This window comes from Centropristis striata, chromosome 14 (assembly GCF_030273125.1).
Source record: "Centropristis striata isolate RG_2023a ecotype Rhode Island chromosome 14, C.striata_1.0, whole genome shotgun sequence".
In the NCBI taxonomy this organism is placed as follows: domain Eukaryota; kingdom Metazoa; phylum Chordata; class Actinopteri; order Perciformes; family Serranidae; genus Centropristis; species Centropristis striata.
The window spans coordinates 16,514,232-16,636,127 of NC_081530.1; the positions used below are offsets into that span (position 1 = coordinate 16,514,232).

General features: G+C 38.4%; 1 protein-coding gene and 1 long non-coding RNA gene across 2 annotated transcripts; both read left to right on the top strand.

Moving 5' to 3' along the window:
• Positions 1 to 40,058: 40,058 nt before the first annotated feature.
• Positions 40,059 to 50,209, top strand: LOC131985528 (uncharacterized). The gene is made up of 3 exons (XR_009395638.1): positions 40,059 to 40,468; positions 49,823 to 49,851; positions 50,140 to 50,209. It is a non-coding gene; the product is annotated as an uncharacterized LOC131985528 (long non-coding RNA).
• Positions 50,210 to 74,813: 24,604 nt separating this feature from the next.
• Positions 74,814 to 109,025, top strand: atp1a3a (ATPase Na+/K+ transporting subunit alpha 3a). Its single transcript, XM_059350680.1, has 23 exons — positions 74,814 to 75,186; positions 87,355 to 87,468; positions 88,156 to 88,215; positions 88,842 to 89,045; positions 90,093 to 90,206; positions 90,417 to 90,551; positions 90,892 to 91,009; positions 91,916 to 92,004; positions 92,287 to 92,466; positions 94,751 to 94,949; positions 96,748 to 96,992; positions 97,124 to 97,316; positions 97,462 to 97,637; positions 97,902 to 98,038; positions 98,911 to 99,061; positions 99,216 to 99,384; positions 101,158 to 101,312; positions 103,766 to 103,889; positions 104,008 to 104,153; positions 104,467 to 104,597; positions 106,417 to 106,518; positions 106,681 to 106,772; positions 107,470 to 109,025. Exons 1-23 carry the CDS (start codon positions 75,181 to 75,183, stop codon positions 107,496 to 107,498), a joined length of 3,069 nt encoding a protein of 1,022 aa, XP_059206663.1. The 5' UTR covers positions 74,814 to 75,180; the 3' UTR covers positions 107,499 to 109,025.
• The last annotated feature ends 12,871 nt before the right edge of the window (positions 109,026 to 121,896 follow it).

The window sequence follows — 121,896 nt, forward strand, 5'->3', positions numbered from 1 at the left end:
TATGACTCAATAGTTGGTTGGGACTATTTGACTTGAACTACTTGAAATGGACTTCCATCATATTATAATGTATTGAGATGCACCTGTATCTTTTATTTTGCCCATGTATGCATGTTTTATACATACTGGAGTATGTCTAAAAACATAACGATTAATCCATTAGTTGATCGTTAACGTTATAGATGCTGGAGTTGGCAGGTTTCTTCCAAAAGCCCATCCCTAATGCTAACCAAAATACTGCTATGTTATCGTAGCAGAACCGACTTATGGCAGTAAATTGGTTCCCATCTATATTAAGTAATTAAATTAAATAAAGTAAATAGGGACTTCTACAAGTGTCAAAGTTTGCTTTTTGTGTCTAAGATGTTTATTTTTATTAAAGGGAACGTCTGCATGCTGCATGGACCAATGGGATTAAATCTATTTCCTAGTTTTGCGAGAAGAGTCGGACCCCCATGACAAGTGCATGGCTTTCTGACTCTCTTATACGGTGCAGTGTCAGACAATCACGTATGATATATTTTATAGCTCCGCTACGGAACAAAAGCTGTCATAAAGGCAAATTAAATGTGACGGTTTTGCTCTTTTGTCTGTCAATTAATTTCCTAAAATGAATGGGTGTTTAGTGTCCTGTGGATTAATGTGTTTAATGTGTTTGCCAGCAGGGCTGCTGTTGATAGATTGAGCAAAAGGAGAAAAGACAATCATTGGGAACCATTATATCAGAGACCAATGACTCAGCCAGTGTTCAGTATTGAGTTTCAGCTCTGCCGTCTTTATTTGGAGGATCATTCAGTTTTTACCCAGAGCCTTACGTTTAATAGAGTCGCTCCTATCTCGAATTAGAATCTCCACGTCGCCGGGAATGCAGTCATGAAGCTGCCAACTAAAACGGAAATTGCAAAGAAATATTCGCTCCGAGTCAGTTTACAGGCAGTGTTTGCCCAAACAGCATGAGTCACCAGTTCTAAGAGGCTGATGTGGGAGAAGTGAAGTGATTTCAGATGGATTAGCTCTTACATCGAGGCCCCGGGCTCGTCGTTGTTACATTTCGGCCAAGGTGCTTTGCTCCCGCTCCCCCCGTTATGCGTTCGATGCCAGAAACACAAGCTGTGAATGTCCTCAATAATGCTGTTCAGTCTGAATCCGGTCCTTTCTCTCTCGTTTGCCCCCCCCCACCCCCCGCCTCCTCTCTCTCCGTTCTCTCTCTCTTTCATCCATTGTCATCACAGCTTTTCATCACGGAGCCAGACGTGCCTTCTTTATGTTATTTTTAGCTTTTCAATTCTCACACTTCTTGTCTGACAGTAGAACGGATGATGAAAGGGGGAAACACACAAACACATGATGGGTTTGACATCGATGATGGCAACGCTAAAAAAAAAACACATACACACTGGAGATGTAACTCATTTCTTTGTGAGTGTTTATGGATTTTCTTTCATTTCTTTTTTTTTTTTAAATCACAGATCGATTATCATTTTGTATGCTTTTTGGGAAACCTATTGTACATGTTTTACAGATCATTGTCTTGTCAAATAAAATGTAAACCAAAAGGACAGGAGGTGTGGCTGGTTATTACCTCTGTCAGTTTCACAGCATGGAGAGGGCACGTGAAGAAACAGCAGAGCAGTACGCTGAGGCCGGGTAAGTCCAAACTTATTACATATATCTTCTGGTAATAAGTAGATTTAGCAGTAAGTCCTCTAACCCATACGACCACATAATTAGTTTGTTCCTTCCCTCTAATACGACCCACAGGAGTGTTTCCTAAATCAACACCCTTACCGGTAGCAGGATACTTTTGCTGCACTTTTCTCCTGTTGCCAGCTGGCCGTGTTACCGACTACCTATTTTCTTCTAAATGGGACCCTTATTTATACAATTAACAACATATTTTCTTGGAGAAGATTTGAAACTAGCGATTGAAACCATAATGTTGCCAAGAGAATTTTTGCTGAGGTAAGTAAACAAGTGAGAAGTCTCATTTTGTATTGAGATAGATAGGACCGGAGTTCTTTTGCGACCATCGTTGGCGTTCCCTTTTGGATTTTTGAAAGAATGCAGGTTTAAGGCACTTCCTGGTTTGCTTCACTGCTCAGACTGGGAGGTTGCTGCCTGATATAAACATGTCTTCATTCCTAAAGGTAAATCTTGCAGTTTTAAAAAGGTGGTTAATGTTGTAAAACAGTCTGTTTGTTTTGTTTTTTGTTGATCAAACTGCCTGGTTAGATTCAGGAAAAGATCATGGTTTAGGTTAGACTAACATTTGTTACATTTGTAAGTACATAATGTACAATATACATAGAACAAGACCTTGTTACATAGTAACATTAAGTTAGGTTTGTTCGATCCAGTCATCATTCCTTCCTCCGTGGACTTTAAAGTTATACTCGTCATAATTACTACAGCTACGAGAGGCTGTTGCCTACCAATACACTAACTGTAAATGTGCAATTTAAAACACATGGTTAATGTTGTAAAACAGTCACAGTTTAGGTTTTTGTCAATCAAACTGCCTGGTTAGATTCAAGAAACAGGGTTTGTATGGGTGCTTAAAATCTTTGAAAATGCTTAAATTTAAATGTTGTATGTTCAAGGTTTAAAAATTCAATTGGATTTTGGATAAAGTGCTTGTAAATGCTTGAAATTCTTACTGTATTTCTCTCGCAATTTGACTATATCCATCTATAGACTATAGATAATCACATGTTCAATGTAAAAAATAATGAGTAGCCTATCTGAAATGAAGACCGTTCCTCCTAAAAGTGTAATACCATCGCTGTTGGTATGGTTCAGTTAAATCTTCCCCTTTTAGTATGTAAGTACTCATCTAAAACATGCAATTTACAACAGGTGTAAGATACTGGAAAAGCTTGAAAATGGACATTGAAAGTCCTTGAAAACTGCTTGAATTTGACTACTGCTAAAGTGTACGAACCCTGAAGAAAAGATCATGATTTAGGTTAGACTAACATTTGTTACGTTACTTCTGTAAGTACGTAATGTACAATAGACACAGAACATGACCTTGTTACATAGTAACATTTAGTTAAAATACGTCAACATTGAGGGGGGGGGGTTTTCTATGAATAGCGTTCACCTGCATCCAAGTCTTGTTTGTTCGATCCAGCCATCATACCTCCCTCCGTGGACTTTATCGCCCTTTATACTCGTCATAATTTCTGCGGCTATGAGAGGCTGCTGCTCACAATACACTTAATGTCCCAGTCCCAGTTTTAAATGTGTAATTTTGTCGCAGTTTGTTTAGGATTTTGTCAATCAAACTGCCTGGTTAGATTCAAGAAATGATCATGATTTTGAGTTTGTAAGTACATAATATACAGTAGACATGGATTAGTTTTTTTTATGAATAGCGGTCACCTTTATACTCGTCATAATTACTACAGCTACTTGAGGCTGTTGCCAATTCACTAACTGTAAAAATAAAGTTTAATGTTTTGAAATAGTCGCAGGCCTGAACAGTATTGAATTTTTTTAACTGTACTTTATGTGGATTTTACACAAACTTTGTACCAGTACCAACTGCAAAGGTACTCTGAAGGCTGATTTCTTAAACAAATAACTTTGTTAAGGCATATTTTCACTATTAAACATAATCATACATTGTACATACATTTTATCATGTTGCCTTCATCACCATCTTTGGAAAAGTAATTCCTTACTTTTCAGCCATCTTTAGGCGCTCTGCTGGTGATGACAAAATTTCTTAAATCACCTCAAGCATTGTTTTCTGCATTATGTGATTTTTAAAAAATCTATATTTATTCATATTGGTACATTTTAGACAACATATAAACCGATGCTGATAGATACCAACATATCTATGAGCTATATATCGGTTTATTTTGGAATCAGTCAGAAGTGGCCATTTGTAGAACTGCAGTTTTCTGCACTTCCACAGTGAATTAACTTTTAAGCACCAAGAGGTTGCAGCTTGACCATAATTAGTGGCTTGTACGTGATGTATGGAGTGGTTTTGGGGTAGACAGGTTCACATTCTGCTAAAGTGAGATTTTGTTTTTAAATAATATTTTTTATCATCTTTAATGGTCTTAAATGAGATTTGTCTGGGTTTCAGACCATAAAATGTCTGTAAAGTTTGTTTCTCACCATCTTGTCGATATTTGGCCCAACTATTCTCAGGTTTCCCTGAAGCTAAACACATTCAGGAAGCAAACAAATGTTTTACCAATGATGCTCAGATAAAGACAGCTCCAGGGGTCGGAGCAGAAGCATTATCTGTGATTGGTATTAACTAGAATCTGGATGCTACCATCCATCTTTCTCTCTTTCTTTTTTAGCACAGAACCACAGTGGCCAATTGCTCTGTACAGTTTGTGACACATCGACTAAAGAGAAGGAGATGAGCCGACTTTTTAGACTGGGGAACACTTCAGTAACTGTTTAATACAAGTTTGACAAGGTGAAAATGGACCAAAAAAATCATGTCCAGAGCTTTTATTTCACTTTAAACACCTACACTGTGTACATGCTGCACACTGTTCTCATCCTCACCCACTCAAAAACACCAGTCACGGTCAAAAACACTCAGATGTCAATGCTCGAACCTGCACCTTAGCCAGAAGTTACATTACATACTGAATAAAAGTGTTTTCTCTACATCTGCAGGGCTGACTGCGGCAGAGGAGCTGCCTATTTAAATTTGAAAGACCTTGGTACCCCAGAAATTGCATAATGTAAGGCTGTTAAAGCTGTCTGGTACAGTGAAGAGCTTCTGCTATTGCTGCTGAGTTCAGTTTGCTCCAGATAGAGTGCTCACTCTTTGCTGTATAGGATAATGTTTGTATTTCACTTTTATGTTCCAAATTATCATAGAGTGGAGCAGATTTTGAGGCCATTGAGTGCTCTGCAGCAGCATCAAAATAAAAGATCACTCTGACAAAGAGCTTCTGAGGTTTCTGTGAAATCTACAGGATTCTTTGTGATGATTTAGACGTATAAGATAGATGACATTTTACAGGAAAAACGTTGCCTGGTAAAGCTGCAGATATAGTGGAGTTACTGACAATCCGCAAGATTTAAGATCCCTGTTCTGTGGTAGCAGGTGTGCTCTTTATTTTAAGCCTGTACTGTAGCTGCTGCTCTTTAGCTGAGCCCTGTCAGATGAGATGAGATGAGACACGCTCATTGTCAGCGAGCATTTGTTCACTTTTGTGGCTAATTAACCGTATCGCTAAGTTCATCCTGGTCCCTGCTGGGCTCTGCTTTTGACAAAGATATTAAGTGAGCGAGGAGAGGGTCGGGCATCAGGAGCGGTTTGATTCAAATCAGACGGAGGCCCCGACTGTCATGTGATGGACGATCATATTAAATGCTCAGCAGCGTGGGTGATGAAACCACGGGGCCGCAGCTTCTGAAGGGAGGCGCCACATTAGCTGATTTATGTTCTCCATCCGACGGCATCAGGCATCCGTCAAAGCCGAAATCTCAGGTTTGATTTTTGACAAACCTTTGACGGATGTTTTGTCCTAGTCTTGAAGAATGAGGCTGACTGCTCTGTTGGAGAGTTTTAAGGCAAGGTTCAAACTGAGGCGGAGGGCGGGAAACCAGGGATCCTCCGTAACAAAGAAACATTTCAGCTAAAACAGCAACACAGTTCAGTTGTATCTTGTAACATTACATGACAAATGCCTTAACTGACAACTGTTGCAAACACTGAATATGGAGTCACTAAACACCATTACTGAAATGCACTAAATCTACGCACGACACATTGCTATGTCGTTATTATTATTATTACTACTATTATTAATGTAGCGCCTGTAGTCTGATTAGCAACAAACAAATGACACTAACACTCTTGCTCGGTTCGGAGAGCTGGTAATAGTTAGAAAAACGCAATACCATGAGGTAAATAGTTGACATTTATTGCCATGACAGGTAAGTATTTTTGCAGTGCATGAAAATAAAATAGAGAAGTAGAAAAGAAAAATAGAGCTCTTTTTAATTGGTTGAAAAATAATAAAATAAATAAAAAATGAAAAAAAGTTCAAAAGAAAGTGTCCCTCCTTCTTTTGTAGAAGGTTAGAGTTCAGTTTATGTTCATGTTCTGTGTGTGTAATGTTCAAAGTTCAGTCCTTAAGGTTACTACCCGGGTAGATTTTTGTGTTATGTCCTTATCTGTGTCACAAGTGAAGTGAGATGGTGTCAGAAGCTCCTCGGAATGAATCCCACAGTTGGCCAGACCATGCACCGTTCCGTCTGAATCGCTCGTCCTAATGGCTCGCCACCGAACCTCCTCGGTCCGGAATCTGAATCAAATCCTAATCCTTCGAACGAAACCAAAACGAAAAACCAGTCTACACATAGAGTGTAGAATGAATAGTCATTACTTTCTATTCAAATGACATCTTTCTACTTTCACTTTTCACTCTATTTCTTCCATATATATACCCAGATAAAGGATATACTGCATTTAAATGCTTTAAATTAACCTGCACATTTTTACAGACAGTATAAGTATTTTAACATGACTATTATTTATCATGAACTTATATTTCAACATAAATTAACTTATTTATTTCAATAAAGCTCTATTTATATTTATAAACAGCTCTATGAATCAAACCATAAATATATAACCATACTTTTTATCTGTTTTTAACCATAAAGTCACAGTATAAACTTATTCTTTTTAAACAACATGTATATTTAACCAACTTTGGTGCAATAACACTCAATACATTCAGTTCAATGACCAGGAAAAATAATTAGCATTAACTGATCAAATAACCACATCTCTGTACCATATCATGTCTCTATTTCTCATCATGAAGCACAGGAAAGGCTCATTAGCTTAACGAGCTAGTAGCACGTTAGCTATATATAGCTCTACAGTTAGCATTCACATCACCTTTTGCAGGTAAAACCCAGAGTTAGCGGCGCTAACCGCGATTAGCATTAGCTTCACGCTAGGTCGTTAGCGATCTTTTTACAACTTATTTTCAAAGTAAACAATGATACGACATGTACCGGAGTAGGTTTAAAACATTAACGAAACATATCTTGGACTCCGACTGGTTTTATGAACATACTTCAGTAACAGTAATCTTCTGATATCATGCTAATATCAACAGCTAACCTGAGGCCTAGCCCAGTAGCATATAGCATTTCTCTTACCGGAGTTCTCAGAGGCTCAACACGGTGAAAACCCGGCTCCTCTCTCGCTCACGCACACTCACAAGACTTTTCCTAATAAACAAAACACTTATGAAGATACTGCTTGAGTATTACTGCTTGAGTATTGCGTGGTTTTAGTCACATTACATACCCCGGTTCGTCAGCTCGTTTACATGTGCGAGTGCTCTGCTCAGTGGCTCAGCTCTGACTAAGATGGCGCTCGGTGCAGACTGAACTCACGCACAGGTCAGACCGAGGTCACGTTCAATGCGTCTGAGATTACACATAGGGGTAGTGCGCCACCAAGTGGTGAGTTTAGGTATTACACTTAAATCACAAATATTGGTTTAGTAACCATGGGGGTTACATTTATATTATTATTATTATTATTAGGGCCTCGGGGCAATTGCACCGAGCACTACTGTTATACTGTGGATTTTTTCTTATTCCTTTTTCCGACGCAAATTTTTCCCGCTACTAGTCCTATAACTTAAAGAGTTGCAGGACAAATTATACATCAAAACGTGCGGTTTGATCGGGATCGGTGTGCTATTACTTTTCTCTACGGAATATGAAAACTGCTCAAAATTTTGCATTGAAATGAATGGGACGGCCGACAAAAAATGAGCGAAAAAGAACAATCATTGGAGATTTTTAAACGTCTACTTCTCCGGCATAATTTCACCTAGAGACTCCATTTAAACTTTAAACAGTAGACACAAGTCTTGTGTATCGGTGTATTAATCCACGTTTCGATAGGTCATATAGTTTTTTTATCAATCCCTGTTCAATGACCATGATCATTTTTGGAGAAATTCTGAGATTATAATGGGCGTGTACTGCACGGAATGTTCGTGCCACAGTGTGTGACATCATTGCCAGAGTGTAGAGGGAGAGAAAAAACTGTCAAAAAAATACATTTGAAAACTGCGCTCCAGGCCGCAAATTCCACTCTACAGAAATAATTTATACATAGAAACGTAGGAAAATTTGTCTTCTCACTCACAATCCTCTGGTAAAGCTGTCAGAGTTATAGTTTGGTGCGTAGGGCGCACAGATGATCCACCAACACCACCAACAGCCTCATTGGCTCCCATATTAAAAACACTCAGAAAGATCTCAGAAAAAGGGACATTTAACAGTTTTTTTAGATCGCTCTAACAAAGCTATTTTTTCATTTTTCTAAAAAAACAAACATATGTAGACGTTCAGGAAGAACCCGGGACGCGCAAAGTGAAGTCAGATCAATGATAGGTATTATGGTTTTGCCAAAAATGCTTTCTGTTCGAGGCCAGAAATTCCAGTCCACCTCTGGCTGCTGTCACTCTTTCGTTAACAGGTGGTGTCAGTTAATTCTGTTGATTGCTTTGATCTGATTGACTTTGATCTTTGATGTGATCACAGTTACAGATATACACACACACACATGCGCGTAAGCACGCACACTCCTCACACATGCATACACATGCTTCAAACACACACACAGGTAACTTTATGTGATTTTAATTACACACACACACACACACACACACAGGTAACTTTATGCGATTTTTATCAGGGGTATTTTATGCCAGCACACTATACTTAACGCCTAAAACGCGTCGCCTGTGCCAGCATAAAGTCTGATTAATAGGCGTGCTTACAGACACGCGTATTGCGAGTACACCAGATAACATGGGTGACGGGTGAAAAGTGTCACCAGCGAACGTAGCGGACGCCTGTGTGTGTGTGTAACGCGTGTACGCCTATAACAGTTCAGCTGTTACACAGAGTCTCAGCTTCATACGGGATTGTGAAAGCAGAATTTATAGATGAACTCCAAGCCTCAACAGAGCTGTCAGGATATTTCTATCATTTTCAGGCCCGTTTTTATTTTCTTGATGATATTTAATGATAGCAAGGGTGAAAGGGATAATTAAAATAATTTCAGCTACTAAAAAATAGTAATAGTAAAGTGCGACGCTCACAGCCAGTTCCCAGTTCGCTCTTGGACATACAGTTCATTACGCATCAGCTGTAATGTACAAATTGAATATTAAGTAGCCATGCGGACCTGTCCAATGAATAAGGATGCTTCTTGAGTAATTTTATGCGCTTGGACATACAGTTCATTAAGCATCAGCCGAGTCGTGTACTTAAATTGCATTTAGGTAGACTGAAACAGCCTAAACTGTGTAATAGGTCTGTCTTGGTAAAACATGGATTGCTTTAATTGTGAAGCGAAGCGGCTGTTTAACTCAAAATTCGCCATCATAGTTTGATAAAAACATATTTTGTTACAAAAAATATAAACAAGTAAGAAAGGAAATAAATGTATAATTGCATTTGTAACTCGGCCCTTGTGACCACCCTGGAACTCTTCGTTGACGGGTGGTCGTTATATTTGCGGCTCGCACCGCGTCGTGCTTTATTTCTCACAACGGCTGGCGGCTCAACCTTAAACAGTACAAGTAAACACTGGCGTGAGACAACAGAAAGATTAAAGGCCAGTGTTGTGTCCTTAATGGTTTCCACACTAACTTGTTGCCGTAGGCTATGCGCATGCTCTGTTACGCATGAGCTGTCCGTGGTACTGAAACAACAATCGCCGTTAATGTGAGGATTCTGTCTGATGTTGTGCTGTTCCTTAACACCTTATCTACTGTTTGGGTTCATCTGTAGTCGGCACTTTGTGCAATAAAATGATTTATTGTGCCGTACGATAGAGCCGATACGCATGTTTTGTCTTTACTGTTGTATTGTGTACAGCGTTTATAGAGCTCTGTTGGGAGAGCTTGTGTTATATAGGCAGTGTTTTATTATTTCTGCCTTCGCCACTGACACACAGTCTCAGCTTCATATGGTATTGTTTATAAGAAAGCATAACTTATAGATGAAGAGAAAGACTATCTCGTACATACCAGATAAACTTAACGTTTTTCCGGCCAAAACCGGAGGCTTAATTAGCCTGTTTTAGGGGTGAAAGTCAGCAAAATGCAGCTTAAACAAATTGTTTTACCTTATTAGCTAACTACAAATATCTGTAAAACATAATGGATCTGTGCATAAGTGCCGAATTGGGTTAAACAGTGTAGATATAAGGTCCGATGGAATCATATTGTGGACTGCTCCACATGGCTACTGAATATTCATTAGATAGGTCCGCATGGCTACTTAATATTCAGGGGTGACAGTGATTACAGCATCTGCAGGCAGGTGAACCTACCTAATTACAGCTGGTGCGTAATGAACTGTATGTCCACGAGCGAAGCTGGGAACTGGCTGTGAGCGTCGCACTTTACTATTACTATTTTTTAAGTAGCTGAAATTATTTTAATTATCCCTTTCACCCTTGCTATCATTAAATATCAATTCGATATCATTCAAACCGAGAGAGAGAGAGAGAGAGAGAGAGAGAGAAATATCCTGACAGCTCTATGGGGGCTTGGAGTTCATCTATAAGTTCTGCTTTCTTATAAACAATACCATATGAAGATGAGACTCTGTGTAACAGCTGAACTGTTATAGGCGTACACGCGTTACACACACACACAGGCGTCCGCTACGTTCGCTAGTGGCACTTTTCACCCGTCACCCATGTTATCTGGTGTACTCGCAATACGCGTGTTTGTACGCCTATGTAAAATTGTACTTAACAGTCATGCGGGTCTTCATGTCACGTATTTGAGGCGTAGTTCACCCGTCACGCAGCCGTCACGTAGGCGTATGCGCAACAACGCGTGTACAGCGTCTGCGTGACGCCTACGTGACGCCTGTCTGTCCATTGAAAGTGAATGGAATTTACACGCGCACTTTAGACGTTTGATGTCATCGCATATGCGCTGTACACGCGTTTTAGTATAGTGTGCTGGCATAAAATGCCCCTCATAGATTTTCGCTACACACACACACTCACTCACACACACATACACACACACACACATTTTAGTAGTAATAGTTTGAAATCTCTGAAGAATCTCATCATAGTGTACACATACCGGCAGTAGCCCCCGTGGCCCTTTCAGAATTTCCCCAGAGGAAATTTTCTAGTTTCATATGTTGTTTTTATTTATTCTACCTTAGTATTTTATTCTATTGTATTTTATTGTACTTGAATACCGGACTGCTGTGGCAACCGAATTTCTGTTCGGGATGAATAAAGTAATCAATCAATCAGTCAATCAGTCAGTCAATCAATCAATCTATCAATCTATCTATCTATCTATCTATCTAAAACCCTGTTCAAATGTTATCACTTCATTAAATGGCCATTATCAGGGGTTATAATGATCAGTTAACATGGCTGATTTCCATGTATTATTAGGCAGCTGTATCCTTTAATGTAGGATTGTAGAACCTGTTAATGTAATAACCCCGATAATGTAATAAAAATCTGCACTTGAGTCCATTGAAAATGTAATAAAACCTGATAATGTAATAACTTCCCGATAATGTAATAAAGTGCATTTCCCAATAATGTAATACACTTTTTTATCAATAATGTAATAAAGTATAGCACCAAGCACCTTTAGATTTCAAGAAGCTGTTGGATGCATTCGTGTGTCATGGATACCTCGTTTGTGAAAAATGGATGAACAGGTCAAAAGTTAATAAACATTCAACTTTGACCTGTTGGTGGCGCTAGAGCTCTTGAGCTAGTGTTGCCTACACAGTATCACCACTTGAACTCAAGTAATGGGTGGTCTGCTGTTAAATTATTACAATATTGAGGAATTATTACATTATCAGGACTTGCGAAATGAAGGCTAACCTTATAATGTAAAAACCTCCCATTAATGTTATACTTTATTACATTATTGGTAAAAAAAAAAAAAAAAAAAAAAAGTGTATTACATTATTGGGAAATGCACTTTATTACATTATCGGGAAGTTATTACATTATCAGGTTTTATTACATTTTCAATGGACTCAAGTGCAGATTTTTATTACATTATCGGGAATTTATTATGTTATCAGGTTCTACAAGGATGTAGTAATTTATGACAGGACTAATAAAGGGAGGCAGGAAACGTAGTAGAAAAAGCACTAAAGTCATGGATAGTTGGGTCAGAAAATCTGGGACTTTCACCCAGGAAGCCTTTGTTTATGTCCTGGTTGAAAGTTAAACTTAAATTCCATATAAACGTACTTATTTAGACTTAGACTTGGATAGACTTCATTGTCATTCAGTTATACATTACACAAAACAAAATTATGATGCATTGGCTCACAGTGATTGTATGTTTGAATGTAAGATAAATAAAGTATTCTATTTTTACATTTAAAGTCATGGAAAATATTATTAGACCATCATTGTTTTCTTCAGTTTACTGTTCATTTTAATGCCTGGTACAACTAAAGGTACATTTGTTTGAACAAATATAATGATAACAAAAATAGCTCAGAAAAGTTTAATTTAATCTAGCCATTTTGCAAAGTTTTCTTGATAATAACCAACATCATTATCAAGACTTTGTCACAATTTAGTCAGTACACTTTACAATAACCATCATTTATAAATGGTAAACAGATTTATTTAAACATTTATAAATTGTATATAGGTCATTTAGAACAGTAAATACATGATTTATTCATGTTTAACTAACTAAATAATTTATAAATGGCAAATAGATGGTATATTAATGTTAGTTTATAGTTACTTTACCATTAAGAAACAATTAAATTATAATTAATAGTTTATTAATAGGTTTAGTTGCACTCATAACATTTTAACACCATATTAGGGATGTTAATGATTTTGAAATTATTCATATACCTTTAAGAAATTGGTTTAAAACATTTAAAGATTTAATATGTATAGCACTTTGTAAATGGTTAATAATTGGTCTATAAGCCATCTAAAAACATTACTTAGTTGGTTATTGTAAAGTGTTACCAAAAATGCTCCTCTAAATTCTGCCAACTTAAAGTCTAGTTTTGAGTTTCTCTAACTCAACTAGCTTTCAATTCCAAATCTCCCGACATATTTCTTTGGTTTTCAGACTCTCATTTACACTTGGGTCCTCGCTGCATTCTGACGAAGTTATAACATTAATAAATGCTCATTATGAGTTATTAGTAATGTTGTTTGGCTGATTTAGAGTTAGTAGGCAGGTGTATCTTCATAGTAAGGCTCAAAATAAGGTTTCTGGCTCCATTACGACATTACGACACTACTTTTTTCTCTTTTCATAACTCTTTTGTAAGTAAAGGTTCCCTGTTGCTGCCAGTCAGTCTGTCACACAGAACCCTGTAGGAAGCCGTCACTGGAATAAGGTCATGTGCTTTTTTCAAAAATACCTGACAGGTGATTGGATGAACCATCCCTCTATCACTGTCACATAGGGGTGGGTGATATGGCCCTAAAAGAATATCACGATATTGCAGGCTAACGATATTCTTGACGATATTAGGAAATATTTAAAAAATTTAGAAAATATGATTTTTTTAGTTTTTTTTAGTCGGTATAAATAATAAAAAATCTAAAATGTAGTTTGAAGTGCAAATCTCAACAGTTGCCAAATACAAAAAAATTTACTCTTGACTCTTGAGTATGAGGAAATAATAAAAAATAACCATTTAGGGGTTCCGGGGGCATGTTTTAATGGAATTTTGTAAAGGAGAATAAAGGTTCTTGTATGTTTTATTTAAGGCATCTTATTTTGACAGTCTTCTAGTAAATTCTGTGGTGGATTCTCTTAACACACTGTGCTCTTATTTTGAAAGCTGCATGTGTTTAGCGACAGGGAGTAAGTAGCTTTTTGTGATTAAAACAAGTAAGGACGTTGCCAATATCATTATATGCATTTTTTTACCATAAAAAAATATATACCGATATTATGGTGAACGATACGATATGGCACACCCCTACTGTCACATACAGTTGAATCAAGTCAGGAGAAGAGTGAAAGCCTTCAGTGCCTTTCTTTCCTCTTCTTTCAATGAAGAAATACTCTCCAGCTCTGATATAACTGATGCTGTTGCTCTGTTGTTGTTTTGAACAGTCATCTCACAGTCCTCACAGGAGACTGATTGGTTTGCACTGTTAGCTGTTCAGACACAAAAGCATTACTTGAAGCCAGAGACAGTTAAGAAGCGAGATGGTTCACTGACCACTCAGTTTCTGTATCTGTCACTTGGGTTTACTCATTTACTGCAATGAGCGGCTGGTCTATTGATTTCAATGGGAGAAGTGGAAGTTGAAAGTCACAGGCTCGGACCGAGTCCTTTGTCCCAGAGTAGCCAAAATAAATATTGGACCCATTTTTCACAGGACACACGTCTTCTGAGCATTCTGACACAAAAACATAATTTTTCTGACGGACAAATCAGGAGAAAATTTATTTTGTTCGAGACATGTCTCTGTCACAGCACCTGTCTGATTTGTGTCATTATAGATAGCATCAGCATTACCCAAAGACTTGGGGGACTGTGACAAATTTTCAATCCATTTCCTAACATTCAGGTTGGCATTAACAAATGTAAATTGACGTTCACAATATTTCCAAGCGAATGGCAGGAGAGGTGACCACTTATGAGACAGGAAGTGTATCAGAATCAGAAACACTTTATTTATCTCTGGGGGGAAATTGCTCCTTGTTACAGTTGCTGCTGTATAAAGAAGAACTTCTGTAAACAGAAGTAAACTTCTGGCGGGAGCGAAGGCTTGCCAAGAGGGGGAACAAGATGGCTCCTTGGTTATTTGTTTTTTCTTCAGGTCAGAACATGTAGCAGGCAGAACTAATGTTTTGGTGTCGGAGCACTCGAAACTCATTTTAGGGACATAAAACAAACAAATCCACTGCCATGGTGCCAATGTTTTGTCTCAGGGAGCAATTTGTTGAGTTTACATGTAATAGTGTCTGTTTGTTCTTTTTATGTCAGTCATGCCAATGTTAAATTTATTTTACTTTATTTATTTTATTTTAATTTTACTTTGACGGTTCTCATTTCTTAAACTGTTTAAAATGAAAAATAAACAGTTTAATTTCATTGTTATTTAGTTGTGTGATATGTGATAAATAAAATGCATAGAGTATTGGTTAAATTTATTTGGTAACATTTATCAAAAGAAAACTGGCAATGATTACCTAATTTTAGTGAGTAATGTAACATAATGCAACCAAGTAAATTAAAATGTCAAACACAAGAACATAATTAATATCTACTAAATTACTTCATAACAGCAAATACCACAGATATATAACATTTACTTAACATTTTGAGTAAAATGATGTTCCTGCCTATGAAAAACAAGTAGACTTTACTTAATTTGTTTAAATAAATATAACTTAAAACTAGGATGTAATTAAGTAAATGTTACTTAATATCTAAACAACTGTTATGTTTTATGGAAAGTAAAATTTACTTGATACTGGCAAGTGAGTGTTACTTGATATTGCAGCATTAAATTTTACTTTAATCATTTACTTGCAAATACTTACAATATATTTTTTAAGTAAATCTTATGAGTTATTTTTTTCAATGTATTGTTCAAGCTAAAATTGAACTAGTTTTTAATTTGCACAACAAATTACTCAAAGAAAAGCGAAAAGAATGGTTTTAATATTGATGTTCGTTTCTGGTCTAGTGGTTAGCACTCTTGCCTCACAGCAAGAGGGTCGTCGGTTTGACTCCGGCCTGAGGCTCTTCTGTGTGGATTTGCATGTTCTCCCTGTGTCAGCGTGGGTTCTTACCAGGTACTCCAGTTTCCTCCCACAGTCCAAAAACATGCACATAGGTTTAATTGACAACTCTAAATTGCCCGTAGGAGTGAATGAGAGCGTGATTGTCTGTCTCTATGTGTAAGCCCTGGGATAGTCTGGCGACCTGTCCTGACCTGACTCTGCCGAAAGTCAGGTTGGATCGACTCCAGCCTCCCACGACCCGAGTGCGGTTAAGCGGTTAAGGATAATGAATGAATAAATATGATATTATATTATACACATTGTTACAATTTTGTTGGAGTTGTGGGGGACCCAGAATTTTTTCTTCCTCCAAAGGGGAACCAACAGAATAAGTTTGAGAACCACGGATCTCATAACAGCAATTAACTGTTGTTTCAAATCCATAAACAGAATTTGGTATAAGTAGTTGGGTAACACTTTACAATAACCCTTATTTATAAATGGTAAACAGATATTTTTTTAATGTTTAATCATCATTTACAAACTTTATATAGGCCATTTAGAGTGGTAAATATATAATTTATTAATGTTTAACTAACTACATAACTTATAAATGACAACTACATGGATTATTAATGTAAGTTTATAGTAGTTTAGTATATAATAGTTTATCAATAGTTTTAGTTGCACTCATTTTAACATTTTTAACACCATATTAAGTATGTTAATGATTTTAAAATGATTCATATACCTTTAAGAAATTGGTTGAAAACATTTAAAGATTAAATATGTATAGCACTTTGTAAATGGTTAATAATTGGTTTATAAACATCTATAAACATTATTTGTTGGTTATTGTAAAGTGTTACCAGTAGTTGTTGTCTGTATATGTGCTGGTGAGTGTATTTTGAAATGCACATCTATGGTCTTCTGCCTTTAAACGTCTGGTTTTAGACTTTTTAAGTCAATATTGACGTGTTATTCTGTCAACACAGTATCAGACTTGAAGTACTTCAAGAACAAAACAAATTTGACTAAACAACTTTGATTAAACTTGAAAAAGATTTACTTTTTTATGGATTCATTTGCATTAAATGCGGCCTGTTTTTTGCAGCAACCAACCTATGCTTACCCACTGTGAGCCTGTAATTACTCACAGTAATGAAACCACTTAGTTCTCTGGTTTCTGAAGCCATGAGTGAGGAGTAGATTTAAAGAAAAAAGATGGAGGAAGATGGCCGAGATGAAGAGAGAAAGAGAAAGTGGAAAGGGTCCGTGATTGAGTGTAGAGACGTAAGAAAGGGGATGAAAAGAAATTTCAAGATAGAGGGATTAGTGTAAGCAGGTAGAGGTAGACTCAGACAGATTAAGAGAGTAAGATAGACTGGGGGAAGAGTGGGCCGCTAAATCAATGAGCTAGTCGATAGCGAGTGGGAGAGATGTGATGAGAGAGAAAGATGGCATGGAGTAGGAGGAGGATAACGCCCCCTGTTGTGTCGGAGCCCCCGTTGAGAAAAATGGCCCCGGAGAAGATGAGAATCCACGGCACTCCACAAGTGATGAAAAAGCCAGTTTTATTTTGGCTTATCGTCTCCAACAGGTACAGATTCAAGATAATTCGTAATTTGGTGACAGTTATTCTCCCGGGGATCCACAGGAAAACTAATCAGGTAATAGATGTTTCATGTTCGATTAAAGAAATGACGAATATCTACGTACAATAAATCCTTAATCTCAGTAGGAGAGTAATTATTCTGGTTGGGTGATAGACGGATAGATGAATGGATGGATGGATGAATGTAATGAGAGCTGTGAAGCAGAATGTCTGATGTTATTACAGCAAATAAATCATGAGAAAACATTTTTAGAAGGCAACAAAATAAACGTGTGAACTGATTTTAAGTTCACTTCCCGTCTGTTGGTGTAGGTGACTAATTGGTGAAAATATTCTCTCCCTGAAAATGAGTTTCTATTCAGCAGATGACTCAAACCCACACCATATAGCTTTTAGAAAACCAGTGGCTAGACATTTCAAAAGATCTGTTCTGAAAGGCGTCGTTCAAGAAAATCAAGACTAAAGACTACTGTCATATAAATCTGTCTGAGCTCAAAGTATCCAAGGTGAACAAACCTTTAAATATCTGGTAAAAGCCAGGTGATGTCGCTGCTGCGAGACTCAAAAAACAACAGTTTCAGCAGTTACAAACAATGTTTAACTATCTTCTGTAATGCCTAACCATGAACTTTTTCCCCTAACCTTAAGAATATTGTTTTGTTGCCTAAATCTAACCTAACTACAACCATAGTAATATATATATATGTTATGGTCGCTTATTTTGAAATGGCTTCTGTGAGTTGTATCTCAGGGGCTGTAGCAAACAACATTTATGTTTGTGTTGTTTGGAAGACTTGTTGTTTGCTGCTGTTGGACAATTCTGTAATCCTCAAGCAACCTTAGCTGTCAGCAACATGTTCTTATGGATCACACTGCAGTACCTGATATTTCAGCTGCTATCCCCTGAGTAAAGGTCTATCCTAACCTTAAAGCCTCAAGGTTTGAAAAAAGTTTGTGTCAAAGTTACAAATCTTTACATACTGTATATAGTATCGTTCAAAGTTGTCATGGCAATTGTATGTTAAAGTTACTAAAAGAAAACCTCTCCTTTTACTGGCGTGGTCTGACAGTCTGCCCTGCTCAGTCTTGGTTCTGATTCGTTCACTTTGAACTCATCTAAATATGACTGGAGAGTAAAAAGAAGTCTCAGTGAGTAATTCGTCCATTTTCACGCAGCACGTTCTCTCGTCACATGGCAGCTGCATCAGCTCAATCACAACAAGAAACAGAAACTAGAAAATTTCCTCTGGGGAAATTCTGAAAGGGCCACGTGCACACACACGCACGCTCGCGCGCTTGAAGCATGTGTATGCATATGAGGGGTATTTTATGCCAGCACACTATACTTAAACGCCTAGAATGCGTCGCCTGTGCCAGCATAAAGTCTGATTAATAGGCGTGCTTACAGACACGCGTATTGCGAGTACACCAGATGACATGGGTGACGGGTGAAAAGTGCCACGAGCGAACGTAGTGGACGCCTGTGTGTGTGTGTAACGCGTGTACGTTAACAGTGTGTTACTCTGTGTAACAGTTCAGCTGTTACACAGAGTCTCAGCTTCATATGGTATTGTTTATAAGAAAGCACAACTTACAGATGAACTCCAAGCCCCCACAGAGCTGTCAGGATATTTCTATTATTTTCAGGCCAGTTTTGATTTTCTTGTTAACGAAATCTCTCTCTCTCTCTCTCTCTCTCTCTCTCTCTCTCTCTCTCTAGGTTTGAATGATATCGAATTGATATTTAATGATAGCAAGGGTGAAGGGGATACTTAAAATAATTTCAGCTACTTAAAAATAGTAGGCTAATAGTAAAGTGCAACGCTCACAGCCAGTTCCCAGCTTCCCGCGCGGACATACAGTTCATTACGCACCAGCTGTAATTAGGTAGGTTTACCTGCCTGCAGAAGCCGTAATCGCTGTCACCCCTGAATATTAAGTAGCCATGCGGACCTATCTAATGAATATTCAGTAGCCATGTGGACAGCAGTCCGTTCACAATATGATTCCATCGGACCTTATATCTACACTGTTTAACCCAATTCGGCACTTATGCACAGTCCCATTATGTTTTACAGACATTCGTAGTTAACTAATGAGGTAAAACATTTTGTTTAAGCTGCATTTTGCTGACTTTCACTCCTAAAACAGGCTAATTAAGCCTCCGGTTTTGGCCGGAAAAACGTTAAGTTTATCTGGTACGTACGAGATAGTCTTTCTCTTCATCTATAAGTTGTGCTTTCTTATAAACAATACCATATGAAGCTGAGACTCTGTGTAACAGCTGAACTGTTATAGGCTTACACGCGTTACACACACACACAGGCGTCCACTACGTTCGCTAGTGGCACTTTTCACCCGTCACCCATGTTATCTGGTGTACTCGCAATACGCGTGTCTGTACGCCTATGTAGAATTGTACTTAATAGTCACGCGGGTCTTCATGTCACGTATTTGAGGCGTAGTTCACCCGTCACGCAGCCGTCACGTAGGCGTATGTGCAACAACGCGTGTACAGCGTCTGCGTGACGCCTACGTGACGCCTGTCTGTCCATTGAAAGTGAATGGAATTTACACGCGCACGTTAGACGTTTGATGTCATCGCATAGGCGCTGTACACGCGTTTTAGTATAGTGTGCTGGCATAAAATGCCCCTCATATATGCATGTGTGAGGAGTGTGCGCACTTACGCGCATGTGTGTGTGTGTGTAGCCTATCTGTAACTGTAATCACATCAAAGATCAAAGGCAATCGGATCAAAGCAATCAACAGAATTAACTGCCACCTGTTCCGGCACAGTGACAGCAGAGGTGGACAGACTGGAATTTCTGGCCTCGAACAGAAAGCATTTTTGGCAAAACCATAATACCTATCATTGATCCGACTTCACTTTGAGCGTCCTGAGTTCTTCCTGAACATCTACATATGTTTTTTTTTTTTCAGAAAAAATAAAAAATAGCTTTGTTAGAGTGATCTAAAAAAAACAACCCGTTCTCATTCCGAAAGCGGATGTATTTTGCATCATATCTCCTGAACCAAACATGATAATACAGAAAAGGTGATGTCTACCCACATGTTTTGATGGTCAAGGTTTACAGGGATACCATATACAACATCATAAACTGTCCAGGTGAATAGTTAATGGTGAATTCAGTGATGTTGTGAGAAGGAAATAACAGTATCTGATAACTTTATAGATAACTAGACTTTATAATATCATGTCTGTTGCATGCATGTTGTGTAGAGTTTTAAAACATAATCCTTTTGTTCATTAACGAGGGGAAGCATATTCAATATGACCTTATCAACTAAGCTTGAAAAGAGTGTCTCGAACAAATAGATTCACTTCAAAAAATGTATTTCAGAAACACATTTCTTTGATTGTTTTGTTGTTGTTTTGTGGAAGGGACACAACTAAGGGTGCCCAAACTATAACTCTGACAGCTTTGCCAGAGGATTGTGAGAGACGAGACAAATTTTCCTAAGTTTCTATGTATAAATTATTTCTGTAGAGTGGAATTTGCAGCCATTATAATCTCAGAATTTCTCCAAAAATGATCATGGTCATTGAACAGGGATTGATTAAAAAAAAAACTATATGACCTATCGAAACGTGGATTAATACACCGATACACAAGACTTGTGTCTACTGTTTAAAGTTTAAATGGAGTCTCTAGGTGAAATTATGCCGGAATGAGCTCATTTTTTTCGGACGTCCCATTCATTTCAATGCAAAATTTTGGGCAGTCTTTACTGCGTCGCGAAAAATTAGTATTCTGTAGAGAAAAGTAATAGCACACCAATCCCGATCAAACCGCACGTTTTGACATATAATTTGTCCTGCAACTCTTCAAGTTGTAGGACTAGTAGTGGGACGCAATTGCATCCGGAAGAGGAAGAAGAAGAAATCCGCAGTATAACAGTAGTGCTCGGAGCACTGGTCCCATACACCAATAGCTGTAGGGACCAGTGCTCGGGGCGATTGCCCCGTGGCCCTAATTATTAGTTTGCGACTTAACAATGTGTCCTCAAGTTTGAGTCTCTCGTTCATTTGTCATGGAACAGGCAGCTTGGCAGCTCGGCCACAGGGCTGGGGGCCCCGCACTAGTAATAAACAAAATTAATAAAAAGACATTAAAAAAATGTGTTCATTTTACCTTTCAAACTTCCCAACACTAGTTCTGGTACTGGTGTGCCTTCCTTCCTTTAAATAGCCCAGCAGTACGGCCTGGGCGTCCAGCAGTATGGGTGTCCAGCAGCGTGGAGTCTGTGTTGGCTCCCAAGCTGAGCTCTAGGTCCTGCAGTTACAGAAAGACCCGGCTGCCCTGTTCTCCATTCATCAGCCTCTTGTGTAGCAGCTTGGTACTCTCTCTGGCGTTGTGTAATTTACGACGAGACGAGACGAGACGAAGACGACCATCTCATTTGGCATCCAGCCGTTTATTTCGGACACTGGCACAGGAATTAATTGCACAGTCAGTCAGGTTTTTGCTCTCTCACACACACATGCACATCTGGAAAATATAACTTGAAAAGACAGTGCAGGTTAGTTAGCTTGTGGCACTAGCCATTTTTAGCCAAAAATAAAAGAAAAACACTGTCAACTTTTTAGGAAAAAGGACGGGCTCAACCATAAGGGAGCTATATGTTCAAAAAAACATTAAATGAATAAAAAATTAAAATGGAAAAATGACGGAGCTCATAGCTTGTGCAACTACCAGGGAGCTACGAAGGTCCGACTGTTGCTGCCCCCCGGGGTGCATGACCCTAAACCACAGGAGTGCTGCGTTTAATTACTACTGGACAAACAAGTTTGCATATGGCAAGTGGAATCAAATTTCTCATCAACTCTGTTACACTTGCACAAGTAGTGGAACAGGAGATGATGTACAAGTCGTCCTGGACGATGTGGAAGACCGTCCAGACCACTAACTTGTCTTCGCTTGGTCCTATCTGGATCAGTGGACAATGATCAATGGACCTGCTGAAAGCACTTTCTGATTTCACTGTGAATCAGACCCTGTGGCTAGCATTGCAAATACTAGCCACCATTTAATGGACTAGCCTACAATTGTGCTGATAGTTTTCTTATGTAGGAGCCATCAGTATTAAATATTTCACACTTAAAAGCACTTAAGTCCTAATAGGAGTCAACTTAACTTGTGTTGTTTCTTGACTTCATCTTTGCTTGAATTGTATTATCTCTCAAATGTGCATCGCTTTGGATAAACGCCTATGCTAAATGACATTGTAGATTGTAGAACCTGTTAACTCCTTGTTGTAACTGTAATGACTCTTCAGAAAACATACACTGTGAGCATTTGTTGGGCTGCATGTTTCAGACCCTGAGGTTGCAACTTGATGAGGACCAACCAGTTTTTTCCATCCCCAGAACCGTGCTGCTAGCATGGCTAACAACAGCTGTGAGTGAAGGATTAGCATGTCAGATTAGCCTCGCAGACAACCGCTGTTGATTGATTTACTCTATACTGTACATCTCTGAATATATGGTAGACAACATGGCTCCGATTACAGTTGAAACTGCTCTGTTTTGGTCTTATATGCTATTTTTAACCACTTTGAGAAAGTGATTTATCATAAAAGTGTTCAGCTGGCTGTGTAAGTGTAAGTGAGCGTGGCCTCGTCTTTAAAGCCTGGCAGGTCGTTTGTGTTACACAAAAAAAGACATTTATAAAAGACAGTTTATCATCAAGTTCTGTCCACACGGCTTCACATCCAATTAGAAATGCTATCAGCTGAAACATTTGCACCTGCTGACTGACATTTTCTCTCTTGACAATGACGAGAGAAATGAGAGAGAAAATGCTGCAGTCAGAACAACAGCGGCTCCTCGGCAGCGATGCTATCACTGCGGGCTGCATCACAGAGTCCCTGAGCGGAAGAGGACGCAGGCTTTATCTGAAAGTTTAAAAGTCCTCCTTTACGCCCTTTCTTCCTGCCTTCACATCTCCTCTCCGTGATTTAAGAGGTAAAATCGATGATGGATTGTGGACTGATTTGTAAGTCTCTTTTCAGTTGGTCCCAGTAGTTTAGGCTGTGAATCTCCATTTCAAAACATGTCTGACATGTACTGACGTCTCTCAGGTGTGCATTGCTGAATTACAGCTGTCTGAACATAGAGCTACCTCCAGCTCAGTGTGTGTGTGTGTGTGTGTGTGTTTGTGTGTGTGTGTGTGTGTGTGTGTGTGTGTGTGTGCGTGTGTGTGTGTGTGTGCAGGTTGTTCTCATCCACTGTTTGTACTACCTACGAAACATTATGCACCATTATTCTTGAGCAGGAGGCGCAATTTCATGTTTTTTGTTAGGCAATAACTTTTAGTGGCTGTAGTAATTGTGACGGGAGCCAAGTGGGGAGTCAGCTGAGGTTGAATATAAACCCAAACAAGTTGCCAGAATAAACATTGGTATTTTTCACTTCTACAAACCACGCATACAATGATTCTCAACATTTTTTAACCACAAATATGTTTAATATGAAGATTACTGAACCACTGCAACCTGTCCTCATTGTGACATGTCACGACCACTACCTTAAACAGATGACAATTTCTGTTTAAAACATTTTAAAAACACTTTAGGTTGAGGTTAGGCACCGAAACCACTTGGTTAAGGTTGGGTAAAAATAATGATCCAGCCCCGGTCAAACGGAAGAAAATGGAGATATGGAAAATAACAGGTAGATGCAAACGCCAGCGTCCCAGTTTAAGGTCTTGGGCTTGTTGTCACTCAGATCAACAGATCAACATATCCATGGTTTGCAGGAATGTAAAATTCCAACATTGTTTTCTGGCAACAGAGCTGAAAGTCAGAAAGAAAGTGTGGTACATGATTGGGATGTATGGATAGGTAAAACAAGCTCAGGACTTTGAGCGCTGTTCGTGTCTGCTGTAAAACCAAAATCATCATTGTTATTTTATGTTGCCAACATACCAACATCATATTCTATGTGTTGTATGCCCATGGTTGAAGTATCTGGACCAGAAGGTGCAGAAGGTTTTCCACCCATAGACTTCTGCTGACATCACAGCAGCCTCACAATCTGCCTGACCCAACAACAGCAGTGGCCTTCAACTACCTGATGCATTAAACAACATTCCAGATGTGTGGGAAATTCATCTCTACTTGCCATACATGCCCATGACCAAATGCTCTCAAAGCCGATGGACAAATGAGACTGAAAGTGAATTGGGGTTGTTGGAGAGGGATGGACTCCTGCTGACAAGCCAAACCAACCCGTGAGACCGGAAGAAGGTACTGCACCACACTCACACACATAATGAACAAATTAATATACAATCTATTGATAAATCAAACAATAGAAATACAATTACTTTAGCATATGTACAGTTCACATCTGATAATTTCAAGAAATTTCCACAACATAGATCTCACTACAAAACTATCACAAAAGTTGCAACTCGTATCACAATCGGTTTGTTATCTTGATCAAATAATCATTTTAGAAGGCCACAAATTAGGTCTGGACCGCATCCAGGCAATTCTTAATGTATCAAAACAAACAAACAAACAAATTATGCATTCTATAGATTTAGCAGGCTATTGCCGTCCATGGATTTACATTTTTTTTGTGGAGATCTCCCAACCCCTGTATGACATCACACATGGGGAAGACATTTGGCCATGACTGACTTTTCTTTTTTGACTTGGACCCCTGAGGCAGACACTGCTCTCACTGACTGACAATAAGTTTTGTCTACCTCTCTTTGTTTAAAGACTTCCAGACCTGACAAAACCTTTTAACCTTTTCGTTTCAGAACGTGATTATTACATGTACTGTTCTTAAAAACCAATCAATTTTGCTTCCTACAGTTTCATGATGAGGACCACAGTCCTGTCTGGAGGTGTTTGACACTGTCAAAACCATGCAATGATTTCTTTTAACACACCTTCCTAATTCTGATGCTATGTTGTATGTGGATGCACAGGCAGCTGAATTATCTGCAGTAACATGCTTTCATTGAACAGGACACTGACTCTCAGTATGCTTTCAATGTGTGTCATAACTTTCATGCTTTATGGAAAAACCGTGGCTTTCTTACATCTACAGGAAAGCCAATTGCTCATAAACCTCTCATCATTAACCTCTTGTCTGCATTATTCCTGCCAGCATCTGTTGCTGTGTGTAAATGCCTTGCCCATACGAAAAACTCAGATTCTGTCTCTCTAGGAAATGCAAGAGCTGATGCTGCTGCAAAAACAGCAGCTCTCCAACCCACTATCATTGATCCTTTGTTTGTTTCTACTCCAGTATATATTCCCACTTCTCTTACAGCAATGCAGTCCTTTGCCACACCACAAGAAAAGACATTGTGGAGACGCTGCGGAGCCACGCAGATTGAAGCAGTGTGGCGGGGACCTGAAAACAAACCTTGCCTACCCAAACACTTCTTCCCTCACTTCGCAAAATTGACACATGGATTGGACCGTGTGTCAAAAGGGGGGATGTTGGATGCAGTAACTCAACATTGGTTGACCAAAGGTTTTTTCGGTTCATGCGCAGAAGTATTGTCAGTCATGTATGGTTTGTGCAACACACAACGCAGGTAAAACCAAAACAATCACACACGCTGCTCACCCACCACCAGACAGACCATTTGAACATTTGATGATGGATTTCATAGAACTTTCACCAACAGAAGGGAAGAAATACTGCTTAGTGATGGTTGAGGTGTGGTCAAAATGGGTTGAAGTGTTCCCAGCAAAACAACAAAACAGCCAAGTGGTAGCAAAGGCTCTGTTAACAGAAATCATTCCCAGATGGGGAATACCAACTAGATTGAGCAGCGATAATGGCACACTTTGTCAATTCTGCAATAACCCAAGTCAGTAAATTTCTTGGCATTGACCTCAGAAGGCATTGTACATATCACTCTGCCGGTGGAGGTGCGGTTGAACGAGAAAATGGCACTCTGAAATCAAAATTAGCAAAGTGCTGTGAGGAAACAGGACTGCCATGGACAAAGGCTCTGCCCATTGTTCTAATGCACATAAGAATGAGAAAAAGATCCAGAGTGAACATGAGCCCCTTTGAAATTCTTTTTGGCAGACCTCCATCCCTAGGAGTGGAACCTGTAACCAGGCCACTCCCCACCACTGGCTTATGTGACGATGACATGTTACAATATTGCATAAACTTGTCATCCACTCTCTCTCAAATCTCTCAGCAGGTGAAGTCAGCCCTTCCACAACCAGCTTCCACACTGCCTCATGATTTCCAGCCTGGCGAGTGGGTGGTGATAAAGGACTTCAGACGGAAGCACTGGCACTCCAAACGTTGGCGAGATCCATTCCAGGTGCTCCTGACGACGCATACTGCTGTGAAGGTCGCTGAGAAGGCAACTTGGGTCCACGCCAGCCACTGCAGGAAGGTACCTGAACCAGCAGACGCGAGAACAGACGAGGAGGAGACGGACGACACGAGAACACCAGACGCAGAGGCAAACAACGCGAGGACGGACGACGCAGCGACTGACAGCGAGAGGAATAACTCCATAAATTCAACAGACACCAACTTGACATCATGTTGGACGATGCTGATAGAAACCTACATCTACAAGACCACCACCCTGACAGAAGGACACAATGCAACATTCTCCTGCACTGTTTCTCCAGAAATTCAGGACAAATTCACTCATATTATGCCAAATATGACAATCAAAAGACTCATTTGACATTTCTGATCCCCATCATTACCCCAGCTCAGAATCTGACTCTAATGATGACATCTTGTAAATAATGTTGAAAATGTTTATTTTTATTTTATTTTTATTTTGTTTCCTTCCTCTTCTAAACAACTGCCATGATGATGCATTTTAAAATCTATGTGAATTAATGTGTAGGATATTTAAGTTGGGACTATGTACTTAATTCCGTTTCATTTTGTTTTCATACATATATATTCTTTGTTTTCTTTTTCTATTTTGTACTGTTAGTGATTAATCAATAATCAAAAGGAGGGATTTTAAGAGTAATTTTCATCTCAGCCACTTTGAAATGCCTCCCCCCCCCCTTTCCTGCCACTACTTTAAGGTCCCCTTTGTATTTCAAATGGGATGTTCAGATGATATTCTCACACCTAGAAAGGTCTTCTTTGTGATGTGCAGACCTAATTTGATAATTAAATGCAATCACTGCAAGAGGCCAACCTCTGGGGGAAGTGGGATGTCTACGCCAGATCTGATGAGCACATGGGTGTGCCCAACACCTAGTGGGTGTTCTCCAGGCATAAATTGGGCAGTCTTCTTTCATTCTGAGTCTTTCTTCATTTTGACCGCTCACGTGTCGAATGACCTTTCTTTGCAAAGAAATAAAACCTTGTTGGCTGGCAGAAGTTCTCTACTTCATTCCTCACCAGCCTGCCTAAAACTAACCAAGTGTGTGTGTGTGTGTGTGTGTGTGCGCGCGCGTCAGAATCAGAAATCCTTTATTGTCATTAGTAAAACGAAATTTGCCATCAACCCATCCAAAACGTATAAAAAACACACAAAACAATATGACAGAGGTGGACAGGACAGGAAGACAGGGCTGAAGAGAAACAAATACAGCACAATGTGATGGGAGGAAAGGAGTGTGTGTGTGTGTGTGTGTGTGTGTGTATGTGGCTGTGTGTGCATGCAAAATACCTGAAAGCTTCTGAAATGCAAACACAGAAAGACTATTTGTTGTAAATCATAATTTTACTTTGTGGATGCCCAGAATTTAGAGTGTGTGTGTGTGTGTGTGTGTGTGTGTGTGTGTGTGTGGTAATCACAGACTGGGTGGCTTCTGTTCTTTTTCTCTCTGACAAATACAGGTAGATTAGTTCTGTCTGTCTCAGCAGGAACAACACGTGAAATCGTTCGATGCACAAACCTCTCATATGCCATAACACACACACACACACACACACGCACACAAATCACAGTGTTGACATTCAGATGTTCACATAAAAATAATTTATTTTCAGAAACTCACAAATACTCCCCCTACAACAGACGCACTCTCGTACACTTTAGAGCATTTACTCACACACACAAGTACACTTTAACACACACACACACACACACTCCACCTACCCACACGTACAGCAGTCACAGTAAAGCACACTTATTCACAATGTGGAAACCATCCCATGCACATGAAAAACACCCACACGTACACACACACACACACACACTCCCTACAATCACGTATCCAAGAGTTGAAAAACAGCCTTTTCTCTTGTGCGGGAGCAATTTGAGTAAAGAAAGGAGGACAAGGGTGACACGCTGTCAGGCACCATAATGGACCCACACACAACATTATTGACCGTGCATGGGCTCATGTGTGTTCTGTGTGTGTGTGTAATTGCCTGTCACTGCTGCTAGCAGCCGTCTGTGGTAACACTGCCCCCCTGTGTTCCAGCTGAGGAAGTGCAGCGGAGAGCAGTCGCCACCCCGAGGCGCTCCACATCATCTAGTTATGCTGTCGAATCAGATTTGTTTAAAGTTGATATTGCACCATAGTGTCATCATGTACAAACAGTGGGAGCAATAAAGAAAACAAAAACACAGATTAAAGGAAACAGTGATCATAAATCATTCCAGGGGAAATTAAGAACCGTATAAAAACTGTCAAAGGCAATGAAATAGAAAGCGTTTATGGTTACACGTTACAAGTGGTACAGTTTAAAATGATCAAAAGCTTCTTGCTTTTTCTTCATCAACCTGTCAGTGAAATGTAGAATATATAAGCATGTTTTTGAGTTCATAGACAGGCCACACAGTCTGTTTGTTTGTGTATTGGTTTGTTTTGCGAACACTTAATGTCTGTATCACCTCAAGTCAATAACCTGATCAAGATGTATCAACAGGAGCAGCTCAAAATTTTTGTATACTAGAGAAAACAGCCTGAAGAGTGTATACTTATCCAAAGGTGAAGATATTAAGCAGATGAGTACAAATGTTCATAAATCTGGGTCTATGTAGGGTTATCTTTGTGTCTTTACTTTGCAATAAAATAAAATGAAACAGGAGCAAAACATTTCGCACTGCAATGACATAATGAATTTGAGAACAAAATTTTCAACAATAAAATAGAAAACATAAATAGAAGAGAAAGTTTTTTAAAAAGTCGTAATAAATACCCTCAAAATATGGTTTCAACTGAGACGTAACTTCAGGTTTAATAATCTTCTCCATCTAAGTCCCATGGACAATAATCACCTTTTCTTTCCAGCTAGATCAGACTCCAAATTTACTCTCCGGTAAAGACAAGGCATTTATAAATTTAAAGATATTGTTTTAACGGTATTTTTGCTTGCTTTGATGAATTATCACTTTAATTTGGCCTTCCTCGTTCAAGCCTGTTTCAATGTTTCCAAGTCCACCACTTCCTTCAGCATCATGAGCCCAACTTCATACATATCATCATCTTCTGGTTTAGATGCTTTGTTAGAAATTACTTTCAGCTTTAAAGGACTTATTTCAAGAATCAATATAATAATGTCCTGTACTATCAGTGCTCAATAACAATAAATGTTTAAAAAAAGAGAGTTTAAAAAAAGTTTGTCTGAAAATCCATTTTGAATCAAAATGTTTCAACAGTTAGTTATTTAACTTCCCAAAAAAACCTGTGGATTCATTTTCACAGTGAATATGTTTCTGAGAGCTGCTGTTTGAGACACGCTGCAAACATCTGAGAATCACAACACATTGTAAATGTGACTGTTGCTGTTTTAAAATCTCTAAAAACACTTTAAAATACTTTGGTAATGTTAGATGCCAATTCATTTGAGTAGTTAACCGTTTATAGCAGGGGTCCCCAAACTACGGCCCGCGGGCCACTTCCAGCCTGACTTGGAGTGGCCCACTTAACTATCCCAAACAATCCCTCTAAACATGGCCTGTTTTTTTAACTTGCATTTATTATATATTTATTTATAAAATATCCACATGTAATGATTAAGGTAGGCGTTCTAATTAAAATTGACCTTAGTTGTGAATTATTTACAGTAGTAGCTAATTTTCACCCCCTCACACAATGGTATATTCTGATCTACATGATGCCAAGCCGTAAGCGTCAAGTTTTCGCGGGCAAGGCAAGCTAACGGAAGAGAGTCGGTCAACAAAATGTGGAAACGGAAAACAGATTCTGAATGCAGAATCTATTTTCACCTGTACCTGTTACAAAATCACATCACCTCATTGTTAACTGGCATCAGCTTGTGTTTTTATTTTCTACAAAATAAAAGGAATATCTGTGGTACTTCAAATAAACATGTGAAGACTTTTTCTTACTTTTTTGCAAACCAACAGGTGGTGCTAAGGCCAACAAATGATCGTTATATTTACACAATAACACTGGTGGTCACTTTGGCCCATATCATTTCCTGTTATAGACTGACCCTGGCCCCCCATCACAGAAAGAAAAGTTGATGTGGCCCCCACCGAAAAAAGTTTGGGGACCCCTGGTTTATAGGGACAAGAACCATATTTGGTAACTTCAGCGGGCATCCACATGGGGTCCCCCTCTCTCTCCATGAGGTCGTAGAACCACATAAATTTCTCCCAGCTAATCAGGGAAGATCAGGCTACGTCACAGATTGTGACACCATGACATCTGACCAGTCAGTATAATAATAATCCATCCATTCGTTGTCCTTAACTGCTTAACTGAACTCGGGTCATAGGGGGGCTGGAGCCGATCCTAGCTGACATTGTTTGAGAGGCGGGGTGCACTCTGGACAGGGCTCCAGACTATCACAGGGCTGACACATAGAGACATACAACCAATCATGCTCTCATTCACTCCTGCGGGCAATTATACCTAAGCTGCGTGTTTATGGACTGTGGGAGGGAGCAGGGAGAACATGCAAACCTGCAGAGAGACGCAGGCCAAAGTCAAGCCTGTCTTGACCTTGATTTGCAACATAATAATAAAAAAATGTGAAAAAAGTCACAAAATTAAACGTCTTATAATATCCTCTAATAACACTTGGTTGGATTGAAATGTTCAATTCCCAAGTATGTCAATGAGTGCCCTATAACGGGGTTTAAAGTAAGTTTAAAAAGACAGAGTGAGGTTTAGAACATGCTAATCCCACACATAACTACACTGAAAAAAGTTGGAGTGACATTTACTTAAAAACATCAAGTTTTTTCCAAACAGAAAGTGTTTGTAATCTTTACTCAGACTGTTTGTGAGTAATATTTATTTAATAGAACCACTTGTTTTTTTATGAAATTACACAAGTAAATTGCAGATTCACTGATGTCCCTCAACTACATTTTACTTGGAAACATCAACTAATTAAGCCAATGAACTGGTTTAGTGGATATTACTTGGAACGAATGATTCAATTTACATACAAAACTGAGGACACATAATAACAAACAATCACTAAGTAATGCACTACATGAAAAACTGCTATTTTAAAGTAAAAGCACTGAATTCGTATTTCTTTGTAGACTTTATATAGATCATTGAAATAATCATTACAGGGCCAAAAAATCTTTTTTTTTCAGTGTACCAACATCAGTCTCCCTGCTTAAAGTCCTGTGTTCACTGGTTGGTGCCACCCTCCTCTGACATGGTTCTTGACATAATATTGCTTCGTCACCCAACAAAAAATCATTGCAGGTCAGCATGTCTGTGGTTTTCAGAAGCATACAATGCCAACATTTTTTGCTTGTGACTGTGCTGCCATTACTGCGCTCAGCTTCACCTGTCACACCTGCTGCGTCTTCACACTATTTCTGGCCAAAACATTATTTTTTTGTCATTGCCTCTCTTTTTTTCTCTTCATACTCTTGAGTCTCCGAAGTATTAGATCATAAGTTGAAACGAGAACTAGATGAGAAGATTGATACTGGGGTTTTTTAAAGACTTAGGTGCTGATCTTCTCATCCAACTTTCTGCAAGAAACTTTAGATCAGGGGTCTCAAACTCAAATAACCTAGGGGCCGCTGGAGGCAGTATCAAAATGACCAAAAAAAGACACAAAATTACAAAAAAAAAAAAAAGACAAAAAATGACAGAAAAAAACCTAAATTACTTTAAAAAGACACAAAATGACCAAAAAAGACACAAAATTACTTAAAAAGAACACAAAATGACCAAAAAAATACACACAATTACGAAAAAAGACCCAAAATTATTAGAAAAAGACACAAAATTACATTACATATAATTTCCACTTCCTCCGGTAACACCAACACGGCAGATAATAAACGGTCTGGTAGCAGCTGTCTTTCTTCTTGTTAACGTCGTCATAGAAACAACGCTCCAGCTGAAGCAATAAAGGGACCTTCCTCACACAACACGGTAAAGTGCCATTCATGTAAAACTCACATTAAACTTTCATATCAAGGTGGGGGCCACAAAATATCGTCACGAGGGCTGCAATTGGCCCGCGGGTCGCGAGTTTGAGACTCATGGTTTAGATAGATTAGAGTCTTTTAAAAGTTTGGAGAAGACTGTTAATGTATATCAGTCAACCTCAGTGTGTTCTAATGATAACAATGCACGTATGTATCATACAAATGCAGTCATGTAGCTCAGTAAGTAAATTGTTGTATATGCGTAAAAGGAAAATATCTGAAATTATCATGTTAAATCTCGACCTGAAAAGTAACTAAAGCTGTCTAAAGCTACATTAAGTGGAGTAAAAAATTCAATATTTGCCTCAGAATGTAGTGGAGTAGAAGTATCAAGTGGCATAAAATTGGATTATTTGTAGTTCAGCAAGTAAATTGTTGTATATGATCCCATTTAAGGGTCTCAGGTTGGGGTCATCTGGACCCTTTACTGCCTATAGAGTAAAAAAAGTAGAGGAAATATCCTTGCAAATAATTACACAGTCAGGTAGAACCAGAAGCCACTCATCACAACATCCCCAAAGATATAAATATAGATTCTGAAACACTTACTGGTTAAAGTATTTCATCGCAGGCTAAACACATCTAAACGTTTCCGTAATGCGGCACAATTTGAGTCTTTGTGAATTAAAAACGAGCAGACTTTAGAGTCCCAGATGTTGAGATTTCCGCAGCATGTGAACTCACTTAAACGATGCTCTAATGAATTCTACAAACATTTTGCTGCTAAATAGCTTTTCTTCCTCCCATTTCCTGAAGATCTACAAAATCAAGAAAAGTAACTGAAAGCTCATCATCACATCATAAACTTCAACCATTAAACAGTAATTCCCTCCGTAAATTAATTTTCTGGCTGGCTCATATTGGCTTTAACAGATCAAACAACAGCAGGCATTTCTACGCACACTGACACACAGACTTTGAAGCTGGGAGTTTTCTGATGGCTCTCTCATCTCCGAGGCTTTACTGCGTATTCATTTCTGCCATCTAACAGCCATTACAGTCTCTTGATGCCTCCATGTTTGCTAATTTCACCGGGTTAATTGCTCTCTCTGCTGCTGCATCTTCATAGCTCAAAGTTTGAGTCATTAACACGGCAACAGTAATTCACATTCTGTCTGCTTGCTTGAGCCGTTACTCAGCTGTAAACCAATCAGTCAGCTGTATTCAAATGAGAAGGAAAATGACTGTATATTTCATGAATTAGATTTTCTGCCTGAAACAGTTGCTTTAATGACTCTCTTGGGTAAGAAGTTGTGGAGGGAATAATTCACAATCCATGTCAAGGTTAGAGGAGCATTTATATTGGTTAATCCAGCCTTGAATGAAATAATCATATTGTGAAAAAGTAATTTAGATTGAGGCTGTAATGCATGCAGGAAGTTTTATGGGAACAGCCATTAGTATGAGTGACACATGCTGTCAGCTATATTCATTCTTTAACTGACTTTCTGACTTTGCATATTGTTGCATTGCAAGTTTGTATTGTTCATCTTTAGAGGAATAATTTGGCAATAAGCTTGTTTGCACATTTTCTGAGAGGGAGAAAAGAAGATTGAATCCACTCTTATGATAAATGTGAAGCAGCCAGTTAGCTTAGCTTAGCTTAGCTTAGCACACAGACTGGAAAGTTGGTCAGTTAAGACACTTCCATCAGTGTGTGTGACACATAAACAGTGGTAGAAAAAGTATTCAGATCCCTAACTTCAGTAAAAGTACTGATACCACACTGTGAAATTACTCCACTGAAAGTAAAAGTCCTGCATCCAAAAGTACTTAAAGTATCAAAAGTAAAAGTACTCCTTAAACAGGTTGTTTTATATATTCCAAGTATATTATTATATATTGATTATTTTTGATGCATTTATGTAAGCAGCATTTTAATAATGTCAAGATGTTTAACTACTTTGTATACTGTTTTGAAAAAGGATGTCTAATCACTTTAAATGTATTATGTTTTTTTATGTTAAATCTCAACCTATAGCAGGCAGCTAAATGTAGTGGAGTAAAAAGTACCCAAAAAATGTATTTATACAAGTACCTCAAACTAGGGGTCGCTCAAAGTAATGATAGTAAAAAAGGAATGATAAAAAATGCAGAGAAACAAGCAATACTATAAATAAAATAAAAATTGTACACAGTATTTTAAATAGTAAACATAGTTATTTTGCAGAAAAAAAACTTAGAAGACAGGAGTGAGGATTAATGTACCTTGAATTGGAACTTGTTGTGTTCAGTTGTTTAGTGTAGATTTGTTTATTTTAAAGCCCAACCTTGTACTTTTTCCCAGACTTTTGTCATAAAAAATGTTAAACCATTTATAAAAAACGAGGGCCATGACAAAGCACCAATACTTGACAAGTTGGGAGTGAGTGAAGGCTGGAATAGTTTCACAATTTGGCAAATATGCTTGTTTGCTTTCTTTCTGCGAGCTCGATGAGAAGATTGATATGACTTGTACAACACAGTGAGGTATCGATCTTATACAACAAATTGTCCCTGCAAGAAATTTAAAGGGATTACAATCTTTTGAAAGTTTGATCTGGAAGATATACAAACAAATTTCCTTTCATTTTTGATCATATCCCCCATTTGTTAGCACCCATTGATTTCACAAATGTTTTCTTGTTTCTGTTCTGGCAGAGCAAAAAAAAATTCTTGTTTTCATGGTGCAAAAAGTGTTTGTCCATCACAAAGAACAATAAGTTTTAAATATGAGAAACATAAACAAATACAGTCATATAATCGACATTTAGAGTAATATATGCTATTATATTGTGGAAGTGTAGAAATGATGATACAACTTTTTTTTAAATACAGATTCTGTTTCCAGTTTTAATGCTAAGCTAACCGGCTGCTTGCTGTAGCTACATATTGAATGGACAATGATGAGTGTTCTCATCTTACTCGCGGCAGTAAAGTGAACATGACTGCATCCTAAAATGTCAGGGTTATATTACAGCTAAGGCAGCTGTTAGCCTGCGGATAAGAAAGCTTTTGTACTTGCACATCCTGTTCTTGACTAGCCTTGACTCCAGCCAAGGGGCTCGCTGGCCCAGGCTGCAAAGCAAGGTTAGCCTCAAGTTTACAGAGTTATCCCCTGCACACTCACTTAAAACAGAGTTAGAAATTACCAATGTGCATCAGGGCTAAGGTTAACAATGCTATTCTAGAATATAAACATTACTCACATGCTCCAACAGACATTTACCCTAGGGCTGGTAGAAGTGCAGAGTGAAAGGTGTTTAGGTTAAACCAGGGGTTTCCAACCTGCAGCTCCAGAGTCACATGTGGCTCTTTGGCTGCTCACCAGTGGCCTACGTTCTTACATTCTCCAATTGTCAAGTTACGATTTACGGAAAATAATGATTCACGGAAAATAACCACTAGTGGAAAAAGTATTCAGGTCCCTTACTTCAGTAAAAGTACTAATACCACATTGTGAAAGTATTCCACTGCAAGTAAAAGTCCTGCATTCAAAACTTACTGCAAAATATACTTCAAGTATCAAAAGTAAAAGTACTCGTTATGCAGAATGGAACCACTCAGATTGTTAAAAATATTCCAATATATTTTTGGATTATTATTATTGATGTTTTTATGTAAGCAGTGTTTACTTTTCTCAAGACAGGGCTCATTTAACTACTTAATACTGTTATGAGGTTTAAATAAAAAAAAATAAAAAAATAAAAGTCTAATAACTTTAAATCGATCATGTTTTTCATGTTAAATCTCGACCTGAAAAGTAACAAAAGCTGGCAGCTAAATGTAGTGGAGCAAAAAGTTCAATATTTGCCTCAAAATGTAGTGAAGTAGAAGTATCAAGTTACATGAAATGGAAATACTCAAGTAAAGTAAAAGTACCTCAAAATTGTACTTAAGTACAGTACTTGAGTAAATGTACTTAGTTACTTTCCACTGCTGAAAATAAGAGAACATTTCAGTCAATTTAAGGCAACCCATAGCCTACTCTATCCCAGGTGTCAGCAACTACTTCCATTAGAAGAGCCATTTTTGGCCAGAAAAGAAAAAGAAAAGTCCAAGACACTTCTTCGAACTTTATAATGAAAGCAATTTGCCAATTTCTCACTACAGATCAAACAGATCACCAAGACAGAAGCACTGGTGGTGAAAGAAAACAAATCTGTCTATTTTCCAGTGAAATCTTGTGAAAACAATAGCTAATTTTGGCAACATTTTAAGGTTTTAAGTTTCAGTTTAAGTTTCCTTAAATGTTTTTTTGTCTATTGGCTATGTATTTTTTTTTTACAATTGGAGAATGTAAGAATGCAGGCACACAAAACTTAGAAAATAAGAATTAAATTGTATTTATCTCCATATCTTGATTTTTTGTCAAAGCAACAGGGAGCCATTGGAGAGCAGCCAAAGAACCACATGGTTGCCTACCCTTGCCCTATCCTCTAAATTCTGCCAAACCCAACTATTGTTATAGATTTCACTGGAAAATAGAGAGATTTGTTTTTTTCTGTCTTGGTGGTATGTTTGATCTGCAGCAAGAAATTGGCAGGTTGCTTTCATTCTAAGGCTCAAAGATGCAGCTCCAGATGGACTTTTCTTTTTCTTTTCTGGCCAAAAATGGCTCTTTTAACGAAGAGGTGGGTTAACTCAAGTTTCCCCAAGGTCAGCTCTAAGCCCAGGATTAAGGATAGATTTCACATTTATATTTAATCTATTTTCACCTTGTCTATATTAATAAACACAAAGAAACAAAACTTTTTGGAAAATGAGAAGTTAAGTTTGTGGCCATGGATAGATCGAGACATTCGATTTAGATTAATTTTTCCTTAAAAAATGTCAAACTCAAACCAGTCTGACTGACTCAGCTCTAGGGTTGTCACAATACTAAACATTTCAACTCGATACCGATACTCAGGAAAATATTCGATACTCGATACCATTTTTCAATACCACCAGGATAAAAACAAAGACCCCAAAATTTTACAGAAATATTTTTATTAACAAGAAAAATGCAACATGTAAAAATTAACAGAACCACAGGTTAAATATTTATAATAAAAAATAGTTGTGCTCAAGAGTTCAAAAAGAAACTGCAACTATGATAACAAGCTTCAGGTCTGAGGTAGTGCAAAAAATAAATACATACAATAAACAATAACAATTAGAACAATATTTTGAGGTTGTATGCTGTGCACAATATTAGGCAAGCTTGATTAAAAAAAATAACAATAACTTAAGTGTTCATTCCTTGGCTAGGTATCTATACTTTTGAAAATGAGCATCGTATCGGGATACAACGTTTTAGTATCAATACTTTTTTGAGTATCGATACTAGGGTTGTCAAAAGTAGCGATACTCAAAAAAGTATCGATACTAAAACGTTGTATCCGGATACGATACTCATTGTTAAAAGTATCGATGAAAAGTGTTATTTTCTCTCTTGAAGTCCCAGAATGAAGCAGAGAAAAGTAGACTTATCAAGCTTGCCTAATATTGTGCACAGCATACAACCTCAAAATGTTGTAATTGTTATTGTTTATTGTATTTATTTTTTGCACTACCTCAGACCTGAAACTTGTTATCATAGTTCCAGTTTCTTTTTGCACAACTGTTTTTCATTATAAATATTTAACCTGTGGTTCTGTTAATTTTTACATGTTGCATTTTTCTTGTTCATAAAAATGTTTCTGCTAAATTTTGGGGTCTTTGTTTTTATCCTTGTGGTATTGAAAAGTGGTATTAAGTATCGAATATTTTCCTGAGTATCGGTATCTAGTTGAAAATTTTAGTATCGTGACAACCCTTATCGATACCTTTGACAACCCTACTCAGCTCCCTTTGTGCTTCAGTTCGAAGAGATCCAAGATGTTGTTTCAGCAGTCGTCCAGCAGAGAGAGCAGTTAGCTGCAGAGTAGATTCTGTGTCTGAGATGGAGCCAGACAGCGATTATGGAGAGAGACAGCAGTGTCACAGAGAGAGGAAGAGGAGGAGGGGATAAAGGTCAAGGGGAGGAAACAAGGGAGAGCTTCTTCACACCTCATCACACTGTCACTTCAGGTACGCCTGAAGGTCACAGACTCACTAACAGGAAGGACGAGAGGGATTCTCCCCCTCCTCTCTCCTTCCTGTCCATCATTTCACAGCCGTCTCCACTTTAAATGATCTCCATGCAGATGAAGTCATCTCTGTGAGCAGTACGAGCTGCATAGTAGAGCGAGAGTCCTTCCTGCAGCCCGACATCTTTCTGCAGAGCAGCAAAGTGGTGGCTCCACCTTGTGATGTAAGACATTATGCAACACATTTGTACTCGCATTGTTGCAAGCAGAAGGCACATTTGTGAATTCACTCTCTACTCACTGAGGCAAACTATGAATCGATTTTATTGGTTTTCGAGAGGCTTTTTAATTATCACGTTGTTTAATCAGAGAAGTAATCGCAGCAATGTGCAACAGTAATAACTGCATTGATGATCACTAAAACCAGCTGTACATACTGACCCTTTAATTATCTGTAAGTACCCAACTCAGAGTCTTCATTAGGCGTCTCAGGAAAGTTATTTTACTGATTACAGCATTGTGAAATAACCAATTTGATTAAGATCACATCATAGCGAGGAAAAGTATAATTTATCTTCTCTTGATTCTCAAGCCTGGTATCACCAAAGGGTGTATGAATAACATGCCAATTCCATCAGTCATTTCTCAGGTTATCACTACATATGTTTTGCTTTTTGCATGTCAATTAATGCTGCAGAAATATTAGACTCCCAAACCAAGAGCTCCAGAAGTCACATGAAGTCGTAGAGCCGTATAAAGAGCGATAATGTCTGTGTAGGGAGGAGTGGGTGGACGGATGGGTCAAACAAACAGTTGTCACAAGCCTGGTTTGTTTGTTTGTTTGTTTGTTTGTTTGTTTCTTGACCTGTGCGAGTCAACATTAACCTGCTTTTACACTGACAATTTAACCTATAGCTTAATTTTCATAGTTTCATTTTAGGTCAGAAAGTTAATTTTTAGGAATGTCCCGATCCGATCACGTGATCGGAAATCGGGGCCGATCACGTGGTTTCAGACTCGATTGGAATCGGATATATGTATATTCAGCATGATATCATTTTACTGCACGCTGCATGTCAATAAGCGAAGCAGAAGTTCAAACACTCCAACCTAGGTGGCGCTAATGCACCTTAAAGTTGGTGCCGTCTGCATTACAAGAAGAAGAAGAAGAAGAAAAAAAAAAAAAAAACACGGCAGCAGTTTAAACCGCGAGTATGTCTGCAGTCTGGAAGTATTTTAAAGTGAATGAAAGTAACACTGCCTCAAAGAAGTGCTCAAAGAATGTGTGTTAAATGATTTTAAAAAAATCCACATCCTGGATCTGTTTCTTCGCTCTTTTTCATTTTTTAAATGTATTATAGAAGTATCGGATCGGGACTCGGTATCGGCAGATACTCAAAATCAAATGACTCGGACTCGTGGGAAAAAAAACCTGATCAGGACATCCCTATTAATTTTGCATGTTAAGAAGCTGAATTCTTCTTAGTCCAAAGTGAAATTGAATCTATGTGTGACAGTGGCTGACACATTGCAGCTTATCTTGTCCAGCTGAGTCTAACATCATGTTAGTTTATAGCGTCATGCATTTATTTTACATCGTGATAAAGAACCGTGTACCCCTCAGGTGTTTACTCAAGATCAGACTGGAGGTACACACCACCAAAACTATGGGTGAGTATCTGCTTTTGTCTCACATTTGTACTTTTTAAACAGAAAAAAAACATGTTTTAAAGTGTGATATTTACTGACTAATGGCTAATATAGTCAACAAGTAAGAGGACGTTATTAGCGATTGTTCTTTACATCGATTAGGCAGCTCCAGAAACTTTTAGCTTCCTGGAAATCTTCCTTCCTCAAGCCAGATGCATATTTTAGGTTTTTGTAGTGAAATGAGTTTGTATCATATAGAGAACTGCTAACTTATTTATTTCACTGATCAGCCATTCTTGGCCATTGCAGTGTTTTCAATGCAAGTGACAGGAAAGAATATAGAAACAGGGCATCCAACAAATGTTTAACTGAGGATGTTGCAAAAGAGATCAATGCAATCAAATAGATTTTTGACATTCATGATCTTCACATTCAGTTAGAGCACGGTGTAGAGACTGCATTAGCATTTACGTACATTTATTAACTGTTTAAACCATGGGCCAATTGCGGCCCTCGTGACGATATTTTGTGGGCCCCACCTTGATATGAAAGTTTAATGTGAGTTATATATTATTGGCTCTTTACCATACTCTTGTGTGTGGAAGGTCCCTTTAAAAAAAATTTTGGGGGGGTAATTTTGTGTCTTTTTTTTGGTAATGTTGTGTCTTTTTTGGTAATTCTGCGTCTTTTTTGGTAATTTTGTGTCTTTTTTTTGTAATTTTGTGTCTCTTTTTGGTCATTTTGTGTCTTTTTGTAATAATTTTGTGACTTTTTTAGTAATTTTGTTTATTCTTTGGTCATTTTGTGTCTCTTTTTGGTCATTTTGATACTGCCTCCAGCGGACCCCAGGTAATTTGAGTTTGAGACCCCTGATTTAAATTGTCTTTTATAATGCTAAACCTAGGTCAGTGGTTTTGTAGCCTAAATTTATTGAAACTGCAGCCTTTTTTTGGAGTCACGAACCGTACGTGTATGTATATTGATGTGTGTGCTATTTTGATAATGCTCCCCTCCATACCACAAACTGCAAAAATGTCACATGTGTGGTTATGGGTGTGTTATTTTGTGTTTCTATGTTCCTGCTCATCATGTATTCATAAGCTCAGCGTAAACTTGATACTTAGGAACGTGTATTTGAGGAACAAGGCTTGTGTCGCCACTGACCACTGGAATTGAATGTCAACTATGACAGGTTGACCATATAAGCTGACCATATATTAAGTATCATATTTTCCGGACTATAAGCCGCTACTTTTTTCACACGTTTTGAACCCTGCGGCCTAAACAATATACGATAATGTGCCGAGGAAGACACTAGTTTGATTGTGTATTGAACAGTCATTTTGCACATCATGCACACACCCTCATCATGGAAAACACTCGAAGAAATGCATATGATGCAGCTTTTAAGTTAAAGGCAATCGATCTGGCTGTCGAAGAAGGAGATAGAGATGCTATACGTAAGCTTGGCATCAATGAATCGATGGTGAGACGTTGGAGAACTGACTCAATGCAAAAAGACGACAAAAGCTTTCAGAGGTAATAAAAGCAGGTGGCCCGAACTTAAACATTCTTAAAGACTTGGTGAACATGTAGAGAGCAGACGGCCGAGGTGTTTCCACCGCAAAGATCCTACTGGGAACCAAAACCGTCGCCACTGACAAGAAGACTGAATCCTTTATTTATTTAAAAATAAAAAAAATCTTTCTATGTACCATCTTTTTGTGTAAATATCTCATGTTAAAACGTGGACACCTGCGGCTTATAGACAAGTGTGGCCTATGTATGTACTTTTTTTTTTCTTTTTAAATTTAGTTGGTGCGGCTTATATTCATGTGCGCTTAATAGTCCGGAAATTACGGTATGTTGACAACTTTACCATGTAAGCACAATGAGAAGCATCTTTCAATGTACCCAAATGATCTGGCACTGAGCCACGACTATATGAATTACCTCAACATCCTTGTATTTATTCTGCTGCATGAGAGATAAATCAGAGGACATGTGCATTAAATTAAGTGCACTGAACTCCACTTCTTCAACCACCTCCTCATTTCAACCACATCTAGAAAAACACATCACATCAGGGTGGTATTGGCAAACGACCTATTCTGTTGTTTAGGGTTGGAGATCATGTTGCAGTGTAATATGTTCCTAAATTGTTCACTGTACTGGAGAAAAACCCTTTAAGATAGCACATTTAGGTATGAATGTACCATTTCAACCTCAGGCCAAACTTAACAAAGTTTTCTCAATTTTTTATCCATCTAGATTTATTTTTCTTGTGTCCCTCTAGTATGAATATCGACCTTTAATCATGTTACAAATCTCCCAATTGGCTTCCAAAGAAAATAAATGAATAAGCAGAACAGTCACCAACAAGGTCCCTGTGAGTGAGACCTGTAAGACTCTGTAATTTCCCAGCTTGGGATAAATAAAGTACATCTATCTATCTATCTATCTATCTATCTATCTATCTATCTACCTGCCTCATGTCTCATCAACCCATGCAAATAAAATAAATAAAACACCTTTTACTCGAAGGACTGATGCAGTTTGCGCGACTGTCAGGGTAAATAATACAAATACACACACAGGTGAAGGAAGATTCGTCTTTCGTTTAGAGTGAAATTGCATTTATAGCATGCAGCAGGTGTCTGCCGTGAATGTGTAATGTCAAGCTCATAAATCAGCACTAAACTGTCAATTACAGACTGTGTGTGTGTTAGAGGGACCAAAGGCTTCACTAGTGACAATAAATCTGATTTCTGCTGCTGCTACTAAGTAAATATGGACTCTTCCTCTTCTCTATCACACCCTCAGTCTCTCTCACCTTTCCGTGGCGAGTCATCGATCAATGCCTCCTACTGTACCTTCTGCTCATCCATTCCTCCATATGTCACTCCTTATCCCTCCCTCTCCGTTTTAACTTTCGAATCGATGGGTTAAATAACTGCATCTTCTCACCCACAGCTTCGTTAGCTTGTTTAGGCTGTGCTGCACAGTCCATTTAAATGAATCGCACCATTAAAAAACCTCGTACAGGCACTCAATGAGCTGAAGAACAGCAAAGGAGGAACTAGTGCTCATAAAGGAAAAACGCACAGGATGATGTCGCCTAATAAACTGAAAGGCTGATAATTCTTCATGATTTCTCTCATATTAAACCACGAAGTTCCACCATCTCTTACTGGAAGGGAAGGTTTTTCCTGTACCGAGACAGTTTTATGTTCTGGCAAATCGATGTGTGGGCTGGGCTCGCCTAATATTCAGCACCTATTAATTTGATAAATGTGTGAGTTTAAGAGCTGATAAAATACAAACCCTTGACTGATTTAACAGTTTGTTTTCTTGCACAGTTAAAAGTGAGACACTTCTATTAACGCTTAACCTTTGAATCCTAATTGTTCTTTTTTTTAAGTGCTTTGCTGCACAAATCTGAGCAAAATGAGCATTAAATTAGTATGTGAGAGCATGCCTATGCACAAATAAATTCAGTTGCAGTGTTGGATTCTGCAAGATGAAAATTAGGATGCGGAGTGAGACATCATCTGAGAAAAGTGCGCCATCTTAACTGCAGCAATCCCCCCCCCAAAAAATCACCATTTAATCGCAGTATTTTATTTTTTTAACATCTCTCTGCAGCTCCACTGACTTCATTCTGACCCTCCCGTCTCTCATTTAACACCCACATTCCCTAATCTAATCTTTCTCTTCGTTTATTGTCATCATTTGTGTCTTATTTCCATCCTTCTCCCTCTCTCTCACTCCGAGGGAGGAAAAAAATGGTGATAGTGATCACCATGGAAACAGCCCAGCAACAGGCTGGGTCCTCGCAGCCAATCAGAGGCAGCCCTGACTCGTCGTCTCATCCAATGGGAGCGGCAGGGGAGGGGGTGTGCAGGGGCTTTGTGGGCCTGTCAAGGTGAATGCTCAGGGAGGCGTGATCAGGAACGCTTAACTTCCTGGTTCCACTGAGAACGTCAGCGTTTCAGAGTAGAAGTGAGACTGTTACTGAAGAGGAAAGACATTTCTTTCAGAACAGTGTAAAGAAAACATCCAAAACAAACATGTCGGTATGTTTTACTATATTTTCTAGATTTCTCCTAAATTCACTAAAAGCTACTGTTCTATTGAAGCGTGTAGTACCGCTAAATAATCTAAATTTCATCATCGCAGCATTATTAGAAAGCTCCCACTCTCCTGCACAATATTATGTGTTTTACATGTTCTATATTGTTGTTGCTGTCAATTAAATTTGATATTTTGTCCTCAAATAGTAATTTCCATTAAAAAGTATAAAAACCTTTAAAGGCCGTTTTCTCAAAATTAGTTTTTTCTCATAAATCTCAACTTCAGCTCCACTTACAGACACCAGACTCACCAGTTTTATTCCTAACTATATTCTGATGGGTTTTAAGGAGAGATTTGTCAATGAATACTATGTTTTATAGTGTTTCTGTGAATTACATTCAATTTTTGTCTTCAAATTGTCATTTCCATAAAAAACCTTGAAAGTTTGTTTTCTCAAAATGAGTTTTTTTTCTCATAAATCTCAACTTCAGCTCCACTTACAGACACCAAACTTACCAGTTTTATTCCTAACAGTATTCTGAAAGTTTTTGCAGAGGGGTTTGTCTATGTATAATTCTTACGCTGATTTGCTTTATAGAACATTTTGTTCCTAAAAACATGATGAAAATAGATTTTTTTTGTGTGGCTTTTGACAATATTTTCAAATTTATGAAATGATAAAAGAAGATATCTCAATTTCCTTCTGTAAAAAAAACTTTTAATCTAATATATCAACAAAATTAATATATCTAAATTAGTGCATATTTAATGAGTTAAAACCTCATTTGCATTTAAAAACATAACATATCTGAAAACTTGTAATCTTTTAACATTTAATTTGCTTAAACATTTTGTTCTTAAAAACATGCCAAAAAATATTTTTAATGGCTTTTAACCTTATTTTCTGATTTATACAATGATTAAAGGAGATATCTCAATTTCCTTCTGTAAAAAGCGTTGAATCTAATATAGCAACACAATTCATATGTAATTATATGCAAATTTGTGCATATTTAATGCACTAATTAATTTGCATATTGAAACATAAAATTGAAAAATATATATTGTCATGCAAAACTGGAGAAGTTTCATTGTTATATATTAAGATGGTTTAGACTACACTCGAGGTACTCAAGCTGCAATAGAAAATCTACATTTCCAAGTTTTTAAATGCGTTCTTCCTAAGTAATGGTGATAAATAATAGCTGGCCCTCATTAACCTATCATTAACTGTGAATAGACAACATTAGTGCCTTGCATGCAGGTGTGCAGTGGTTGAAATGTGACCAGGGGAACCATCATTTACTACCACCTGCAGTGTTTGAGCAGTCCCAAGATCACCCGTCTCTTGAAGTTAGCAGCCGTGATGTTGCGTGCATTGTCGTGGACACGTGCAGCCACTTTCCCAGGAAGTCTCAAACCGCATCAATTAGTTTAGCTGCGAGGCTGTCAGCTGTGTGTCTGCCTGGAATACTCTGTGTTAGTAGGACGGCTGATTTAACCCGCCAGCCCTCATCAATAGGATTGTCATATAACACTGTCATTAGCTCTGGACAGGCTTATCATCATATCCGTTCTTAGAGATCCCACTATGCTATCAGAGTTTTAAACAAAAAGTTATGCAGACTCTTGCTTCAGACAGTGAAATGTAGGATCGATAGAGAAAAAGGCTAAAAGCCAGACAACTAGGGAAATGGCAGTGCAAAGCTGACATCTAATTAACATTAAATTTTATCCAGAGATCAACTAGCTGTCACTTATTCCGCTGCAACTGTAGGATAAAATTGATTAAACATCTTGTTTAAGCTTTGGAAGCTACAGATACAGATGATCAATCAGAATGACCAATAAGGAGGCAAGAAGTAGGATATTGCAGCACCAAGGCTGAATTTAAGAGCATCCAGCACTGTCCTCAACTGGCTCAAGAGAATTTATAAAAACTATTTTGTCTCCATAAGCAAACTTAAAGAGTGGAGTTCCCCAAGGATCAATACTGGGGCATCTTTTGTTCACAACAAGCAAGATTTATCTCATAATAAACACACAGGCAACACTTAAATGCAGTGAACTCTTTTACCAAATTGCTGTAGTCCTGTGGAGGTTTTGCATCACCAAATTACAAATAAACAAATTAACAACTAATGTATGTCATTCTGCATGAATATATAAAACTGAAACTTTGTGTGCAGTTCAGCCAAAAAAAAACAGAAATAAATGGTGGACTCAGGAACATAAAAGCAAATTTAATAGCAAATGTGTGCCCAGGCATGGCACTTAAAACAGATATCTGCCTTTATTTTATGTTTATTACAAGACTTAGAGGAGACTAATACATTTGCAGTGTAACAATCTGTTTCTTGAGTCTTCCCAAAGAGGCTTTCAGACAAACACAGCTCCTGCAGAACACAAACCACCGCAGCTAATCACTAATAACGAACACATTACCTCTGTGAGGTCTCTGTAGCTCATTTATTAGACATTCAGTGTTTTATGGGCCAAACACAGAACATCTCTGAGTTGCTTGTACAATATTAAACACCCTCTGGAAATGTCTTGTTAAGTGTTTCTGGAGTCGGCACACAACAACAGAGTGGATCAGCATTTACTCACATAGACTGTTTAAGAGAAGTAGACGTAGCCTCCGGGTTTAAAAGTGCAGGCAATGAGGATGTTTATTCTTTCTAATGGCCAACATGCTCGCAAGAAGAAGAAGAAGCCTGATTGTATAGAAGTCTGTGGGAAAATGACTCGACTTCTGACTTGATTTAGTACCTCAGTAAACATTCTCATGAGTTTATGGTCTCAGTTGTTAGTTTCAAGTCTTCTTTACTACAACATGATAAATTATGGTCACATTCTAAGTAAAATAGATGTTTTTCAATTAATTATGAAAGCCAACTCCGTTAGAAATGACTTTGCACGGTGCAGCCAGAAGCCAGGGAGGGAGTCAGCTCTACCCTTTCTTTTTAAATATGGTCACCTTTGGTTTCAAAAAACCAAGATGGTGATGGCCAGCATGACCAGATCGAGGCTTCAGGATGGTCATCTTTAAACCAAATGGTTGATGTTCCCATCTTTCTTACAGTCTATGATTCAGCAAAAAGACATTTCTATAACATTTGTGGCCTTTCATGACTGTAGCCAGTAGGCGATATGAGGGAGAGCAGAGAAAGTGCAGGGTGCTTGTTTAGTTGAATATTTTTGTCTACTCTGCCTCCTGCATTAATTCTATCTGATTCAGATTTGTGTAAGTTTGAATGTATGGTTCTGAACTGTCAGTAGTCTAACTGTGCTGTATATTGATAAATCCATGGCGCTGTCCATGGTGCTGAAGTAGCAGACACATTAGGAATTGAGGCTTTTTCTCTGAGTCCCGCTCTTCTCTCAGTTTCATCTTGGACCTATACAATTCTCCAAACTACAACCCAGATTTTAAAAAAAAGTTGACTGCAGACTGCAATAACTAGCTAATCGTTTGTTACAAATATTCAATTAAAAACAATATATGTAATACAAATATTTAATGTTAAAACTTGTTTGTTTTTTTAAATATGCACTCTGCTCTGAATTTGATGCATTTTGTGTTTTTATTTACATTTTAAACAGCGTCCCAAGTTTTTTTGGAATCAGGGTATATACACACACAACACCCCTCCTCCGCTCCCTCCACTGGCTACCGGTGGCTGCGCGGATACGCTTCAAGACTCTAGCTCTGGCGTACTCCGCTGATAATGGTTCAGGTCCTACTTACATCCAGGACCTTGTCAAACCCTACACCCCTGCCCGTCCTCTTTAAATGCTCTTCTTCTTTTCTCTTCTTTAACATATAGCACTCCTTTGGTGATGACAGTTGGCTCTTAAAGTTATGTACTTACTTGATTCCTATGGTCTATGTCTAGTACCTTCAGGTTGAATGCACTTATTGTAAGTCGCTTTGGACAAAAGCGTGAGCTAAATGACATGTAATGTAATGTAAATATAGCTGGGTGGATTTCACTAATGGGGCTTTTTTTTTCTAGTTGCAGGTGAATGAAACAAGCCAATCCCCTTGTTAAAAATGCAGCTCTATAACTAGTCTGTAACTTTTATGTTGACTAAATGTAAAAGTTTTTTAAGCATGCTATATTCTACATATTCTTCCAGATGCATTTTATTTCATTTTATAAACACAATACAGAAAACAAACTTACATTACACAAACAGTCAATTTAAAACTCTCCTGAATCTGAAACTGTCTACCTCCACAAATAATATTCCAGTTTCACTGACACCACATTATCTGTACGAGTCGTCATCAGAATCAGAATCGGAATCGTTTTATTGCCAAGTGGGTTTTCACATACAATTTTGAATTTGCTGTGCCATTAGTGCATTAGAACAAACTAAGATATAGATATATTAACACAAGTACAGTTGAAAAACAGCAGCTTAAATAGACAATATGAAGAATAGAAGAAGTCAACATATAAGCAGTAGAAACAATATATACAAATATGAGTTAATATGGAGTCATCACATGGTCTGTCCTGTTTTTGCGTCTTCTTTTGTACCAACATTCCTCCAAATGTAATCTTGAGTAAAGCGACGTGGTACGAGGCTGAGGTGCAGTTCTCTCAGTGCTCCATTAATGGAACAACACACCCATTATCCCTCCTCCGAAACGCCTCGAGCCCCCTCCCCACTTTACATAACACTGCAGTTAAACTCCACTCTGAAAGCATCAGGCGGTCGCAGGCGGAGGAGACTTTACTCCGTTATTGTGCTGCTGTGTTTCACTGAATTAGCAGTGAATTCAAACAATTAATGGCACGGCTATGGACACATTCCTGATCACATCAATGCAGGCTATAAACTTTGCTGCACACGTTTTATATGAGAAAGAGGAGAGCAAGTGCATATCTGTGTGAGATCATTTACATGTTTCCCCCGAGCCAATTTGTCTGTGTGTGTGTGTGTGTGTGTGTGTGTGTCACTATATGTGTGCCCAGCTCCGAGGCACAAGTGTGTTACTACCACATTGCGTGCCAGTCATCTCCCAATCATGTGACCTGCCAAGTCAGGATACGGTTGCTAAGCAACACCCTCTCATCCTCCCTGGCTCCCTCGCTGTCTCTTATAGTCCATCAAACAGTGATTGCGTGGGTGGAGGGGGGCTGAGAGCGCAAAGTTTATTTATAGAAGCGGCGGCAAAAGAGGGGGAATTACCGTGTTGAGTCTAAAATTAAACTCGCCATCTCCCCTTCTCTCCCTCTCTCTCTCCCTCCGTCTTTTTCCTCTTTGCTCACTCGCTTTCTCCGGCAGATTCATTCATAGATGCAGCGAGGAGAAGGGTGAGATAAGATGACAAGGATGCATGAGGAGTGTGGGAGTGAGAAGCTAGAAGATTCGGTTGTGAGATATTATCTAATCCATGCACATAATTCATTTTATATAAAAATTTGAGCTGTTGCATTTAATCCAGATACAGCTGCAAGTCTCCACATTAATATAGAATATGCAAATGTTTGTTTCTTGCAATAATACAGCTCTTATCTTCATCATTATAAGTTGCACAGCAGCAGAGACAAAGTTTCAAAGTACTAAATCACACTCTTTCCCCATTAACGTTGCTGTCATAGCCGTCCTCGCCCAAAGTTAAATCACCCTGCAGCATCAACGAAGGGGAACCATTTTAGACGGTGGCGGAGCAGGAGCGTGTTAAAATGGAGAACCCATCAGGCTGTAACCACGGCTGTCCCTGTAATGGATGGATGGGATGACAGGATGACAGGGCGGCAGGTGGAGGAAAAGATCTGGAGACGAGAGGAGAGAGCGACTAATCTGTGTGTAGAAAATTAGGAATGATATTCAGATTGAAAGAGGTACTGCACATCAGCATTACTCCCAGTTAACCATCCATCCATTTAATGAAAAGGTAGACATTGCATCCAAAAAGGAGATTTACATTGTTCCTTTTCTACTTGCAGAGAGTTAGATAAGAACCATTACCATTGTTGTATTTGTTGGCTGAATATGAAGCCAATTAGCTTTAAAAACTGCTACTGTGGCTCTGGATCTGTCAAATGCAACCATGCAATTAAACTAAACATTTTGAGAAAAACATATCTTCTCCCTGATTACGTTTGTTTTTACCATATCTCAAAACATTTGCAATCAAAGCTGCAGATGTCCACACATTCAGGTGGGCAGTGTGGATGAATCAAACAAACATACAGCAGGACTTTCACTCAGTTTATGTCCCAAATGTCAATTTTGAAATATTAATGTAACAAATCAGAATCATCTTTTTTGGCCAGGTACCTGTGCACATACTAGAAATGTGATTCCGGTTTGCTTGCTCTTAAAATACCGAAATACAAATATATGAAAATATTGCCAAATCATAATGTTTTACTTATTCGATTTAATAACTTATTGACTTATTGTTTAAACTGTATTTTTTTTTTAAACTTTTTTTTGTGTTACCACGTGTTTAAAATTGTGACTTTTTCTTGAAAACGTAATTGAAAAAGCAGTTTCATTACATGCAAATGCCACTTTAGGTTAAATTTGCCCACCAGCATATGTAAAGCTCAATAGTTTGCATTTATATTAAATCCAGAACTGATAAAAACCGAAATCTTGGCCAAATGCAGTAACTTTCTCAGTCTTGTCATCACTGTGTGGTCGCGAGAAAACCATCGGAAACTAGAAATCCTTTTAGCAGACAGCTCCCTTGTCTCTAAGGCAATGGATTTTTGTCAGTGGGTTTTAGGGTGAAGATGCCTGAAATGAACTTCAACTTTTCATGTTTTGTTCTACAAAGGAACGTGTCAGTAAATACCCCACTCAAGAGTTTTAAAGCCTCCTTACTGTCCCTATGCTTGCACACTCCTTTGCTTCACTTCTGCCTTCGTCCACCGGGGTTGTTCATTTTTACTCCGACCACTAGAGGGCGCCACCAACAAAACATGTCAATATATTAGCCCTTTGAAAGGGGCTACTCTACCTGCTATAGAAGGTAGAGTAGGCTCCTACTCACACATAGTTATGGGATGATAGCTGCTGATAAATGCACGATCAAAAGCCAGCTGTGAAGGAGACAAGTAGAAGAGTTGGCTGTTTTAGCTATAATGTGGACATTGATATCTTTGCAGCCTTGCAGATCTTAATAATCTAGACGAGTCCAGGTAGCTGTTTCTTGACTTAATCCAAGTGGTTAAGTAATGTAATGCAATAAATTGAAGGGCTCCCTCAGCCCTGTACCTGTCCGCATTTGCTTCCCCTTTTTAAAGCAGGCTCCTTTGACAATACACACCAAGGTTAATAAACAGTTAATCAATCCCCAAGTGTCTAGAAAGGCCAACGCGTGCATGTTTAAACTGAATGAAGTGAAGTGTGAAGAAGTCCTGTCATGGTTCTTTGTTCGGGGACTGGACGGTGTTTTGTTCACAGGTTTGTGGTGAGAAACATTTGTTGTCATTGATTCACAGCTGAGTTCACTCCAGGCTGATTAGAGAAGCTTTTCATCGGGTCAGAGCACTCATTCTCATTTGGAAAATGATTTTCAGCAGCAGCACCGCGCAGTTTGCTCGTCTCTCCGGCTTTCTCTTCTCCTTCTGTGCACCACAGCATGGCCCATTCAACCACTGAAAACACACTGTAAAACATGTAAATGTGTTCATTCACAACAAATATCACAATCTGCTGTTATTTGTGACGTTGTGCACTGCATTACTGTTAAATGTGAGGTGCTACTATGTCCTCTCCCTCTATATTTACAGAGCATGTCACACAAGATAAATGTGCAGACATTACAGAACGTGTCCCAGAACTGCTTCCCCCCATTACTCTAGAGAAAGGTCCAGTAACCCCATCACAGTGTGCAGTTGTGCGTTTTACAAAAGGGCCAAACAGGCTAAACTGGAGCTTACTCCTCCCTCTGGTCTCTGGAGTTTTAGCCAGCCTGCACAGCTGCAAGAAGCTGGACTGCTTAACTCTATGGAGTCTTGGGCTATTTTGTCCATTTTTGAATCCTTTTCATCTTGCCTGTATACACCACTTAAAAAATGTTTAAATAACATGTTTTTTTTTTTACAATACTACTTACTACTACTACTTACTTACTGGATCAATATTTTGAACCAACAATTTTGGTCATTTTGTGTCATTTTTAAATAATTTTGTGTCTTTCTAAGTCATTTTGTGTCTTTATTTGGTCATTTTGTGTCTTTCTAAATCATTTTGTGTCTTTATTTGGTCATTTTGTGTCTTTTTAGTCAATTTGTGTCTTTTTGTCCCCTTTCTTAGTCATTTTGTGTCTTTCTAAATCATTTTGTGTCTTTATTTGGTCATTTTGTGTCTTTTTAGTCAATTTGTGTCTTTTTGTCCCCTTTCTTAGTCATTTTGTGTCTTTTTTTAGTCATTTTGTATCTTTTTTTGGTCATTTTGTCTTTTGTAGTCCTTTAGTCCAGCATAAAATGTGATTTTTAATCTTTTTTTTAACTTTCAAAACACTATCATGTTCAATAAAGAATTTTAAATGTTGCAAATGTGAACAAAGGTATATAAGAAGGTTACATCCAGTTCTATCATTTTATACTAAATATATTTGACCTTGTCTCCAGTTTTACTTGGTATATCATCATCAAACTGAAACTGGCCTCATGGAGTTTACAGCCAGAACTTTAGAGGTAAATTTACAGTAGGGCTCCACGCTGCTTTGTTTTGTAGTCTGGGTGTGATGAAGAAGTCATGATTAGGTGCTTTTGTGGACTCCAGAGGGATAAATACTTCTACTACTAACAAGCATTTGGATTGGGTATTTAGAGTGATTATACTTGTACTAGAACACTAACAACAGCTCCATTTTTGCTTGTAGTTTCTTTTAAGAAATTTCGTAGCTTGATTGCAGACTTTCCCGGAACTGTCTGCAACTGTTTTAAGCTTTGGTCATTTTAAATAGCATTTACTTATTTATTTTTCTTGTCTATTATCTGTATTTTAAATGATTATTGTCATACCGTTTGTAAATGTAAATGAGGGAGACCTCATATATATATATATATATATATATATATATATATATATATCAGACATTAATACATCAGTTTTGTGCAAAATTCAGGTCAGTAAAACATCCTTATGTTCACACTGATGTCTTCCCATGTGTTACATTCTTAATAATAAAAAAGACGCTGCATAGTTTTCACTGTCATTAATATTAAAACACAGTTCTAACCCTTAAATAGTAATAGTCTTTAGTGTATGTGAAAGCACAGCACTATTAAACCTCAGTGATATTTAATGATAAATGGTGCGCAGCTCGCAGCTCAGTCACACATAACGCCATTATAAAATGCTGATAAATGCACAACATTGACAGCAGACCTGTTCATATAAAATGTTAATGCGCTCACAGAAAAATACCGCTCACACCATTACTGTAAAACATGCGTGGAACTAACGTTGGAATGATTTTGTTTTCAGATACAATCCTCTGTTAATTGTTCTTTCATTTTAATTGTGATATGTTTGGAAGAGATTTCTGAGAAGATATACATTTTATCTGTCAAGAATAAATCACATTGTCACAATCATTTCATGGAAAGAGTTAAAACAGATATATTTTATTCCAACTTTATGGGGGGCCTTGTATATAATTGCTGATACCTCAATTTTCTTGGACACTAAAAAAAAAAAAAAAAACAGCAGTTTTCATCCTTTATTTACACACATCGCACAAAAATTCCACAAAAATCCCACAAAAATCCATATTTTTTAAAACCATGTCTTTTGCACGGTCATGTAGAGCTTTATTAACTTATAAAAATACAGTTAAACTAATACGAAAACAGATTATAAAGACTTTAAAATGGGTAAATGATTGCTCTCGTTTTGGTCTTAGTCAGCACTCGCAGCAGAATTTCAAATTAATTGCAGCTGATTTATTTTATTCTGTCAACCAGAAAGGAGAGACTTACAATAGTCCAAGCTGACAGTTATAAAAGCAGAAATCAATCTTCCTGTGATGCTCAGAGGAAGAAGCCGTCTCACTTTGGAGATGTTTTTCAAATAATAAAATGCTGGTTTTGCAATCAGTTTTATTTGATTTTTGCCTCCTTCTTGGCGTAGTGTGTTTAGTTTGGAGGCCAGTTTCTCATGTTTCTCAAATTAATAGAATTCACAAAATCTCTTTGTGACATAAATGCACACAGCCCACTAACATACTTAAGAGTGAGTGAAGTGTGACAGATCCTTTACTATAACTAGTCAGATGTCTCTGCTTTCAGGCCCCCTGTGAAGCCTTGTGTGGCCCTGCAGAGGGAAATCGACCGGTTCTATCTCAAGGTCTTATCAAATCTCCTGTTCCTCGCACCGCTGGAGCCGTAACATGATGAATGGCCAGTGATTTCCTCTACAAGGTCATCCTGACACCTCGAAACATCCGTGTGTGTGAGTGAGTGTGTCAGTGTGTGTGTGTGTGTGTGTGTGTGTATGTTCCAGAGGGAAACAGAGGTGGCGTTTGTTTGCAGGCCAAATGAAACATCAACATTACAGAAGATAAGGAGGGAAAGAAAGAGATGGATGTCTGAGGCAGCTTCATTACTCAGGTGAGTTGGTTGACAGATCTGAAGAACCGTGCTCCAAAAACCAACACATGCAGAGACAGGCATTAGCTACTTACTGATGCTAAACTTCTTCAAGGTTTATTATCTTTCATATGTATATTATTGCAGTGTTGGATGTTCATATATAAGGTAATCAAATGATACAGGAAAAGGTGTGTGAAAGGATTCCCTTTGTGCTAAAAATTCAGGTTTTCTTGTCATTTTTAAAGTTGTTTTTTCTGCTCAAATGACTTCAAATCACGAAGGATTTCTACATATGGTCATTTGCTCCTGAAACATCACTGCAGCATTAACATTGCATACACTGCTACACATAGCTACATGCTAACATCAGGGAAACCTGTAATCTTGCATGCTGATGTTGTTAATTTCTACCCAATTTTGGGATCAAATTCCTGCTGGAACATGTTTGATTGTGTTCTTTTTGGTTTAGAAGCTTTTATTGGCGACTTTTCGCTGTAAAGTAAGTGCCTCTATACATTATAGTCATTCTGCCAGACGCCCTGGCTGCAAAGAGACGCGTGGATATTGCAATCTACAAGCACTCAGGGCTCAAGGAAACATGCACAGAAAAGAGCTTTGATGGGTTGAAGGATAAATGCATTATTGTTTCACTGAATATTCTGGAGAGAGAGTTTACCGGAGCAAGTTTCTCTCTTAAACAAGAGAATAGAACTAGTACATATAGTTTCCAACAGATGATAGAACTTCACCTGACTGGTGCACACAACAGCAGAAAACAGCATCAAAGAAGTCAAATTAAATACTACATACACCATGCACAGTAGTATTCTCTATTTACATGACCTGCAGGAGGTTCTTTACACTGGTGCAAATGTATGACTCCTTAAAAAGACTGAGGTCAGAGGTCAAGCATTCACCAGCAGAAGACTAAGGCCCTGTTTACACGAGGACGCTTGCGGGTAAAAACGACAAAATATTTTATCAGAAGTGCCTTTCGTTTCGACGGTGGCAGCGTTTTTGGGGCTTAAAAACGCAAAAATCTGGAACCACCCTGCAGAGTGGAAAAGTTAAATACACTCATCCATAGCGTGTCCGTCTACACTGCCAAGACGCAAAACTCTGCTCAGATCTGCTCACGTGTTTACGTCACATACATGCGCCAATACAGAGAAATAAACAAACACGTGGGATTATTTCCATGCGTCGGACCTTCAAGCTGCTCTGACAGCTCTAATAAACTTACAGGAGTCTTTCCACCAAATGTACAGGATATGTACAGATAGTGTTACTGAACAGAGAAGAATCTGTAATTACCTCCATCAAATTTTGAATGCACCAATTGGTTGGAGGCGAGCCAGACAGCTTTGGACGAGACCTGGGAGATCTAGTGGATGGTGGATAACTTTGTGGAAGGAGTAGCTGATGAAAATACGTGGTGTGAAAACTTCCACATGCCCAAAGATGCTCTTATCACTTTAAGTGATGCTGTCTGGCATGCATACAATCCAATTCCACACACTTTTACTTCACCGCAGGCACGCAGATTTCCTCCCGAAAACGCTCGTCTAATAAAAAGAGAAGACGCGACGCCACTTTCGCGTCCTCTGTTCACACCGTCATCATTTTCACGTAGCCTTAGAGAATGCATGGCAGTGTAGAAGATGGCAGTAAATGATCATTCGTAACGTATTCTATTATTTTGTTTATACGGAGAGGGTGAGAGCGGAGATGCCAAGAACACTGACCAATCAGAGAAGCAGACCATGGGACCAGGTGCAGCAGTTATGGGAAGTATGAAAAACATTTTTTTAATCAAAGCATTTAACCCTCTGAAACCCAAGCCAATTTAGGGCGTTTCTTTTTACATTTTATTCACTGTGGCCTTGTATTTCACTGCAATCTATAAGTCCTGCAGCTCTATGGAAGCCGCACAATCATGGCTAGTGGGAAAGTGGGAAAAACAAAAAATTTTAATTTTTTGCAGATTAACACAGTTATAATGACATAAATTTCACTGATATTTTTTTCTAATTAATAGTAATAAGATGGAATTTATATATGCAACACTTTTCCAAGTGCTCACAAGTGTCATGAATACTGGGGGGAGAAATTGACTCTCCAAATATTGAACTATTTACATTTTTACAGCCTCTCCTGTCCTCTCCTCTCTGCTCTGTGTAAACAGCCTGGTGTTCAGTCTGATTTTCAGGGAAAATTTGTCATGAGATTGTTCGTCTCAGCAGAATCAATCTTGGCTTCACAGAATTTCATGTTTTAAACAGGATCTAGTTATTCCAGATAGTTCATTTTGGGGGATGTTTGAAATGAGACATGAAGAATGAAGTGATTTTGATAGAAATACCACAATTTTAAGCTTAATTTTGGCCACTCTTTCTAACAGAAACATACATAACCTATTAAATCCTCTCCCTGAAAGGGCTGTCAGAATGTTCAAATTCAGACAGTAATGCCTGTTTTTACAAATTCTTTCTACGATAAACGATGTATTTTTGAGATAGTTAAACCTGTTATAGGAGAAAAACCAAAATACTATGATCAAAATAAGCATGATGTGTCCCCTTTAAAATTGTATCCAGCAAACTCTCATTGATAATATTTTGGAAAAAGAACAAACTGTTGACTGGTATGGAAAAAGTTTCCAAAGCATCATGTCTATGTGCAGAACAGAGACTCAGTCACTCTCTGTTAGTATTCATATCCTGTGACATCTTTCTCGTTCATCACTCTCCTTCCAAACATTTACACACTGCAGAATAAAGGTTTAATCATGACTCATCTTATGTGCTATATCTGTGATATAAGGACAATGTGGTGACAGCAGACATCTCATCTCTTATTCATGCAGCGTGATCGTCCTGTCCCTGCTGAGAAATAATCTCTCACTCCTCATTAGCTTCATGTCACTTTCCAAGAAGCATCACCTGCAGATTTATTAGTCAAAATGATGAGTTTCTGCAATATTTAACCCTCTGGAGTCCATCTATTTATTGAAAATACACATGTTATATTTACTGTAATAACTATATTTATATATGATATGTAGACAAGCTGAGAAAGCCAGTTGAAAGAGCAATAATAGTAGCTTTCACCATGTGCCATTTTTGTTTCTAGACCATTTTTAAATTGTTAATTTTCTTTCTACCATGAAAACTATTACTATTTTTAATTTAGGTGCAAATAGACCGTTTTGTAGTTTTATTATTTATTATTATTTCTGCTGTGTGTATAAATGGTAAAAAAAATAAAAAATAAAAAAAGGTAAATTTCCATAGACACCTTTGTCTTTTGTTTGTGTTTTCGGTTCCTGGCAGCTTTATACTTTGTTAATTAAAATAAAATGAAAAATCTGACTGATGAAGTTTGGACAAATTTGACAAATTTGAACCAAAATCTCCTGGACTTCAGAGGTTTAATACAAACTCTAATTGTGTCACCATTCAAAGTTCCAGGTCGCGTTTCAAGTGCAACATTCCTGCCTGGTGGTGATAAAGTGTTTAGGTAATAGATGATTGAGTGTGGCGTTGTGATGCATGTTGCATCGTGAGTCATTCTCCCTGCTGCCTCTCCTCACCTCCATCCCTCTCTCCCTCCCTCCCTCCATCTCGTCCTCACTCCTCCACGCTGGGAATTATGCAACACTCTGCAGCGCTGTCAGGAGAGTGTGAAGGGAAAACTGTGTGTGTGATGGATGGAGAAAGAGAGACAGATTAGAGTATATGTGAGTGCAAACGAGAGAAAGGCCAGGAGAGAGTTCTCCTCGTTTATAAACCTCTCCCTCCTTCATTCATCACATCCTCTCCTTCTTCGAACAAGGTCGACCACAAGGACGGTCTAGCCACATTCTCCTGCTCGTGATTGGCCGTCGCAGCACAGTAGGGCCTTAAAGAGACAGCAGAGTACACAGCAAAATCTGTAGTGTTGTTTTTTCAGAGTTCATAATTTTGAGTTGGTAAGTGTTGCTTTTGGAGTTATTTTAACACTTGTAGTGATCAAAAAGCTCTGCCAGCATTAACACCTGAGTTAGATTCACTTCAGTTGGAGTTGATTTTCAGATTTTGTGACATGTATGTTAGGCTAAAGACAGAATGCACTTTTAATGTATCGTAAAACAAAACAATGAATGTTAATTATCACATGAGTGAACGGAAATAACATGATTTTAGGGTTAAAGTATGTTAAAAAAAATTAACACTCACAGTGAAAGGGAATAACACGATTTTAGTGTTGAAAATACACTTTAATGTGTCATAAAATAATACGATGTATGTTAAAAATTAACGCTCAAAGTGAAAAGGAATAACACAAATTTGGATTTAAAAGTGCACTTATGTCGTGTCATAAAACACCAAGGGTGTCAGATATTTAACACTATTAAAGAGTCAAAATATTAACACTTTTCAAAGTGTAATTTAACTCAGAATCCATGAGAACTATATAAACTCAGAAAAAGTGTTAAATTTAACACTCTGTGAGTTGAAATCACACTCCCAATTTTGCTGTGTAGCTTTTGTTTTTGTTTTGTTTTTGTGTTATTTTTTGGCGCCGACAGCAGCCATCTTTGCACCAGCTGGGGGAGGCGTGACTGTGTTTGAAATCTCCTGCCTCGCAGTCACGGAGTTTCCCAAAATGCCTTTTACTCCCCCTCCTGAAATATTTATCGTGAGCGGTTAAAAAGAGCGGTTAGAGTTGGCACCGGAGGCTGTTGTTGTCCTGTTCGGCTGACGTCCTGTCCTTCACTCGTTATTGATCACTTGTTCTCAACCACAGTGTATTTATAGACACAACACTACAACACAGGAGGGAAATCATTGTCCTGTGTAGGCTGGAAGTTTTTGTAAAACTCAGTATTTGAGTGCAGAGCAGCTGACAAAGTGAATTACAAATTACACCTGACAGTCTTTGTGAAGTTTTGTATTTGGTTTTATCAACAAATCTGTGTTAAATAAAGGGCATAAAGCAGTGACAAGAGTTCTATTAAGCTGCACACACTTTGTTTTTAACCCAGAACAAATAGAATGAAAAAGTGAAGCAGAAATGATGCCTGACAACTTTTACAAAGACTAATGGTCATTTTATTCTGCAGAAGGAACACCATAAGGACTATAGAAAAGAAAAACATTCGTAAATAGAAAATGTGGAAAACACAGCTCATATTCTGTTAAGGAACCTTGTGTTGTAGAATGACAATACGTATATTAGCTTGTAACCTTTTAAAATGCTTTAAATTAGCAGCAGATGTTGTGTGCTTTAGCTGTAAGTTGCTTTGTATTTATTAGGGTATTATCTAGTGCAGGGGGAGGCAACCTGCGGCTCCGTAGCCACATGTGGTTCTGAAGTGGCTCCCTTCATTTATCGTTGGTGTAGGCCCAGAGCAATTTGTATTCTTCAATTGTACACTGAAAAAAAATGGAGTGACATTTACTTTTAAAAAAAAGCTAGGCAAGTTCTTCCACACAGAAAGTGTTTCTAATCTTTTCTCAGGCTGTTTCTCAGTAATATTTATTTAATAGAACCACTTACTTTTTTTTATGTAAATACACAAGTAAATTGCAGATTCACTCATGTCCCTCAATTACATTTTACTTGGAAATATCAACTAATTAAGCCAATGAACTGGTTTAGTGAATATTACTTGGAACAAATGATTCAATTTACATACAAAACTGAGGATACATAATAACAACCAATCACTAAGTAATGCACTACATGAAAAACTTCTATTTTAAAGTAAAAGCACTGAATTAGTATTTCTTTGTAGAATTTATATAGATGATTGAAATAATAATTACAGGACCAAAAAAAATCATTTTTTTTCAGTGTACAAATGTGTAGCTTATATCCATTATTATTATATTGTAAAAAAAATGTTTTAGAAATAAATGTGCATTATAGCTTACAAAGGTCTACAGCCCGGCACCATAACCTCCACATTTTGCCAACTTCAAGTCCATTTTTGAGTTTCCCATTACTAGGCTATCTTTCTATTATACATTTACACATGGGTCCTTGCTGCATTTTGACAAAATCATATTAATAAATGCTCATTTCGACCCACTAGTAATGTTGGGAGGCTAATTTAGACTCAGTAGGCTGTCTCATCTTCATTGCAAAGCTCAAAATAAGGTTTGTGGCTCCATTCGAACATTTTTTCTTTTTTTTTGGCCAACAATAGCTCTTTTATTTTGAAAGTTTGCCTTCCCCTGATCTAGTGCAATGGTCAAGCGGCTACTTCATCCTTTAGCTTGTCATTTCTGGCTGTATTGTTTCTGGTTTATGTGTTTGTCTTTTTTGTGTTATTTTTTATCACTTTCACTTCACTTGTTTTCTATGCCAATATACAAACAATATCATCTTTATGCATTTAAATTCTATATAATCAGAAACAACAATTATGTAGAGATTGCTGTAGAGATTGTAAATTACATATGAGAAACCTGGTTAGTTTGACAGATTTGTTTCGTAAAATATAATCCCAACCAGTAGTTTCTACATATTTCCTTCTCCTTTACACTGGGAAAACATTCCTGATGAAATCCTCCCATCGCTGCAGCTCCAGCTCGGCCCGTCTTTCTATTCTGAGATCAGAGATCTGGCTGGAGCACAAAGTGCAAAGGCGTAGGTGGAAGGAGAGGGATGTTGAGATAGTGGCACACACATACACAAATACACAAATAGAAACTTCTATGAAATTATTTATTATATATTACTGAGCAGTGTAGCATTTCCAAATCGTTTTATAGCCACTGCTCCATCAGGGGGAGGTTTGTTTCATGACAAGGAGAAAAGAGAGACAGAGAACTATAAAGAAGTAAACCAAGTGATAAAAAAAAGACAGACTGAGAGGAAGTTGCATCACTTTTCTCTGGATCCAGTTTGGTACAGTGGCTCATTTGGGTTTTCATGAGATTAATCATCAATCATCATTTATCAATCTTTAACCCTTTATAGGGCACTCCTGGAAAATGTCAAGCCTGAAGTGTTATTGGAGGATATTACAAGACTTTTTGCAAAACGTTTCATTTTTATATTGCAAATCGAGGTAAATTGAGTCATCATTGTTATTATATTTATTCCCACAGCAACCCTAAATAGACAATAACACATCATTTGCATCCATCACCACTTTACCTTTATACTATTTATTATCTTTTTAGACTACTTATTACATATGCGTAATGTCTGAATGTCTTTTTTAAAGCACCTTATATATGAGAAGCACACGTAAATTTAGTGGTATACTTTTTTAATACAATGATAATAAGGGAAGCTTGAATCTTGTATGATTTACTGATTGGTCAGATGCCACAGTGTCACTGTCTGTGATGTAGAAACCCATGTGGTTCTATGAGCTCACGGAGAGAGAGGAGACCTGTTATAGATGTCTGCTCAAGTTACCAAATATGGTTCTTTGCCTGATAAAGGGTTAAATTTGATTAAAAGAAACTGGAAGCTGTACAGAAGAGACATCTCATGAGGATATAAGTTTGAATAAGAGATATACCCAAGTCCAAATATATCTTTTCAGAAAAGCTCAAATAATGAGACAGAAACAGATATTTTTTTCTTTTATTATCCATCTATTTTTTTCTGAGTTGTAAGTCATTAGAACTCATTGACGTGTCTGTGCACCTGCCATTATGTGAAACGACATACAGTATGAGGATGTGGAAAAATGCTTTATAATTAAGTAGATGCCAATATTAAATCAGTTTCATTGTTTGAAGGCTCTATAATTCTATTGCAATTGAATATAAGGCTAAAAAAATGCCCGATTTAACTTGACTTCTAGTTTAAATGATGCCCAATTTCGATGTTTTATCTACAGATTGAAAGAGTTGATTGATAGAATTGAGTTGGGTGAATTAATACATATACAGATAATGACATTTATGTATATTCTTACACTGTAAAAAATGTTTGTAGAAATGACAGTAAAACACTGTCAAATTGCATCAGAAACAGGGCATAAAATTAAAAATGTAATATCACCGTAGGAGTGGGTTGTAATCACCGTAAATTAAGGAATAGTGCAAAACTTTTGAACTGTAGAAAACACTTTTTTTTTTTTCATGTAAAATTAATGGGGAAATAATTAATTTAAATACCATCCTGTCACAAGGACACAATTACCCTAAAAATAAAGGGACTACTCAGTCTAAATTACAGTTCTTGCTGATTTTTACATTCAAATTTACAGTAGAAACTCACTGTATTTTTTACGTCTGGCAACCACAGCTGCCGGTATTTTGCCCGTAAATTTAACAGATTTTTTTTTACAGTGTAGTTTGAATGTTATAGCTGTAAGATAGCAGATAGTAGTAACAATTGTCATTGTCAAATGTCATTTCATTATATCATTCATATCAATACTCTTCCTTTCAGCATGTTGTTGTACTGTTTTCTAACTGATTAGATTAGAGGAAGTCTTGGAAGACTGTCCAGGCATGATAAAATTTATCTATACAGCACATTTAAAAACAACCTCAGTTGACCAAAGTGCTGAACAGTTATTAAAATACAACAAAAATCATACACAAATATAGTTGTAAATAAAAACAATAAAAAAAATAAAATACTAAAAACAGTAAAACAATGAAATTGTAATAAATACTCAATCTAAAAACAGAGTTAGAGATAAAAATAAAAAAAAAGAGTGGAAAGAGAAATAAAACAAAACCACATCGCTGCAAAGAGAAACCCGACAAAGCTGGAGAGTTTCAAAAGCAACTACAGGAACATTTCTCTGAGATGCTATTTTTGGAAGAAGAAGAAGAAAAAATAGGCTTTTCAAACTCCTTTTCTCCCAAAACCTGCTGCCTTACACTTTACAATGGCAGGAGATTTTGAGGAGAGGAGGGAGGGAGGGATGCGAGCAGAGAGAGAGGAGAGAGATCAAACAGCTGGGGGGCAGATGAGGTACAAGAGAGGAAAAGAAAGAAGGAGGCCACTGAAGTAGAACACACATCTAGTTAAATGTCTCTGAGATGTTTGCTCATAAAAGAGCATCAATGTTGACTTTGTTTTCATGACCAAACAACCCTCATGTACATTTATTGAGATAATTAGATACAAATACTGTAGTTGAACTCTCATTAAAGGGAAGCTTGGGAGAACTGAGACCATTAGCTTCAGAGCTTTTGGCAATGTTTTCATCAGTTATTGTAGTTTTCTCATTAAGTCCTTGTCTTTTAAAAATCCGATCTGGTTTATAGTGTCAGCTCCATCAAACAACAAAGTTTTTATTTCAGTGGTTTAGCAGCCAGGTGTTTCTGAATGATGGCTGTCTGGTGGTTGGTCCACTCTTAACTCTATGGAGTCTTTTTGGGCTATTTTGTCCATTTTTGAATCCTTTTCATCCTGCCTGTATACGCCACTTAAAAATATTTAAATGCCATGTTGGTTTATTTTTTTCAGCACAACCTCACCTATATGACCTAATAGTAATTGAACATTTTGAACCAAAAAGAAACAATGAAAAACCAACATAAATGTGATCTTGTGATTGTTTGTGATCCTGTCATTCAACTCTGGTTTTTATTCTTGTGTGACTAGCGTAACAATTTTGGTCTTTTTGTGTCCTTTTTGGTCATTTTATGTCTTTTTTTTAGTCATTTTGTGTCTTTTTTTTGTCATTTTGTGTCTTTTTTTTGTCATTTTGTGTCTTTTTTTGTCATTTTCTGTCTTTTTTTTTTTTGTCATTTCGTGTCCTTTTTGGGTCATTTTCTGTCTTTTTTTGGACATTTTGTGTCTTTTTTTGCTCATTTTGTGTCTTTTTTAGTCCTTTAGTCTAACATAAAATGTGATTTTGTATATATTTTTTTACTTTCAAAACACTATGCTTGAACACTTGCATGCTCAATAAAGAATTTGAAATGTTGCAAATGTGAACAAAGGTTGCAAATATAACATATAAGAGGGTTACATCCAGTTTTATCATTTTATACTAAATATATTTGACCTTGTCTCCAGTTTTACTTGGTATGTCATTATCAAACTGAAACTGGCCTCATGGAGTTTACAGCCAGAACTTTAGAGGTAAATTTACAGTAGGGCTGGATGTGATGAAGAAGTCATGATTTGGAGCTTTTGGAGACTCCAGAGGGTTAAGTCCAGACTAAAATATCTCAACGATTTTGATAGATCAGCATATAATAAGCTACTCATTCATTATCCCCAGACGATGAAGGTAACTCTGGTGAACCCCTGACTACTTGTACCATCAACAGTTTGACAGCAACCTTGGAACCCATCAGGTATCCATCTGACAGTGGTTTATATAGCCAGTATATCTGTGGTTCTGGTGTAGACAGCTGATATCCAGAGAACGGATCTTCGGGACAAGACTTTGTCTTCTGTATAGGTCCGATTAGCAACTTTAGACAATGGAATGGGGTTGTAGATCAGAGATGTCATCTATGACTGGATTAGAGTAGTAGTGATTTTTCCTTTTTTTAAATTTTTAATTAAACCACATAACAGTATATTAAGTAGTTTAAATGAGCCCTACCTTGAGAAAATTAAAAAGCTGCCTATAAATGCAATAATAATAATTATATTTATAATAATCTAATTATATATTTGGAATATCTATAACAAGCACAGTGGAGCCATTCTGACTAACAAGTACTTCTGATGCTTTAAGTACGTTTAGATGCTGATATTTAGTAAGTTTTGAATGCAGGACTTTTACTTGCAGTGGAGTTATTGCATTGTGTGGTATTAGTACTTTTACTGCATTAAGAAATCTGATTACTTTTTCCACCACTGCTAACATGCATATCTTAGGATAATAGTGACGTGGAAATGTCCATTTTTTTCTATCACTCTGATTTCAAATTTGCTGCACAAAGCACATGTGACTAAATATATCAAGCTTTTGTGCCCCACTTTGTATCACATCACTGACTGTAACAAGAAGAGTGAGAGCTAACTTCACTCTCAGTGACAAGCTCAGTTGTCTAATCTGTGTCTGACATTAGTGTGTATGTGTGTTTGAGTGTGAGTGTGTTTGTCTCTGTGTTATAACACTCACTGGCCACTTCAAGCTTAAGGGGACCCGAAGAGGCTGTTCCTCTCACATGGCAAGAGACTTATGCAACACAGAGCTGAGGATATGTGAGCAGGTGTGTGTGTGTGTGTGTGTGTGTGAGCACCCGTATGTCTGTAGGCTGTGCAATCATTACACCTGAACCGTACAAACACCTGCTATATTAGTCTGTGTCTGCTCATTTACCTCTCGTGTGTGTGTGTGTGTGTGTGTGTGTGTGTGTGTGTATGTGTTTGTGTTTGTGTTTGTGTATGTGTGTTTCCATGTTTATATCTGCAGGACATGTCTGTCCTCAGTGATGCAGTGATAATGTCCATCAGAGCACGCATGGCGTCCTGCCCATTTCAAGGTACTTCCTCATACACACACACACACATATATGGATACACAGAGCATCACTGTTATGTGCTTTTGCATCCTGTACAAAAAGCACCATTACTGTGATGGAAAGGAATGAGATTTTTAGTTTTCTACAGTGTTTGTCACTGTACAAGGAATGTATAATCATGTATTTGCATGCTATTTCAATAATTTACATTTTAACAAAAGGTGATTCCTTTTTCAATCATTTCCACATGAGTTGTTGTGGTTTTTTTAGATCAATTTGAAGTTCTGATTTTTATGACTCAATGTTTAAGCAAATACTCTTTCGGAGAGTTTGAAGTTTGGTATAATATTTTAAGAATAAAACCTTAATTGCATCTGTGTCTTTTCTCAAAACATGCACATTAAAGATGCACATTAAAATATTACTTGTCACTGTCACCCACTCCCACTGGCTGCAATTTGTCATTGACACTAACATTGATATTTACACATTTTTAATGCACAGTGACTAACAACGAGTACTGTGTTACTTTAATTTCACTGCACTTGTTTCTAGTATGTGGCTGTATGCACGGCCCTGCCTGTTACTATGTAAATAAGATGTTAATCCCCTTAGTGCCGACTCATTATACAGTAATGTATAAGTACAGTAATGGTGTAGATTTAGACCTGCAGCAGGACATGTTTGGGTTATGTTGTGCACTTGTGTTTCATCATGTCTTTGCATCGTTTAGTGTTGGATCAGAGGGATTTTCTGAGCATGAATATGTGCATGTTCATCATGCATGTAGATGGGGCTTAAAAAGTGTTTTGCAACGTTACTCAATATGCATACACCAGGCCGATATCTGATTAATAATTAATAATCTGTGAGCAAATATATGTTATAGCTTCAAAATGATGCTGATGAACATTTCAGCTGGGTTGAAGAGCTTCTTAAGGGTTTTCTGTTTCTCCTGGCAACTGACTTCTTCTAGTACAATTAAAGTAATCGTACTGACCGGTGATCCAACACGAGTGCCATTAGACCTATAAGTAGGACATTCACACTGTGGCATTTACAGAGTCTGTGAGCCAAAAGGTCACAGCCTGTGACCTGAATCCCCAGACAGACAGACTGGGAAAAGACTTGGCGAGGGAAATGAGCAAGTAACACCCTGCACTGCATAAGTGATTCCACGAGATCCCCTGAGCCACTCAGACACTTAACCCCACAGACGCTCCAGTGGAGCTGCTCAGAGGATCTGAATACTCCTAGCTGAACGTGAAACAGCTTCATAGTGCTGTGAAAAATCCTCCATATCTTGAAAACAAATTATATTAGAAATTGTAATAAGAGACATACTGATAACCATAATAGTGGCCTAGCTCAATGAATGGCTGTAATATTAAACAGATATTCGTGATCCCCAGACAATGAATCCTGAAACATTTTATCGATTCCCTGATTTTTCCTCTAGCAGCATCAGCAGGGCAAGTCAAGTTAATTTGGTAATATTCAAGATCATATTGTAGAATAGAATAGAATAGAATAGAATAGAATAGAATAGAATAGAATAGAATAGCCTTTGTTGTCATTGTACATAACAAAATGAAATTAGAGTGCAACTCCCATAGTGCATAAAACAAATTAAGAACAACAACACACAACGCTTAAGGACAATAACGTATAGAGGTATAAAAAGTAAAAATATCACAGCAAGAATAAATAATTGAATGGCAAAAATACTGAATATAGAATAAATAGCTATGTATGTAAAGGAGGTGAATGAGGATGAGAGGTAGCATGTAGAGGTAGTATTTTAGATAATATGAATATAAATATATTGCACTATAATATTATTGCACTTATACGGTAAGAACAGGACGCAGCAGATACAGAAGACAGATGAAGGTTGTGTGTGGATCTAATATTGTAATATTCTAGTAATATTTTGTGCAAAGAATCAAGGTTCCTAGATGATGATCTCTGCTGACTTTGGTGATCCCTTGACTTTGTGGTTTTGAGCGAACCTCCAAAACTCTTGGATGAACGGCCATGAAATGTAGTAATTTTATGGATGGAATGTTATACCTTTGGCAATCGATTAACTTTTTATCTCACTTTATCTCCCCCATCATCAGGATAACATTTCTATTCATTCATTACTTTGGTTTATGGTTAAATACCTGCAAAACCAATTACCTTCCCATCATTCTCAACTGTCCTTTGAGTTTAGTACTCCAGTCTTAGCAGTGCCTGAATTGGCCATTACTCAGTACTGGGTACCTGCACTTTGCATGAGTAATTTTTAACAACATCAGTAGGCTGTAGGCTGTTATTCCAAAATATACTATATTCTTTCTATGTAAAATCACCAATTTAGTAGTGCACTCCTGTAACATTATTGGACAGCTTTATTTATTTCTTTAGGATCAAAACTGATGCACCAGAATGAGAGATATCATCATCTTCTTCTTCTTTCTTGTTGAAGCCTACATTACCCATAATGCAACTTGACTTTTGACAGTTTGGTCAGAGAGTCAGGTGTGCTCCTCCTATGGTCCTGTTTCCCAAGTTCAGAAGTCATTCTTCTTTATAAATTGTAATCTGGAAACAACACATGCTTCAAAGAAAATGTGTTGTATGCATTCAAATGACACCATTCAAACTGCTAAAATACTGCTTTTTTGAATTGTAGTCTTCTCCCTCAAGTGATGCTGCCTCAATAGATATCACTTGTAATACATCAGATTTCATGCAGCTTCCTCTGGAGCCACAAAATGCTTTCAACAACTTATTTAATGCGTCATACTTCTGCAAACACACTTTGATGTGCAAAATCAGTGGTGTTCACCTTTAAAATCTGAATATTAGCACATGTTAGTCAAGTCTTTTTAAGGCTTTAGCATGTCATATATTTTTGTATAAAATATACAATCCTGCAGAGCAGTAAAGGTCTATAAACCATCAAACTCTGATTCTCGTTTAGCATTCAGTTTGAAGTGTTTCCCTCTGATATGATACATTTCTCCCAGTATGAATTTTGTTCTGCTTTTATGACGAAAAGTGGTTATTGATAAAAATGTTAGCCTGACTCATCTAAACTACTTTTATATTGACAAAATTACACTCAAAATAAAAGCAGCTACAATAACAGATTTTTTGTTAGAAAATTGCTGTTTTCCTTCACTCACTCTGTGAATTTAAGGCTTTAGATGATGAGATCTGTCCTAATCACTTCCACAAACCTTTTCAAAAGTTCCAGACGGTTTGATCAGTTGTGTGTGTGTGTGTGTGTGTGTGTGTGTGTGTTTGTGCTGGAGAGTGTGTGTGTCTCTGACAGTGGTTGTCTCCTGCTGTGTGACAAACTGGACTCAGTTCTGCTAAGAAATCAATCCTCAGGTAGTCTGTGATTACAAATAAAATGCAGCTCCCGTTTGTTTCCAACAGGAACAGTGACCAAGCATTTTTCCATCAAAACATCTTTTCGCCTCCTTCAGTCTGATTTGTTCTGTTGCAGATTATTAATAATAATTATCCCATAATCAACTGCAGCATCTGCAAAGTGTGACAAAAAATACAGAATCACGCTTGCATTTTATACACATTTTTCCTTTGCCTCTGCTTTTATCTGGCTCCTCCTATTCATCCTGTGGACAATTTCTTCAATTTTGTTTTGTGTCAGCTCGATGATTAGGAAGCCACCTGACAGAGGTTGCTATGGTGACCAGGTCTCTGAAATGAGACTCTTTCCACTCCTGCATCTCTGCGTTTCTCCCCCCTGCCTTAAAATACACTCCTTGTTGTTTAACCTTTATGAGTATATGTTCTGATGCATTTCCTCTGTTCTCTTCTTTTCTGCAGCAACTGGTTTGAACTCTGCTGCACACACCTGGGAGCTGCTGCCCCGAACAACTCACTGACGAAGAGGAAGAGAGAAGAAACCCAGAGCAGGTAGAAAGGTGGGTGGTGGTGTGCAACAAACACATCTGGTATTCTGTCTTTACTATGAGGCAAAATGTTGTGCAACATGTGCAATAATATGGTCGTTTGATGTAGGAAACTTTATATATTATATATATATATGGAGGTTGAAGTTGTAGATGCTTTGCACGGGTTACAAGTATTGTTGCATGAGAGAAACCAACTCACCTTTACACACCAAGGCTGTGATGAGTCAACAACCTGAAAATACAAAATGCTTGCCTGCAAATGTTTTGCTTCAAAACTTTTCATACCAGCTCTAAGGCAAATTTACAACAGTTGTTCAGTACAAAGGATAAGAAAGGATATGAGCAGAGAGTCTGGTTAGTTGTAATATAGCCTAAGCTGCTGAGTTTTACTTTGTTGTAGTCGAGTCACCAATTCTCAAGTCCGAATCAGTCTCGAGTCCCCAGTGTTCACATCAGTGTCAAAGTGTGAGTCACCAAAGAAGAGCCCGAGTCAAGTCCAAATCCAAGTCACCAAGAAAGGTCTGAGTCGAGCCATTATTACCTCAGTTCGGGTCAGAGTCATGAGTGATTGTCCAAGTTCAAGTCCAAGTCATTGTGCACTATAATGCACAAGTCCATATCATCACAGTGCAAGTCTGAGTCGAGTCATAGGTCCGGAAAATCAGGCTTTAAGTCTGATTCAAGTCCGAGTCCATGCCTCAAGTACTCCATCCCTGGCTCTGAGTAAAATTGAGTTCCCTTTCGTTAACATTTATGCAGTGTATACAGTATTTCTGGGGCTTTTAATGTGAAAGGTAAGAACAGAAATTATCAGGTAACATTTGTCTGCGACATTAGTAATGCTGGAACATAAATGCCTCACTAATTATTATCCAGGTTCTACATAGTGGTGTAGTGGTTAGCGCTTTTATCTTACAGCAAGAGGATCATGCAGTTTAGGTTTAATTGGTGACTCTTGTCCGAAATTGCCGTAAGAGAGAAGGAGAGCATGGATGGTCTTCGTTTTCAATGTGATAGTCTGCAGACATGTCCATGGTGTACTTTTGGTACTTTAAGTTTATCTTGATGCCAATACTTGTGTTTTTGTACTTAAGGAAGATTGTGAATGCAGGACTTTTACTTGTAACAAAAATATTGAGAGATTTTTACTTTCACTGTGGTGTTGCTTCTTCACAGTCACTAATAATATACAACAGATGTTTTTCAACATCAGCAGCATATAGATGAGTTGGTATGCTGCAGTGCGGACAAAGCAAAGATATTACTGGTGTCAGTGCAAGTGGAAAAGGGCTTCACTCAATATTTTATGCTGTGTTTTTATTTCCAATTAACACTAACACAGATATGATGAATCCTTTTTTGGATCCTGATGAGCTGATCCATGTGGCACTTAAAAGTCTTTTCACCATTACTTTTTGAAGCAAAATGTGTGAGTCTTGACACATTTTTTTCCAGCCCAGTTTAAGAATTTCCTAGAAAAAAAGAAGAAAAAACAACTAGATTGATGGTGCATGCTGGAGGGATGACAAAGCAGTGCAAAATCCAGGCCACACTTCAATTATAATAGAGGAGGTTTATTGATCCCATCTGAACACGGTGGCTGCCTCGGAGCAGAGCACAGTCATGCACTCACACAGACGAGCCTACACACACAGTCTGGCTGGCATTCACAAACAAACATTTGCATAGCAACACACACATGTCAAGCAGACATTTACAAACTTGATGACTGTTCGCGGTTGAATCACCAGGCGGGATGAGATGCATGTGTGTGTGTGTGTGTGTATGGCAGCTGCACAATATTCATAGCCTCCTGCTTCATTCGAAGGCTCTAAAAACAGCAGTTTAATTGTCTAATCTTCCACAGCAGGTGGTGCATACAGAAATAAAGCATGTGAGGCCTCAGCTTCCCTCTGACCGACCATGAACATCACATTGTTTCCATGTGATTTCTGTTTATTCTGCTTTTACTGTGAGCCTTGGCGAGGGTTTTCATTCTGCATATTATCACTATGTAAGCCATCTTTAGTCCAGTGTAATACCAATGAAATAGAGGGATTATTTCCTGTCAGTAAATTCTCATTTCTTTTGTGACATACTCTTCTGATTTCTCCTTTCTTTTCCATGTTTTCTCTGTGATTACTTGCCGTTTTCTAATCTCCACTTGATCTGTGCTCTTCTCTCTTTTCTGCTCTTTATTTGTCAGCATGATCTTAAAACAACCCCATGTGTAGTGCAGTGCGCTGCTGCTCACATCTGTTTGACAAATATCGCCATAATGCAGGCTATATCCTGCGTTTGGAGAATAGTGTATGCAGCAGTCTTCTCCCCTGATGCCATTGATGATGTGCAGATGTGCACTTTGTTCGTGTTTTGGTCTTTTTCACAGCAACACAAAGACTGCAGTCAGAACAGCTGCTGCCAGCTAAACAAAAAGAGGCTTAATTTCACCCGACTGAAGAGTTATGATTTCCACAATGATAAAAAGAAATGTATGAGTGCAAAGCTTCATTTGAATTATGACAGGTCTTTAGGATAAGACAAAGTAGCTATTACAGCCAGAGAATTGCCATAATGGGAGTTTTAAGCAAATTTTTTAAGCAAATGTCAGTTAAAGTATCTGCCATGTACATGCATGTTTTTAGGACATAATGTAGCTGAATTGGGTCATAAGTAAGATCGGAGACTGACCTACAACACCAAACCCCGGTGGGCCCCAAAAGCCCCAATTCAGTATGAGTTTATTAGAAGTGACAGCAAACCCCAGACCCAACAGGCTTTGTTCGTTTGTTTTTTTCCCCTCACTATATTTGCATTTTTTCGGTGCTGCGTCCACTATTTTTGTATCTTTGTGCCCAAAGGGTACAGACAGAGTCTCTGCTGTAACAGTCACCAATACACACTTCTAGTGGGTCATACGTGACGATTGCAAGAGATTACTTTTGTGAGAGTCTATACATTGTCTATTTAAAGTAAATCCTGCATAGTATACCTTTAATTACATGACCAAAAAACAACGCAAATTACTACACACCTTATTCCATTTTAGGAGTGCTGGTTGCACTGGATTTAATGGGACCTATAGGAGCAACAGTGTGCAAATTGCACAGAGGACATTTTAGGTGGAAGGTCAGTAGAGGTAATATTTTTAATTATTCTGGCCAGGTTTATTCCTTAAGCTACAAATTAAATAGCTTTTGTTTTTATTATTGGCCCTTTAGATGGGTGATTCACCCAACCAAAGGCCTTTCACATGATTCATGCTTTTCTCTCTTGCATTAAAGTTTCTGATGGAAGCTTTGAAAAAATAATTTGATTCCTTTTGTCAAAATTGTTTTGTTTTTTTCCTAAATCATCTCCTCATGACGCCGGCCACCTATGGTAAAATCACCTACATTCTCAGTTGATAAGATCATGTGATTTTACTCCTTTAAGATCATCACTTATTTGACAGTTTGCCACATTCATAGGCATCAGATAAGAACCCAGCAAAGAAGAGCTAGAGGGAGATTGTTTAGTTATCAGTTTAGTTTATCAGTGTTTTATTGTTGACACTAATATTGGTAACACTTTACTCGAAGGTGTCTACATAAGAGTGACATAAGCGTGTCATAAACATGACATAGGATGTGTCATGAACATTAATGACACTTTGAAGTAACATTAATGCTCATGATACTTGTTATGTCATGTTTCTGACAGGCTTGTGTGACTCTTATGTAGACACCTTCAAAATAAAGTGTTACCATATCTTGCTTAAGTCACAAAGGCATATTCAAAAAATTGCCTAAGCAATTTATTTCTCTTAAGTTACATACTTTACACACAGTGTTATTACTATGCCAATAGCCATCCTTTGTTACATCCTTTTTGAGTGAAATTATCAATAAATGTCATATGTTACACTTTTGGTGAAGTTTTTTGTGTTTCCTGCAAAACTTGAAAAAAATGAGTTAGGCGGTTATTTTAACAGGGTGATGATATATTAGCATAAAAATAAAAGGCTTGACATTTTACTTATTCAGATAAAATTCTTTCAAAAATCACCGAACTTAACCTGTTAATGGCAAACTGCCTCCCACCACCTTATAAAGATATTATTATTTTTATATATTAAAGGCCCGTTAAGCAATTGGTAACCTAATTAAAAAAAACTTGCTGATTAGTACTTTAACTTGTACATTTTTTACAATAAAGTAACTTTTAAAACATGGGTGACGATATGAACGCAGCATCACTCTGTTAGGAACAACTTATCGTTCGATTAATCCGCGGAGTGACAACCAGGAAACCAGGTGTGTGCTGCGGCTGCCTGGGCACCGCCGCGGAGGGAGACGGCATCCGAAGAAGAAGCCTGCTATCCGGGTCTACTTTCCACCGGCATCATTTGGGAGAAGGCTGGAGAAGAATCACCAACGGCTGCATGTAGTTTTAACATTTTATGCCGAAAGAGACTAAACAAAAAACCTTTTTCGTTTTCATCTTAACGGGAGGTGCAGCTTTACAGAAACTTTGCCTTGCCAAGTTACCACATGCCCGTTCCTTTTAAATAAAACGATATTTCAGGTATATTATGTTAGATTGATCTGTGTCAGTGGAGCGATAGCTGTCTACTCAAGGGAGACATTTATTTTCCTTCTCATTATCAGACGACTGTTTCCTGCCCCTTCTAGCCGCCCTAAAGCCAGCTATTCTGGTTAAATCAAGCCTAAAGGTGGTTCATCTTCTGAGGAGACCAGACTGACTGCGTCGAAATGGGGGTAAGAGCTACATTTATGTGATTTATTAAAATAACGGTTCTGTTGAAGTTAGTTAGTGTACAGTCTGAATTTAGTAATGAAAGAGTTCAAGTGTATGGAGGCATACAGGCATGATGTTAGAATTGAACATGATGGGATATTTGGTTTATATATTAAGCTAGCTTTAACCGTTAACGTTATGTCAAAGCCCGCTTTAATTACATTTTTCTATGAATTATCGGTCTGTTAAATGGGTCTAATTGCTCCTGGGGTGTCTTAAATCAACGTCACTTATAACACCAAATCAATGCGTTGCGATTTGTGATTACGACTGGGAATATCGTGTATCTGTGGCGATGTTTGTTGCCCCAAAAGGGCGTCTTTTTCTGCAGGAATATGCGCCAGATTTGTGAGTCAATCCGCCGCAACCAGAGTCCAGTCGGTGCGGCAGAACCGGTGCAGGGTGGTTACGCGTTACAGTAACGCTCCTCAGTCTCTTTTGGTCTTTTTACAGCTCTTAACCAAAAACTGAAAATGTGTCACTGTTTCTACCACCCATAGTGAACATCACAATGAAGTTGAGATCAATCAAAAAGCCATTTCCCACCTGTGAAATCTGATTAATGCCCCTCAGTGGGAAAGAAGCAGTGGAGTGGCGATACTATCACAGCTCCTATTTTAATCTCTCATCTGGGGGAGAAAAATTAACATTGGACATCCACATTGGTTGCTTTCCTGATCACCCACTGCGAACACAACTGTCATCTTCATTTTAAAGGTCTGAGAGATGCCTTCTGGTGATTTTGGCGCTGTAACGCAAAAGTAACGTAACGTGCAACTGAACCAGATCAGAGAGCGGGCCCAGTTTGTCGAACTACGACGTGTTTTTTAACCAGAACTAAGGTATTAATAGGTTTATCAACGAGCATCGGACATGTGGTGTGGCTGAAAGATGTGCTGTTTCATTCACCGGTTCCAAAAAATGAGATTACACCAACCGAACATCTGGCACCAGGAGCTGGACGCGCTGTTAGACGATTGAGGAAATTCACAGCTCCCTAATACACGATTACTCAGACTGCATAATGACACGGGCGAGTCCAGCCACAAATTAAATCGTTTGTGAATAATATGCAGGTGAAAAAAGCGCAATTACGCACGGGAATATGCAACCTACTGATGGTGAAAACCGCAGCCAGACTGCGGAATATCATGTCATTCCTCCAGCTCTGACTGCAGTAACTCATAATCATCAAATATATGTGGATCAGGTTATTTCTAAAAAAGGAGAGCTAATAAAAAGTGGTTAATTTGTAATGTTATTTGGAAATAATGCAGTGAGAGTGGGTGGGGGCTGGGAATCAAAACCATGTAGGCTATGTTTTTTTTCTCTCCTCATTTTTCCTACTCAACCATTTGGTGCATTTTCATTCAAACATTACATAATGCGCGGGTGCGTCGTGTCATTGTCATTGGAGCTTTTGGGCTTGGTGAGGATGTAGAGACAGCTTAGGTCTGGGTACCAAATGGGCACAGACAAGTGCGTCAAAATGGTTCCTCAGTGTTGGTCAAACCCCCCCTCCTCACCATCTTGTCTAGGGATAGGTCCCCAAGGAAAGTGCTCTCCACAAGGGTAGACACTGCCAACACCTCAGCCATCTCATTTTACCCCAGCATCGTTACAAAAACAATGATCTGTCAGGTCATGAAGGACATCCTGTTCCAGCCACTAAATTTAGACTACATGATGTCATTCCTATAGAAAAATCCCTGTAGTGTTTTTATAAGGCTTTATCCAGTGTCTGTACTCAGTAGTGAGGTATTCCAATCTTATATTGCTTCATAAAACGCCATAATCTCCTGCAGCATGCTGTAAGTATTTGCATTAACAGTCTTTTTTTATGGGAGGTGAAGCTGATAAAACTATGTGAACATGCACTGTGGGACTGTATCTCCATTTCTTCAGTGTTCATGGTGTCATGGTCCATCCTTGCTAATGAGGTATGATGGGCAGTGGTTTCGCCTCTGCTCCATATCCGGGTTCAGGGAAATGGGATGAGAGAGCATTCAGGTCGTGTCGTGGAAATGGTGCCGCTCTGTCACAGTTTGTGATGCTGTCCGCTAAATCGCTGGAGGGGGAAAACCGTGTGCAACTCTAACTATTGCGTCGAAGAGAGGAAGAGGGGAGTGTGTGTGTGTGCAGGGGAGGGTGGAAACTCCTATGTTCTGGCTGTAATTTGTCATCAGGAGGGGTGGAGTGAGAGGAGATTTGGATGAAATGGGCGCTTGTGGGGGTGGGGGAGACCAGAGGGAGCTTCAGTCGACAAGGCAACTGGTGCCATTTCATCTGTGCCAATCAATTGACAGAAGCTGTGGCAGCAGGAGGCAACGTTTGGGTTTGTGGGTGAAAGAATGAAACAAAGGTCAGCCACTAAAGGCCCCACAGGGAGGTCCTTTTTTAGAGGAACAAGATCCAGAGATTTACACTGAATGATGGAGGTAGGTAGAGAGAGAGAGAGAGGGAGACAGGAAGACAGGAAGACATGCCTTTGTGGTGAGTCACCTTGAAGAAGGTTGAATACTGGGAAAGATGGAGGAGTGGAGGAATGCCACAAAGACATGCTGGGATGCAGCTTGTGTGTAGTGATGACACAGAGGAAGGAACGATGGTGGAGCTTGAGAAGAAAATGCAGAGATGGACTGTGAGATGCAGGAGGAGAACAAGATGTATACAATGATGAATGCATCTTCTGGTATCCCATAATGCACTTGGTGCGGAAGCTTCAGAAGGAGAGCCAATCACTGTGGAGGATAGAGGGTGTGTGCTGTGGCTGTGTGTGTGAATGTGTGAGGCAGACGGTTCGCTTATTGCTTAACCAACCACACATTAACGGCATATAATCCATACATTCCTTTAGATGCCTTTCTTGTAGATTCTCCATTTCAATCAGGATAATAAGTTAAAATAAATTTAATTGTAAGCATCAAATTTTATAAAGATATTGTGATAATATAATTTTGGCCACAATAAATGTGTAGTAAAAACCTGATATTGTGACATCACTACCAAACAATGATTTTGTAATAACAAAATCCATTGAAAGCAACGATCATTTCAAAAACTAAATGAGGGCATCAACAGAATGATAGCCTATCATGGCCTTATTGCATTAAGTTGTTCCATTAGTGAAACCACTTGTTGGTTGATTAGGTTTTGTTTTAGGCTGTGAACATTTCCTGTGGCAAGTGAATGAGCACCAGTGTTGAGATGAGTCAGCTTTCACTCCACTCCACTACTTTTTCACTCCATTATGCACATTTACTGTGCAGTGCCTAATAATGAGTCTTCTTTCTATGCTGTTTCATCATAGGTTGGTTTTAAAAGCCTTTTTTAAACTGAAGATACAGATGTTGAACTAATAAAATAACCCCTTTCAAGGGATGCCACGGTGAGCAAATCATCCCAATAGTTAATAATAGAGTTAATAAACTCATACCAACACCAGTTTTAACAATTTCACTGAACTATACTGTTGGTGGAGGCCTTGGGCAAGTGTAACACTGGTAACACAATCTGCTGAGGCAAGCCTACCCCACAGTTGAATCAGTTGATATGTAACTGGACTAAGTTTAACAATGGCAACAAATATCAAATCATATAAACTGACTCTTGATGAGCCAACAGCCAACAGTTTGGTGTCACTGCACCATGAACAGTGCCTAGTACTGCACACACTTCAGTGACACAGAGCCAGTTTGGAGATGGCCGGTTCCAGTTGGTGTGTCGAATGAAACGCACTTTGACAAACAACAACTAAATCACAACTACATGCTACTTTTTCAATGCTGATTGGGAGATACAGTCCAGTGTGCTCCTCACTCAGAACGTCTCTCCAGCACACGTAAGACAGCCTCGCTGAGAAGATCATTGAGTCAACGGAGCACTGGGCTTAAAGGACAGCACCACTACATCATCATATCATAAAAAAAATCACCTGTTTGTTCCCCAGTTAATGGGTGTGAGGCTATTGAAAAAAAAATTGAGAAGGACATCACTAGTTTGAGTTACTGTGGACAGTTTCCACCAGACTGCCCACTGACTTTTCAAGTCAGTTAGGAAGTTAAAAAGTTTGTGGCTCTAGTCATTTAGTTAAAGATAAAAATCTGATTAAATAAAATGTGCCCTCAGATGTTAATGCATATGTAGCCATGGAGAATTGTAAGCCACTTTTCCAGTAGAAAAGCAACTCAAAGTGCATCACGTGAGATACCATTAAAGTAGCTTTTAAATTAATGCATGCAGGCGCAAAGCAGGTGCATGCATAGTAATCTTACTGCTCTATGTTATTCTAGTGATGTCTAGTGATTGTCATGGGTCGAAACTGAGCTGTAGAGAGTGGAATAATGGCATACTTAACTTGTCGTTTGTGTAGTCCACTCAGCAATATTAGATACCACTACATAACGGCAGCACTGTAGTAGTTTACTATTACATACTGTATGTAATTGCAGTTACACCATATATGTTCCCTTGTTCACAGACCCTGTTGCATAATTGTGTCAGTCTGTCAATATTTCGTCAATACTGACGCTCAGCCTCCTGTCTTTACTAGTTTCCATCTCTGTACATCTGTGTAAAACAGCATGGATCCATACGGCTGAAAATCAGTGATCAGGGTTTTCCAATGCCACTGATTCTGTTTGATGTTTAGTGCATTTTGCATTTCCCTGGAATGCACTGTGAGGTCACTTTAACATCACTTCCTGTTAACAGGGTGATTTAGATGTCACTAGTAGTTTTCCATGCCCTCTGCAAAACCTCCATAGAAATGACAGAGAGTGTGGATTCACTGCATGAAAATTACAACAATGTTACGTAACACACCTTCGCATTAAGTTCATAATAAAAAAATTCCAATACCCCCTCCTTTCCCTCCCCCCGCAGTTATTTCAATAATTTAGATCAGCCCAGCAGATTGGATGTTGCTAGGAAACCTCACATCCCCCATCTATCAAGCCACTGGAAGTAGAAGCTGTCAATCTGATTCTGTCAACAACTGCCATTTTCTATCACACTCTCAGACATGGTGCACTTCAGGAGGTGGCACACTGCTAAATGGTGGGAAACGGCACAGAATCTGTAGCCCGTGTCTGACAGACACCCCCGTTTCCACTGTTCAAATATTGTACAGAATCAAATCAAAAACAAATCAAACTGATGGCTGATGGCTTGTCCCGGCGTGGATTTTTATCTGCGTTTGTCACTGGAAACACATGTACGCATGAGTTAAAACACAGTGTCATCATCATAAATGTGGCTCAGACTGTCTCCTCTTAATTAAACGTTTGTACAGATGAGTAGATCCGAGTCGAAGAGAGCAGAGAAACAGATGGGCAGCCCAGAGGGAGGAGAATGTAAACAAAGTGGGAGGGTGAAGGGAGGGATAGATGATGGAAGACCCCTCTAACTGTGTGTGTGTGTGTGTGTGTGTGTGTGTGTGTGTGTGTGTGTGTGCCTGACAGTCCATCAGTATTTTCTAGGTCGGCCAGTCCACTGATCTGTGTGATAATCCATTTCTTTGTGCGTGTGTGGTTACAGTGATCCACTGTGGCATGACCAGCGCTACTACTGGAGGCATCATACACTAGAGAAAGCTTCCATTCAAAAAATACAGAGCTGAAATTGTGAGACCGGAACATTATTAAATGTAGTTGAAAATAGGCTAAATACCACATGCTGAACATGGCTAAATACTGGATGATTCAGTGGCAGCTGCTGGAACATTCACTAAGCTTTCATATAGTATAGAGCTTCTGTTAGAGTTTACATTTGCTTGGTTGTGAATAAGCACATGGGCAAATACCAGCATTGCAAACAGGTAATACTACATAAATCTGCTGCTTTCAGCTAAAATGGCTAATAAAATTATACACTTGATTTTAATTATGGAGATTCTGATCTTCTTGATGCTTCTCATTACAGCTCATCTTTCCCACAGGAACTGATATCATCACCATAATGCTCACTTAGATATGAGATTTATTTTTATTTTAAAATTTTCTTTTACAAACTATTGTGGTTTATTTACTCATAATCAAACCTGGATGCACAGATCACAATGTCCCTGTTTGGTATCTGAGATTTGACCAATGATTTCAGCAGATTAAAAAATGGCTTATCCATCCTTCCTCAGACCTGTGGTGCTCTGCGCCGCAGGCCTGGCTGGATACAGAATACCAGCAGATAGAGCAGACTACAAATGTTCAGCGTGTACAATCTGTCCTGTAGCTCAGCACTGAACATCTGGATGCTGCTGAGAACTCCTCAGGTTTTACAGCCTGTAACTATACGGAGAACATGCAGTATTCACTTGAGAAACAGAGGGAGTATATGCAGGAAAATACCCCCGATGGTAATTCAGTTTGATCATGAATGGCACTGAGAGGAATACACATAAGTGGAAGTCTTATGAAGCAAAATTGCGAGGATGTGAAGACATGGCAGCCTTTCCCAAAAGGATGGTGTAGCATGCTGAAATGTAGGCAATATTGTGTGGTGGTTTGGTTCAGAAATGACCTTGAAAGTCATACTCTGTCTGTAGAATGGAAAGTGGCGGGGAAACGTATTGCCCTTGATAATTAGGAGTTCATATTTTCATTTCACCCTGCTCATATTTTTTTCATCAAATGGTCAAATATTGATGTGTGAATGTGGCGTGTGTCCCCTGTGGGCCTCTATGTGATAATGAGGGGGTCAAAAAAGCCAAATATGTCACAGAAAAAAACCTTCCATCAGTTTCCAGCAGTATAAAGACGAATTTGTAGTTTGGCAACAAGGCTCTATTGTAGTGCTTCTGTGATTTCTTACATCTTCAGATGCCACAGCTATGAAGTGTCTGCTTATGTGCTTGAGTAGTTGGCCTTGTCTCCTCCAGCAGTCATCATCCTGAATGAATGTGTGCACACACAAGAACGAGGGCGGAGGAGAGCAGAACCAGAAGTAGCAAACATGTACATCTGCAGGATTTATGACTTTAATGTCAGATTCTTGACGTGCTGTCATAAGTATAGATGTTCTGCTCTGACAGGCTGTTGGTAAAGATAGTACATTTTTATGTGAGGTGTCACAGTTTTCTATAGTCAAACTGTGCTTTGTGGTGCTTTGGTTTTGTCTTTACCTCATTTTCAATGAGTTGACTTTGTGGCTGTGAGAATAGTAATTAGATTTAGAAAGTAAAGTTAAAGGACAAGGAATGCATTTTCAGCTTCTTTTTATCGCTGCAGTTGGAGTTGTTGGTCATGAATAACAATCAGCTGCACAGACATTTGTTTATAGCAGCTGATGAGTCATTTAGTTAAATTTAGACACCAAAGGAACCAGATCTGATGGGGGCACAAACATGCACACTAGAAATTCTACCTGTTTTCATACTGTGTCAAGCTGTCTTTGTGGTCCTCATACATAGTAGTAATAGTCATTTTCTATTAATAACCTGGTATTTATAAAATTATGATACATGAGATGATCTTTTTCAATCGTTCATGAGTTCTCAATTTGACTGGGTTATTTATACAAAGTCAGAACTCTTTTCCAGTTTCAACCTGGAAAAGAAGTGAATGAGTAAAGATGAATGAGAAGCCGGGATTGAAAAGACGGGAGAGAGGAAGAGAGAGAGAGTGATAGAGGGGGATTATCATTGTTCAGTGGGTTAATCTGTCAGTGTAGTAAACAGCAGTAATCTGATGGCCTGCTGGACGCCGCTGCCTGGGGAACACTGCACCTCCTGACAGATGGCAAAACACACACACTCACACACGTAAACATATAGTACACGCAAATTCACACATCCAAACAGACAAACACCAGCATAGAAAACTGATCAAGTTTCCAATCAAGTAGAGAATAAACATGTATACAACTTCACAGATGGAATAAAAGTATTACACACAGAAGAACATTAAACACAAACAATATTGAATCAGTGGAGTAAGATGTACCACCAAATATTTGTGTGGATATTAAATCTCTCCCCACAAGTTTTTATATCCAAACAAATTAAGATTGCATGTGGGAACCAGTCACCTTTAATGTTGGAATCTATTTCAAATGTACAGTGAGACAGGGGGCAACATTTAGGACAAAAAACATGCCTTACTCACACACCCTGACAAGTGTGCAGCATTCATCAAAATAACAAAATACAGATTGTGCTTTTGTCCTGGGATTGAAGCGTACTATGTTGGAACTTTTTAATTTTCACTAGATCATTATGTTTTCTCAAAATCCCCAGAGGAATTCTTCATGTCCGAGAAGGCATGTTGGTCACAGACTTGTTGCTGAAAGTATCAAGTGTTGGTGATGTTCTGGTGAGAATTGTCATCAGTGTGAGCATTCAAAGACCAAAACAATCCCTTTTCCAATGAATTTTGGCTATTCCTGGTTACGCTGGTATAGTACAGTACAGTGGCCGTACACACATTAGGTGTAAAACAGCATTTTTGGCGATCATATGACCCTAAAAATTCACTATAAATAAGTCTGATGCTGTTTTGAAATGCTTGTAGCGATCTAATGCAGAGGTAGAAATGCAGTATGTATGTTTAGTAAAATGAGAACATTATGTACATACATTAAGTTACAGATTAATTAAGAATCAAACACAACAGAAAAATGTATTGTTCAAAATCAATGACATAACTGGCCAGTAGGCTATACCTCCTATTAGAGGCCTAATATTTAATATCAATAAAGATTGATCTCTCCCTATTACAGTACATACATAATGCATTATGCATTAGTAAGAAAACTCACACTGATTTCATGCCTACACTAGACTAGATTAGAAAAACACTTTTACATGGATTAAAGTTCTCCGTCGCTACGACAGATTTCCGTCATTTGGAGTTCACAGAGACCACTTATGAGATCAATATAGCAGGGTTTCCTTTAGGTTAAAGAGTGGCCGCTGGGAAAGTCTCAGGCCACGCCCTCTTAAATGTTCGCTCACTCAGCGTGTCTCCGTTACAAAAAGGGCCCCAGATGATCACATGGCTAATTATGCACATTGTCTCCGCTGATCATAAACATCATGATCTTGAATTAACCGGCACCGCTAACTGTGCACAGAGTGTCCGGTGCTTGTTGTAAACAGAGGTCGCTAAGTGAACACCTCCTGCAGCAGCACCACATACACACTGTACTGCTACAGAGCTAACTGTTAGCCTATTAGCAATTTAATTGTGGTGTTGTTTGTTTGATGCTTGTTCTGTTTGTTGTTGTTTTTTTTAATAAGACAAAGCACTATAGAGATTTGCACCCATTGTTATTTAATCCTGGGGCTGTTTGTTGATGTATTTTTTTATTTCTATTTTCTTATATATAAAAGGTTTACTTGAAGTAATAAAGAGAAAAAAAACATGTAATGAAAAGTTATGTAGATGCTTGATTATTTTAGAGAGTAAAGACAAGCTTTGCAAAAAAATAATAACTGAAAAGACAAAAAAAAATGCAATAGATGCAATAGAACAGCTGTTTAAAATCCTCCTGTAAAACAGTATTGGTTGAGCATTTAAATGTGATGGCTGCATTGGGTGCTGAATTCTTATGCATTAGTATTTCTTACGTGACTTGGCTGTAGCGCAAATAAAATTTCAGTCAGAAGATTTTTTTTAACTTTAATCCATGCTTTTACATGTGCACATGCTTTAAAGCAAACAGTAATGCACACAGAGATGTATAGGGGTAAGAGGATATAAAACATATGTGTCAGTCTGGTTGGCTGTCACCAGGTCAACACCCTAATGGCTTTTCATCCAGAAAAAAACAGATGTTAAACAGCAAAAAACAGCCATCAAATCAGTGTGAAACCTCTCAGCATAGACTAATCCACATAAGAACTCTCCCAAAATGCGTCTGCACTGCCTGCTCACCACGCAGGGTCAAACACAATATCAATCCCGATATGTGTTTTTTTTCACACATTCGTATTAGGTTAGGTTGTGAACATCTGCCTGATAAACAAATGTTAAGTCAAAATGCTTTCCTTATAGAAATTAGTCACATATTTGAATCATGAAAACACTTCTGGAAAGGTCAGACATTAAAATGAACTTCATAAGGTTAAGCAGGGTATTTAAATTCTCAAATTGAGTAGGTTAGATTTCCTCCAAGAATTTTTCACTTAATTACTTATACTTCTAAAAATATCCATCTGAAATCTTCAACGATTTGGTAGCTGAACCATCATTAGATCTACATGTTCCCCTACTGGGCTACAACTCGTTTTCTATTTCACTGGTCTTGCAGTCTCCAGTTATTTTAAAATGTAGTTTTTATTGCTGAATTAGGTGTGTTGTGGTGTGTTAGATTGAAGTAGTCTTTCATTCCAAGGCCTCATACGCTGTTTGTGTTAGTAATCATGAGGGTTTTTTTTTTTTAAACAACCGCTTTGTGGAATTGCATTCGCTTTGCTTGAATTATGGATTTTTAGGGATATAAAGCAAATTTTTATTTTCCCACAGAACAGTGAATTAAATAGAGCAGGAGTAATCACACCACAGCAGACATTTTTGTCTCGTTATGGTAGGAAAAACATGTTTGTTCTATTCAAGTGTGTCAGTATGCACAGTACCAGGGGCCTAAAACTGAAGTCAGACATAATTAGTTTTATTATTTACACTCATTGATGCAGGATGGAAGGCTTTTGCAATGCATTTAGCTTCCATCAGTTAGTTACAGAATATCATGACACATGGTACACAGACAGAGTTTAATAACTTTTAAAAAGTAATCTCCCAAGGATTATAGTGTAAGTATGACATTATACTCTAGTGCCTTAATGGGAACCTCAGTGAAAAACTTTCAGTGTTGGATGGAGTCTTATGTGACAAATAATAAAATCAAAACAACATGAACATTAAGCTGAATTTACAGATTTAAGTCAGATTTCCACATAGAAGTGTTCACATCCTGCCTTTCATTTAGCCATTTGCCTGTGTTAATGTGAGATGCAACGGTGAGCTGAGCAGATGGCTGACATTTTAATTCTTTACTAGAAACCCTTAGGATGTTCATCCTGGATGGTGCATGCTGGGTAACAGGGTGATTTTAGAAAATGTGCTAATCCCCCAGGAGCATATGAGCAAGCAGGAGCTACACACACAACACACCAACACTCTGAGTACTTAAAGAGTATTTAGGCTAACAGGTTTGTAGTCACTCTCTTAATGAAGAATTTTCAAAGAATAAGTCTAGTTTCGTCACCCAACAAAACTCTAGAATTGTATTTTATGTCATATTTCTACAGATTTAAATTTTTTGCAGTATTACTTTTATTTATTTCACTAGAACAAATTCTCATTTCTCTTCATGGACTTTTCTCTCTTTGGACTAGAGTTGCTAAATGCCTGTATTTATGATTTTTTAAATTAGATTTTATGTCAACGAATAAAAGTGTTTAATGTCGAAAGGTTGAAACACCCTAACCTGTAGACTTCCATGAATCAGCAAGCAGATGTATCTGTCGAACAAACATGCAGTTTTTGCACTGACACTTTAATGCATGAATAGAAAGGGCTCCAACACACACCTCCACACACACTAATGTGGGGCGATTGTGAATATCCCATGATGCACGTTACAGTTCCTGACAGATTTATTCTCTTCCTGTCCTCCTGCTCCTTTGCTTTCCCCTCCCTCTCCTGGCTGTTTATTTCTCTTCCTCCTCTTAGACACATCAGCAACCTCTGCAGCCTGAGCGTCACTAGCCTAAATAGTGGTTGTGTAAATTGCAGTTTCAATTGAGCTCTTGAGACATGCCTGTTCTCTAATGATGCCAGATCTAATCAGGAAGTGTCAAGTTCCCCCTCTCTCACTGGGGGATTACATCTAAGTTTGGATTCCAATCTAGATGTTTTGACTGGGTCTTAATATGAAAGAAAAATGGGAGTTGGCAGCCTTCTTAAAATAATTTGCGGTATTAATCAATGGTAATCCTCAGTGGAAAACCTCTGTGTTATATGTTCAGGATACAGTCAGTGTTTTTGTTCTTTAGACTATAGACTGTTTTGGTGTAAAATAGTATGCAGTAATTGTTGCATATGTCTTCAACAAAAAGGATTAGAGTGTCAGCTGTTTAAAAAGTAATATGACAGGACCAAACTCAATGATCTTGCTGTTTTGTGTTGCAGTATGGACGGTCGGACAGCTACCGCGTGGCCACCACGCAGGACAAGGATGAGAAGGAGTCGCCCAAGAAGAAGGGAGGCAAGGATCTGGATGACCTCAAGAAGGAAGTTCCCATAGTAAGTGCACTGCTTCCTACTTCCTTTAACCAGACTGCTCGCTGTAATTTCTCACATATTCCTGAGGACGTGATTAGGGCCACACAAGCACCCGCAAATCAAATTGAAAACAGAACGAACAAAAGCCTTGAAGTCTCAGCTGAGTGGTAAGGAGTTCATAGATAGCGTATCCTGGCCTCACTCCAGCATTCAAAGAGCTGCGGTCCAACTGTAATCTAATCTCCTTGTTTTGAAAAAGACGTGGTATTCAGAAGCAGCTGGTGTACAGTAGTAGTAGAGTGTAGTTTGAGGTAATATGCCAGAGCAATTTAATCCTGTTGTGGAAGGATTTACTCCTGTACAAGGCAGGAAGCCAAACCCTCAGGATATCCCTTCTTATTGAACTCTACTATGTAATATGGGTTGGGTACAAGTATTAATGATCTATACTATAAAAATACAGAAAATGAACAACCCAAGGACCCAAAGGAGAGTAGGTAGGGCTTTTATTTTATACAGTCATTTGAATGAATATAATTTAGCAAATTACATATACATAAATTACCAATACATATTTGGACCAAAAATTTTGCATTCATTGCAACATTTTGCATTGCTTGATAGTGTCATTAGATTCTATGTATAATTTATCTTGAATGCTTTTTTATTGATATGATAACTGACACTTTATATTTTAATTATTTGCAGACGGAACACAAAATGTCTGTTGAGGAGGTTTGCCGGAAATACACCACCGATATTGTCCAGGTAAGTCGATTACTTCTGATCAGAAATGACACTTTTACACCATCAGTTCAACCTCATAGAGTGCTGCAGGAATAAGTCCTCAAAGACAATGGGTTTTTATTTGTTAGATGACTGTAATCAGGTCTGTGGTTAACACATGCTTAGTAAATACTCCAATCATGAATTTTGAAAAGCCAGTTGCCAACTAAGACTGCAGTAGTTTACATTTGAATTGGTTTTCATTTGTAGAAATTATCTTGCTGGACAAAACATTTAAGTATCATCAACTTTTGTCCACCACAGATCTTATTTTCTGCAGCAATCCAAAATATAATGGAAAAATCCCATTAGCTTTTTGTTGAGGGAACCAGGGCAATGCTAACAAAATACATTATTCCTTCAGCCCTCTATGTGGTTGTTTCTGTCCTGATTTAACACAGTGCTGATGATTGTACTAACATCACAATCAGTACACCTTTTTTAAAATCAACTTAGGGTTTGCCCCATTCATAACACTTTTTAATTTCTCCCTATCCCTATCTCCCTTTTCTTCCTTTCTACACTCTCTCTAACTCCAAACTTTCCACTGCCTCCTTGACTCTGCTAATCCATATTCCCTTTAATCCATCTTCCATCTTCCCCCTCAGGGTTTGACCAATGCCAAGGCAGCGGAGTACCTGGCCAGGGATGGCCTTAACGCCCTGACTCCACCCCCCACCACCCCTGAGTGGGTCAAGTTCTGTCGCCAGCTGTTCGGGGGCTTCTCCATCCTGCTGTGGATCGGTGCCATCCTCTGCTTCCTGGCCTACGCTATCCAGGCTGCCACAGAGGACGAGCCCGCCGGGGATAACGTAAGTGGAGACTTGTAGGGACGGATGATGATAGGATGAGCTCTCAGTCCCACCACTCTTTATGCACCACCTGTGAGAAACCAGATATCAAAAAGCACCAGAGGGGGGAAAGCACACAGACCTTGAGTTGCTGCCAGTGAGTGCGTGTGTGCTCCCTGTCCTCCAGCACATCACTCAACAAGCGTTTTGCTGACTCACTACTCCTCAGGGATGCGGCTGTGTCAGAGATAAAGGTTGTGTCAGCGTTTGTCTGAATCATGCCAGACGATCCCTCTTTAGTGTGACAGACACCATCCTGTTAGCATCCATATCGGGCCCGCCACGGGGAGTAAGTGACTCCTGGCGTTGGTAATGGCATGGTAAGGGAAGGGTCAGCTCTGTTTCATGTCGGGTCAGAGCGCCGAGTAGAGTCAGGGACTGAGGCTAAACAGCGCTGACACACAGCATGAATGGACAAAATCCTTGGATCAGTCCACAGGGGAGGACTCAGGCTGAAACAACAACAGTGCAGAGTCAGCACTAGTTCCCCAACACTGTATCACACACCCAGAATATAAAGTCACACGGTGATGACCGGTTACAGTTAAGTCAAATGCTCCAGCACATAGATGAGAGTGTTATATGGGAGGATTATTTAAAAGACAGGATTTAAACCTTACACTGGTGATCCATGCAAATATGAGGCGATAGAGGATAGTCATAAAACCGCTGACAGAGCAGACAGCAAACAGATGGGCAGCGTCCATGTTATCAAGTGCAAATCAAACCATGCGCTGCAGCTGTCAGCTGCAAATATTAAATAAAAGCCTTGAAGATGATTTGTGTTGTTTAAAAAAAGCCTCAACTTCTCAAAATAGCTCCTTTACCTCTCACACTTTGATGCCAGGATGTCTCACTGATCATTTTTAAATTAAGTCTCTCTGTCTGTGTCTCTCCACTGGTCTTTTTTGTCTCATACAATACATTTTTAGACAAAGGTGAAGTCAATCAGTTGATTTCTGCATTAAATATGAAAGTCTCATCTTTCTTTCTGCCTCCTCTTCGCAGTTGTATCTGGGTATCGTGCTGTCAGCTGTCGTCATCATCACCGGCTGTTTCTCCTACTTCCAGGAAGCTAAGAGCTCCAAGATCATGGAGTCATTTAAGAACATGGTCCCTCAGGTACTCTACATTAAATACATTTGTTTCAAAAGAACACAGGTGTTTAACTGGCAACAGTATGAAACTACATGCATCCTGCTGTCAGACTGGATCAGTTTTCAGTTGTTTTTGTGCTGTTTTTCTAACCTGTTTAAAATGCTTCTTTACAGAGATTTTGTGTTATTTTTGTCATTTCATATTAACTCTCTGTGTCTCTCTCTCTGTGCACAGCAAGCCCTGGTGATCCGTGAGGGAGAGAAGATGCAGATCAACGCTGAGCAGGTGGTGGCAGGAGACCTGGTGGAGGTGAAAGGAGGAGACAGGATCCCCGCTGACCTCCGCATCATCTCCTCCCACGGCTGCAAGGTGGGTTACCGGCACAGATTAACAAAGCCAAGGAGAAACTAACACCTACATGCACTGTGTAGCTTCCTCTGTGTAAGGTGTTTACAGAGTGTGGGAATCAGCAGTGGGTTTCCCCCTCATCCTTTTTGGAATCCACATGATATGTTGACACAGACAACCACTAATGGCACAGCAAACATAAACACAGAAAATGAAAAAATAGAAAACACACACAGTCTGTGCCTCTGTCTGGCTTCGTCTAATCATGAATGCACTCAACCAGTTAACTCTCTTTCACACACACACACACACACACACACACACACTCACTTACCTAATGGTTCTGTCCTGCTCTGTCCAGGTGGACAACTCATCCCTGACTGGTGAGTCAGAGCCCCAGACCAGGTCACCTGACTGTACCCATGACAACCCACTGGAAACCCGTAACATTGCCTTCTTCTCCACCAACTGTGTCGAGGGTAAGTTCACTGTTGCCTCTAACTAAAACCAAAAGCATGATATATACCATCATATTCATCACATAGACCATACAAATCACACCCTCTGTTAGGGTTAGCCATTCTCCGTCTAGTATACATGTATATATATATATTCATGGAAAAAATTATTAGACCACCCTTTTTCCTAATTTCTTTGTTCATTTTAATGCCTGATAAGTTAAAGGTACATTTGTCCGTAAATATATAATGATAACAACAAAATTAGCTCGTAAGAGTTTAATTTAAGAGCTGATATCTAGCCGTTCTCCATGGTTTTCTTGATAATAACCAAAATCATTATCAAGAAAACCATGGAAAACAGCTAGATATCAGCTCTTAAAATAAACTCTTATGAGCTATTTTTGTTGTTATCATTATATATTTACGGACAAATGTACCTTTAACTTATCAGGCATTAAAATGAACAAGAAAACAAGGGTGGTCTAATCATTTTTCCATGACTGTATGTGTGTGTGTGTGTGTGTGTGTGTGTGTCTTAATTCATATGGCTGCTGGTCTATGTTTGTATTGTTCCGGCTCAGCGCTCAGACAGTCCTGCAAACAAAGACTGTCGGCCACGGTCAGGGGTCGGAGTGACGAAGGATTAGTTAGTGACATCACAGGTCATCAGGGGAGCCCACTGACTGGAAAGTGATCCCGTTAAACCCGCTCCATCCCATCATGTCACTGGGAGGCTATGCAACTTTCATTAAGCATGTCACAGTGGAAATCAATGATGTGTGCTGCCCTCCTGTGGACATATTACTACATTGCATTCAGTCCTGCACTATCCAGACATAATCACGCTGCAAAGTCTGTTCATGCACTCATATAGAAGTTAAGAATTTCATTAAGACCAGCTCCCTCTCTTCTTTCTCTCTTTAGGAACGGCACGTGGCATCGTTGTGTGCACTGGTGATCGTACAGTGATGGGCCGCATCGCCACTCTCACCTCAGGCCTGGAGACTGGCAAGGTACCATATTCATTATTGTCCATTATCTGACAATGGTGTGTCTTTAAAAGCCACATAATGGAGGTTGCTTACTAAACAGGGGCTTTTTTGCACCTCTAATGTGCATATTCATATTCTGATTTTTATTGTAAAGACAATAGCTACAAAGTCTAAGATGTTATTTAGTGTGCTGGGTTAGTGTCATTATGTTTTATATTGTGTAAAAACAAGTTATTTAGACTGGATAACTTCTAGTATTCCAGTAAAACCAGTCAATAAATCCAAACACCTTCTCCTCTTCAGACACCAATTGCTAAGGAGATCGAGCACTTCATCCACATCATCACAGGCGTGGCCGTCTTCCTCGGCGTGACCTTCTTCGTCCTGTCAATCATCCTGGGATACTCCTGGCTGGAGGCCGTCATCTTCCTCATTGGTATCATTGTTGCTAATGTGCCCGAGGGACTGCTGGCCACGGTCACTGTGAGTAGGCGGAGACATGATAAATGTGTGTCTGCGTGTGTTTTTTACAGGATTGTTGTCCAGTTGTATAATTCCTTCATTCCCAGCTGTTTTTCTTGTGTCTGTTTCTTGTCACAGTCCTTGTGTGGTTTGTTTCCACCTCAGTTCCAGTGCTCCACAGACTTGGGTCAAACAGTATTTTCATAATACTTCATATATTTAATATATTTTTAGAAATTACATAAAAGGTTACAGGGAGAAGCAGGGAAAGCAGTTACAGAGTTTAAAATGTTTTTAGCTTTGTTGTTGACATGAAATGCCCCTTTTTTTTACAGTACAACTAGAGGGCCCTTTTTCTATCTGAACAGTACATTAAGGGGACAGTTCATCCCAAAACCAAAAATACATATTTCTTCTAGGGCTGGGCGATATGGACCAAAAGTCATATCCCAATATATTTAGGCTGAATATATATACGATATATATCCCAATATTTTTATCACAAAAGTGAGAGCAAATGTTCAGTCAAAGCCAAATATGACATGTCATAGTTTTATGGAAACCATTTATTTAAGTGAACATAAATACTGTATAACAACAGGAGAACCTTTTTTTTTTTTAAATCAAAGCTCCATAAAGTGCACATTTAAATAAAAAAAAATCTTAAGTAAAAATTGCCTGTAAAATAAAATAGACTAGTCTTTTCTAAAATAAATATATTTATATGAGAAAAGAATAACAAACATTACAAAAGAAGTAAATATGACAAACCCTAGTAAGGGCAGCATTTATATATAAAGGAAGAAAAAAAATCGATATCAATATATGCGATATGATCTAATTCTGTATCACATTTAAAAATATATTGATATATTTTTTATATCAGTATATCGCCCAGCCCTAATTTCTTCTCTGACCTATGGTGCTTTTTATACATCTAGATTGTTTTGGTGTGGAGATGTCTGCCTTCTATGCATATTATGGTTTTATATGGCACTAAGCTTGTGTGGCTCAAAACTCAGAGAGGCTTCTGACGGTGCAAAATGTGAATATTAATGCTTAACAGCCTTCTCCTCAGCTGAGATGTAACGTTAGCTAGTTCAGGTGCGCTACCAGTATTGAACTATTCCCTCTGTGCTGTGGTATGCTCGGCAGCTGTAGTTTGCTTGAAAAACAAGAGTTCCTACATGAAACTGCTCACAACAAGGTCTGTGGATTATCTTAAGGAGTAGTTAACAATCTAGATTGATAAATAGTACTTCATGTAAGACGAAAATCAGTTTTGATTTTGCGATGAGTTCTCCCTTTAAAATTAGATAGTATTTATTGTTTGTTTTAGCAAATACCTACGCCACACTTTATTGTAGGTTTTGTGATAAGAGTCTAAGAATAATAAGCAGTTTGTAGTTTCACCCATGTCTGACTGTGTCTACAGTGTTCAGGCTTGTCTCGTGGTGTCTGCTGTTGCTTCTTGTATATGTGCTTGTTATCTCAGTGTGTTGTGATGTTGCTGTACCGTGAACCTGTGTGCATCTCTGCGTGTATCTCTGTATGTAATGTGCTTTAACATTCTCTCTGTGTCAGTACCTGTTGCTGTGGTGAAGGTGGTGTATTGTCTTTGTTTGTATATATCTCTTCCCATCTCTCCTCTCTTTGTCCCAAAGCAGCCCCATGTGTGTTTGTGTTCTCTCTCTCCATCTCCTTCTCGTATGTCTCTCTTTCTTCTCCAGGCCAGTCGTGGTGCTGTCTGCAATGACTACGGCTAGCTAATGTAATGATATTAGGCTAATGACTAGTCAGCTTCTTGAACTTAATTCGGCCTCGTCTGCTTGGCCTTGGCTAGTTCTGTTTGGCCCATGGGTCTTGCCGTACTTGGCATGATGACATAATGCACCGCTGCCCGGCTTCACTACTTCACTCCTTCATGCTGTATTTTCTCTTTGCATCACTGTTTGGGCTGTGTTTTTATTTTTCGCTGTAGGTTTTGATTTTAGTGCATTTTGCTATAGAGAAAAGTTGTTACGGGCAGGATGAACATCTCCAGGTGTCAGGGCGGGTTGGTTCCTGGGTGTGGTTATTGTTTCAGGTACAGTATAGCAGCTGGGTTAGTTTAGTACCTGGAGATGTTCATCTATGCTGTTAGTTCACCAAATGTATACTATTTGTTATTTATCTTTTTTTCTTTGGTTTGTTTGTTTCTACCCTCTCCTTTTGTCTTTCCTTCTCTCCTTGCTGTTACATCATCGTTCTGTCACTCCTCTGTTTCCTTTCCTTGCTTCTGTCTGTCCCGTCTCTCCTCTCTCAGGTGTGTCTGACACTGACCGCTAAGCGAATGGCTCGTAAGAACTGCCTGGTAAAGAACTTGGAGGCTGTGGAAACTCTGGGCTCCACCTCCACCATCTGCTCTGACAAGACAGGCACCCTGACTCAGAACAGGATGACCGTGGCCCACATGTGGTTCGACAACCAGATCCACGAGGCTGACACCACCGAGGACCAGTCTGGTGAGATTTCCCTCTCTCTCCTGCTTTCATGCAGCGGGCAGTTAAACTTCCTGCAAAGAGAGTTAAATGACCTTAGTTTCTCTAAGGCAGCTTATACACTTTTACACCGCCTGCAGCTGGTACAAAATGCAGCTGCCCGTCTCCTTACTGGCACACGCAAACGTGACCACATATCACCTGTCCTAGCTTCGCTGCACTGGCTCCCGGTTACTTTTAGAATAGATTTTAAAATGTTATTGTTTGTTTTTAAAGCTCTTAATGGCCCCCCAGTATTTGACCGAGCTCCTTCAAATCCACACCCCTGCCAGAACACTGAGATCCTCCAGTCAGCTGCTACTGGCCACCCCTAAAACTAGACTTAAAACCAAAGGTGACCGTGCCTTTGTGGCAGCAGCCCCGAGGCTCTGGAATAACCTGGCACATCCCATCTGCAGGATCTTTAATTTTAAGGTTTTTAAATCCTCCCTAAAAACACACTTTTTCTTCCTGGCTTTTAATAAAGTTTAAGTGGACATCTGGCAAAAAACAAACTTTTATTCAAATTTTCAAATTTCAATTTATTTTATTTTATTTTTTATTCTATTGTTGCATTGTGTTTATGTATTTTAATATTTTAGTTTTTACCTTATTTCCTGCAACTGTGATATCTGTACAGCACTTTGGTCAACCCTGGTTGTTTTAAATGTGCTCTATAAATAAAGTTTGACTTGACTTGACTTATGTTACTCCAGGATCCAAAATAACATCTGCCAAGCACCGAAAATAACTTGGTAAACACTAGGGATGGGGATAATTAATCAATGATGTTGGGCGGCTGTGGCTTAGTTGGTAGAGCAGTAGCCCATTGATCGGTGGGTTGGTGGTTCGATCCCTGACCATGGCAGCCTACATGTTGAAGTATCCTTGGGCAAGATACTGAACCCCAAATTGCTCCCGATGCTGTGTTCATCAGTGTGTGAACGTTTAGGGTAGCCTCTGCCACCAGGATGAATGTGTTTGTGAATGGGTGAATCTGTAGTGTAAAGTGCTATATAAGTGCAGGTCCGTTTACCATGATCAATTCATGGTTGTTAAGAATTTGGTCGATCACATGGAATTTTTAATCGATCTGCGTAATTTTTTATTTTATTTGTATCTCTGACTGCTTATCAGTACTAACTGAACTGAAAAACGTTATATATAATCCCTAGTAAACATCTCAAACACTGATCTGTTTAGTTTTTTATCAAGTCATTGCTCGTAGCATATTTTGAGCTTTGCCTTGCTACATAGAGCACGCTCTCTTCCCATCAGTTAAATCAAAGCGTGTTCAGTCAGATGTTTCTTTTTTCACTTATTTTTTTGTCACATCACTGTTGGTCTCAGCTAACTCATTCATAGCTTCCCAGTTGCAATGAGGAGCACATCATTTAAACTTTTTTTACAGGATCAGGTTAATGCAAATGGTTGATGAAATATCCCCTTCCTCACTTCCTCACAGAAGTCTTTGTCACCAATGATTCGTTCAAGGACTGTTGGAAAGTTGAAAATCCAAAGATGATTTCTGCTTTATTAAATGATAACATGGCTTTCACACCCGATAGGTTGTTCAGAGGGTTAAACCCTAAGCTAAAATATCTGAAGAATTGTTCACAGAGGAGAAGATAAGTTTACTCTTTGTTTGCATCTTGACAGTTTCTGGAACAGGAAGAGGAAGAGCAGTGTGTCTGGGTGTTGTTGAGGTGGCTGTCCATCTGAGGTGGATGCTACAGGCTGAGACATCTGTCAATAGTGTTCCTATTTTTGGCTCACCCTCTAGGTTCCTCCTTCGACAAAAGCTCCACAACATGGGTGTCTTTGGCCCGCATCGCTGCTCTGTGCAACCGTGCTGTGTTCAAGGCTGGCCAGGATGCTTTGCCCATCCTGAAGCGTGAGGTGGCCGGTGACGCCTCTGAGTCAGCTCTGCTCAAGTGTATCGAGCTGTCGTGTGGCGCCGTCAAAGCCATGAGGGACAAGAACAAGAAGGTGGCCGAGATCCCCTTCAACTCCACCAACAAGTACCAGGTTGGTCCCCTTTGCTTTTTCACGCAACTTACAAATGCAGATGACTTGCGAAGATTTGTAGTAAATGGGCTAAAACGTGCAAAAAACACTTAAATGTTTCTAATTCTGACACTAACTTCTGCTCCCATCAGCTCTCAATTCATGAGAGTGAAAATGAAGAGGACAACCGCTACCTGTTAGTGATGAAGGGAGCCCCAGAGAGGATCCTGGACCGCAGCTCCACCATCATGGTGCAGGGCAAGGAGCAGCCAATGGACGACGAGATGAAGGAGGCTTTCCAGAACGCCTATCTGGAGCTGGGAGGACTGGGAGAGAGAGTACTGGGTGAGCATGAAAGAACATAGGAAAACAGTGGTACTTTAACAAAAGCTCATGATTTGGAGTTACACCTTAGTCGTAAAGTATTGGTATATCTTGTGTTTTATTTTATGGTATCAACTGAAAAAACTAAAATAATTTGTGCCTTCAGGTTTCTGCCACGTGTTCCTGCCAGAGGACAAGTACCCCAAAGGTTTCGCCTTCGACACAGATGACGTCAACTTCCAGACAGACAACCTTTGCTTCGTGGGCCTCATGTCCATGATCGACCCTCCCCGCGCTGCCGTGCCCGACGCCGTGGGCAAATGCCGCTCTGCTGGCATCAAGGTGGGGCACCTTTCACGTCTGCCATTTAAAGGCCTGGGAGAGCGGAACATAGCACCCACCTGGATGTGAATGCTGTGGATGACACATTTTTAGAGGAATTTCATAGAATACTTTATTAATAGTATGAATTTTGTTTCTTCTACTTCTCTCATTCTTCTTTTACGTCCTCTATCTCCTTTCGTGTATTCTTCCTCTCGTCCTTTTCTTCTGGCTCTCTCTTCTTCCCTTTCATCACTTCATTTTCTTCATCCTCCTGTATTTCAGGTTATTATGGTGACTGGTGACCACCCAATCACAGCCAAGGCCATCGCTAAGGGTGTGGGCATCATCTCTGAGGGCAATGAGACAGTGGAAGACATCGCTGCACGCCTCAACATCCCCGTCAGCCAGGTCAACCCAAGGTAAGGCAGACGGATACAAGCAGAACTTTTAAACTATTTTATATAGTAGGTGCTCCGTTTATCCTTCTACTTTGCAGCACCTTTACTGTATATGGTTTACGATAGTAAAATTTCATCCTGATACTTGAGTCACGATACGATATTATTGCATTTTTAAGCATTTTGCGATATGGTGAGTATTGTGAACAATATAATGCCATTTAACTGTGTAACTGCATTTTGCGTCCACAAAATTAAATTCAATCAAGAATTGTTTTGTCAAATCAAAGAAAATTCTATTAAGAGTGAGATTTATCTCACTTCAGTCTTTTTATTTCTCCACAATGAGAGTCAAACCCACAGACAAACCAACAAAGTATTCAGTCAAACTGAACTCAACTGATATCAAACATGTATGGACGACAACAACTGCAGCATTTTATCAAACTTTAAAAAAAAACAAGCTTCACTGCTCTGAAACGCACATGGTGCCTATAGAGTCCTTAGATCTTCTTGTTTCATATGATACCAGTATCTCCAGTATATTCCTAAAAGTGAGCTCGCTGCGGTGAAAATACTGACAGCTGGAACGCTTAATATCGATACTTGGCGGCCATGAATCGATATAATATTGCCACGCAAAAATATTGTGATGCTATGCTGTATCAATTTTTACCCCCAACTCTATAAAATAACTTAACATGCATTTGAAGAATTAAATCCAGGAGTGAATGTGAAAGAACAATACAGTGAACACAGTTTGTGGTGAGTTGAATAAGTTGGTGCCAGTGAGTGCTTTGAATGCAGCAAACACAGGGACATCTGTGCCGTATCGATTTTTTCCCCCCGACTCTAGTTCACAAAGAGTGTTTTGCATTATCTGTGTCGTGCAGGGATGCCAAGGCCTGTGTGATCCACGGTACAGATCTGAAAGACCTCAACCAGGAGCAGATGGACGATATCTTAAGGAACCACACAGAGATCGTCTTTGCCAGAACCTCCCCACAGCAGAAACTTATCATTGTAGAAGGCTGCCAGAGACAGGTACGCGGACTGCAATTACACTCATATTCACAAACATGTGCTCGCAGGTAAAAGTTAATATGCACCTGCATGCAATGAAAAAAGTGCATGGTTTTTAGCATCATGTATCCTAAAGGAGAAAGAAAAGCATTAACTGTGTCTTCCTCTCCCTCAGGGTGCCATCGTGGCTGTGACAGGTGATGGTGTGAATGACTCTCCTGCCCTGAAGAAGGCTGACATCGGTGTTGCCATGGGAATCTCTGGCTCAGATGTGTCCAAACAGGCTGCCGACATGATCCTGCTGGACGACAACTTTGCCTCCATCGTCACTGGAGTAGAAGAAGGTGAGGGATGAACAAGAGAAGAAAGGGTTGTCAAGATTGAAAGACTGGTGGGATGGAGGGGGATGTGAAGACAGGTTTAGTTGAACTAAAATGTTTTTTGCACCATGCCTAAGAAGAACATGAGTACACCTAAGATTTCTAGAGGACTTTGCACATACAGGATAAAACACTTACAATAAGTTGATTGTGGTGAATTTCCATTATCAGGATAAATGTTGTGACTGACTTAAAAAAAGGTGTCTAGTTCACTCTAACATACTGTCCTATATTAATTTCCTGATTTATTTTTAAATTTCCACAAGGGCGGGGCCTGCATCTTTCTACTCATTACAAAATCCAATGCCTGTTACTACAGCTGAAGGCTCTGACTGCCTATTGTACTTCCCCTAAAATAAAAGTTAAATTGGATGTGTGGATAAACTATGGGTTCCATACTGAAGGATAGATGAGGTGCCAACTGCACCTACAAAATATACAATAAATATTACAAAATATATTTTGTAAAAAATGTAAACTTAAGTGATTCCAGTATGTTTTAGCGCTATTCTGAGAGTTGTATGCATATTTTGATGATTATTGTTAGAATATTATGAATCACAATTATTTTTCCCAGAATAATCATGACAATTTAAAATCATCTCATGCCTATTGTGTTATATACTATTCATTACATTTCAGACAGTTCAGAGACAGTTAATGAGAGGAGAAATACATTTGAACATACTGGTATACTGCATAAAAATTGTCTACCTATATATTAGTTTAGTGTAGTGTGAGTATAAGTGTCTTTTAGTCTTGTTTTGACCAAAATAATAGAAGGTTCAATTAAATAATAAGATGGAATGAAGTTAAGACGTTAACCCATAAGAACCCACAGTGACACCCGTGTAACAAACACTTTAAATCTTGTAGAATCTCCCTTATTCAGCTTTATGCTTCACCTTAACTCATTAAATCCCTAATCGACGTATACTCAACACCCTGGTGTGGTGGTCATGTGACTTTGACAAGAAGCGACTTCTCTAAAATGTGGCTGTGACTGGAAACAGAAATGTGAAAAAGAAGCTAATTTCAAAAAGCTTATTTTTTGTTTCGAGGCTAAGTTTAAACCCATTTAACAATTCTAATCCGTTAATGTCCTGTATTGCATTTAACTTGTTCTGACCATATTTCCTGAACAAATTAAAGTCACAATTTTGATATATGTTATGGAGATGCAAACAAAAAGGCAAATAGTTATTTGTTTTTATTTATTATTGATTTATTCTTATTTTGTTACTTAAAAACAAATCTGACAAATAATTTATTTTTAAAACAATAATTTATTGTTAATAATTTATTGTTATTGTTATATGTTGTGGAGATGCAAAGAAGGGCAAATTTGTGTTTCTGTAAGCAGAAAATTTGTCTATTTTTTTATTATTCTGAAATAAGAAATATCATAAACATAAATACCATAAACGCCCAATGTATCGTATATGTCACATCACAGATCTTTGACATTTAGGGGTAGTATTTTTTTAAAACATCATAAATGTATTCTATGTGGTCCACTTGGTCTGTGGTGTATCCCCCATAATTTTCCTTTGAGGATTACTGGGTCTGGGTTCTTATGGGTTAAGATAATAAGTTAATAACAATAATGTATTTAAAGAGCCAGCGGTGTTGACTTTGGTGTGGGGTCTACTTTACATCTGGCAGTGTTTCCACCACCCTTCAGATTAAAGGGCTGAGCAGTTTGTATTTACATGTACGTCACCTTCATCCTCACAGGCCGTCTGATCTTTGACAACCTGAAGAAGTCCATTGCATACACTCTGACCAGCAACATCCCAGAGATCACCCCCTTCCTGTTCTTCATCCTGGTCAACATCCCGCTGCCTCTGGGCACCATCACCATCCTCTGCATCGACCTGGGAACTGACATGGTAAGAGACGCAGCGGCACGCTCACACACTGAAGCATGCAGCGCTCAGGTGTTTATATCCAGTCAGGCAATATAAATGCAGAAATGTGTGAATACACTTTTCCAATCACAGGTGGCCCCACACACACACACACACACACACACACACTCAGCTCTTTAACATGCTTGGTCTTTGAACACTCATGCATGTACAGTGAACCAGCAAAGCTCAGCTGTATGCAAACATGTGAACTGTGTGCATGTCAGACAGGTACTCAGGCGGTAAAATATATAAAGGATGATACTTACTGTAACACCTGGACAACACACACAGGTGTTCAGCTCAGTAAGAATGATCCGTTTTGCTGCTAAAATAGACGTGTGAATCCCCAGAGGCCCCACGATACGATTTTATCCTGATACTTGAGTCACAATACGATATTATTGCAGTTTTAAGCATTTTGCAACATGGTGAGTATTGCGTTACAATATATTGCGATTTAACTGTTTAACTGCATTTTTTGTCCACAAAATTAAATTCAATCAAGAATTGTTTTTTAGTCAAATAAGAGAAAATTCTCAGTCCATTCATCCCACTTCAGTCTTTTTATTTCTCCACAATGAGAGTCAAACCCACAGACAAACCAACAAAGTATTCAGTCAAACTGAACTCAACTGATATCAAACATGTATGGACGACAACAACTGCTGCATTTTATCAGACTTTCAAAAACAACAAGCTTCACTGCTCTGAAACGCACATGGTGCCTATAGATTCCTTAGATCTTCTATTTTCATATGATACCAGTATCTCCAGTATATTCCTAAAAGGGAGCTCGCTGCGGTGAAAATACTGACAGCTGGAACGCTTAATATCGATACTTGGCGGCCATGAATCGATATAATATTGCCACGCAAAAATATTGTGATACTATGCTGTATCGATTTTTACCCCCACCTCTATAAAATAACTTGAAGAATGAAAATCCAGGAATATTTTGAGTATGAAAGAACAAGATACTGAACACAGTTTGTGGTGAGTTAAATAAGTCGGTGCCAGTGAGGGCTTTGAATGCAGCAAACACAGGGACATCTGTTTGTTTTTTTCAAAATGTATAGCAGCCCTTAGAAAATACACCAAATCACTACAACACCTGGCTGATTTTAATGGTTTTTAGTCTCATGTGTACAATAAAAGCTCAACACATCTGTGTGTAATCAGGCTATTAAATCTGTAGTGGTTTTGTTTAGAGATGCTGTATTAAATGCAGATGTATAAAATAATGAATGTATTATCCACAACTATTCACATAATAAATATTTTTGCTGACAAAAAAACTAAATGTAGGCTTCCTTATTGATGTAGTTTAGGCTCATTGTCACTGTTGGCTCATGTGTTTTATCTTTTTTTCATGGTTGATATTTATGTAACATTTCATGAGTCGCAATGTAATTTGATTAATTGAATGATGTTCATTAAATTAGCTTATCCATTGTATTACATTATTACATAGTATCAGATAGAAATGTTATATACTTATGATTATGTCTTTTTGCATATATTGTCATGTTTTTCAAATATTCTCTTATCTCACTAATGTGCTGATCACAAAGTTTAGCTGTATAACTTAAAAAAACGTCTTGCTGAATGACTCCTCATTCCTCATTTGACACAAGCTCCGACACAATGTGAAACAGTGAGCTTCAAAGGAGTGAAACAAGCTCCGGAGGTTCAGTATTTTTCACCCATCTGAAGTTTAATGACAGTGAGAGAGAATAACCAGAAGGACAAACAGTAACTTCCAGACAAATTCTGAAATGACAACACTGTTAAATAGTGAGAAAAACTCAGTGAAGGAGACAAATTAATTTATTTACCTGTCGCTGCAGCAAATAATGAAATATTTGAAAATAATGAAACTCAAACAAGTATCCTTTTACTAACAGCCCAGACAATCAACCAGCACACAGACACTTGCAGACTAAATTGGCATCCTTCCCACATGTATTACGTCACATCTCCATCTTAAATGAACATAACACTCGATACCATTGAGCATCACAGTGAATCAAAGATTGTTCTGAAGTTGAGTATCCAGTTTGACCTAATAATTACACATAAGCGACACTAGGTGGCAGTGTGGGACCAGTCCAGGGTTACACACTCAGAAAGTGTTGCATGTAAAAGTGAAACTTCAGCAAAACGTAACAAGATATATATGCATTCAGTCCCAGCTAGGCAAGAATCCTTGGCTTTTTACTTTTTATTATTTTATTTCCTTTTTCTAACTCTAACTATTTAACTTTGTTTTTAAATTTAGTTTTTATTACTATTTTATTGTTTTAGTATTATACTATTGGTTTCATTGTTTTATATATTAGTATATTTGTGTATGATTTTTATTGTACTATGATAACTGTACAGCACTTTTGTCAACTGAGGTTGTTTTTAAATGTGCTCTATGAATCCGTCAGGTACCAGCCATCTCTCTCGCCTATGAAGCAGCAGAGAGTGACATCATGAAGCGCCAGCCCAGGAACCCACTGAGGGACAAACTGGTCAACGAGAGACTCATCAGTATCGCCTACGGACAGATTGGTAGGTGCACAGGCAGTTTATGTGTGGACAAAAGGCCAAAACGAGCAGAAAAAGCTACATTTGAATTTTTTCAGAATGTTAATCATAATGATAATGAGTGTAATCTCTGTGTCTGCAGGTATGATCCAAGCTCTTGGAGGCTTCTTCGCATATTTTGTCATCATGGCTGAAAACGGTTTCCTGCCGTCTGTGCTTGTCGGCATCCGGCTCAACTGGGACGACCGATCCACCAACGACCTGGAGGACAGCTACGGCCAGCAATGGGTATGAGCGAGCTGACACAGTGTCGCCTGCTTCTGTTATTTTCACTTGTATGGAAAAGTTCTGCTTGAGTGACCTGAGTGAGCTAAAAATCTGCCAAATCCCCATCACAAGTCTGTCGGTTGGTTAATTTGTTGTTATGCCAGGTTATTCATACAAAGCTCCTTTTCCTTCATAATGATATAAACACAGTCATTTTTAACCGATAAACAGAATATGGATATAAATGAAAGAGAAACAGCGTCTTTAACATGTTGTGTAGACAGCTATTTAAACAGAAATCCTCATGTTTTTCTCTTTCTCTCTCTCCGTACAGACCTATGAGCAGCGTAAGATTGTGGAGTTTACTTGCCACACAGCCTTCTTCGTCAGTATCGTGGTGGTACAGTGGGCAGATGTCATCATCTGCAAGACCAGACGTAACTCTGTGTTCCAGCAGGGCATGAAGTAAGTCAAAAACTTCAATGTAAAGGACTTCATGCTGACTCATTACCAATTTCATAATGTAATATACAGTTAAATATCGTACGCACGGGTCATTTTCTGGAGAACTTTGATTGTGATGTATGGCATGCATATATTTTGCTGAAACTACTTTTCATTCTGAATGAAGGACTTTACAGGTGCATCTCAATAAATGAGAATATGATGGAAAAGTCCATTTAGTAGTTCAAGTCAAATAGCCCCAACCAAGTATTGAGTCATATAGATGGACATACTTTTCAGAGGCCAACAGTTCCATATTAAACATACTTTTTTAAATTGCATTATATCTTTTGTAATATTGATTTTTTTTTGAGACACTGAATTGTAGGTCTTATTAAATGTAAGCCATAATCATTATAATGATAAAAAATTAAATAAATTAAGAGATGAAATGTTTAATTCTGTGTGTAATGGATCTATATAATGTATTATTTCCACTTTTTGAATTGAATTACTGGCACAAATAAACTTTTCTACGATATTCTAATTTATTGAGATTCACCTGTACTGTATTTTTCCATTGTTATGTGGCTGCTTTAATTTAACTAAAAGAACAGTATATATGTAATGTCTCTGATGTACAGTATGAGTTACAAAATCAGGTGAAAGCATGAAAATTGTTGGTTAAATCTCAAGAAGAAGAAAAAGTTGGATTGTGGCGGTGACTCAGCATTGCTTTGGTTGTTGCAGTTTCCCACAGCTGCCACTAGATATCACTAGAGAGCCATGTTTTACTGATGCACCTTTAACTTATGGCCCCAATTTATTTGTGTTCCCCTCTTTACCTCCATCTTGTCTGTCCTCGCCCTTTGCTGCTCTGTTCTTCGGGCAGCAAGTCCTTAATTGTGTCTGCAGAAACTCAACTATAAAGCCATTGTATGGTCAAATAGTAGGTTAACAGATGTAGTTCTCTGTTTATAGAAGAGCACAGAGATGCCTGAGGACCCTTTTCATCCTTTTCAGTGGCAGGGAATATTCATTCTTTAGCTGTGGATTCCTCCGCTCGCTGTTTTTTATTTCTTCACTATCTTCATATCTGACTTTGTGCGCCTTTATCCCTCATCGATCTTCCACATGTGTGCTGTAGTTGACTCTCTTTCTTCTAAGGTTGTCACTTGTCATACTAAAATTTTCAACTCGATACCGATACTCAGGAAAATATTCGATACTCAATACCATTTAAATACCACAAAGATAAAAACAAACACCCCAAAATTTAACAGAAATATTTTTATTAACAAGAAAAATGAAAAATGTAAAAATGAACAGAACCACAGGTTAAATATTTATAATGAAAAACAGTTGTGCAAAAAGAAATTGCAACTATGATAACAAGCTTCAGGTCTGAGGTAGTGCAAAAAATAAATAAATACAATAAACAATAACAATCAGAACAATATTTTGAGGTTGAATGCTTTGCACAATATTAGGAAAGCTTGATAAGTCGACTTTTCTCTGCTTCATTCTGGGACTTCTAGAGAGAAAATAACACTTTTCAGTCACCAACGTTTATGTAAACTTGTTAACTCTATGCTTATGTATACTGACACTGCGTCAGTTAACGTAATATGGGCATACTACGTGCCTGATTTATTTATTTACATTGTTTATAATCATTAATGTGACGTCAGCCTTTTATTGCTAGCTGCGGCTAATGGCTAATAATAACACAATACTTTTGAAAATGAGTATCGTATCCAGATACAACGTTTTAGTATCGATACTTTTTTGAGCATCTATACTTTTGATAACCCTACTTTCTTCACTTATTGTCTTACAGGAACAAGATTTTGATCTTTGGCCTGTTTGAGGAAACAGCTCTGGCTGCCTTCCTGTCCTACTGCCCTGGCATGGACGTGGCACTACGGATGTTCCCGCTCAAGTAAGTAACACATCATCACTGCAGCACAATATGCTCCTACAACCTTGTCTTGAAATCACAACACAGTCCTTTTTGTCTTATGTTGCTTTGAAGTTAGTTGTGACTCTACTCTCTCTCTCTCTCCCTCTCTCTCTCTCTCATCCTTCCCTCGCTCTCTCTCAGGCCCAGCTGGTGGTTCTGTGCGTTCCCGTACAGTTTCCTCATCTTTGTTTACGATGAGATCCGAAAACTCATCCTTCGCCGAAACCCTGGAGGTAAGATAACACACACATAGACACTCACACATACTGATACATGTGTACTATTGTGGCTGTACTGTAGTTTCAAACATTGGTGCACTGAACGAAAATTTTAAAAAATGAATCAAATTTAAAAAATATAATTTTTCTTGTACCTGAAGCCAATTTTAACATTTACAAAACAGATAACACAGAAAATTTGATTAAAGACAAAAAAAGTTTATTGATCATCTGGCTGTATCTAAACGGCAGTTAATCTTTTATAATATTTTATTATGCTTTTTTTTTTTAGTAAAACAAATATTTAAATAAATAATACAACAAAATCAGACATTAATGATTTTTTTGTGCAACAGCTTATTACTTTTGAGAATAATTGAATATTTTAACATTTACAAAATAGATTACATAGAAAATTTTATAAATGTTTTTTTTTTTATTATTGAGCATCTTTTTTTTAATTTTTTAATTTTTTTTTTTTAAATTGATAATCATCTATAATATATATATTTTTTTTTTATTAAAACAAATATTTTAATAAATAATACAACAAAATCACAGATTAATAATTACATTTTTTAGTGCAATAGTTTACTTTGTAGCAATAATTGAATAATTGCTCTAATGTCAGTAAATAAATTAAATAATTTGATAGGTAACTTTTTCTCTTTCTTTTTCTCCTTGTTTCCCTCTCTCCTCTTTGTCTCTACAGGCTGGGTCGAAAAAGAGACATACTATTAAATTATCAAAGCATCATTTACTTCTCACCCCCTTCTCCCCTCTGCTCTATCTCCCCCTCTCTCTTTCTCTCTCCTCCTTCCCTCCATCCATCCCTCCTCTCCCGTCAACATATTCAAACTCTACAATGTTTACTCCTCCTCCTCCCTCCTCCTCCTCCTCTCCATCCTCACCCACTAAAGAAACAAAAAAAAATCAAACGCCAAGACGACGCGAGGACCAACGACAGAGGAGGAGAGGACGGGGGAGCGGGTGGGTTTGTGAGTCTCTCCTGTCCTCTCTGTCCCTCTGTCCCCTTTTTTTCTATCCAAAGTCTTTACAGCACTAGTCTGCCAGTAACACTGTTGTGCCGATGTTTATTACTGCACCGTCAGCTGCAGCATCTTCATATGTGTCCTCAGACGGCACCACTGTGTGTAAACGAATACAATTACGAGAATAAAGACGAAAACCTGACTGTTCCACTGCGATCACTTTTGCCAAGCAGAACAACGCGGCAGCTCCCGTCTAAACTCCCAACTGGCGATCCGAGCGGATGGGTCTGTTTTTGTTTGTTTTTGTTTACTCCTGCCAGAAAAAAGCCACCCAGATCCAGCTCTTTAATCACTGCCATTTCCTGCCATTCGCCAACTTTACTTCTTCTTCCCTCCTTCTCTCTCTTTCTATTTCTATGTACTCACTGCCAATCTTCTACTGCCGTCTCCCTCCTTCCTCTTCCTCCTCCTCCTCCTCCTCCTCCTCCTCCTCCTCCTCCCCTATCAATAAAGGATCAATCTCACCATAAAACTTAAGCACTCACTCACGCCCTCAACAGGGTGGAAAAAAGGTCACTTCCTCCTCCTCCTTCTCCTTCTCCTCCTCCTCCTCCTCCTCCTCCTCCTCCTCCTCCTCCTCCTCCTCCTCCTCCTCCCCATGTATTATTTTCTGCTTGTGTTGTTGTTGTTTTCTAATAGACGACTGGGTGTTTTTTAAAAAACAAAAATTGTTCGTAATGTTTTTTTTTTAAGTTGGGAGTGGTTCTGAGAGCTGCTTGTTTTCATTTGGACATGACAAAGCACACTGTCTCTCCTCCCTCTCCTCCTCCCTCTCTCACCCCTCCCTCCCCTCTCCTCCCCCCTGCCTGTCTATCTGTCCCTGTTTGTCTGTCTGTTTGTGAACACCGTGCAAACCCTCCGTCCTTGTAAACTTCCACCCACTTTCACTACCTGCCTCCTCTTAACCCCACCTCCTCCCCCGCCCCTCACCCGCAACCTCCCTCCCTCTAACCCCACCCAACCTCACCCCTGTGAGAAAAAAATACAATCTTTCTGTGTCCTCGGAAAAAGAGATTTCTCTCCGATTTCATTATTTAAATCAGTGGAAATATGGAATAAGGCACTGTACCTTAACTTGCGAAACAGCAGCAAAAAAAGAAAAAAGAAAAGCAAATGAAATAAAATAGAAGGATCTCTCTTTTTCAGCTTGGTCTCCAGTTTGTTTTTGTGTGGAGTTTTGTCAGAAAATGGAAATAAATGCTGTGACCAACTCTTATTCATCGCAGTAGTGTCAAGTCATCTGTTTTCTACCTTAAGAGCGTCACCATGACGACATAATTTAGTAGAAATGTACCTTTTGGATTTTTGGGAGAGAATATATGAAGCAGGATTGAAGAACCGCCTCTGTTCCAGATGTTGCATTTCAGTTATTTCATAATGGACAACACTTATTGATTTCACTGACACCTTATCAATCAGTTCAACACCCATGAGGACTTCAACAACTCCTAACAGGTACTAGATTCAGATTCTAGTTTCAGGAACATAAGCTTTGAATGTAACAAACAGTCGCACCAAAAGGTCCAGTTAGTCTCATATCACATGAATCTTCCTCAGCAGCTGCAGTTTGATCAGTTATCACAGAAATATAGCTGTTCAATTTTCCACAATATGTAATTTTCTGCTGCTAGAGGTCAATTAGCAAAAACAAACATGGAGTCTGGTGATATTGTAAAGTAGCGTGGGAGTTATTTTTCTTTAACATTACTGTCTTTGCAGTCAGTTTCTTCCAGTTAGGATCCCTTTCAGTGTTAATCGTCCAGGAGGTTAACGTGTGAAAACATTGTATAAGGCGATTAGAGAAGATTTTCAGACACTGTTCGGAAGACCCGAGATGTCCTGGAGGGTCTACGGGCCGAGCTGCTAACCTTTTCTCAGTTTGTTTGTTTGTCTGATAACTTCAAATCCAGATATTTAATGACTAAACTATAAAAAATATAAAATATAAAGTAAAGAACAACCAGCATCTTAAACATTAAGACATGGTTTGAACATTATTAGAAATATTTGGGATATTGTAAGTACACAACTCAACAACATATATAATAAAGTTAAAGTAAAGTTACATATTATACCTTTAAATCTGCAATCATTTATTTTTGTCCATTTGGTTCTAGCAGAAACAAGCTATTAACAACACTGACATATCATCACACTTTAGCTGATGCAGTAAACTTGTTAGTTTACTTTCACATTTGGCAGTTATGGAGCAACAGGGTCGTCTATTTGGAGTCGTGTTTCTGTTTGCCACATGAATGTAAGTCCAATATTTAGCTCGTCTTTAGTTCTGTTTTTGCTCTTTACCAACTCCTGAGGGAAAAGTCTGTCTCTTGAGCTGCTAAATGTTCCACAATGTTCATCAGTAAGTTTATTTCAGCTTTTTCACTGAAAACAGCGCTATGAGAGTGGTGAGAGTGAACCAGAACGATGGAACAATGAAACTCACTATAAACTTTACAGTCATATTTAATCACTGCTATATTTTCAAATGTCTTGCTACTAACTAACTAATAACTGGGTTTTCTGTCTTGTCTGTCATGGTTTTTAATTTCAATGTAAACATTTTTTATTACGTAGAACATTAATACTTATTATCCCAGCACAACGGTGCTTACAGATAATAAACAAAAAAGTTAAATTATGTGTATGCAACCCAACAGGAGATTGACAGAATAAATACAAATACAAATATTATGGTAAATGGTAAATAGACCTGCACTTATTTCTAGTCTCTTTGCGACCACTCAAAGTGCTTTACACTACAGACTGCGCTCATTCACCCATTCACACACACATTCATACTGGTGGCAGAGGCTACCCTAAACGGTGCCACCTGCCACCATTGGGAATTAATTCACACACCAATGAATGCAGCATGGGGAGCAATTTGGGGTTCAGTATCTTGCTCAAGGATACTTCGACATGTAGGCTGCGACGGTCAGGGATCGAATTAATTAATTAATTCGAATGAATTAATGAATACATTACAACCAATGTGAATGATCAACAAATGCAATCAGGCATAAACATCAGATATAAACAGTGACATGCTTGAATTTACCAACTTGCTACAGCCTCAAAAATAAAAGCTCTTTTCCCCATTTAAAAAGCTTTAACACGATAAGCTTTAATAAGATTCTTATATTCCATACCTGAAGCATCCCGAGCTGACATCCATACTTTTTATTTTTTTATTGTTTTAATTATTCACATAGTATTAAGTGTTTTATTGATTCAGTTATACTGGATGTTTCTTATACAGGATCTTTTTCCACTTTTAGCCCTTTCAAAATAAGACATATTGATGAACCTGTTTATTAATTGCAGTAATGTATCTTTAAAAATCAGAAACAGCCTGTGACTCGGTTTGGGTTCAATAGTTTAATGCTTTTACTTGTGAACGGATGAGTCTTTGTGGGTGTGGTTGTCGGTGTGTGTGTGTGTGTGTGTGTGTGTGTTAGTGTGTGTGTGTGTGTGGATGTGGGCGTGGTTGTCGGTGTGTGTGTGTGTGTGTGTGTGTGTGTACAGACACACAGTGTCCATGTTTCATGAATACTATTACAAGGCTCACAGAGCAAATGAGTGCTCCTGCCCACTTGACACACACACACACACACTCTCTCTCACACCCTCTAACCCAGGGATATAGGTCACCTCCTTTGTGATCTCATTGTTTTTCTCTTCTGTTTCTTTCTATCAGAAGTTTTGTGCAACATTTTATTTCTTCCTGTTGTTCATTAAGTGCAGGTTACCACTTGTCTCCTACACACGAACACAAACTTTTTATATTTAACTACCACCAGGTCAATAATTAGTAGTATGTAGTTCTGTCCAGTGTAATTCATATAAATACTTAATACAAAAATGTAATAAAAGCCTCATTAGGGAAAGGGTTAGTCAGCATATTTTCCAAGGTATGGAATTGAAGGTATCAGTGAAATACTTCCTAGGTATGTGAAGAAGGGGCATTGTACCTGAAACTTCTGCAAACATTAGTCCATACATAAATGGTTTCTAAGGTTAAATACTTTAGTTTAGATTTAAGCGAGAGAAATGATGTGAGGTAGTTTGGAAAAATCATGTTACCCACATAAATGTGTCAAGAAGTTACATTTAGACGCAGGTATTATAACCTAAACCTTGTTTTTTTTTCCTAACCTTAACAGAAAAAAGGGTTAAGTTTCCCTCTGAAATTCTGGCTTGAAACTCCAGTTTTTGTTTGATGATGATAGGCGGATCATAAAAACCAGAGATGAGGTCAAATATATTTAGTATAAAAATATAGAACTAGATGTTATCCTCATTTACCATCTTATATGTTATATTTGTAACAAAATATAAAAATGTTGATCCAGTAAGTGGAAAAATAGTTATCAGGTCATATAGGTGAGGTTGTGCTGGAAGAATTCTATCCACATGGCATGGTAAAAAAAAAAAATGTTAAAATTAAATTAAAAAAAAAGATAAATAAATGAGGTTTTTAAACAGTCCCCTTCACAGCTTTGAGACAGTGAGATTGAGATTGATATATTGTGAAATTGTCACACGTTCAAATGTCACATCCCATAAAAATACAAGAACCATTGTGCATTAGTTTTCATAAAATATCATATTTACTGTTTATGAGAATACATTTAATAAACACATGTACATTATCTTGTTGTACTTCCTTTCCTTTGTGTTCTCTCTCTTCTGTGTGTGTGTGTGTGTGTGTGTGTGTGTGTGTGTGTGTGTTGTAAGTGACACTTGAATAAAAGTATTTAATTCATAAGGACACACACACACACACACACACACACACACACACACACACAGCCGGGAATCCACTAACAAACATCTGTTAGAATAAAAAAAGAGGAAAATGCCTTATAGCGCTGCAGCTCCACTCCACTCATTATGATGCTCACACACACACACACACACACACACACCTCCCTTTCTTATCCACCATAACAACCACACTAAACCACCTTTCCTCTGACACACACACACACACCCTCTCTCAATCTTCTACCCACTTACACTCTCAGCCCCCTCCTACCACCACCTCTTCCCTCCAAATCACACACACACACACACACACACACATGCACATCTTCTCTCAATCTCCTACCCGATTACACCCGCACGCTAAAACCCCTTTTTGCACACCTCCCCAGCACACACACCTTCCCTAAAACCCTTTTCGTTTCCTCTGACTCTGACACACACACACACACACTGGCTCTCTTTTTGTCAACCACTAACCCCCCCACCTCCTCTCCCGTCCTCCCCCCCTCCTCCTCAGTAATCTGGCTGGCCCGTGGCCTCCTCTCTCTCGCTCCACTGTTCTGTGTGATAGAATATCGATCGGTTTGCCTCGGCTCGGCGTGGAGCAGGAGGAGGGGGGCGGCTGTAGGGCTATAGGGAGTGTGTGTGCGTGTGTGTGTGTGTTGCAGAGGAGCGGGGGGGGGGCAGTGGTCAGACATGCTCCAAGGTTGTTACCACAGCAACAGCGGGATGGGTCAGAGGGTTGCCATGGTGCCTAGGTCGCAGGGTCAGGGGGAGGGTCTTGGAGGGCCCTCGTCCTCTCCTCCCTGTGTGTGTACGTGTGTGTGTGTGTGTGTGTGTGTTTTAATCGTGGGGGGGAGCGGTGTCCAGTCCAGCTATATTGGGTGTGTTAATAATGAATGGTGTTGTATGTGGTCGCTGTCTCTTTCTCTCTCACTCCATCTGTGTCTCTCTCTTCCTCTGTGTGTGTGTGTGTGTGTGTGTGTGGGTGTGTGTTTGTGTGTGTTTTGCAATAATATACGAAGCAGCAGAACATCAGCTTGATTCAAGTCCAGTTATTGTTTTGATTTTTTATTTAAAAAATACACTTTAATAAAGAAGACTTTTGTCCTCGTGCTGCAGTGACGGGTGAATAAATAGTGACATATGCATCCTCAAATGTTTAAGATTTTACATCATATCCATTTATCAGACACACACACACATAAAACATCTTGTAAAATGAATAAGTGGAAAGTTAATACTGCAGTAAAAAGTACAGTGGCGTTAATGTTTCTGGTGTAAGCTCACACAAAAAGACATACAGGCCTTGTGTATATATAAAATGAATAAATTCTATAAAATAAAAGGATTTATTATTATATTTATGTACCCTTATACATGTAATACTTTGGCTCACTTTTAGGTTATCATTCATGTGTTGCAGAAATAGATAAAATATATATTTTCTTGTTTCTCTTTCTGTAAGCTACATTGTTCAAAATTGCAAAATATGAACTTTTTCTTAAAATATAAAATGTATCTTTAGATATCAAATTCTCTTTTTTAAACTCTACATCACCTCCTTTAAGGTTTTTCTTATGTCTATTTTCTCGAAATAAAGTGAATGAACACTGAAGGAGAATATTTTAGTGTTATTTAATTCATTTGTTGAGTAAAAAGGATGTGAAAAAGGCCTTAGAAGGTGTTAATGAAGGAAAATCCCAGATGAATCGTGGGTTAAATGAATCATGGGATTTAGGAACTCCATCATCAGATGTGTACAACCATCACATTAAGCGCAAAATCAACAAATTTAAGACACATACTGGCATTTCTATAAGCAATTTAACCCCCGTTACTTGTCACATGACAGAAGTGTAACAGTGAGGACACATATAGAGCAGAACAGTCCTGTGTTTACAGTTGCATTGTGTTTAATTAAACCTGCTGGACAAGAGCTGAGGCTGTTTGCACTTGTTCTGTCCTCGGCGGTGCTGAACTCGTGCTCTTCTTCAGCCGATTCGTCACAAATACAGCGACCTAAAGGACAACAGCTGTGGGACACAGAGAAGAAACGCCTGGGTGAGATTCATGTGCATTTTAATGTTTAGAAGCTGATTAATTTAAAAAAAAGGAGTGTAATAACACATTGTCATTGTCAATTCTGCAATGAACACCTTTTTATACTTATGTATACACTAAAACTTAATGTTCCCAAAATGTTCATATTTATTGAGTTAAAAGAGGTACATGTTGGAAAATGTAAGGTGTATAATGTAAGGTTTGCCTCATACTTTCCATGCACACACAAAGAAAAAGAAACTCCTTACAAAAACTCTTAAAACAATAGCATCAAAAAATACACTGAATACACTATAAAAGATTCACAAAAAGCTACAATTCATTGCAGGACTGTTGTTTTTGATTGGATTCGACTGTACAAGCGTCCACGCCATGTAGTTGTCAACCTGAGCTCAGTTCTGTTAAATGTAACAGAGGAACGCTTCAGTGTTTAGGGAAGTGAAAAATGTTGCCAGACTGTGGTTCAGAATACAAATTCACATCCAGCTTGACTTATCTGGTCAAAAGCACCTTAGTACCAAGATTTCCTTTTTTTAGATTTTAAGCCACTGGACCAAATAGGATCTTAAAGTCACAAGGCGTCCGTGCAAAGCCAATCTCTCTGCGCCGCAGACCCCCAGCCCCTTCCCCTCCAATATCCTGCATTACCACTGCAGGGTTATCAAACGGTCCCTGTGCAGCTTGGACGACTACATCTGTGTGACTGATTTCAGACACATTTCACTGCTACTGTTACTGTTTGCTCAGTGCGGGTTTAAGGGAACTTTGTGGCAGCACATAAATACAAATCCATGTTTAAACAGCATGAAAGAAAAAGCTCACCAAACAGTAGTACAATTCCCGTCGGCCCAATCGGAAAAAACCCAAACAGCTACACTGGAAAGCGGTAAAGAGGAGCTGAAGACAATAATATTTTTCAGAAAGAATATAATAGCAGAATTGTATTTAGAGTAAATTGAAATTTAAAATTCTCACATAAAATACTCACAATATTGATATCCAACGGGCCTCAAAATGATGGGATAAAATATTAGACTGCCAAGAAGCAAAAAAGAAACATGCATTAATTAACTTACACATTTAGGGATTTAACACACGTTTAACTCACTTTATTGTATGTGGAATAGATTCATGGTATAAAATCATAAAATACACTCAGTGGTAATGTAATAGTAAAGCTGGAACAAAATTGTTTTATCATTCCACAAAACATTACTATGACAGTCGATAAATGAGAATAACAGTTTTTGGTTCCAGCTTCTCAAATGTGGAGATTTTCTGTTATTTTCTTTGTTTTCTGTGATGATAAACTGATCACATTTGGACAAAATAAGATATTTGAATATGTTATTTCACTCTCTGGGGAATTATACCAGACAATTTCACTGTTTAAGACTTCAAAATTAAGTAATGAATTGATTGAATCTCTAAAATAAATGTCAGATTAATAGATAATGGAGCTAATTGTTAGCTGCAGGCTTTGCATGTGGAATTAATGACATTAGCAAGGTGGATCTTCTAAAATTAAATCAGCCTTCTGCAGAACATACATTTAAATATGTATTTGATACTTTATGCTTTGGAAGTTTTCCCCCAGTTTATGAGGCTGAAATAACAAAGTAATATCTGGATGTGATTACGTGATTAGAGCCCCAGCGAGCAGGATGAGGAACATGCTCTTCAGGCGATAGTTGAACATGTCCTCCTCGATGCTGCAGATGAAATCGATGCACAACGACCATTCGTCCACGCGGTGGCGCTCCAAGTCCTCCGGCCGCAGCTTGGTGAACAACGATCTGCATGAAGATCAGAAGAATCAATCAGTTCTGTTTCAACCAAAGCTTTCACAACTAATAGTTTTAAATGCAGCCGAGTAAAACATTTCTCTGTGTAGCTTTTTTTTTTTTTTTTTAAACAGTTTGTTTCATTCCCTGGAAGTGCGCAGGGAATAAAATCTACATTGTTATGAAGCTACAATGGCCCATATTCTATAGGAAGCAGCGATAAACACACTTCATATAAAGGTGAGGTCGCCAAGCAGCTATAAACACATCATAAGACCCCACAGGAGTCAACAGGAATATTACACCGCTGAGTTCCATACCGCTGGTCATAATCTTGGACCTTTGTAGCTCCTTCCTCATCGACAGTGACCTCCACTTCCTCCATAAAGTCCTGCAGATTATTATTATTATTATTATTATTATAGCGATATGTTAAGGTTTATTCCTGTTAAATGTCCACGAATCGAGGTGGGAAATGTTAACGCTGCCACTGTTATTTTTGTTTTCCGGGGTTTTATTTCCGCATAACGTGATGTTTGACGGGAAGTTTCTGCCCACATGGTGCAGGGAGCTGATGGCAGGCAGCCAGTCTCTTCCCTTATTAGGTTTGTCTTCACACATGTTTACCTTTTAGTCAGTTTATCTTAGTCCCACTGGTGCATTTCTCGAATCATCCCTGCAAAACATAAGGAGCATTTCTTGAAATATATGTGCAAAATGCACAATGGATGACCTGCAAAAGCCTGTAACTTTATTAAAATCCTTATTTTAGCTCTTAAGAAGTAAATATTTATGTCAGTGAACATGTTGGTGTGCAGACGAGTAAGAACCAGTGTATACATTTGACATAAGCAGTTGATAATGTAGGAAACAGCAGAAAATTGTGCATAATTATTTGCATGAAGGAAAGCATTTGAAATGTGTTTCAGAGAATGATAACTGCTTTTATGATGTGGTGGTTAAATAAGTGAGAATTTAAATTCTGATCTAAGAAGTAGGCCAACATGTAAATATGTAGATTTGTATGTAGATAGATAGATAGATAGATAGATAGATAGATTAGAGAAGAGATAGATTTAGAACAATAATAAGACAATGAAACAGGAAGAAATCTATTGAATAAATGAACAGATTCCGAGAATTATCAATAATAATAATAATAATAATAATAATATTAAATATTACTCATCCTTAAATCTCAAGCATAAAGATTTAGTTTCAAATTCCTAAGAGTAAATTATGTATTTATTTTATATTAATTATTATATTTTGTTTGCCTGAAAGTAATCAAATGTAAATGAATTGTGTCAGTTTTTAGTTTATTTAGTTTCGGAAAAAGCATGATTATGATGATGAATTGCTTTGCTTTCCACAGCAGTGATATATATATATATATATATATATATATATATATATATATATATATATATATATATATATATACATTATTTGTATTTAGTCGTCTCCTTGCTTTTATCTTAATATACTCTTAATGTATTTTCAGAGCAGCTTCTCTACACTATCACTATCACACTCAGACATGTTGAGACCAGTTGACATGAAATGTAAGTTAACTCAGATTTCCAGAGGACGTTTCTGACATGTCACAGCAGGTAAAGTACATGTTAAACCATACAGTGAATGAAGGCTGAGTTCCAGTTAGCTGCTCCAGTTTCAGGGTCCTGGTGTCGTGCATGTCGGCTCGCTGTCGTGGCTCACTGTGGAACTGAACACAACTGTTCATGTTATTTGTAACACGTGTGATTTACCTTCTCCTGCAGGTCAGAGTGTCTGCTGTGAGCGAGGTCAGCAGTGGGCTGCCTCTGTGGTCTGCAGGATTTAAGCTGCTGCGTCCCAGGTTTGATTTCAGCTGCAGGGGTATTTGTTGTAGGGCTGTCCTCCACTGAAGACATTCTGACACAATGTTGTTGACAAAAAGTAGAGTTTCTCTGCAAAGAATCATGCAAAAGCACAACTTTAGATCTGGAATTAATCAAACAGCATGAAAAGGGCATTAAATATGACTAATCAACTAAAGAAATCTTATCTGTCAAGTAAGAAACAGGTAGCCTTAATTTGTTGCATGAAATTTCCTGTCACTGACTTTTTAATGAAGCCATACAATTCCTCAAAAACAACCAAGAACAAATATTCTTGTAATTTAAGACATAATTCCCCACAAATACTTGTAGAAAACTGTCTCTATATTACGATTCGACACACTAAATGTCTGCTCTTTATACAGAATATTTTTATTTTTATTACCTAAAATCACAAATATGTGTCTTTATAGAGGGGCTTTACAATCTGTACAAGACATGACAGCCTTTGTGCTCAGGATCTAATCAAAATATGTTATTCTGAAAAGCATAAATAATGTAATGGAAACACATTTCTTCTACCTGATGTCTGCCATTATGTTTCTTGAAATAATTAAAAGTTGAGTATAAGGATATGTTAATGCATTTAATAATTAACTACATGTCCATATTGAATCAATTCAGTGCTTTGAAGGCACAAGAATTGCATTGATAATAAATATTAGGGTAGAAAATATAACATTTGCCCAACTTATCTTCACCTCCAGTATAAACCACGCCCACCTTCTATACGGATACAGAGACGGGTCATTTAAATGGCTGAACAGATACAGATAATGACATTCATTGTTGATTATTTCAATGTAAAGATGTTAAAGTAAACTGCAGAAACTGGACAACTTCAGATGTGTTTTGCAGACATGAAAAATATCCTTTTGTCACTTTTGCTTACTTTAGAACATGTCCAGTTCATTTTTTTTTTTACGTACTCAGCTCAGTTTCCTCCTTTAACGATGGTAACAATGTCTCCTTTCTTCTTCCTCTTCTTCTTCTTTTTCTTTGACCTTAATATAACTTTTATTAGAGGGGAAAGAAATCACTTTCCCAGATGCTGGAGCACTGTCTGCCATGAGCTGAGCCTCATCACCTGCTGCTGCTGCTGCTGCTGTCCACACACACACACACACACACACACATGCCCCCCCTTCCTTCTTTTCTGGTTGCAGTCTCAACTCCGTTGTCATGGAAACAGCTAAGATGCCGAGTGCAGGAGAGGTAAGGTGTGTGTAAGAGAGAGAGAGAGAGAGAGAGAGAGAGAGAGAGAGAGTGAAGGTATAGAAAATCTTCTGAAGGACACGTATAGATTAAAGGTGAGTGTGTTTTATTGACCCTGTTCCTGAATACCAGCCCTCTCACACACACATGATTTGACACCATATATATATATAATGATTTTCTCTTTTTTTCACACACACAAACACAAATTTTCATCACTTTTTTTCACTCATTTTGTGCTACGGTCTTCTTCCCCTCTTTTCTCCTCACCCCCCTACCCCAGCCCGACCCCTTTCACAACTCAAAGCACCTTACATCACAATGAGAGCCTATATTTCTTACTATCGCTGACCCCCAGAGGGAATCAAGCGCCCTAAACGCCTGGCTGTGTTAATGCCACGCTCTCCCCATTGAGCCACACAGGACCCCTCTCCCTCACCTGCTTTCTCTCTATGTCTCCCGGCCTCTCTCCCTCTCTCTTTTCTTCCTGCCTCTAAAAAGCCAGATGGGCCGGAGCTCCTTTTATTCTTGAGGCCCGGTGCACGTGCCGAGGACACAGGGCCTCACAGCGTTTAATTCACAAGCTTTAAACGCCTCCTTCTTTTAACCCCCCGTGACCAACACCATCACCCATCACCCACCTCCCTCTCTCCCTCCCTCCCTCTCTCCTTCCTCACTCTCTTTCTGCTTTCTGTCCTTGCTGGCCCCTTCTATTCTACTCTGCTCTATTATCTCTTCTTCAGTTACACTCTACTCTCTGCTCTGCTTTGTTCTATTTCTGTCAAGTTTCTTGTATTCTGTCTTTTTCTTCTTCGGGTCATTTCTCTATTCTCCAATGGACTCTATGTTCTTATATTCTCTGCTAAATTCTGTTTTCCTCTGTATTTTTCTCTCCCTTTTCTCTACACAGAATGTGCTTTGCATGTCCAGTAAAAGCTGTTGTATGTGCACTTAACATTCTCCCATGTGGGACTCCTGTTTATTTTTTTGAGTTTTTATCCTCTAAATAAGTTCATTTTTTCTCATTATTAAATTAACTTTGAAGATTTGATAATCAAAAGCTGCAGAATAGCTGCAGAGTTTTGGTGTCAACTGATGTTTTCAAGAATTAACTTTATTTTTTATTTTTTTATTGTTTTTATTTGTCAGGGACAACACAAATAAATAAGTTGCAATATGATATGAATGTGTCAGATTCAGTAACATTTTCAATCTAAAATTGAAACTCAAATTTAATCTTTTATTCATTTATCAAATATAATACAAAACATTTGAGATTCAAGATTCATGCTGTTTTACTTTCACTTTTTTAAAATCAGTTATGAGGTGCTTTGTTACTAAAAGTTCAGAGAATCCAAATACTGCAAACATGCAGAAAAAGCTGAAAGTGCACACTCATGTTCCACCACTTTTCTTCATATTTCTATGCAAATCCATAATAACAAGGTGACGGTGATGTTTTCTGTGTGTTCCAGCAGGAGAAGATGAAGCTCTGAGGGATGCAGAAGTAGAAGCTGAGTGCTGGTTGATCTGCTGCCTGCAGGCTGGTTTGACCTCCTCCTCCTCCTCCTCACTCACTCACAGAGCCACTGAACCTGCAGCTCCACAGCTCACACACTGACCACAGCCAGTGACTGATGTGCTCCACAGCAGGCCTTTTAATTGGCTGAACTGGTGTGTAATAGGATTTCATTAGGCTAATTGATCAAATGGTGGAGAAGTGAACAACATGACAGCAGCCTGTGGATGTCAACACTGATTTTGTGGTTGATTTTCTTTAGTTTTTTAGGAAATCTTTAAATAAGTTTGACATATTTGCATGCAGAGGCTTTTTCATATCATGCATTTAGCAAAGACCATAATGGAAACTTCCTCTTTTTTTAAATGACGCTGCATTTATCATACATACAGATTCCTCTTCTTGTGTTTTTTATTTATTTATCACCATCTTATCAGTAGTTTTGCCCTACTTTTTCCCCAGTGTATCCAGGTGATCTGAAGGAAACCGGGATATTTAGTGCTGTCTGAGTCTAATTGTTATTGAATGTGCTCAGTATTTATTCGGGATTATTCGGGTTAACGTGGAAATAATGAGGTTGCCGATCTCGAGGCGGTGTTGGGGGGTCGCAGGGAAATCGATGAACACACTGAGTTAATTATGAGAAATCAATTAAAAGGAGGGAGTCGGTGCTTTGAGAGGAGAACACCGTGCCGACCACAGAGAGAAAGAGAGAGAGAGAGAGAGAGAGAGGGACGATGAGTGTGATGTCCTCTCACTTTCTCTTCCTTTGCACTTAAATAGGAAGTAACGATTTATGCTGCTTCATTTTTCTATACGAGGTCTCGTATCAGTTTGTTTTTATGATCCAGATTT

What these genes read in the sequence shown, in the direction of transcription:
- atp1a3a (XM_059350680.1), top strand. An exon ending in CACCACCGAGGACCAGTCTG is followed by an intron (nt 94,950 to 96,747) that starts GTGAGATTTCCC and finishes CTCACCCTCTAG; the next exon opens with GTTCCTCCTTCGACAAAAGC. An exon ending in GTGTTCCAGCAGGGCATGAA is followed by an intron (nt 104,598 to 106,416) that starts GTAAGTCAAAAA and finishes ATTGTCTTACAG; the next exon opens with GAACAAGATTTTGATCTTTG.